Source organism: Mustela lutreola, chromosome 8 (genome assembly GCF_030435805.1).
Source record: "Mustela lutreola isolate mMusLut2 chromosome 8, mMusLut2.pri, whole genome shotgun sequence".
Lineage (NCBI taxonomy): Eukaryota > Metazoa > Chordata > Mammalia > Carnivora > Mustelidae > Mustela > Mustela lutreola.
The window spans coordinates 116,754,062-116,890,923 of NC_081297.1; the positions used below are offsets into that span (position 1 = coordinate 116,754,062).

At 34.0% G+C, this 136,862-nt stretch overlaps 1 long non-coding RNA gene across 1 annotated transcript; it reads left to right on the top strand.

The window, feature by feature from the left end:
- Positions 1-15,732: 15,732 nt before the first annotated feature.
- LOC131839225 (uncharacterized) lies at positions 15,733-100,832 on the top strand. Its single transcript, XR_009356871.1, has 4 exons — positions 15,733-15,846; positions 68,625-68,686; positions 99,869-100,001; positions 100,260-100,832. It is a non-coding gene; the product is annotated as an uncharacterized LOC131839225 (long non-coding RNA).
- Positions 100,833-136,862: the final 36,030 nt, after the last annotated feature.

Sequence of the window (136,862 nt, forward strand, 5' to 3'; positions counted from 1 at the left end):
ACAAAGATTGCAAGTAGTCAGAGAGGCAGGCAGAGAGAGAGAGAGGAGGAAGAAGGCTCCCTGCCAAGGAGAGAGCCTGATGCGGGGCCCTATCCCAGGATCCTGGGACCATGACCTGAGCCGAAGTGGCTTTAACCCACTGAGCCACCCAGGTGACCCTTCTTATACATCTTTTTTTTTTTTTTTAAAGGTTTTATTTATTTATTTGACATAGAGGAATCACAAGTAGATGGAGAGGCAGGTAGAGAGAGAGAGAGGAGGAAGCAAGCTCCCTGCTGAGCAGAGAGCCCGTCACAGGACTCGATTCCAGGACCCTGAGATCATGACCTGAGCCGAAGGCAGCGGCTTAACCCACTGAGCCACCCAGGCGCCCCTTATACATCTTTATATTCAGTTTGCAGAGGTTTTTTTATACATATGTTCATGAGATATTAGACTTGGTTTTTGTTTCTTGTTATTACCTTAATCGTTTTTTTATAAGGGAAATGCTGACCTCATAAAATGGATTAGAAAATGTCCCCTTGTGATTTACACTCTCACCACCTTTATTTGACATAGTAATGGAAGTCCTATCAACAGGAATCAATCAACAAAAAGAAATAAAAGGCAAAATGGTAAGGAAGAGTAAAACTCACTACTTACAGATGACTATATAAAAAACCTGAAAGACTCCACCAAAAAATTGCTAAAACTGATACACAAATTAGTAAAGTCAGAGGATACAAAATCAATGTACAGAAATCTGTTGCATTTCTAGACACCGATAATGAAACAGCAGAAGGGGAAATTAAGGAATCAGTCCCATTTACAGTTGTACCAAAACCAATAACGTGCCTAGGAATAAACTAAATCAAAAAGGTGAAAAACCTATATACACTGAAAACTATAAAACACAGATGAAAGAAATTGAAGGTGACACAAAATGGAAAGACAGTCCATGCTCATGGATTAGAAGAACAAATATTATTAAAATGTCTATATTACCCATTGCAATCCACACATTTGAGGCAATCCCTATTAAAATGCCAACAGCATTTTTTACAGCGCTAAAACAAACAGTCCTAAAATTTGTATGGAGTCACAAGAAACCCCAAATAGCCATGCAACATTGAAAAAGAAAAGCAAAGCTGGAAGCATCACAATTCCAGCATTTAGGTTATATTACAAAGCTGTGCTGATCAAAGGAGTATGGTACTGGCACAAAAATAGACACGTAAATTAATAGAACCGAATAGAATACCCAGAAATGAACCCACAACTATGAATAAACAATCAACAAATGGTGTTGGGAAAACTGGATAGCCACATGCTAAAGGATGAAACTAGACCACTTGATTATACCATACATAAAAAGAAACTCAAAATGAATGAAAGATCTAAATATGAGATCTGAAACCATAAAAATGTCCTAGAGGAGAACACAGACAGTAACTTTGTTGATATCAGCCACAGCAACTTATTTCTAGATATGTCTCCTGAGGCAAGGAAATAAAAGCAACTGTTGAGACTATATCAAAATAAAAAGCTTCTGCACAGTGAAGGAAACAATGAACACAATTAAAAGGCAACCTACAGAGTGGGCGAGGATATTCACAAATGACATATTTGATAAAGGGTTAGTATATAAAATATATAAAGAACTTACAAAACTCAACATTCAAAAGCAAATAATTTAAAATGGGCAGAAGACATGAGTAGACATTTTTCTGAAGAAGACATATAGATGGCCAGGAGACACAGGAAACAGTGCGGAACATAACTGACCACCACGGAAATGCAAATCAAAACCACAGTGAAGTTTCACTTCATGCTTGTCAGAATGGCTAAAACCAACAACACAATAAAGAAATAGGTGTTGGTGAGGATGTGGAGAAAGGGGATGTTAATGTTAGGATGCAAACTGGTACAGCCACTGTGGAAAACATTATGGAGGGTCCTCAAAAGTTAAAAACAGAACTACCCTGCAGTACAAAAATTGTACTACCAGGTATTTACCCAAAGAATATAAAAATACTAATTCAGAGGAATACATGCACCCTCAATGTGTGTAGCAGCATTATCAACAATGGCCAAATTGTGGAAGCAGCCCTAGTATCCACATACTAATGAATGGATAAAGAAGAGGTGATATATATTACACACATACACAATGGAATATCACTCAGCTGTCAAAAAGAAGGAAATCTTGCCATTTGCAGATGTAGATCTAGCTGGAGAACACTATACTAAGCAGAAGAAGTCAGGGAAAGACAAATACCGTATGATTTTACTCATGTGGAATTTAAAAAACAAAACATGAGGAAAGGGAAAAAAAGAGGGAAACCATAAAACAGATTCTTAAATACAGAGAATAAACTAAGGGTTGTTGTAGGGGAGGTGGGCTGGGGAATGGATTAAATGGGTGATGGATATTAAGGAGGTCACTTGTGATGATCACTGCGTATTGTATGTAAGTGATGAATCACAAAATTCTACTGAAACTATGGTTACACTATATGTTAGTTAACTGGAATTTAAATAAAAACTTGAAAAACAAAAAAGAGTTGCCTGGGTGGCTCAGTTGGTTTGGTGTTTGACTCTTGATTTCCGGGTCATGATCTCAGGGTTGTGGGGTTGAGCCTAATGTGGGGCTCATGTACTGGGCATGGAGCCTGCTTGAGTTTGTCTTTCTTCCTCTGCACCTCCCCTCTAAATATAAATAAATAAATAAAGAAAGAAAGAAAGAAAGAAAGAAATTTTTTTTTTAAAAAAAGGGAAAAGAAAAGGAAAATGTAATAGAACTGTAAAAAAAAAGAGAGAGAGAGAGAGAAAGAAAGAAGAGCAAGAGAGAGAGAGCATGATATTGAAAGAGAGAAACTGAGAAACAGACTCTTAACTATAGGAACAAACTGATGGTTACCAAAGGGGAGAGGTAGGGGGAGGATGGGTGAAATAGATGATGCAGATTAAGGAGTTCACATGCTGTGATGAGCACTGCGTGTTGTATGTATGTGCTGAATCACTATGTTGTAAATCTGAAATTAATATTACACTGTATGTTAACTATCTAGAATTTAAATAAAAGCCATTAAAAAAAATTTTCCTTTTTTGTTGTTGTTGGAGGACATTGTAGAATATTGGTATAATTTCTTTCTTAAATTTTTGGTAGAATTGGTCACTGACATCATTGGGACTTTGTACTTTCTTTTTGGAAATTTATTAAATTTCCTAGTTGCTAAAGACTTATACAAATTATCTACTTCTCTTTCTGTTTTCTATAGAGAATATACTTCATCTTACAAAGAATTTATACATTCCCTCTAAGTTGTCAAATTTGTGGACAATGGATGGTTCATAAATTATTCTATTATCTTTCCAATGTCCATGAAATTAGTAGTTTCTCTTTCATTTCTGATATTTGTAATTGCCTCTTTTCCTCATTTTTCTTGGTAAGCTTACCTAGAGATTTATAAATTTATTGTTATTTTTAAATAACTGGCTTTGATTCCATCGATTTTTGTCTATACTTTCTTGTTTTAATTTTATTGATTTTTCCTCTTGTTGCTATTATTTTTTTTTTCTTGCTTGCTTTATGTATTTATTTGAGGGAGAGTAAGAGAGAGAGCATGAGAGGAGAGAAGGTCAAAGGGAGAAGCAGATTCCCCACAGAGCTGGGAGCCTGATGTGGGACTCGATCCCAGGACTCCAGGATCATGACCTGAGCCAAAGGCAGTCACTCAACCAACTGAGCCAGCCAATTTTAGTCTAAAATTGCTCTACTTTTTTTATTTCCTAAAATATCCTAGAATGGAATCTTGGTTTTTGATTTTAGATCTTTCTTTTCTAATATTTTTAATGCTTCAATTTTTATCCTAAGAATTCACTCACTGCATTTAGCACACTACATAAATTTTGAAAAAATTGTTCTATCAAAAAGTTTACTGTGAGTTCAAAATATTTTAAAATTTCTAATGGTATTTTTTTCTTTGACTCGTATTTTGTTAAGAAGTATATTGTTAAAGGGGCACCTGGGTGGCTCAGTGGGTTAAAGCCTCTGCCTTCAGCTCAGGTCATGATCCCAGGGTCCTGGGATTGAGCCCCGCATCCGACTCTCTACTACTCGGGGAGCCTGCTTCCTCCTCTCTCTCTGCCTACTCGTTATCTCTGTCTGTCATATAAATAAATAAAATCTTTAAAAAAAAGAAGTATATTGTTAAAAAAAAAAAAAAGAAGTACGTTGTTTAATCCTCCTAATATTTTGGCATGTTTCAGCTGTCTTTCTGTTACTAATTTCTAGTTTAATTTCATGTGGTCCAAAAACATACTTTATATGGTTTCTATTATTTTGAATATGTTAGGGTGTGATTTATGGCCCAGAGTGTGCCCATTTTCTGAATATGCTATAAAATCTTGAGAACAGTGTATTCTGTTTATTTAATGAAATATTCTATCAATGGCAATTTAATCAATTTGATTGATAGCACTTTTTAGGTCAACTATATCCTTATTCATTTCTTGTCTGCTTGATCTATCAATTACTAAAAGAACATTGAAGTATTCAACTATAATGGTGGGTTTGCCTATTTTTTTCTTACGGTTTTATCAGTTTTGTCTCATGTCTGTTTATTAGGTACACACAGTAAGGATTAATGCTTCTTCCTGGAAAAATTTTCCCTTTATATATAGCAACTACAGATTTCTTTTGACTATTGTTGTCATGGTATATTTTTCATCACTTTAGTTTTTTTGTTTGTTTTCTGGTGTTTTTTTAGTCAACCGAAATGTTTTTATTGGGTCATTTCTCTACTTTTTTTGTGATATAATATGTAACATTTGCTATCTTAACCTTTTGAAGTATACAGTTCAGTGGTATTAAATACATTTACATTGTCATTCAGCCGTCACCACCATCCATCTCCACAATACTTTCCATAAAACTGAAACTCTGTACTCCTTAAAGAGTAACTCTCCATTTTCCCCTCTCCAAAGCCTGTGGCAACCACCATTATACTTTTCATCCTTATGATTTTGACTACTCTTACCACCTCATGTTAAGTGGAATCATGGAGTATTTGTCTTTTTGTGATTGGCTGATTTCACTTAGCATAATGTCCTCAAGCTTCAACCATATTGTTATATATATTGGAATTTATTTCTTTTCAAAACTGATTAATATTCTGTATGCATGTATCATATTTTGTTTATCCATTTAGCTGTGAACAGATATTTGTGTTAGTTTAATATATTAGCTATTTAGTGAATAATGCTGTTATAAACATGGATATACAAATACCCCTTTTCAACTTTGCTTTCATTCTTTTGGGTATATATCCAGAAGCAGAACTGCTGAATTATAAGGTGAATCTATATTTATTTATTTGTTTCATGTTCTTATTTAAATTCTAGTGAGTTAACATATAGTGTAGTATTAGTTTCAGGGGTAGAATATAGTGATTCATCATTTACATATAATAACACCCAGTGTCCATCACAACAAGTGCCATCTTTAATACTTACACATCTCCCATTCAGTAGCCCATCCCCTCATCAGCCTCCTCTCCAACAGCCAACAGTTTATTTTTTATAGTTAAGTCTGTTATGGCTCTACCTCTCTTTCTCTTCTATCCCCCCATCTTTATCTGTTTTATTTCTTCAATTACACATATGAGTAAAATCATATGGTATTTGTCTTTCTCCAACTTCACTTAGCATGATACTATCTAGCTCGATCCATGTCCTTGCAAAATGCAAGATATCACTCTTTTTGATGGTTAAGGAATATTTCATTGCACAAATATACACCACTTTTTTTTTTTTTTTAAGATTTTATTTATTTTTTTGACAGAGAGAGAGACAGCAAGAGAGGGAACACATGCTGGGGAAGTGGGAGAGCAAGAAGCAGGCTTCCTGCTGAGCAAGGACACAGATGCTGGACTCAATCCCAGGACCCTGGGGTTATGACCTGAGCCAAAAGCAGGCAGTTAACAACTGAACCACCCAGGCGCCCCATACACCACAGCTTCTTTATCCATTCATCATTTGATGGACATTTGGACTCTATCCACAATTTGGCTATTGTTGATAATGCTGCTATAAACATTGGGGTACATGTATCCCTTTGAATCAGTATTTTTATATCCTTTGAATAAATATCTAGTAATGCAATGACTGGATGGTAGGGTAGTTCTATTTTTAACTTTTTGAGGAACCATTGTACTATTTCCACAGGCACTATACCATTTGACATTCACACAATACACAAAGTTTCCAGTTTTTCCAATCCTCTCCAATATTTGTTGTTTTCTGTTTTAGGTGTTTGTTTGCTTTTTTGGACAATAGCTATTTTAATTATGTGAGGTGGTGTGTCATTTTACTTTTCACTTGCATTTCCTTATTATGTTGAATAACTTTTTGTGTGCTTATTGGTTATTCATTCATCTTCACAGAACTCTCTATTCAAGTCCTTTGTCCATTTTTGAAATAGGTCATTTTTGTTGTTAAGTTTTTGAGTTTTCTATACATTCTGCATATTAATCCCATATTATATGTTTGATTTGCAAATAATTTTTCTTTACTTTATGGATAATCTCATATGTGTATATATATATTCTTTGTTACTTACGCCTTTGGTGTCATGTCCCAGAAATCATTGCCTAGCCTAACGTCATGTTATTTTTGTCCTATCTTTTCTTCTAAAGGAGGAAAAGGTCTTATATTTTATGTCTTTTAAGTTTTTAGGTTTAGGTCTTATATGCAGGTACTTAATCCATTTTCAGTTAATTGCGTATAATTTTAGATAAAGTCTGACTTCATTTTTTCACATGTGGATATCCAGTTTTCCCAGCTCTATCTCTTGAAAACATTTCCCTTTCTCCATTGAATGGTCTTGGTATCCTTTTCAGAAATCACTTGACCATATATGTGAGGGTATATTTCTGGATTCTTTTTTATTTTATTTTATTGTACTTATTTATCTGACAGAGAGAGACAGTGAGAGAGGGAACACAAACAGGGGGACTAGGAGAGGGAAAGCATGCTTCCTACCAAGCAGGGAGCCCAATGCGGAGCTCAATCCCAGGATGCTGGGATTGACCTGAGCTGAAGGCAGCCCATATTTCTGAATTCTATTCAATTACGTGTTCCACATCTTTTGAAATCCAAGAATTTTTTTTAATGCTTTTCTTTTTGCATTATTCTTGGAAATTTTCCAATGAATTTATTTCCTTTACAGTGTTTTTGATTTTTCTATTTCGAATCTTCATGTTTCTATTCTTCTGTGTATAGTGCCCATCTGTACTTCATGTCATCTACTTTTTCCACTACAGCAATTAAAATATCAATCATAATTTTTTTAAATTGCCTATATGATAATCCCAATATATGTTTCATATCTGAGTCCAGTTCTGACACTTTGTTCAGATTGATTTTGATTCTTTCTTTCGTGTGTGGGGTGTGTGTGGGTGTATACTTTTATATTAATTTGGGTGCAGGTTAGGATCTGTTTAATGGTTTCTGTAGTTGCAAATGCCAGGAGCTTCAAATTCCTCTCATGTCCTTGTTTTTATTTTCCCTGTTGCCTATGGTCATTCCTGTAAATTCTTCCTTAGAATCTGCATCTTTCAGTTCCTTTAGCTATAATCCCTTATATCAGAGCATTGATGATATGGTGATAAGATGTGAGTGATAAGTTTTTTTAAATCCTGTAATTAAATTTTACCTTTTACAGAACCAGTGCCCCTGGGCTAAAACCATCATAGGTGTTTCTCATGTGTTTTGAATTTTATGTATTTTTCTCTTTATCGCCTTGCCACTGCTACTTTAAGTGAAACAAGGTTATGGGGAACTAGAGTCAAGAAATGCTCTATCTCAAAGTATCTAAAACAATAAAATCTTCTCTTCTTGAAAGTAAGCCTCTGTTACTGAGACCGTGCTGAATGTTTTTCACAATGGTTACTCTTTCCCACACAAATGCGAAAGCCAGCATAGGATTTATCTTGTCTCTTCACCATTAGAATCTGCTGTGGTTTGTTTGGGTAAAACCCATCAAAATGTGTGCACCTTCCCAAGACTGCAGCATACAGTAGTAAGAGCTTCTTATTCTCATTTTGTCCAAACTCGGCTTCCAGGGATCTCAAACTTAAAATTTAAGACCTCCTACAATTTCAATGCTCTGCAGACTCAACTGGCTTGCTAGAGTTTGGATGGTAGCTTGCCCTATGACTTCAGTTCTCTGATGAGTCAGTGAAAAGTCATTGGTTTTCTGTTCGTTTAGCTTTTTTGTTGTTGTTTAGTATGAGAGTGACAATTTCCAATCTCTCTACATGTTGGAGCTATAACCAGACATCTACACCTTAGTTTTGTTGATGTTGTTATTTGTTTGTTTGTTTTAGTGAGGCAACACTGATTACTTGCACCTTAACATTTTATGATAAAATTACCCAAACACAAAAAATAAAGCACTTAAGACATAGAGTAAATAATACACAACAAAGCAATAGGTACATAACAAACAAAAAGAAATAGAGAGAACGTTTATTCCTGACTTATGCTTTGTGCCTAGTTTCAGCAACGATCAATATGTTTCCCTATGTGAGCACCCACCTTTAACCCACCACATTATGGATACATACGTCAAAGAAAATCCAGACATTGTGCCATTTTATCCACGAGTAATTAATATTAACCTAAAAAAAGAACATTTTCTCCAAATCTGCAATATTATCATCATGCAATAGTAATTTTCAACATCCTCATATACATTTTTAAAACTTCTTAGGATATCTAAAATTTGCCTTTTTATATTTGGTTTGTTTTATGATCTTAGTGTTAATGCAAGAAACTAACCAGAATCTTAAAAAATTTACCAAAGCTATTCTTTGGATTTAGAAAAACAACATTCAGTAAAATATGGTTGAAGAATGTGTTTAGAGGAATAGACCATTTTATATTTATTCTTATTGAGTTGAATCTTACTAGTAAATCGCTTGAATTATTTTTTCCCAGAGTCAGAGCTAATTATAGTACCATCTATTAACCATATTCTCTTCTTGGGCGCCTGGGTGGCTCAGTGGGTTAAGCCTCTGCCTTCAACTCAGGTCATTATCTCAAGGTCCTAGGATCGAGCCCTGCATCAGGCTCTCTGCTCAGCAGGGAGCCTGCTTCCTCCTCTCTCTCTGCCTGCCTCTCTGCCTACTTGTGATCTTTGTCTGTCGAATAAATAAATAAAATCTTTAAAAAAAAAATTCTCTTCCACACCAATTCAAATATCAGATTTACCATACGGTAAATTTTTGTTAAAATCATCCACTTTGAACTTGTTTTTTTTAATTGATCTTTGTTTCTTTACCCATGGGAACTATATTTCAATTACAGTTTAGTTTAATTTAAAATCCTTCTACTTTTGTATGATGCTCTTGTTAATGTGATTTCTTTTTCTTCATAGGTTTTATAATTTTAAAAAACTCATAGACAATTTATGGAGTTTATAAATTAATTTGTATATGATTAAAATCTGCTGTTAGGAATAGAATGCTACCAGAATTTCTTTCCCTTGAGAAACAAGTTTAAATGTGGATAAGGTATATGAAGCAATTGTTTTCAGGCATTGGACAGTCAACAATAGTCTGTAAGGATTGAGAGAGTGAAAATACATGAGGTCCTATGGTGACCCTAATGTTTAGGCTATAGAGACTTTATAGACCATAGCATAGAGAAGTTGTCAAGCCTCGGCTGGCTGTAGTGTCATCATTGAGCTGATGAGAAAAATAGCAAAGTTCAGAGCTTCTTAAAATCAGAATATTTGGGATGCCTGGGTGGCTCAGTCAGTTAAGCTGCTGCTTTGGCTCGGATCATAAACCCAGGGTCCTGGGATCAAGTCCTGCATCAGGCTCCTTGTCCATCGGGGAGCCTGCTTCTCTCTCTGCCTCTGCCTGCCACTCTGCGTGCTTGTGCTCTCTCTCTGACAAATAAATAGAATCTTAAAAAAAAAATCCTAATATTTGTTGGGCATTTCATCTACAGGGAAGAAGCTGGACAGCTCAGGGGGATATCCTCTCCATGGTTCTGTATGGTAATTTCTCATGTTTCTGATGATGGCTGTGATGAGTATGCTCAAGGCATGCCACGGTGGGCCTGAGAGCCAACCAGAAATACCAGCATTCATGCAGGGGCTGGGATATTTGAGTTCTGGGTCAGTCTGAGTGAAAAGACTTTTTGAGCACCTCCAGGAAGGCTACACTTAGGAGTTAAGACCATGAGTCTAGGATAAAAGAGAAGATAAAAGAGTAGCACACCAGCCTTAACAAACAATAAAAGGAACTCTAACTGGATTAAAAGGCTCCTCCAGTAACTTAACACATAACTTAACATTAAAGAAAACAGCATAGCTCAGGCTCTATAATATACATGCATAATATCCACCCTAAAATAAACAAAGGACTAGCCATGCAAGGGAGTATATATGTATGTGTGACAGTTACCCCCCAAAAAATAAATAAATAAAATAAAATCAGTAGAAACAGACTTGGAGATTACTCAGGTATTGAAGTTAACAGAGAAGGACTTTAAAATTGCTGCAGTATGTTCTGTGTCTAAGGAACAACTATGCATAATGAGACAAAAGATAGAGAATCCAAGTAGGGAAATGGATCCTATATAAAAATAAAACAAGTGAAAACTCAAAAAACTAAAGCACCCAAAGGGAAATTTTAGAATGGAAAAATATAATATATGAAGTAAAAAATTTCCTGGATTTTCCAAATAGCAGGTGGAGCCTTCAAAATAAAAGATCAGTAAAACTAAATACAAACAAATATAAAGCATCCACTTTGAAGAACAGAGAGGGGGAAATGACTGAAAAATAACAAAAAAGTCTGGAACTCAGAGACATGAAAGACAATATCAAATATTTTATGAGTTCTAGAAGGAAGGAAAAGGAAGAATAGGACATAAAAATACGTTTGAATAAATAATGTCTAAAAATTTCTCCACATGACACCAAAACATCCATTCATGCATTGAAGATCAGCAAACTCTATATAGGAAAAATGAAGAAAAACAAACTAGTAGTTTAAGTTTCTATAAACCAAAAATAAAAAGGAGGAAATCACAAAAGCTGCAAGACTAATAGCACAACTTATAAACAAATAAAAAGAAGAGTAATACAGGTGTGATGAATACATGGAGGCCAGAATATTACGGACTTAATAGCTTTTAAAGTGCCAAAACAAAACAGTGGTCAACTTAATATTCTCTATCCAATGAAAACAGTCTTCAAGAAACACACATTTCTTATGAATTAAATATGAGGAAACTCATCAGTAGTAGATCATAGTAGATTTTAAAAATGCTGAAGGGAATGGTACTAGGTGGAACCTCAGATCTACAGAAAAGAATAAAGAGCACCAGATTTCTTAATCTTGTGTGCAATTAAAAAAGTAATCTTTCTTTTTCTCTTATTTTATTAACAAGACAATGTTTAAATACAAAAATTAAAATTTTGTATTGTGAGTTAAATAATGTATGTACGATGTAAAATATTCAACCACAATAGTATCAGCAATGAAATTAAATTCTATTTTGTTATTGAAAATGTCATGTTTTATATGAAGCAATAAAATATTATCTCTATATAGGCTGTTATCAGTTAAGTGTGCATATTCTACCGCAAATTAACCACTGAAATTTAAAAAAGGATAAAGAACCAACTGAAGAATAAAATTGATTATTAAAAGTACTTGATTAATGGGGCGCCTGGGTGGCTCAGTGGGTAAAGCCGCTGCCTTTGGCAGGTCATGATCTCAGGGTCCTGGGATCGAGTCCAGCATCGGGCTCTCTGCTCAGCAGGGAGCCTGCTTCCTCCTCTCTCTCTCTGCCTGCCTCTCTGCCTAATTGTGATCTCTCTCTCTATCAAATAAATAAATAAATAATCTTTAAAAAAAAAAAAAAGTACTTGATTAATGAAAAAGAGGCAAATGCCAAGGAAGGGAAGAAAAATCAGATGGGAGAACCAGAAAACAAAGAGCAAGATAATAGATATAAACTAAAATTATTATTAGTCAGCTTGAGTCAACTTCTACTATTTTTTACTGGCTTTCTCTTTTATCCTCCCTTCTCACATTTTTTTGTTTTGTTTTGTTTTCACTTGGAGTAAACAAGTGTATATCATCATATATATGCTTTAAATAATTAGGACTAAATTTATTTAACAATCACATAAAAGATTTTTTTAATCTTATGAGGTTTTTGTAAAGGACATTAAAATTGAAAAGTGTGGCTTGTTTCTAAGTGTCTTAATATTGTAAACATAGTGGTCATTCCGTAATATGTAACATTATTTTTAACTGAATTTAGAGACATGCAGGACTTTGGTGAATAAAGATGGAAACTGAAGAATCACTAAGACTAATTAAGTGTGATAACTAGTCTCATAGGATAACATCACTTACTAGAATTTCCCTATAAAATGGATATTACAGACAACAAAGGAAGGATTGAGTATATAATGAAGAAATCAGTATATGCCAAAATAGATAGTTTAATGTGGAGGGGAAAAATTGGATAATTAACTCAAACAAAATTAAGTTCCAAATATATTAAAATGTAAAAATAAAATTGTAAGAGAGGTGGAGTGATCTGTATATCTCTCTCAGAGTAAAAGGGAAAGAGAAAACTGATACAAATATCTGCATACATATCTTAATGTAACATTAAGTTAAAACACGATAGATCTTCCATTAAATGCATCTACACTTATGAAAGAGCACACATCCAATAGGAAAAGAAAACAAACTGTTTAGTAAGCTATTAAAAAATAAACTTCAAATTATGTAAACATTGGGCATTTAGTACCTAAAGACATGCAAAAAAAGAAAGAAAGAAAGAAAGAAAGAAACAATCTGAAACATTTTTTTAATTCATTATTAAAAAATTAGAAAGAACTGTGATACCCAAAGGCAGTAGTAAAGAATACTTTTGCCTGTTGCTTGTGAAAATGAGATTCATGTAATTTTTTAAACAAATCCATTTGTAATCCTCTTTTTCAGCAATGTCCTCTGGCTTTCTGTCTGCAGGGAAAATAAAAAGTACCCATGATAAAGGATAAATAGACAATAAGGACTGTAATTATTTGATTGATGGGTCAGTATCATGAAAAGAGCTTGAATGTTTCTCAAGAAGGGTAAGAGGAATACACTTCATTATAACCACACTATATAGAGTACTATGGTGCCATTAGTAGTGATATGTATGTATTGTGGAAGAACACTCATGATGCATTTATAGTATGCCCTTCCAGAAAATAAAATTTGAAAAATTCTACCTGTGCATGTAAGAATATTTTGTGCATATATATGTATATTTTAGAAAAAATGCTGGGAAAGATGAAGGCATCAAGGCACCAAGATGTTCATTTGGTTACGTTTGTTAGGGTATTTGGAAAAGGAAGGGATAGGGAGGTACATGAAGAGAAATAAAACTATAGGCAAATGGGAAAGTACCTCATTTTATATTAAATATAAATGTAGAGCATCAAATTTTGTACTTTGACAGATATATATTAAATAAGCAAATGAATAAGAACTAGACTTAAATGTAAAAATAAATACACTGATTTTTATAAGTGACAAAAGTATGAGTAATTTCCTTTTTATATTACTGTTATTATTACACTATTATTTTCTCAGTAAAGCTTTGTTTTTAATTTTTCCCCCACCAAAGAAAGAAATAACGACTAGTTCCCATGAAAAGCCATGAGAATCGTACTATGGATAATAACATAGCATGCCTCATCTAGACATGTAAAGATAACTATTTTGAATTGATAATCATTGACCATGTGACTCATATAAATAAATATAAACAAGCAATAAATGCATGCATGCTTGTGAATATTGAAAAGGATGCACAGTTAATGAGAGTGCACTTTATTCCTTAATTTGACTTCATCTGCAGTATGCTGTGTGCACTTCTGAAGGAGTGTGCATTTACGTGTATGAAAGAAGAAATTAGAAGATAGAAAAATTGTCATGTTATACTAAGATCATTTTAATATATGCTTCTAACAAAAATTTGCTTTAGAAAAAGTCAAAGCCTTTTTAAACTAATTCCCACACATACAAACATAATATCACTTTGTAAAATGCTAATTTATAGGGAGATTTATTTTAAAAATCTTATGTGGAAATATATATGTCAGAAAAATGCTTTTAAGGAGCATACTTTTTTCTTTTTTTTAAAGATTTTGTTTATTTATTTGATACTCAGAGATCACAAGTAGGAAGAGAGGCAGGCAAAGAGAGAGGAAGAGAAGCAGGCTCCCTGCTGAGCAGAGAGCCGGATGCAGGGCTCAATCCCAGGACCCTAGGATCATGACCTGAGCTGAAGGCAGAGGCTTTAAACCACTGAGCCACCAGGCGCCCCTAGGAAGCATACTTTTTAATGCAAGTATATAAAATTGTGGTCGAAATATACACGCAAAGGACAAGCAAGTACTGTGGAAAAACTTAGCAGATAACTTAATTTCTTGAAAGATATTATTCAAGATGTATATTTGTATTTATCTTCTTTAATTAATTATTTATTAATTTGTTGGGTCCATTGATAAGGATTAGGATAAGATGTTTGCTCTCTCGTACAAAAACCACTTAGTGACTTACAAAATGTAAAGAAGCTTTTCTTTCTTGGTTCTTGGATCACTTGATTTTTGATACATGCCTCTGTTTTGTGAAATAACTTGCATTTATTTCTTAAATTTTTTCTTAGACTCTGAATGAATTTTATGATGTGCCTAAAATAAAACACATTTGTAAATATTTTTAAAAGTTTCATTTTATGGGAAAACTGGAGTGTAAATGTACTTTTCCCTGAATTAAAATATTGTTTTAAATTGTTGACAAAATATACATTCATATTTAGGCTGAATTTTTTTCTTAAACACATAAACAAGTTATCTTTATTTACAGGAGGGTGATGTGATTTATGAATGGTGATTTTAGAAGGCTCCTGAGTTACCTTGGTGTCAAAAAGGCTTTACTAAACAACTTTTTAATTAGACAATTATAAATGAATCTGAAATGTAGATGTATTTAAATTTCTAACAAAATAAACATGAGCCTAAAAATTAATAGGAATTGTATTTAGCTTCACACAATTTTTAGTTTAAATGAACCTAAAGCCTCAGGAATATAAATGAAAACACTGTGTGGTTCCAATTTTGTAGTTACTGAAAAAACTCTACAGTAATTTGCATTTTGTGTTGAAAGCTTTTAAAAGTTATTAGCATTGGTTAGAGTTTATTTATAAGCTTAAAAGTGTATTTTCTTCTCCAGAATTCAAGTCAAACTATAGCAAGCAATTCATTAGTTAACTCTCCTTTAGTTTCATTTGATTACATAATCTGCTATTGTAAAATAATGTTTTCCTTTAAAGCTATGTTCTAATTCTGTATAAATCAATGTGAAGGTCTATACTGAACCAGACTGAGCATATACTGAGTGTACTACAAACTCAGAGGTAGAAAGGTTCTTTTTTCAAAAGACTTTTTTGCATGATTCACGGAGTGGTAAACTCTATTAAAATTCTTTGATCTACTATGTCATGGAATTTTTTTTTTTTTTTTTCAGAGATAGAGAGTCCAAGAGGTGAGGGAGGGGAAAGGACAGAGGGCGAAAAAGAGAGAATCATAGATAGGCTCCTTGCCCAGCACAAAACCTGATACTGGGCCCAGTGTCATGACTCTGAGATCATGACCTGAGCTGAAATCAAGGGTCAGTCACTGACTGAGCCACCCAGGTGCCCCTTAAAGTTATACCATTAACTCCTTTGTTCTCACTATGGGAATAGGAAGAATATGAAAAGGTATCTAATAAGGTAAGAAAACTACAATTATTTTTTAAATGCATTGAGACTGCTTTCATTATATACTTGTGCTTATTTATACTCCACGCAGACGTACAATTCAATTCATTTAAGAATGTTCTTTGTCTCATTAATTTCAATAAATTTTGAAACATTAATAGTGTGACCACATTGAACATGATCATGATCAGTCTTTTGATATCTAACACATTTTGCAGATAAAAAATATACAAGATAGGGGTGCCTGGGCAGCTAAGTGGGTTAAGCCACTGCCTTCAGCTCAGTGGGTTAAGCGTCTGCCTTTGGCTCGGGTCCTGATATTAGGCTCCTGGGATCGAGCCCCGCAATGGGCTCTCTGCTCAGTGGGGAGCCTGCTCCCCCCTCTTCTGCCTTCCATCTCTGCTTATTTGTGATCTCTCTCTGTCAAATAAATCTTAAAAAAAAAAAAATCCAAGGTAATTAAGACTGTATAAACCATGTACCATATACTTTTACCATCTAAAGTATAACAGCCATCGCAGAGTACATCAGGACAAAGGAAAAGTGCTCCTTATTCTTTTTTACCTTAAAATTGTACCTTTAAGATACAAGAAGGAGTAATTCTAACAGAAGGTCATTATTCAATTATCTAGACATTTACCACTTTTTACATTGAGCAGATGATGTGATATACTTAACAGAGTATATAGGAAAGGAAATAGCTCTAAGCCCCAAGCCAAAAATTATTTTAATAAATAAATAGGAATGTAGGATTGTATAAAAATGTTAGTTCTCTGGTAGAAATGAATAAAACTATTCAAAAGGAAAGAAACATATTTAAACAGTATTTCCCCAAATATCCACAAATAAAGTACCAACCATCAAACATAAGATCACAATTTTAAAAATAAGATACACAAGAAGAAAGACAAAAATAACAAGTATAGTATAAAGAAAACAATGGAAAACACAACAGAGCTTAATTTGCTAAGTTAGACTTACAAGGTTACTAAAAAATGACTGGTAAAAGGATGAGTCATTTTCTTCCCCTACATAAAACGAATGTTTTCTTTATTGTTAACAGATTATAAAAGACTGCAATTTGCAGAATTTACTAACTCACTATTTAAAATGGCATCTTCCTATTTCCTGGTTTCCACCTTGGTTTAGAAGTTGCATTTTTTTTCCCCTAGAATGTTATGTAGTATGTAGTACTATCTTGCCCTATTATGTCTTTTAGAAAAGAATGATTTTGTTAGCTCTGCATAAAGAATATGTGAACTATATTAAAGGGAAAAAAAGTCAGTTATTTAAAGATAAATTCATTTCTATTGCCTGCTTATCTTTTTACATAAAGTACAGAACACTTCTATGAATGCCTTGAGCATATAATGCAACGTCTACTATTTCCTAAACATATCAATAATATATACCATGTGCAGTTTTTCTGAGGTATATCATATTGACATGAAACTATGTGAATATAATACGTATGACTGTGAAATATTTCATAAATATTCAGGATTTCATTTGTTTTTTTTTGTTTACTTCCAAGTTTATGCAGAAAAATTTTTAGTTGTTATAGCAAATAAGAATGGCAAAATTTAGGTGAGAGAATAAGAAGAGAAGTTTAGAAAATTGAGAAGTAATAGTGCCGTTTATAATGGACACTAGATATCTGTGTATCTATCTATCTGTATCTATACCTATCATCTATCAACTATATCATCTATTATTTATCTATCATCTATCTATCAACTATGTGTATCTATCTACCATCTATCATCTATCAACTATTACGTATCTGTCATCTATCTATCTATCTATCTAAAACAAATGAGCCACAGATTTGATCATAAGCTGTTTCATGACCAACATCAAAAGGGGTATTTATCTATTAGACATGCATAGCATTAATGGGATGAAATAATGATTCATCAGAGGATTTTCTACAAATATTAGTATTAATAGAAACCTCTAGTATTCTTCACAAAATAATTTATATGTAGTTATATCACTTTATGTTTATAATATATTTTTATAATAATATCTTCTCTGATTTTCATTAAAAACTGAATGCCTCCAATCTTTCTAATATATGTGGTGGGTATAAAGTAAGACAGTAATTTAAACCTCATTGTAGCAATTATCCAACTTGACAGTGCACATAACTTTCATACAAAGACCTTTTGCCAGAGGTTATCCTCTCCCTGAATTTTGTATTTTTTGGTTAAAAGCTGATTTTGGGGGGTACTTGGGTGGCTCATATGGTTAAGCATTTGCTTTCTGCTTAGGTCATAATGTCACAGGTCCTGGTTTCCAGGTCCATATTGGGCTCTCTCTCCCTCTGCCTCTCCCTCTGCTTGTGCTTTCTCTCTTTCTCAAAAAGAATAAATAAAATCTTAAAAAAAATAAAATAATAAAAGCTAATTTTACCATGTGCATTTTTAGACTTGATTTATAGATTATATTTATTTGTGATTTTTGAAAATTTATGGATATTGGTAATCATAATATTACACTTTCTTTTCTGATTTTTTTCCCCTTAATAGTATGATAAGATTCATGTTGATGAATTGGCTAAAGTTAATTCATTGTACTCCATTCTACTTCGTGAATATATCCCAGTGTGTGTATCTATTTTTTCTTTTTGATATTTGCTCTTATTCATTGCTGCTACAGTCTTAACCATAAAAATTCTCATGTATACTCCTGGTACACAAATTTCCAGGTTATATGTCTGAAAAAAAAGTGCCTAAATTAAGGTATTGTCAAATTATTTTCAACTGCCTTTCTCTCTTTCACATGCTTACCAACTATTTATATATTTTAATTTTTTTCTTTTTTAACTTTTACCAGTCGATTATGTTTAAATGGAAAATTATTTCTTTCTACTTCTCATTATAAATTAAACACTTTTGACATAATTTTTGGCTATTTATAGTTCTCCTCAATTACCACTGGGAAAGTTTATATATTTCCCTTTGAGTTGTTTGTCTTTGTTCTAAAAATTGTGGAATATATATTTATCCTTATGAGTGTACAAGACATAGTACACGTATGTCTTATTTCTGCATATGTATAAGTAATATTCTTGATACATATATTTGTTAGATATTTGTGGCAACTATCTTTTCTGAAGTCCCTGGTTTCTCTTTTCATTCTCTTTATGATATCCTTAAGGAATAGATAGATGTTCTTAATTTAAGAAAGTAGAACTTATCTGTGTGATTTCTATTGTTTGTGTCTTCTAATTTAAAATCTAATTTAAAATCAAAAATTTATGTGTATATATATATATATATATATAGTTTATAAGTAGAATACATAGTTTTAAATTTTGTGTAGATTTTCCTTTAACATTTAAGTAATAATTAAGCTATTTGGCATTGGATTTTTTTAGTGTTATTTATTATTTATTGAATAGGACTTTATTTCATTATTGATCTGTGATGTCAAATGTCATTATGTTTTCCAGATAGACAGTAATCTGTTCCTAAGCCCTTATTGTGGTTTATTCCTCTCTTCCTGCCCCAGTTAATTAGTGTATCTTTATTATCTCAGGCTATAAATCTTTGAAAACTTCAAAGATTTTTAACTCCTACTGGAACCCTGAGTTTTCTGTGCTAATATACTTTATTCTTCACATCTCTCTACTTAACTTTATGTTGTATTTTTCTTTGTCCTCTTTATTGACTTTTCATATTTATGTTCCCATTCACTATCCATTCAATTGTGTCTACTCTGATATTGAATGTGTATATATTTCACTTCTAATTTTTTAATCTCTAGGAATTTTATATGATCTTTCTCATAACTGCTTGAATATGTTCATAGTTACCTATCCTTTGCTTTTTACTAAAGCTACTCTTTTATTTTTTTTTCTTTTCTTTTTAAACAGAGTAAATATATTTGCTTAACAATCTCTATTTGATAATTCTAATGTATCTGCAAGTCTTATTTTGCTGTCTGGTATCTCTTGGTTTTAGTAGTGTGGTTCTGTTTATACCTAGTGATTTGCTTTATTTCCTCTGTGTTTTAATTGTGAGAATCTTTGATAACTTCAGAGGTTTGCTTTTGCTTTTCTCAGGCTTATGGGTTACCACAAACCTAAGAACAATGTTAAGTGAAATATTTGCTAGAGATATAATGGTACAACCAGATTTGGTGAAACTGGTTTTTATTGCTAAATGAAGTCTGTACAGTGATTAAAATTCTTTAGGATAGATTTATATTCCCTTTCAAAAAGCCAAAGTGCATTTGAGACTGTTAGAATTCATTGTTTTCTTTACCTATTAATATAATTATTCCTTGGCCTTTGTTATCCTGTTGTTATATTAGGGTGTTCTGTTGGTCATTCAACCCTAGGAAAGCCGTAGCTCTTTTGTTTTACCTTATCTTTTCCCAGCCTCTGTGCCCCACACATATTTCACATCCAAATTTTAAGTGATCAAGGTTTAGCAGAAATCCTCTAAATAGAAAGCCAACTTCTGAACTCTGAATTTGCCCATTCAAAAGATCCCCCTTTTCACTTTAAGGTTTTTTTTTTTTCATTTATTTATTTTCAGCATAACAGTATCATTATTTTTTCACCACACCCAGTGCTCCATGCAATCCATGCCCTCTATAAGTTTTGCTTCATTGTTCTCCTGTATTCTTGATAGCATGGCAATGCATTGAAAATGAAATTTTCACATACAATAATACAACAGAATACAAAATACAAAAATACAACAGAATTTTTAGCTGCTTAATGAGAATATCATCTATGCTATTTACCTAATCTGCCATATTTTACAAACGAGAAATTTATATTCACTTTTATATCCATATTTCTGTCAAATATGATTAGAGTAAGGTTATTAAAAAGCAGGCATTAGAACAAATGTAAAATATGCAAAAATATAACAAAAATTAGAGAAAAACATATAAATGAAATATTGATCATGGTTATTAACTACTGAATATTGTGGAAAAAAGGACTGACATAAAATGATTCTCAACAGAACAAGCTAAAAATAAATTCCATAGAAAATAATTTTTTTTAAAGTTCTGAAAGAGAAATACTTGAATCAATCTTCATCCTTGTAACTGTTGACATTTTCCCCTCTGCATTGTACATCTATGGATTATTTTTTCCAACATCAGGGAAATTGAAAAGACAGTACTTTCAAAGTTTCCTTGTGCTGACCTTTCTTATCTGCTTGACACATCATAGTGTCACATGAATAATTAAATATAAGGAAATTGGGCATATTTACTTTGCTTTTAAAATCTGCCTTCCTTCTTTCCTTCCTCTTTTCCTCCCTTCTTCCCTTCCTCTCTGTCTTCTTTTTTTTCTTTTTTAATCTTTGAATGTACACAAGTAAGGGAGGATAATTTCTTTGGAGATTCCACCACAATATACACAAAAATTGAAACAACAATAAAAAAATACTCCAAGTTCTAAAAATAGATAATTTTATTACAGATGACTCCAAAGATACATATAAAATTTTGGCAATTAATATTCAGACAGGATATGTCCTGTAAGCTAAAGATGACACTGTCTATTCCAGTAAAAGGATATTCCTATTATAGCAAAGCACATCTGCTATTATTCTGTTGTTTTTGGCAACAATGCATGTTAAGAAAGAAGATAGTTCTGCAGTTCTTTGGTAAGTAACATAAACACATGGGAAAATTATTTATCTTTTTCCCTGAGACCATAGGGAATGGTATCATGGCTACCATGATATGATGAATATTTTGTAATGGTTCTGTGTGCTGATTGAGGGTCAGACTGATGTTTTCCTTTAGTTTTTGATTTGAAATATAAATTGATTTGACAGATTCTGTTACTTTGTGTATTTCTTTCCAAGCAATATGCACATGTGGTTATATCTTTTTCCTTTTCTCCTAAGCTTTCCTTTGACCACCACTGAAATAGTATTTATAGAGAGAAAATCCTTCCTTGGTGAATACATTTTCCCCTGTGGTTTTCCAATGTCTTCAGTTTTCATATGTTGAGGAGAGAGAGGGAGAACATGTGAGAATGAATGATACAGAACAAGTTTTGTTCTCCCTGTTTTCCTTTGACTATATCAAGCCAGCACTTAAATAGACACAGTTGCACCATGAGAAATTTTACTGGCTATCATTTTATGGTAGAACGACAATCTTTTAATCAATACAAAGTAGTAATTGTGTCCCCATGGTAACTTAAAAACTGATTGCAGCAGTGAAGCCAAAACCTGAAATAATTCTATAGTAACATGAAGATGTAGACTATCTCACTTTAAATATTAGAATTTCCAGTATCTGGTTTCTTAATTTGCAATTTATATTCTATTTACTCAAAGTAGATATATTTTACAGAGAAAAGTGCATGATATATCAGGGGATAAAAATATATGTTTATAAAAAATATATGTTTATAAAAAATAAAAAATTAAAAAAAAAAAAAAAGTGCATGATATTTTGTGATAACGTAAATATGTCAAAATATACCTGTAGCTATCTAAATGAAAGATTATCATGACAGGGAAGAAATTTTACTGTGGACTAATGATGCCATTATAAGGCAGACAAGGAATTCTTTGCTTCATACAATAGACATGTTTTTGAAAACATTTGCTAAAAATCAGCATCTTAAAAACTGAATCATTCAGTGCCCTAAAGAACTGCATTTTTAGCACAATTTGATATGTCTCTTTTAGAGAAGATGTAGTATAAATCTCATTTAAAGAAAAATAATTGTTGATTTTGTACATTACATTTTTTTAAACATGAATCTTTTTTTACAGAAAAGTTTTAAGATTTAGCAGAAGCAATTAATCTAGTACTTTAACAATTTCTTTTTTTTTTTTAAAGATTTTATTTATTTATTTGACAGACAGGGATCACAAGTAGGCAGAGACACAGGCAGAGAGGAGGAAGCAGGCCCCCTGCCGAGCAGAGAGCCTGACATGGGGCTCGATCCCAGGACCCTGAGATCATGACCTGAGCCGAAGGCAGAGGATTAACCCACTGAGCCACCCAGGCACCCCAGTACTTTAACAATTTCTAAAAATATGTAGGGCTATCATTTTATAGTGTGAGATTTGTCTTATAAAATAAACTGAATTACTGTATTATAATTAATAATTTAGGGGTTTTTTTTATGCTTGCTAGTGAATAACTTGGTCAGTTGTTTATGATGAATACCTATTGAAAGATCTGAAAGAATCTGAGTTTCCTCACTTCTTACCCTTAAGGCGCAAAGCATAGGAATAGTACTTGTCTTTGCCTAAACTTTCCTCAAAGAAAATCTTAAAGAAAATATGATCTCCAAACAAAAGTGCAGGACATGGTCTGTTGAAATGAGAAAGGTTGAAAAACCAACACAGGGGTCTTATATGGATTTGACCAATACTATAATCAACTGGTGTTTTATCTCATGAGAATCTTCTGGGAGGCTTTATGTACTTTATCTCAGAGATGTCCATCTGAGAGACCAAAACGAGAATATATTCATCAATCTGCTCTTCATTCTGCATTGGCCAAGCGTGGCTCCATGCATTTTGATTACTGCTTATTTCTGATTTGAACATAAGTGAATATTGGACAAATTCTCATGTCTGTTCCTGCCACAGTTTTAGGGAAACTCCAGAGCAGGAAGGAGGGTATATAGCTTAATTAGGGTGAGGTAATATCTAATTATGTCGGCATGAAGCTGGTTAAAGTCATTATAAAACTATTGCTGACACAGTGGTTGGGGAATAAGATGGGACCAAGAAAATTTTGAAATAATTATGAGTTATTCTAAAGCACTCTAAGATATATTTTTTTTAGATTTCAGTCTTACTGTGCTGCTCAAAAGACAACAAATACTGGCATAAATATGAATCTTTTCAATTAAACTTGAATGTTCCTAAACTACCTCCCACCATTTTCATAATTTCTTCCAGTGTTGACATTTTATGGCATAATGTAGCTGAATATAGTTGATGTTATTATTGCATATACATCTTTTTATCTTGCAAATGCTTTTTCAATTAGGTCTCTAAAAGAAAATTTCACATAAAAAATAGTGAATATAACATTGCCATTTAGTAGATTTACAAAACACTGGCTGCCTATACAATCATCTTGCTGTAATTTTGAGTATGATGGCTCTAATTCTTTGCTATTGAAGTGCTTTTAAAAATTATATGATGTTTCTTTCATTAATATTGAAATTCTCTGAGTTTTCTTATTAATCTTGGCCTATTACTGAGTCTTAAATTTCTTCTTACATGTTTTGAGCATCATCATGTCAGATATTTTGAAGGGCAGCTGCCTTTCCAAGCATGGAATCAGGAGGTTCAAGATCCAAAATAAGGTTCCTACACCTGTCAGTCATCAAGACTAAAATGGTGATATAGGGATAATTATGAATAGACTTCTACTTAGCTTTTGGAAGCCTTGTATATATTTTTTAAACAGCAGAATTCATTGGCAAGTTGTGAGGTTGGCTCTCTTAAACTCTGTTTGACTGGCTTTGGGACAATTTGTCAAACCACATGGTCTGATCATTCAGAGGTTAGCTCAAATGACTCCTGTCTTTCTAAGTAAATTTTTGGTTTAGAATTCTTAAATTATCTTTCCTTAGTATTATTCAGAGAAGTTTTAAGACCATAATTTAATAAAAAAATAATGTGTTTTAAATCTCATTTACTTTTGTATTATGAAATTATGTATAGCTGAAATGAAAACTGACATCTTTAATGACTTTCTATTTCAATTCTCTAATAAATACTCAAACCACTGTAACAGACTGTGATTTTTCTTTTTCCCATACTTTCCCCAAGCCTATTTATTCCATGTGAAGAATTTACAGTGCTTCAAAAGCATATTCTGAAATCCTAACGCAATAAGTGGTCGTGAGGAGAAACGTGAATCAAATAAGTTTCTAACCAGGAAAATTATGCCTAGGAGTATAAACTTTTCACCTGATGAGTCTAAAGTAAGAGTTAAATGTAGGCACAATAACATCTCACCATCTTCCTTAGCTGTAAATCTCCCACATGATGATGTAATCACAGTTAGTTATGATAATACCCTTTATTTATAATGCTTTATAATTACAAATAGCTTTCACTTCTTAATTGCCTTTAAGAACCACACACAAAAAAATTAAGATTAATGTTATGCACATTTTATAGAAGAAAACTATGTCTTGGGCTATGAGACAGTTACATGGCTAACAAGTTGTATATAGGAACATTCTTTTCTAAATGAAGAAAATGAGTAAATATGAGAACAAAATTCAATAAATAACCATCTTAATGGATTGATTAATAGTAATAATAAGTTATAGAATTACTAGAATGTACTGAGTTTGATTAGTATACAAATTATATGTCTACACTTTCAGTTTTTAAGTATATGTGATTTAATGTCACATACCAAAAAAAAACAAGAAAAAAAAAAGCAAATAAACAGACAAATCAAAATAAATTGTTGATAATATGAAAATACAAGTCAGAGACTGAGAGAAAAAACTTACAAATTGCAAATCACCTATCCTATCTAACATAGGATTTATATCTAGAATATATAATAAACTCTCAAAATTCAACAATAAAATAACAAAATAAAAAAAAGCAAAGGACAAAATATCTAAAGAATATTAACCAAAAAGATATATAGGAACATATCCATGTCCTTGCTAACACTTGCTGTTTCTTTTTAATTTTAAATGAGTATGTGACTTACAAACTAAATTAAGAAAAACCTCAAAGGAGAGATACTATTTTTCATTTGCCTGGATTATTATTTTTTATATTCTTCATTTTTTCTTGTGGGGCTGATTTCCATCTAGTATTATTTTCATAAATCTTGACTAACTTCTTTAAACCTTTTATAGTGCTGGTAGGATGGAGATGAATTCTCCTAGTTAACTTCTATTTGAGAATACCATTATTTTTGTTAGATACAGAATTCTGTAATGTCCGTCTCATTTTTGTCACTTAAAGATACTGCTTCACTCTCTCTAGGCTTCCATCATTGTGATAAAAAGCCAGCCATTGATCAGATCATGGTTATACCGAATATGTCATTATCTATTAGCCGATTTCAAGAATTTCTTTGAGTCTGTGATTTTCAAGTGTTTGACTATAGTTTTGGAAAGTTTTTCTAGCATTTATTTGGCTTATTTGCTGAAAATCATGTATTTGTACATCTTTTTTTCAGACTTATAACAATTTTGGTTATTTCATTCAATTGTTTTTTTCTGTTTGATCTCTCTCAATTTTCCTGGTTTTTCACTTACATATATATATTGGACTATTTCATACTATGTAGCAATTTGATGAGGATCTTTTTTTTCCCCTTCCATTATCTTTTCCCTGTATTACTTACCCAGTTAATTTCTGTTGCTGTTTTTTGTAGTTCACTTAGCTATTACTTTTCATTAGTTGTCAAGCCTATTCAGTGATTATTTTTTTTTCTTCCCAATATTATATTTTACACTTCCATCCAGAATTTTTATATTTTTAATCATTTTTCTTTCTCCGGAGATTTCCCATTTTTCATTCATCTAGTGAACATATTTTGTTTTTACATTATTGAGGATAGGAATAATAGCTTCTTAAAAATATTTGTTATTTTGAGTATATCGTTTATCTCAAGTTCAGACTTTTTTATTTTTTTTTCTCTTGGGGATTTGTTTTATATTGTTGGTTGTTCATAAAAGGTGGTTTGAGATTGTATCTTGGACATTGCAGTTATGATTATTAAGTTTTATAGTTTGGGGGTTATATCGGTGATGATTATTGTGTCCTTTGTAAACCAGGCGGTTTCTTTGCCTGTGCTTTAACTGCAAACTCTTGTTTCACAGATGGCAGCTTCAATGTCAGTTCAGATCTTCTTTAGGTGGGTTACTCTGAGTTGGTTTCATGGCTTTGAGGTCAGTAAGAAATGTCAGTGGATATTTGGGTTATCCCTTCTCTGGTTCTTTTCTTCCTGGGATTCGCCCTCTCATGTTGGTGATAGTCTTCTACCAACAGTTTTCTGGTTCCCTCAACCAGAAACACTGTAGTTTTTCCATCAGTGCTGCTGCTGACACAGAGCTGCTATATGCGATGTAGTTAGTCTCAGGGAAAAAGCCACAGAAATGGGGAACTGACTTCATATTCTTTGTCTTCTGTAAGTGTAGCCTGTTCTCTAGAGTGGATATGCTTCTGTTCATATCTGGTGCCTTCATGTTATTTTCTAATATGCTGAGCTTTTATAGTTGTTTCTGTGGTGAAAGCTCTCCATTTGAGTCTCTGGTTGTAGCAAAATGAGAAGTCAGAAGTTAAGACATGCTTTTTTTTTTTTTTTAAAGATTTTATTTATTTATTTGACAGAGATTACGAGTAAGCAGAGAGAGAGGAGGAAGCAGGCTCCCTGCTGAGCAGAGAGCCCGATGTGGGGCTCGATCCCAGGACGCTGGGATCATGACCTGAGCCGAAGGCAGAGGCTTTAACCCACTGAGCCACCCAGGCGCCCCAAGACATGCTTTTTTAAAAAAAGAAGTCATGGAAAATTTTCATTTATTTAATAAAAATGAATGTGTAATGTAAATTTTTTTCAGTTTTCAAAAATAAAGGAATACTCTTTCAGGTTAGTAAGGTATTATTTAGTATATGATTCATTAAAAAATCGCTGGGATATACTGCTATAGTTAGATATTGAACTATATCCATAGCCCCTAAAGATATACATTAGTTCCTAGAATGATAGAAGTGTTTTATATTATGCTTTAAGCCAAATACAGAGAAAGAAAAACACCAAAGAATGATCACATAGTACTGTCCAAGATCATTAAATACTTATAAAAAACTTTTTAAAGATTTTATTTATTTATTTGAGAACAAGCAAGAATGAGAGATATCACAGAGGGAGAGGGAGAAGCAGATTCGCCACTGAGCAGGAAACCTGGTATGGGGCTTCATCCCAGGACGCTGAGATCATGACCTGAGCGCAAGGCAGACCCTCAACCGACTGAGCCACCCAGGAGACCCAATACTTATACAATTTTTAAGAACCTATCTGTATGGTTCTTGGTTTGTAACTACCATTCAACCTAGAAAAATACCGATCTCATCAAGAGAGAAAATGAATTGTTTAAAACTTGAAATAAGTTGCAACACCCTTTCTACTATCAGGTGTGAACAATTTCCAGAAATGTCTAGCAATTGTTTTTATTACTAAAATAGACAAGTATTCTCTTATGTTCAAAAAGCCATTTTTGCAGACAACATTTTGACCTAAATGATACCAATTTCCTTCTTTGACTGACTTTCCATACATTACTTTCAAAATTATATTGCACTAAATAGGCATTGCATAAATATCTTTGTTTGAAGATATATAAGAGTATGAAAGACATGACATTTTTTAAGCGCTCTATAGCTAAGTTCAGATTCAGTTTAAAAATCAAAGATATAGGTAGTCATAACTTCCAAAGATCCTTTATGCTGTATATAGTACTTCTTGTTATAACATGAATTCTCTGACTAAATTTTTGAGAAAAGAATTTCTATATCATTATGACTAAATTCCTTTCTTCTTCTTCTTCTTCTTCTTCTTCTTCTTCTTCTTCTTCTTCTTCTTCTTCTTCTTCTTCTTCTTCTTCTCCTTCTCCTCCTCCTCCTCCTCCTCCTCCTCCTCCTCTTCCTCCTTCCCTCCTTCTCTTCCTTATTCTCTTCTTCCTCCTCCTCCTCCTTCTTCTTCATAATAGTTAAATGAAAATTTTAAATCACAAAGCTTATTTCTGTGGCAAACCATAAAAGAGGGGAAAAGAAACCTGTCATAAGTTACTTTAAATGTAGAACATTTGTTTAAGAATTTTTAGGATTATTATTTTTAATGGAGGAAAATACATGCATATCCCTAAGAAGTATGGTTATATGTTAAGGTTAAGATTTATTTTGGAAAAAAGAATAAAAAAGGTTGATTTTGGGTGAAAAAATGTTTTTGAAATTGCAATAATTTAGTTAACCAATTGTAATTTTTGTGAGTTTGTCACAAAAGCCTATTTATCTTCCTCAGTGCTGTATTTTCCAAAATAAAAAATTCAAATTCCTCAAATTTACTTGAAAGCGTTAGTTATAGTAGTGTGTTATGTACATAGCACCATGGATTTACTAATAAGACTCCTTATTTACTTATTTATTTTTTAGAGAGAGAGTGCATGCACATATGTGGAGGTGGTGGAGGCAGAAGGAAAAGGAGAGAGAATCTTAAGCACTCTCCATGCCCAGTGTGGAGCACGATGTGGGGCTCGATCTTATGACCCTGAGACCATGACCTGGGCTGAAATCAAGAGTCAAATGCTTAAGTAACTGAACCACCCAGGCACCCCAAGACTCTTAATCTCTCTTATATAGTTTTTGTGTAAATTTGAGCAGTGCTCAATACTATTGAACAAGGCCATTTTGAGAATAAGCTGTGATAAATGTAGGGGAAAACACTTTGAAAATGAAAGCATTAGACAAATTTGGTAATTATAGAATTTTATAATCATCTTTTTTTCCTTAATTAGAACAACCAAACTTTTAATGAAGCAGTCTTCTCAGTGACCTTGAGAAGGTCACAACTGTTTCTCACAACTGTTTCTCAGACTATATTATTCCACTTTTCACTATGTGCAGTACATGTTTTTCTCCCACCAATAATCCACATTCTACCAGTTTTAGGAGTAAAAGCTTGAACTATTATTTCTCAGCAAGTGTTCCAGTCTACTTTTCTATTTTGCTGTCGGTTCTCTTATATAACAGTGTATTCATTTTGACCTTGAGCAAAGACCACAACATAATTTAATCATATCATAGAGCTCCCTTCTGAAGTTACCTTTACCAAGCAAAAGTAATCTTGTGCATATCTGGAGAGTTTGTTACATACTGCAGATTTCTTTTAATTGAAAAACATTTTATAATGGTCAGGCTACTTTTAAATTACATTTAAGCAAACAAAGTACTGTTACAGCTTAAGTGAGGATACACTTTCTTATCAATCAATATAGATTTATTTAAATTACCCAAGAATTCAATTTATATTTTGTTTTGGGGATGTACATATAACGCATAAATAGTATTTTCATGAAAAGGAAGATTTTATTAGTAGTAAATTCCAGTGACAGACATATCTCTTTAACAAACAGGAATAAAATTGTATTTTTAAGAATATTTGAGTTAGCAGTTCTTTTCAAATTAATACAAGTCTAGATTTGAATATATTTTAAATAAGATTGTCTTTTTTGTTTGTTGACTTTCTTTCCTATAACCTATTACTGTTAACATTGGAAAAATCATGCTCTCAAAGCATCTAGAAAAGAAACAAAAGATAAACAAAACCAACCAATCAACCACCCAAAAAAGCTCAGAAGGTTTTGGAAGTACAGTAAAATTTTACAAGTAAACTAAGTTGTCAATCCTTAAAAGTTTAAAAATAATTTTTAAAAAACCATTTAAATTCAGAAGATTTAAATACAGTTATACAAGTGTTTTATTTATTCTGTTTTCATTAGAAAGAATATTTTTACATAATAGAATTATCTAATGAGATGTTTTTCATTTTTGAAACAATGAATTTCACATCCCTGACATTAAAACAGTTACACAATTAAGAAAATATGAATTGATTCTCAATCAGTCATTGTGGAAGGGTTCCTTAGTGCGATATCTATACTCAAGAAAACATATTTCTTTTTTATTCCTGTTTAAAAACATTTTATTATTTTTATTTTTATTGATTTTTACTTATTTTTAGTTTCACATTTTTATTTAAATTCCAGTTAGTTAACAAAGAGTGTAATATTAGTTTCAGGAGTAGAATTTAGTGATTTATCACTTACATAAGACACCTAGTGCTCAGCCCAACAAAGAGCTTCCTTGATACCTATCACCATTTTAACCCACCCCCCCTCCCCTCTAGTAACCTTCAGTTCGTTCTCTATAGTTAAGAGTCTGTTTTGTGGTTTGCCTCTCTCATTTTTGCCTCCCTGTGTTCATATGTTATGTTTCTTGGATTCCACATACAACTGACATCGTATATTTTTTGTTTCTCTGACTTACTTATTTCCCTTAGCATTATACTTTCTAGCTCTATCTGTGTCCTTGCAAATGGCAAGATTTTATTCTTTTTGATGGCTAAGTAATATTCCACTGTGTGTATAGTGTATATATATATATATTACTCATATATATATATTACTCTTTTATCCTATGCAGTACGCACACATAGGATACATATATAGTGTATATATACATATATATGAGTTATATATATATTACTCTTTTTTATATATGTATATATATACTTATATATGTATGTGTATGTATGTATGTGTGTGTATTGCATAGGATAAAAGAGTAATAATAGTGGCGACTAAGGTTAATAACCCATCCAGATGTCCTTGTTTGCAAAAGCTACATAATTTTAAGATCTACATGGTATAGTCAAATGTTGATTTTTGAAGAAATTGAAATCTACAATCTGTCAAGGAGCCAATTACATGTGATTTTGGCACCAAAACACAGAAGATGTTTTCATTTACATTGAAAACTCAAGGGAACCATTTTATGTTTTTGAAGAACAGAGGCAAGATACAACTATGTGTTTTATCAGTAGAGAACCAGACCCTTCACTAGGTCAATTTTTATAGACAAGGACAAGTATTAGCACTTACTTCAGAGTGTTTATAATGTTTTTTCCATAGCTAGTAAAATGTAAACCAACTGTCTCTTACTACTTAAAATCACCATAAACATACTGGATATGAAACTGAGAAATCCCTTGTGCCAAAATCTCAAACACTAAATACATAATAAGCTCCCTAAAGAGAAGCATAAAATAAATAAATACATAAAATATTATGTCACTTAGTAATCTTCCTTTGGCTAATTAGGCACCTTGAAGAGCAGGAAACAGCTGCCATCTGATGAAGGATGATTACAACCAACGTCTTTCTCAAATCAGTAATACTATATTATGAATACACACACAATTTAATCCATAAAGACAATTGAAGATCATATATACAAATATCCTCATTTTGCAAATCAGGAAATGAGGCCCAGAGATTAGATGATACCAAAGCAGAAATAACTACTTAATCGTTGAATATTTGACTCATAATCTATGATTCTTGTCTCCAAGTTCCAGGATTACAATATAGTATTTGCCTGTTTTACATGTTTTTTATATCCATATATCTTAAAGTAGTGTATATATTTTTACAGACATTTGAAGTTTTTCTAAATTAAAATTGCCATTTTGAAATATACAAAGCATTTATTAAAATGTACTGATCTGTGATTTTATAGTTTATACTGATTTCATTAAACTTGTTTTAAAAGTGACTAAAACCAGAAACAACCAATTTAATTAAAACCATTTCCCATTAACTAAAATCTGATGAATACCAGATCATATAGATTAGCAAATCAAACATAATTAGTGATTTATGTTGTGTTTCATGTGATTCATGTTTGTGAAACATGAGTGTCTCCAATTATGCTAAGTGATTTGCCAATAAAGCAAAAATTAATACAAAGTCATTTTAATTCAGTTTAGTTCACTCAGTATTCAATAACGCCTAGAAGATTCATTTATAAGACTATTTCATGGGGTGTCTGGGTGGCTCAGTGGGTTAAGGCTTCTGCCTGCAGCTCAGGTCATGATTCCAGTGTCCTGGGACCGAGTCCCACATTGGGCTCTCTGCTCAGCAGGGAGCCTGGTTCTTCCTCTCTCTCTATCTCTCTGCCTACTTATGGTCTCTCTCTGTCAAGTAGAGAAATAAAATGTTAAAAAAAAAAAAAGGCTATTTCTTAATAGGTCTTTTTTTTAGAGAAGTATTAGATTTACTGAAAAATTGAACATATATTTATAAGGGGTACAGGTACAGTTTATTCTTTATGTTTTACAATTTTAGACAAATACATAATTTCATGTATCCACAATTATAGAATCATACAGCATAATTTCACTGCCCTAAAACTGCCCTGTGCTCTACCTATTTATCCTTTCCTTTTTCCCCTGAAACACTGTCAACCATTGATTGTTTTACTTGGCCTTCTCCAGTATGCCGTATATGAAATCATACAACATGACCCTTTTCAGGTTGACTTCTTTTAATTAGCAAGACCCACTTAAGGATCTTCCTTGTCTTTTGGGGTTTAATAGCTCATTTACATCTTTTATTTTTGAAAGATTTTATTTATTCATTTGACAGAGAGAGAAAGAGAGATCACAAGTAGACAGAGAGGTAGGCAGAGAGAGAGGGAGAAACAGGTCTCCTGCTGAGCAGCGAGCCCAACGCAGTACTCAATCCCAGGACCCTGAGATCATGACCTGAGCTGAAAGCAGAGGATTAACCCATTGAGTCATCCAGATGCCCTGCTCATTTACTTTTTATCACAGAATAATATTCCAGTGTATGAATGTATCAAGATGATGTTGGATGTAGTCAAGAGACAAAGAAAACTCAATAAACCAGGAAAAAAATGCATAAGCAAAACGAAAAGTTCAGTAAACAGAAGTCAATTAAAAAATTTATAAAACATCACCACTTCCTCATGTCAGGGAGATCATATGATAGTTGTCTTTCTCTGCTTGACTTATTTCACTAAGCATGATACGCTCTAGTTCCATTCATGTTGTCGCAAATGGCAAGATGGGATTATGGACATTGGGGAGGGTATGTGCTTTGGTGAGTGCTGTGAAGTGTGTAAATCTGGTGATTCACAGACCTGTACCCCTGGGGATAAAAATATATGTTTATAAAAAATAAAAAAAAAAATTTAAAAAACAAATTCTGAATCTGAGTAATCAAGTAAGTGCATTTAAAAATATAATAGTAAATTTCAATAGCAGGCAAAAGGGGGAGTCTACAAAATTAAAGACAGATCTCTTGATATTAGCCAGTCAAAGGAGAAAAAATGAGAAGGTAAAAGAGTGGGTTTCAGTTCAAGATGGCAACATCAGCACTCCGGAAATCACCTCCTCTAAGGACACCCTGAATCTGGAGCTATATATGGAACGATTACCTCTGAAAGAAATCCAAACTAGCAGAGCTTGTGGTATACATCAGATAAATAAGAAAAACCCACTTTGAAATAGTTAGGAGAGGCTGAGACACATACTCAGGAGGAAATATGAACTGCCAAAGTCTTCTTGAGCAGGGAACGATTTGAATCCCACATCCGGTTCACCACCTTTTAAGACTCCCATTGGAGAGACAAACCTCTCAAAACACCTAGCTCTGAAAGCCAATGTGGATTGTGTCCATAACAATATTATGCTATAGTGAACAAAGGAACACCTTCAAGGGAGATGGTGGAGTAGGAGGAGCCCAAGCTCACCCTGTCCCATGGATCCATCTACACAGCATCCACAACAGAGTTAATAACCCAGAAAATTACCCCAAAACTGGCAGAACAGACTCTCTACAGCGAAATGTCCCAAAGAAGCTATATCAAAAGAGTAGAAAGGTCAGAGATGCCATCAGGATCTAAAGGGACCTGCCCAACTGTGCTTGGAAGGGAGAGATGCCATGGATGAAGACGGTAGAGAAAAACAGACAATCACATGAGGAATTCCAGGCATGGGGAACCCAGACAAGGAAGACAAATCCCCATCACATTTGGCTTTGCAAACCAGAGGGGCCAAATTCTTTGAGTTCTTACACTCTGCAGGGTTTAATACATGGCACTTTAGGAATCAGTAGGCTCAGCTCTGGGAGAGCCAGGAGGATAAGAGGAAACTGAGTCCTGAGTACCTGCCCTTCAAGCGACAATTGAATAAACAGCCAGCCCTCAGGATGAAAGCAGAGAAGCAGTGGTTTGAAAACTGATAGAGTTATACAGGAGGGAGATTTGTGGACTAATCCCAGAGCATATGCTGGAGGGGATTGTTGGGCGACTTCTCCAGGAACAAAGGAGCTGACTAGTGCCAGTTCCCATCCCTGCCCACCAGCTGAGACACCCAGCCTGTGGAAACCAGCTCAGTACTCTTAACCCAGCCGGCGAACTTCTGCTACCTCGCCCCCCTTCAAACCCAGTGTGGGCCGAGGAGGAGTTTTGGGTGGCTGCAGGTTACCTCCCCAAATGGGCCTTGTGGCTACCGCTTATCCTTCACTCGTACTCACCTGCAAATTCATCCTCTCCAGCCCTGCAAAAGCATCTACAGGTCCCCTCCCAAAACAGATCTGCACAATCTTGTTAGCACTAGGAATCCTTGGTTCCTCCTGTGAAACGGCCCCTACCAATACTACTTGGTCAGAGCCCCTCCAAAACAGTGCCTGACAGTGTTCAAGCAACTGTGATAGGGGCCAGTCCAGCACTCTAAAGTGACTCCTGACCTAGGGAAACGAGAAGATAACCACACATATGAAATAACTATTACTGTAGCAGTAGGCTGGAAGCTGGTATCTCGTCTGACAGCAGAACCCTCCCACCAATGAAAGCTTTTCAGGGAACACCACAAGAGAACTGCCCTACAGTGTGGTGCTACTGCATCTTTGGCCAATGCCTGGTATGGCTCACATGGAGCCCAAGGGAGCCCCAGACTGGCCCACTAACAACAGTGGGACTGAACCCTGCCCACAACCAACAGAACCACTGCATGTGAATGAAGGCAAATGCAGCTCAGCCACAACAATATTGCTCTCATAACACAAGTTAGAGACAACCTTGAAGTGACATGAGGATGGCCTTCATGAACAGGGAGCATTACACTGCAGAGCATCACAGGAACTCCTTTCTATAAGGTCAAAACATTCAAGAACAGGAGAGCTAGTTGACTTTTCCAAAGCATGGAAACAGAGTTAGAGAAAATAGAGGAATGTATCCCAAAAGAAAGAACAGGACAACATACCATCAAGAGAGCTAAATCAAGCAGAGATGATAAGCAATATGCCTGATAGAGTAATTAAAGCAATGGTCAAAACTTCACTCTCCTTGAGAAAAGAGTGGAGGACATAAGACCCTCACCCAAGAGGCAGAAAACAAGAACAAAGATGAAGAACTTAATAACTGAAATAAAAAATACATTAGATGGTTAAGTTTCTTACAGCTTTTCTCCTTCTCTAACTACTTCCCATTTCATTTCCCCTCCATGCCCTATGCTTTCTGCCCTGTTTTACATATGAGTGAAACCATATGATACTTGTCTTTCTCTGATTAACTTATCTTAGCAAAATACCCTCTAGTTCCATCCATGTGGATGTAAAAGTTAAATTCTGATGGCTAAGCAGTATTCCAATGCGTGTTTGTGTTTGTGTGTGTGTGTGTGTGTGTGTGAATGTGTACACACCACATCTTCTTTATCTGTATATCCATCAACGAATATCGTGGCTCTTTCCACAGTTTGGCTACTGGAGACATTACGGCTATGAGCCGTGGAGGGCAGGTGTCCCTTTGGATTGCTACATTTGTATCTTTGGGGTAAATACCTAGGGTCATAGGGAAGCTTCCTTTTGCTGCTGGAGAGGCAGTGGGTGGGGGAATGGGTAATTGGATGATAGCCATTAAGGAGGGCATGAGCTCTGGGTATTCTATGCAACTGATCAATTATTGAGCACTACAACTGACAACAGTGACATGCTCTAAGTTGGCTAATTGAATTTAAATTAAGAAACTACATACTTGAGGGAGGTGTTTTTATGTATGACTTGTCAATGTTGGGAAATCAAAACCAAGAAAATACTGCTGTTAATAATTAAAAGTTTTTATTGCTACATTACATATATTTGTAAACTATATTAGAGAATAAATAAAAATAGTTCCCCTATCAAAGACTACCATAAATAGCCTTGGCAATATAAGAACTTGAGAAATATAAGGCATCAGAGTTAAAGATAATTCGCTTCTAAGGAAAGTGTGTCTTTCGGTACTACTGAAAGAAAGTCCACAATTCTGCAAAAACAAAGAAAGTCTCAGAGTGCTGAGTGTGGTTCCAGGACATGCAGTAGTGTTTAGATGTGGGGGAGTCAACCGTGAAGGAGCTGTGTGCTATGTCTAGCAAGTAAAGATGGAAGAACTCAGTCCGGGGAGGACGAACCTTACATCCACTGGCCACCTTGACCCACAGGTAGATGTTGAAGAGGAGGAACAAAGCCTGGCAGGGAGGCCTGAGTGGAGGGAGGCAACAGCACTTCTTTAAGCCCCAGGCCCATTCCCAGGCAAAGATGCAGCAGGGCTTGGCTCTTCGTCTCCAAGCAGGTTCAGAAAAGTTCCTTGTGATTTAGCGAAAGTCATCATGTCTTCTAGGACCTGCAGGTCTTTTAGCATCTCCATCATCTGCTCTTCTTGCTGGAATCTTTTGGCTCTCTCTTCCTCCAGGTCTCGACACAGAGAATGGAGTTCCTTCATCAGCAACATGTTGGTCATCTTCCCCTTTCTGTAAGAGTCTACAAGGCTGGGGATATCGAATGACTCTTTCTCCAGCTTGGCCTTTTCTACAGATGATTCGATTGCTGCATGCTCCTTCTCAGCTACAAAAACCTTGTCAATGAGGTGGCATTTCTCCTTGATCCCTGCAGCCAGTGCTTCTGCCAGCTGCTTCTCACGTTTCTTGTAGGAGTGACTTCTAACAGACTGAACAAGTCGGCATAGAAAAAGGAGGCCCACCAAGAAGCCAATGACAGGCGGACACAGCAGTGTCTCCCACTGGAGGCTGTGGAACATCAGCCGAGGACTCGAGTCACTTGGCAGCAGCTTTGCCATCATCTCATCCAACTTCCCAAGGATCAGTTCAAAGCCATGCTCCAGAGAGCCTGGCAGCTGCTCCATGGTACTGCTCGACCACAGGACAAGTGATGGTCACCGTGGATCCGGTAGTCACAACACACCCTCAACATTCCATCTGGAACCCAGCTAGCAACTGGCATTCCCATGTAGTCAGATATATGGCAGGGTGTGGAAAACGGCATGGGGGGAGGTTTGTCTGCTCTTCTCTATGACGGTCTAATTTTCCTTCTTACCCCTCTTTCTTATTTCTATCAGTGTAAACCTAAAATATAGTGAATGGGCCAAAAACACATTACATGGAACACACAGTAGATGAGAGCAAGCAGAAGGATCAGTGATCTGAAAGACAGAATGATGGAAAACAATCAAGCTGAAGAGTAGTGAGAAAATCTTATGATAAAAATGAAATATAATTTGAGAACTCAGTGACACCATCAAGTATAGTAACATTTGCATTACAGGGATTCCAGGAGGAGAAGAGAGAGGGAAGGAGACAGAAAAGTTATTTGGATAAGTAATAGCTGAAACTTTCCTGAATCTGGGGAAGGAAGCCAAAGATCCAGGAGGCCCAAAGAGCCCCCAACAAAATCTTCCCAAGGTAGTCCACCACGAAATGCCAAGCAATCCAAATGGCAAAAAGGGGGTGCAAAGAAATAATTTCAAAAGCAGCAAGAGAAAAGAAGATAGTTACATACAAGGGTTTTGGTAGATTTTTCAGCAGAAACTTTGCGGTCCAGAATAGAGTGGGATGATATATTCGATGTACAGTAACAAAAGAAATGAAACCAAAACAACAGAAACAAACAAAGTGCAGCCACGAACACTCTATCCATCAAGGTTATCACTCAGAATAAAAGGAGAGATAGCGTTTCCCAAATGAAAGTTAAAGGAATTTAGGATCACTAAACTATCTGTACAATAAGCATTAAGGGAGACCCTTTGAGTGGAAAGGAAAGAGTATAAGTAGGAGGAAGAAAAGGAGGAAGCACAAAAGCTGTAAAATTAAATATATATATAAAAAGTCAAGGGAGGCATATCATAAAAAGATGTAAAGTATGATATCCTATACCTAAAATGTGGATGGGAGAAGTGTAAAGAATCGATTCACACTTAAGCAACCATCAACTCACCATAGATTGCCATATGCATAGGATGCTATCTGTAAACATAATGGTAACTACAAATAAAAAACTGGTAGCAGATATGCAAAAAACAAACAGGAAGGAAGCTCAGTATAGCCTAAAGAAATCAAGCAAACCATGAGAGAAAGAGCAAGAGAAGAAATAAAGAACTGTGCAGACAACCATAAAACAAATAAGAAAGTGGCAATGAATACATATATATATGTGTGTGTGTGTGTTTGGGAGGGGGAGAGAGAGAGAGACCAATTATTTGTTTAAATGTAAATGGACCAAACACTCCAATCAAAAGACATAGGGTGACAGAATAGATAAAAATAAGACCTGTTTATATACCACACACAAGAGACATATTTCATACCTACAGTCAGATGTAAATATAAAGTGAAGGTTTGGGAAAACATTTGTCATATAAACAGAAGTGAAAAGAAAGCCATGGTAAAAATACTTAACAGCAGACACAAAATCGACTTTCAAACAAAGACTGAAACAGGAAACAAAGAAGTACACTACATAATCCTAAAGCAGACAATCAACAAGAACATATAAAAGTTGCCAATATTTCTATACCCAACATGGGAGCCCTCTAATACATAAAGCAGCTATTAAAAACAAGGAACATTTTCAGAGTAATCAATAAGAGCAGGGGACTTTTACACCCCAGTTACATCCATGGATAGGTCATCTAGACAGAAAATCCAGGAGGAAAATGTGCCTATGAATGACATATTGGACGAGATGGCTCTAAGAGATATATTCCAACATTTAGCCTGGAACCGGAACATACACATTCTTTCTAGTACCGATAGAACATTCTCCAAAACAGATCACATTGGAGGCCACAAAGAAGTCTCACTAAATTCAAGGAAACTGAAGTCATATCATGCATTGTTTCTACCAACAACGTTATGAAACTAGCCATCAACCAGAAGTAAAAATATGGAAAGAACACCATTTCATGGAGGTTAAGTTACATAGAATGAATAAATGAATGGGTCAATCAATAACTCAAAGAAGAAATGAAAACATACATGGAGACAAATGAAAAAGTAAAACACAATGCTCCAAAATCCTTGGGATGCACCACAAGTTGCACTAAAAGGAAACGTTAGAGCAACACAGGCCTACTTCAAGAAGTAAGAAAAATCTCAAATGAACAACCAAATCTTCCACTTAAGGCGAGAAGAACAACAAAACCCAAAACCAGTATGAGGAAGGAAATAATAGTCTACAGCAGAAATAAAATATAGACTAAAAGCAAAATAGAACAACAAATCAGTGAAACTAAGAGGGGCTTCCTTGAAAGGAGAAAAACAAATTGGTAAGCCTTTAGCCAGACTTATCTGAAAAAAAAAAAAAAAAAAAAAAAAAGGAAATCAAACTCAGAAATGAAACAGGAGAAACAGTAACTGAGACCACAGAAATAGAAAGTATTATGAAAGAATATTATACAAATTATGAGCTAGAGACTGGACAACCTAGAAGAAGTGGATAAATTTGTAGAAACATGTAACCTCCCAACACTGAATCAGCAAGAAAGATTTTGAGCAAATTACAAGCAACGATATGTAATCAGTAATCAGAACACTCCCAACAATACTCCATAACCAGAGGTCTTCAAAGGTCAATTCTAGGGGCACCTGGGTGGCTCAGTGGGTTAAGCCGCTGCCTTCGGCTGGGGTCGGGATCTCAGGGTCCTGGGATCGAGTCCCGCATCGGGCTCTCTGCTCAGCAGGGAGCCTGCTTCCCTCTCTCTCTCTCTCTCTGCCTGCCTCTCCGTCTACTTGTGATCTCTCTCTGTCAAATAAATAAATAAAATCTTTTAAAAAAAAAAAAAGGTCAATTCTATCAAACATTTAAAGAATTGATATCTATTCTTCTTCAACTATCCCAGAAAATAGAAAAGAATGGAAAAATTTCAAATTCATTCTATAAGATCAGAATTGCTCTGGTACCAAATCTAGATAAACAAGCTGTAAAGATTAAACAACAACAACCACAAATGGAGAACTCCAGGCCAATATCTCTGATAAACATAGAGAGCAAAATATTAGCAAACCAAATCCAACAATACATTAAGAAAAATCGTTCACCTCAAGCAAGTAAGATTTATCCCTATTAGAATACCTTGATGCCCCCAACAATTCAGAAACTTTGGTGGGGAGTGGGTACTTAGGAACCTTGGTTATCTTCTCACACTACTCTGGCAGTTCATGACTTTGTATAGTTGACCTCATACTCCTTTAACTAAGCCTCTCCTTGATGCCATTTTGGATAATGGATTTTCCCATCAGGCTTGTTGCCACTTCTATCACCTGCGGGAAGCCAAGCCCTAGTCTTTTCTCCTCATATCTAGGGGTTTACTTCCCCTTCTCCAGTCTTTGTGCTTCATCCAAAGAAACAGGGGATGGGCACTTCCCAAAGAACCACTGTTTCTAAGGTCTGGTCACATTCCCTTGTGATCTTTCTTCCCATAGGCTAAGCAGTCTAAACCTCAGTTTCCTACTCTAAAATACCAACTTGAGTCTTAAATTCAAAGAGGCTCTGGCTTTTCATATTTGAACTTCTAGCAGTGAAATCAAAATAAATATACTTTTCTGTCTCAAGCATGAGTTTCTTGAGAGTGAAAGTTTATAAGTTTACAGATATTTAGGGTGGGGTGAAGTATTTGACACCTTGTTTTGTTTTTTCTTTTGTTTTCCTCTTACCTTGTCTGTTCTGAGGATACCGTTTGTAGAAACCCTTCTCTGTTGCTTCAGAGGCTGAGTCCCTTCAAAAGGAGTGGAGAAGTTCGGTTCTAAGATCAGAACTTTGCCAGTGCACTTGCCACTGCTAAAGAATTTTAACATAGACAAGAGCGTGGGTCTTGTCTATGCTATGTCTTGTCTTGTCTATGCCCCACTCTCACCTGCTTTTTGCCTCTGTGGCTCTGTCCACATGCTTACCTAGGCAAGCCCTACTCCTTAAGTTGTATTTTAAACTATCAAATCCAAACGATCCTTAGCTCATGCCTCTGCTCTGAAGTGTTTCCAATCAAATATATCCTCTAGTTCACAAGAGAAATTAGTAGGGCATCATATCTGTACCTGTGTTGCCAACTGGAAAAATCCTCCTTTATTGGACTTGTTTTGCGGGGTGGGTTATGGTATATGTCTTCCTCTCTCAGTAATATTGTAAGTTCCTTAAATGTCTTTTTGGGGATAGAGTCTTGTTTCACTAGTAAATAATGTGTCTTACACTAGTAATACTTATAATCATATTTTAAACACATGGACTATATCCATATAGCTGAATGAGATGCTGCATCATCTTACTTCACAAATTGATCAAATATTGAGTTTTTTTTCCAGAGCTCATTAAGTATATAGCCCAGAGCCTATTAAAATATATATCTATATTTCAGTGTTAGAATACAGAATTCTGTATTAGTTTTCTAGGGCTGCTATGCCTAAGTACCACCAACTGGATGGCTCAGAAGAACAGAAGTTTATTCTCTCCCAGTTCTGGAAAGAATGCCAAAGTCAAGGTCAGCTGGGCCATTCTTTCTCTGATATATGGAAGGGAGAACTCCTTCCTCTCCTAGCTTCTGGTGAAGGCCATCTATCCTTAAACTTACTGGGTTGGCAACTCCTTTACTCCAGTCTCTGTGTCTATAGTCACATGGCTTTCTCCTGGTCTTTTTTGTCTTCACTTGGGCCGTTGGCTCCTTTCCGTGTGTGTGTGCATGTCTAAATTCCTCTCTTTCTTTAAGGACAACAGTCATATGGAATCATAACCTACCCTACTGACTTCATCTTAACTTGACCATATCTGCAAATACCCTATTTCCAAGTAAGGCCACATTCTACAGGTAAGATGGGTTTGGACTTCAACTTATATTTTGTGGGTGGGGTGTGTGTGTGGGGCACAGTTCTATTTGCAAGAACAATTAATAATGCTCAGTGTATGGTAACTATTCAAAAGATATTTGAAAAATGGAAAAAAATTGGTCTACATACAAAGTATTTTTGTTATTTAACAGTACCTAGTTATATTTAGAAACTTATCAACAACAGGTACTAGGAAACATGATACTGCCAAACAACACAATAATTTTTCAGTAACTAATCACCAAAAAATGGCAACCTCTTAGTTGCCTGAAAAAGAATTCAAAGTAATTAACAGAATTCATCACACTTTTTTCATTCTTTCCAATTTGGGGCAATTATTAATAAAACTGGCCTAAATAGTCATGTGAAGGTTTTTGGTTTTCATGGTTTTTTTGGACATGAGTTTGTATCTTATTTGGGTAGATAACTATGAGTGTGTTTGTGTAGTAATAATATATTAAGCTTTGTAAGAAACTGCCAAAGTACATTCCAAAAGGCCTGTGCCATTTTGCATTCCTACCAACACTAAACGAAAATTCTTGTTGCAACATTTGGTGTTCTCAGTGTTTTAGATTTTAGTCATTCTATTAGGCATATTGTAGTATCTCATTTTGATTTGCAATTCTCTAATGAAATGATTAATATTTTTTCATATGCTTATTTGACATTTTCATATCCTCTTTAGTGAGGTGTATTTTCAAATGTTTGGCCCATTTTTAATTGCTGTTTTTGTTGTTCTTACATTTGAATTTTTAGTGTTCCTTCTATATTCTATATTACAAGTCCTTGGTGAGATGTGTTTTAGAAATAATTTTTTCCCAGTCTGTGACTTGACTTTTCATTCTCTTAACAAGGTCTTAACAGAGCAGAGATTTCTAATTACAATGAAGTTCAATATATCAATTCTTCTTTTCATGAAGCATGCCTTTGATATTGTATCTGAAAAGTCATTGCCAAAAACAAAGTCATCTAGTTTTTCTCATTATTGTCTAGCAGTTTTTTGTTTTGTTTTGTTTTGTCCATTAAAATCTCATTTGTTGAACTATTTAACTATATATATATTTTTTCCCCTGGTCCTCTGACTGATATAGAGTAGTTCCTAAATGACAGCCATCTTAGCAATTGAAGATTCAAATCCAAAGAATAAAAGTGTGGATAAACAGCTGAATTTGAAATTAATTCTTTGAAGAAGAATTGATATGGAATTAATTTAAGTGAGTGGCTGGGACTTGTCTCTTTGAGAAGGTAAAAATGAGGGGAATCCCCTAAGATTCAAGAATTAGGTGATATTGGTGGCTTTTATATTACAATGCATATATAAAGATCAACAGATTTTAATAAAACTTTGGTTATACACATATCTGAAGACTAAAAATATCTAAAAGGAACACTGAAATAATATAGATGTAGTAACTTCAGTAAGCAACTACCATCTTTAGGAATGGGGAAACAAGGGTGAGAATTTGGATGCCAGAATCATTTGGCAGCTTGGGAACAGGTAGGGCCTTTGTGGTTCTGATATGGAGAACCTGAGGAAGGTGGCTGATGATGGTGGCAGAGAAACTCAGAGGAGAAAGACTGAGACCCTCAGAGACAGCTCTCAGATTTCAGAGGAGAGAGGCTGCCTAGCTGGGCACAAAGAGACTGGAGAAAACTTAGAAGGTAGGTGTTGGCTGTGCCTCTGACATGTGAAGGCATTATTGGATGGAGGAAGGAGTCTTTTGTCCTACATTACAGTCTCCCTCTACTTTCCCACTTAGAAAAAGGAATTGGATGTAAAGGAAAAAATTGTAGTTTACAGAATCCCAGACTCAACTTTTTAGGGCAGCATATAACAACTGGAAAAAAATAATATAAAAACTGGAGCTGAGAAGAACTGTTATAGTTTCCTATTGACTAATCATGTTAAGAAAGAGAGATGTGAGGTCCTCTAGTCTCCTTTAGGTAGTATCAGTATCAAAAGCTTGAGTTTCTATTTCATTTTCAAAGCAAACAATCTATGCTAAATGCTATCTAGCTTAAATCCATTTGAAATAGGTAGGAAGATAAGATTGACTTGTTAAAATTCCCATTACAGTTTTCTTTTCATGTTCACTGAGAGCTGAGTTGGTATTACCTAGTCAGATGCTAAGATACTAACCAGATTCTGTCTACCATCCTATTTTCACTCTTTTAGCATTATGGTTAATTCTATGGTTTAGGTCCTTATCAATTTTCATGTGGATTAATGGGTTGTCTATTAGTTTTCATTAATCATTGTTTTTATATTGCTAATGATCTATTGTGTCATTTCTAAAACTTAATAAATAAGGAGAGATACATGAAAATAAGGCATCAACACCAATAACCCAATTTCTATTCATCCCAGATAAATTACAAATCTGTGACATGAAATTAAAAGCTTTATAAATCCATTTAAGTTTAATCTTTCATTTTTAGCTATACTTCTGTACATACTCATTTCCCTCCTACGGCATATTGTAGGTATGGTAAACTACTGTTCCCAAAACATGTGGCACATTTTTATCTATCCATATCTTAAATTATTCCTTCAATTTCTAGGAGGTCCCTAAGAAGACAATTTTTCATTTATGTATGTATGTATTTATTACACTGTAGAAATACAGAGAAGAATTGAGGCCTACTCTAAGGATCTCAAAATAGTTGTCAGGGTCTAAGAAGACCTATTAGAGGCTTAATCATCAGTATGTTATAATGATGTAAATAACATCAATAATAAAGATATAACAATGTTTTGTTTTTTATTTTGAAAAAAAAATTATTCATTTATTTGAGAGAGTGACTGAGAGAGGTAATTTTTTCAAGATTAATTTCAATTAATGCTTCCCCACCATTAAAAAATCTTGAGGGGCACCTGGGTGGCACAGTTGGTTAAGCATCTGACTATTGATTTCTGCTCAGGTTCTGATTTTGGGTTCCTGAGACTGAGTCCCGCATCCAGCTCTGCACTCAATGTGGAGTCTGCTTCTCCCTCTCCCTTTGCTCCTCCCCCCATTCTCTCTCTGTAGAACAAATAAATAAAATCTTTTTAAATTTTTGAATATGCCAATTACTAATGAGTTTTTATGGTAGTTTCCTTGGGCTTGACTGATTTTGAGACCCTTTGAAATTGTGTAGCAGAATGACATGCTAAGTCATTTCTTAGATATTTTTAGAAATCTAAATATAACCTTAAATGTAGATTTATATTAAATAATACTGTGTAAACTTATGAACTAAATTTAGCACCAATTATAATATAGTAGCTATTGCAGAAAGAAATAAACATATTGTTTTATCCATTAAGAAGGCTATAATCTATGGGAAAGTAGATAAAGAAATAAACAATTACACAATTGGGTAATTTTAAATTTGATTTAGGCTCCATTCAAGTGTTGTGGTTGAATAAGTGTTTTATGAAGTTTCTTCCAATTCTACAGTGACTATTTCTATCTAGAGGCTATTTCCTAAATCACAGGACTTTCTCTTTACCTGGCATCTTCTATCACATATTAGAATTTTTCCATACTACACACTATCTAACTACCTACTTGATAATAGCTGATAACCAACCATAATTTTGAGAAGTTTTGTTCTAATTACTAATTTGAATAGTAAAATTGTCAGGTTGCTAGTATAGACCCAGAGGCAAAATTTCTTCATTTTATAGTGAAGAGTAAAATTTGTTATAAATGATTTGTCATAATACCATTAATACACAGATTTACTCCTATAATGATTTTCTCATCCCTAAACAAAGTGAGATAAATAGGTTATGTCATAGTATCCAAAATGCTAAGAAAATTTATTTCAGTAGAGATATTCCCTGTTATTTGACCAACATTTTTTTGAAAGGGAAGGGCGAGGGTAGAGGGAGAGGGAGAATCTTAAGCAGACTCCACACTCAGCACAGGACCCAAAACAGTGTTCAATCTCATAACCCTGAGATTATGATCTGAGCCTAAATCAAGTCAGATGCTTAACTGACTGAGCCACCCAGACACCCTTGACAAATATTTTAAAAAAGCAACAAACATTAAATGTTACTTGTTCTATTGGAAATATTCCATAGACTTAACTGGTATTATTTTATTTTGTTAGGTAAAGGAAACTGAATGTTTTTAGTAACACAGTGGTTTATGGGGGAATGCAAAAACTATAAACTAAAGTGCTTTTTTATGTCTTATATAAAAAATAAATACCGGAGCACTTAAAGTAATAGTAAATGAGTTTATGGAGAGACACAGTATTTGCAAGGAAATTCTGCTTGAGAAATAGTTGCACTTAAGTTTCATTCATAGATTGTAAAATACAAAAAAATGTTCAGTAAGTAATAAAATGGAGTAGAGAAAACTATTAAAAACAAAAGCATTGTGTTCACCTATATCTTTTGTAGCAGAATCACATACTGCTTCTCTGAGATTTGTGAAAAATTCTTTTATTTCAGATTGGTATACTTAGAATTAATCAAACAACATATTAATCATATCAGAGAATAGATTTTTTAATCAGTAAAAATGGTTCATTGCCATATAATGTTTGGTCGCTATTATCTGGTATATGGTATGTGTTCTGTATAGGATATGACATGTATAATAATATAAAGTAGATACTTGGAGTCCAAGAGTCTCAATTTAGGGACAGAATTGATGGCATTAGTACCTAGTTGTACATTCCACAGATTTCCGTTCTTTCTTCCTGCACAACTTTTCTTCCTTCCTTTTCCTTTTATTCTTTTCTTTCCTTCATTCTTCCTTCCTTTTCTTCATTCCTTCCTTTTCTTCATTCTTTTCTTCCTTTTTCTTGTGTTTTTCCTTCAAAAATATTTATCGAACACCTACTATATTCCTAGTTGATATCATATATGCCTTTTTATGTGTTTGTGAATTGGGAAGAAAGAAAAAACAGCAACATTTAGTTGTTACACAAGAGTTCATAACTAGTCAAAAAGATACTGCTATGTCATTATTAGGACAATCTTGATTTTATAGAAAAAAGAAAAATGTTACCTTCAGTCTCCTTGGCAGTATTCTTATTACCTGAAGCAATTTGGCTCCTAGATTGCTATCTACATTAATTTAATATCAATAAAACATGAAACATATAACCAGAGCTGTTGGACACAGAATTATGCCAAATATAACATCTTAATATTAATATTGCAAAGAAAATAGAAGACCATAAAATAGTCACATTTTCTTATTTGAGTCATATTTTATAATCTATCCATATGGCTTAGGTTATAAATTACAATAAAGGAAGTAAAATTACCTAAAACATATAATTCCTGCCAAGATATTTAAAGGAAGATACACGCAATTTTCTCATATTTAATTATAGGTGTGTTTAGGGGTGCCTGGATGGCTCAGTGGGTTAAGTGTCTGACTCTTGATCTTGGCTCAGGTCATGATCTCAGGGTTGTGGGTTTGAGCCCTATGTTGGGCTCCATGCTGGGTGTAGAGCTGCTTAAGAGTCTCTCTCTCCCTCTCCCCCTCCCCATACTCTCCCATTCCTTCCCTAATAATTAATTAATTAATTAAAATTAAACAAAAAGGTGTGTTTACCTACATGATCCGTAAACATCTAGTAGACATAATAAATCAATATGTATAAAAGATGAATAAATGCTGAGTGTTCCTGCTCAGTGAATTTTCACTGCAATATAAACTGTAATGACTTTCTGATACATATTTTCAAATGTGCTATACAATTTGACTTATAATCATTTTTAATTATTTCATTTCTTTTTATCTATGAAACAAACTAACAAACATAAAAACATAATCAATAATAATTCAATTGTTTAGTGGTCATCTGGATATATCTTGCAATGTCCAGATATAATAATCCTAATTGTTCTGTCTTAGAGGGAATAATGGGAAATAAATGGGGACTTTAATGATTGAGCTCATGCTCTTGTCCTTGTTCTATTCTATAACATTTAGTTCACTCAAAAATATTTATTAAACAAGTACTATATGCCAGGTACTGTTTCAGATATACTAGGTGCAGCTTATAAGTCCCCTTCCACCAGGAAATGTATGTCCTACTTGGTAAGAGGTGAGAACCAGTTCAAGGGAGAAAAAAGACAGAATAAAGCAATAGGGAGTCCTGGGATATGGTTGGGATTTGGTCCAAGTCACTTGTGTTTGTACGCTAGATTCTGAGTGAAGCCAAAATTTAGGGAAAGGTTCTCCGACTAATGCGCTGGGAGAGAAACTTGGAAGGAAGTGTGTATTTAATATCACAACAGAATTTCCTATCCATTACTCCTTTAAGCAAAATATTCATTTCTGTTCTCCTTCTGGAAAGGTACTACTTTATCTATAAATACTTCCACCATGGACAGTTTTCCTATATATGGAATGGAAGAATTTCATCTCTTTGTTCACTCTGATAAAAGTCGGATTGTAGTATAGACCTGTTTCCCTAGATCTGTCTTCATCCATCTAGCTTAAAAGGGACATGTAGCTGAATACACTAATAATAACATTAATACACTGGTTAAAGTTTATCAGACACTTACTATGCCAAGTATATTTCTTTGTGCTATGCATTCATTAGCATATTTAGTCCCTACAAGAATTCTGTGGAGTTGGTAATGTCCTTCTCTTCATTACAAAGATAAAGATTTAAAGTAAGTAACTTGCACAAAATTTATATCCTCCACAGTCTCACTTCAGAGCTTGCATGCATTCAGAAGTTCCCAATTATTTTCTAGATAGTTAAGCAAACAGACCTTCTCCTATTTTTGTTTGTTTACTTCATGAAGTCAAATAATAGCTCTTTTTTAATATTTTTTTTAGTATTTTCATTTTCTTTTTTTAATTTTCATTTTATTTTATTTTATTTTATTTTATTTCTTTTCAGTGTTCCAACATTCATTTATGCACCACACCCAGTGCTCCATGCACTATGTGCCCTCCATAATACCCACCACCAGGCTCACCCAATCCCCCACCTCGCCCTCCTCCAAAACCCTCAGTTTGTTTCTCAGAGTCCATAGTCTCTAAAGTGAAAAACATCTTCTCACTTTTAGACTGTATCAGAGGTCTTTATTATTTATTTCTGTAGCGCTATGGGTTTGTTCCATCACATTTTTATTTTAGTCTCTTAATTGTTTTTGAAACTAGATGTTCAGCATGAATCAGGCCCATTTTCATTTGTATTCTCTCAAGAATATGGAACAGTCTTGGAACATAGTGAATGTTCCCTAAATATTTTTGGAATAAATGAATTTAAAAAACCTAATTGACTGACAGAATAATGTCTAAGAGGGGCAAAGATAGAGGGTAGATGAGTGAGAAGGAGAGGAAATTTGAATTCATAGAAATTTGAGATGGGGGGGCGCCTGAGTAGCTCAGTGAATTAAGCCTCTGCCTTCTGCTCAGGTCATGATCTCAGGGTCCCGTTTGAGACTCTGCCTGCTGCTCTGCCGACTTGTGATGTCTCTCTCTCTCTCTGTGTCAAATGAATAAGATCTTTAAAAAAAATAAAAAATTAAAAAGAAATTTGAGATAGGCCTATTATTTATATCATTTTAAAGCAATTCAATGATAAATATACTAAACCACTTTGTATACCAAACTCCACATTTTTAATAATTTAAGAACTAAGAACCATAATACAATGCTGGAGGAGTCCTTTTAGCTTTAGATCTTTTATCAGAATTGATTTTTGAAAATGTTGAGTATTTGTAATAAATTAAATATTCATGTTGGATCTAATGATGGCTTTTTGACCTCATGTTAGTTTTGTCTACCTGGCATTCTTTTATCAGGAGAACGCTCCAAAGCCCCAGGGGTATACAGTATTATTATAGAGACAACAGAGAAGATTTGAACAGAAAAATTGAGTAAGATAAAGTTTAAAGACTGAAAGAGAAATTTGTGTGTGTGTGTGTGTGTTTGTGTGCGTTGAGACACACCCTGCCATCAGGATGACAGTAGAGTTGAGCATTGGCAATAGCATCAGATTATAGAAAATTGAATCTCAGGAAATTCAGTTTCAGGAATCATTAAAAAATCTCTATTAATTTTTCACTTTATTGGTATTAGTTTATGCCACCAATTGTATCTTTCTTAAGTTTCTTCAAATTTTAACATTCTTAGGGAAACTAAATCTTCTTTTCTACTTTTTATACTATTATTGTCCAATTAATATGCAAGTTCGTGTATCTCAACTTGAAATATGCACTAAGAATATATAGAGTCCCGTAAAATGCATTAAATAAAATTAAAACCAGAATTCAATTCTTTTTCATAATTATAGTTTAAAGTAGTGAGATAATATGCCTTCTTCTGACATATGACCTCAATCACTCTTTCAACTTAAGCATAAATCATTTAATTTGGGATTTTGACAAATATATATGAAATGAGGTTGTTTTTCCTTTATTGCTATTCTATTTGCAAAGGAGTCTTCGATTGATGTTTCCTAACGTGATTAGAATTCTCCAGAAGTGTTCAACACCTTAGTTAGTTTTCATCTCATAGTTTATTTAGTTCAGTCCTGCCAAATCATTCACTTTTATGTGTGCATTTTATCTATGAATGTCACCAAGGATATTTCACAGTGGCCTAGATCTGTTTCATTTCCTTGCTTTATAAATACAGGCACAGACCATACATTTTTACTTTCTGGGTACAGTTAAAAATCATATTTAAGGTATAAAATGTAGAGAATATTTGCCAGATGATTTCTGAGCAGCTTCTGCTCCAGTTTTGCTTTTGGTACCCTGATTTGGAGTAATGAGTTCTCTGCAAGTTTCATGTGCCTTAAGAGGAATGACACCATGCTCCATGGATAAGCTTTGATGATCTGAGCCAATCTAAGTAATCCCATCAATCCTGACACAGGGTTCTGTTCAAGGATGCAATTATAAAAAAGGCTTATCAGTGTTCTGCATTTCTCTGGAGTCAATAAAGGCAAGGTCAATCAGAATTAAACCAAGGGCATTTGTTCCTTGTATAACAAATGTACACTCTTCTTTCTGCTACCCATGAAATAGTATGTAGCCCCTCTCCCTACATTCTACTTTTGACTGCAGACCACTGGGCAGAGGGGCAGTACAAAAGGGATACTTAGAAACATAATGACATTGTTGAATCAATCAATACAGATGTGCCCTTGTCTCTAAACTCTCTGGCTACACAGTGTATTAATATATTTTTATAATCTTGTGAAGCCAGTTTGAATTGTGGTTTGGTGATGGTCTTCATCAGAAGACATCCTGACTTATAGGAGAATTAGTAATTAGAGGGACGCCTGGGTGGCTCAGTCAGTTAAACATCTGCATCCCGCTGAGATCATGATCCCAGGGTCCTCGGATCCATTCCCAAATCCAGATCCTTGCTCAGCAGGGAGTCCGCTTCTTCTTCTGTCTGACACTCCCCTTGCTTGTGCTTGCTCGCTCTTTCTCTCTCTAACAAATAAATACATAAAATCTTTTTTAAAAAGGCATTAGTGGGGCACCGGGGTGACTCAGTGGGTTAAGCCGCTGCCTTTGGCTCAGATCATGGTCTCAGGGTCCTAAGATGGAGCCCGACATCGGGCTCTCTGCTCAGCGGGGAGCCTGCTTCCCTCTCTCTCTCTCTCTCTGCCTGCCTCTCTGCTTAACTGTGATCTTTCTCTGTCAAAAAAAGAAATAAAATCTAAAAAAAAAAAGGGGGCATTAGTAACTAGATATCGGTTACTTAAATGTTCCTCCTTTTTTCTTATAAACATTGGATTTTCTGTTCCTTCTCTTATATGAACTTGTAAATTCCTTTCAGAAATACATACTGCCCATTATTCTTATACTTTGAAGGCTTTCAGTACTCAACGATCCAGAGTCTACCTGAGTGTAACTTCACAATTACTCATGGCTGTTTTGTCCTCTTACTCTTTTTAAGACCCCTGCTTGCCAACCACCTTCAGGTGGAGGCAGAGAAAGTTGAAGAATACACTCATTTTGATATTAACCTTCTTATCCTCCTAGTTAAGTTAAAATAAGTTAAACACCTTTTACTTCTATGATACATACATCTCTGTTTTATTTTATATGAGGATAATAGAGAGTAGACTTATTCATATCGCAGATAATTCTTCCATGCTCTATTTCAATTCCAGCTGTAAAGAGTGGGTGGTTTTGGTTTTTTGGGTTTTTTTGGTTTTTTTCCTCAAGATATAGCTCCAAATGGTAATCAAGTGAATCTATGCTCTTTGAAAGATCTGTGAAGAAAATCAAGGGCAACTTCAGTAACAAATGGTATTAAGTAGCTAGTAAAATATGGTTATATAATTCACTTAAAGCCATTCTCTAAATGCAAGTCTTATTACAAACATTGCTTTAATTAAGATTTTCTTTTTGTTTTGTTTTCTGAAAACATCTTCATACCTCTTCTGATTCACAATTAAAATAAAATGCATACTTCAATGAGTGGATTATTTTATAATCAATTGTTTATATTACCATTTCTTTGGATAGACCACAAACCCTTAAGAACAGGGTGTGCTTTTGATGATCAACATCCTCATACCTTCACAAGATTATAAAAATATATTAATATATTATTAGATTTTAACATGAGGATCATGGGAAGGCTTCCACGATGGGTGTAATAATGAAGCCAAGGATGACTATGTTCTAATCTTCAGAATCAGTGAATATAGTAATTGAGGGGCAAGAAAGGAGTAAGGTAAGTTTGTTAATGGAATTAAGGTTGCTAATCAGCTGATCTTCTGATGGAAAGATTATCATGGATTGTCAGGGTGGGCCCAATGTAATCAGGATTCTTTTTTTTTTTTTTTTTTAAGATTTTATTTATTTGACAGCGATCAGAGAAGCAGGTAGAGAGAGAGAGGAGGAGGAGGAAGGCTCCCCGCTGAGCAGAGAGCCCAATGCGGGGCTTGATCCCAGGACCCTGGGATCATGACCTGAGCCGAAGGCAGAGGCTTTAACCCACTGAGCCAGCCAGGCGCCCCTGTAATCAGGATTCTTAAAAGTATGAAAAGGATAGCCATCGAGACCCAATGGCTATGTGACTCTAACTTATCCATAGCTTCCCCCAGGCTGGATAGGCTGCAGCACTCTGGGTTTTGTCTGGATGCAGAGACTCATTATTAAAACTGTTACCAACCTAGCTAACCTTCTAAATGTAAAACAATGGTGGACATGTTCTGTGTCTCATTGGTATAACCGCCTGGCATCCATCTTTGTTCTCTCTTTGAAGCTGGAAGATATTGTTTGGCACATGGATGCTCTGAATACTGAATTTGTACATGGTCAAAGTCCTAACTGACACTCAAAATAGAATTTCTTTTAAATACTAAAGTAACAGAAAAGCATGAAGCAGTTCTACCTAATTGAATGACGTATTGTTTCAACTGTGATACAAGATGAAACTTGTGCTCCTTAAAAAGAGAATGCTGTGTATACAGTCCAGATTACACAAGATACTAATGGATTTCTAACAGAAACGAATACTCAAATTGGTGCTTTAAATAATCTCTCTTTCCTTTAGTGATTGCTTTAAACTCCTGTACTGGAGGGAAATTATGGTAAACTATTACGGATCTCTTTACTGGACTTCTCATTTTATAGCCATACTAATCTTAATGCATTATCTTTTTTCAGTATCTCTCCTCTTGGTGCCAGGCCTCCATTCCTATAATGACTTTCCAACATCAGATGATCCATTCTACTCAAGGAGGTTCATGTATGTTGACCACAATGGATTCAGCTACCTCCCCTTTTGTAACTCCCCTATATGGTCCCTAACTGACAAATATTGTCCCTATATGTAGGGACATCTCTATGCACCTACTTAGCAGGAAGAAGTTAGAAAAGATGTAACTTTCCACCTTCAAACACCTTAAAGATTAAAGGGTCAAAATTGCTCAAGGGGGAAATGATGAAGGAGCAGAAGGCTAACTGAAGACAAAGCACAAGCTGACACCTAATAATGCTTGACTATCTTCACATATCATAAGCATGTTCTAGTTTTACTTCTCAGGTAACATGGGTTATATGAGTAATTGTGAAAACAGAATGGACTCCAAAAGAGTAATCAAAATTTAAAAAGCAAAGCACACACACATATCCATACATACACAAGAACAGTCTCTGAAATTCATGGAAAGACTCTTTTTTCAGTCATTGAACTAGATAAACTTAATAAAATGACCTGAATGAAGCAGTATTAAAATGAAAAACTTGGGGCACCTGGGTGACTCAGTCATTAAAGGTCTATCTTCAGCTCAGGTCTTGATCCTAGGGTCTTGGGGGTCGAGTCCTGCATCTGGCTCCCTCCTCCGCAGGAGGCCTGCTTCTCCCTCTCCCACCTTCCCTGCATTTTTCTCACTCTGACTGTGTCTTTCTTTGTCAGATAAATACATAAAATCTTTTTTTAAAAAATGAAGAACTTCTTTTTCAATAGGCAAAGAGTACCTTGATGATTTTTTGTAGTGTGTAAACTTGGATTTTATGTACTGAAACATTAACTAGAGGCTAGAAAGGAGGAAATAGGGGGATTTTGGACCTGGAATGAGCAGCCTCCATCCTTTGGAGAAAGGGTAAAAGAGGGTAGGAGAGGAGAGAGCATTCATATTTAGGTAGCATGTGTATAGTATACAGACATGTATAGTATAAAGTATATGTATAGTATACACATACATATATATGTATAGTATAAAGACAATTAGAGGAGACTAATTTTCCCTAATATGGGTAGCCTATTTCTTTGCTTCTTTCTCCTTCAGTATATCTTATTATAATCAAGAATTTAGGTCATTAAGGACCTTAAAGGATCTATATACCATTTCTTCCTTTGCAAATTGTATGCTATCACGTGTATATTTTTAAGACTGTTGTTTCAGAACAAGTCTTTGTAAAACTCAACTATTTTTATTTATATGCTTGGAGAAAAAAAAGAATGTACCATAGATATGTGACATTTCATACTGTTATGTTATCCTGATTGGCTCATATCTTATAAGAATTTGACAAAAATATACTAAAAACCTAGGCATCATTTCACAGTACTGAAAAATTTATTATTTAGGAAGAGAAGCAACTGTCCTACTACTTCTAGAAAATTCTTCCATTTGACCTGAAGAATAAACACACTTGTTCATTATATTTTATAAAGTTTCTTGTATTTATGGAGGTGAGTTAATCTCAAATTTGAGATGCATTTTTGGGGCCTTCATGACTCTTTATGAAATACTAGGTGAAAATAGAATTTATACAAAAGTTTATGTGCCTAGACACACGTTCTCTAGATGTGTGTTGATTTGCACAGAAACAGTTGCAGTAGAATGCTTAGTGAGAAGAAAGCACAGGTGCCTAAGACAGAGCAGAAAAACAGCAACACTCACACCAGCTTTGTGTTCTTTAGGAAACATAAGGGGATAAATTTCATCATCAGTGCAACAATTTTGTAAGTAAACTCATTTTTCTAGGTAATTTTTCAAATCTAAAGTGATTTTAAAATAACTGGAAATCTATAAGGAGAACTGTGAATCTATTAGGGGAAGTAGAAATTCTTTATTTAAACAGTTAAGTAAGCTTGGAGTTTCAATAAATTCCAATTTGAGATTGTGCCTCTTTCATGTTACTTAGATTATGATTATGAAACTACTAGAAATTACTGGATATTCATCAAACACATGAACATAATTATTTATCTTGTTTAGCACCAAAGGACAGATGTCAACACACAATCATGTAGGGAAAGATGGCTTTTACTAGAGAGGAATGAGAAACATAACCAGTGCCAATAGTTCTTTGTTTGTTTGTTTTTTGTTTTCAGAGCAAAGGATACACTCTAACTAAAACAATCTTTTAGAAGAAAGCTGGGAAGGAGAGTATCGTACTAGCAGCCAATATGAAAGGACAGGTGTTGAATGTTTCATAGACTATAATTGTCTTTATATAATTTGAAATAACCTATTATGTAATGGTTTAAAATTGGGAAAACAAATCCATCTACATAGATTTATCTCTGTTTAAGGAAAAAAACATTTTGCAACAGGAGATAGAATTCTGTTTCTTTATATTTGGAGGTCAGTACCTTTTTTCCATGAAGTTTGTCTTTCAGTAATCCATTTAGAAGCAAATCTAATTCAAGAAAAGGGCTGACCCAGGAGGCAAACATTTATCTAACTATCAACAACCCTCTGCATCCCCCTTCTGACTTCCTGCACCCCCTTTGGAATAGGAATGCCAACTCTGGTTGGAAGGCAGATGGTTTCTGAGAGCAATTTTGGGGGGCCAGCAAAACAAACAACAAACAAAACAAAACAAACACTTCAAAAAATATTTATAGAAGTGATATTTTGGCATTATAATTTCAGGTAATGGCATATGTGCCAATTCACAACAATACCAGTTTTTCAAGTCAGAAAACATCCTTCAGAACGCAATTCGATTGCCCCCCTATGTGTGGATTCAGCCAAATCACTTTGCTTTGCAGACACACACCAGGTAAAACGGGGAAAAGGAGTATCATCGCCTGTGACTCCTCAGTCTGTTGGGTATGTGTGCTAGTCCCACATATTGCAAAATTTCTCATGGTGAGCCTTTATTTTGCCCTAAGGCTGTTGACTGTTCTGTAATGTTAAGTGCAGTTTGAGCACAAGATCACGAAGAACCCCCCAAATCTTCTAACACTCCTTCTTTGGACATTCATTTACAAGTTACAAGTTCACATGTGTGGACATGCTTTAGTTTGTTTGGTAATGGAATATCTAAGGAAATTGTAACTCTGTGCTGAACCTTTTGAGACCTGCCAGATTGTGTAAAAGGGGTTATAATATTATTTTATGTTTTACGTTCCTACCAGCAACGCAGAACAATTCTCTCCATCTCCATTTCCATCTCTTCTCCATCTCCACCAACACTCTTCATTTCACATCGTTTTGATTGTAGTCATCCTGATGGATGTGAATGAAGTAACATCTCGTCGTGGTTTCAATTTGTTTTTCCTTGTTGGCTAATGAGGTCTCACTTCTTCATGTGCTTATTGTCCACTTGAATTTTTTTGAGAAATGTCCATCAGGTTCCTTGTCCATTATTTAATTGGGATATTTTTGTTTTTTTATTGCTAACCTGTAAGAGATCAGTTTTTATTTAACTTACAACCACCTATTTCTATTTAAGAGATTCAGTTTCCCAGATGCATTTTTAAAGTGAAATTAATATGGGCAGAAAATACTCCAATAGTAATAAAACAGTTAATATTATTGGTTCTTGATAATTTACTATGTATGAAGTAGGAACTAAGGCTTTTATGTACCCTACCTCATTAAATTATTACCTTTAATTATCAACCCTACTTTAAGATAGGCTTTATAAGTTCCTCTTTGAAGTTGAATAAAATGAAACTTCAAAATCTCAAGTAACCTGACAAAATCAAGTGCTAATGAATGAGAATTTGAATATAAAATCAAACTCATACTATTATGAGTTAGCTTGAACTCTTAAACCTTCCATAATATTTCCTCTAATTTTTAGGATAGGTATATATCTGATATGACTAAAATTGGCATGTAGTGGGAATTTGGCTGGAGAGAGGTATGTAGGAAGGTCAAGTAGTACGAAAATCATGTGAGAAACTGCCTCACTGAGGTGGCACACATTCTAGACCCCAAAATCTTCACTCACAGATCCTTCCTCTGATTATCATTTTCTAATATTTCTTGAAAGCTGCAGGAAATATTTAACAATTAAGCTAAAGTCCCAATAATCCAAGCAATCATATTTATTAAATACTAAGTGCCAGTATAACACAGTTTGCAGCAGTTTGCAAAATAAAGTTCCCCTCTGCCACTTATTTTTTTCTAGGCAAAATCCTATATAAGATTTAAAAATACATGATTAAGAAATAGGTAATGATTTTCAAATGACTTAAAGATTTTGATTATTAAATGCTATATTAGAGATCTTAGACTGTTTTGCAATACAATATTAATTTACCTGAGAAATTATCCCATGAGGAATAGCAACATATGTTTCCAACTAAACTTATTACTTTAAAAGCTTGGCGAATGACAACTATGAAAAAAAAAATCCCCTTAAAAACCATAGAGTAATTGGCTGAATATAACGTCTCTCGGGTCAGAACAGCTGTGCATATACATTAAGGCAAAATATGAGGCAAGAGGAATGGATAACAGCAAATAAGTCTGTCATTTTCTGTTGAATGATAAAAGAACTTTTAAATGATTCCTTTCTCTCCTGCATTTTGTCATTATGTCAATGAGTAATGACTTGCCATTCCAAGGGAAAAAAAAAAAAAAAACCCACAATGTTTTGTTTCCTGTTTCTGTTGCTCGGTGTCATCACGGTTCTTCCCAATGTCTGCTCACATCGTTCGTTGGCTCAGTTCAGACTCACAGGGAGGCAAATCTGGAGAGCGGGTATGATCTTCTTCCCTACCTGGCCCTTGCAGTCTGCAGGACCTTTTTTAGGCTTGTTCTGACTTGGACATCATTTCCACATTTTTTCTGGTACTTATGTTTCAATTGCTTGCTCTCTGTTTTTTACTGCAAGTTCTCAAAGGTGAAGAACACATCTATCTTGCTCCCCATTTCAACTGTAAGTCATAGCACAGACTAAAAAATTGTTAGATGGACATTTCAAATTTACAAATTCTTTACCTACATGTCCCCTGCTTCCTTACCTATGCACATTAAAAATTTAATATGATTGGATTGTCAACATTGAAGTCAAAGTCAGTGGGGGTTTGTAACTTTTCAGAGGGAATAAAATATCAAGCATTTTATGTTAAAATAAATCTCTTCTCCTAATAACTACAAGGGGTATTTTTTCTAACTAAATTTCTGACCTGTGAATGAGAATTAGCCTGTTCAGATGCTATTGTGTTGCCAGGGTTTAAACTATGAGGATGGAAAACTATGTTTACAAAGATGCATGTATGTGTATCACTTTAGCAGACACCGCATTTACTACTTATAGAATGCATGTAGTAAAAAGGAAAGCAATTTATAAAGTTGGTTAAAATCTTATAAAAACTAATATCCTAAAAAAATATGCATATACAACTTGTATTATTTCCTTTCCAGTATAAGTATTTCAAACACTAAGAAACAAAGCTGAGGAATAAAGAAAAAGATTTGGGGTAACCAATGCATATTAAGGGGGAAAACAAAACAAAACAAAACAAAACATCTGCCTCCTAAGTAAATTATAAATTTCTTTTGGCCAGAGTAAATTTCCCTGAAATACCATGCTGCATATTCAGTAACAAAAGCATAGTAAATAAATATCAACTTGGCTAGGAAAACAGTTATAGCACTTAATTCCTGACTATTCTATGGCTTTCTAAGAGGAGTTGAGAATGAATTATGGGTTAATTTGGTCATAAATCATCAATATTTCTTCTGATATCTTATGCTGAGTAGTGAAGAAAAAAGATCACTATTTCTTTCAGAGATGTGTGAATTTAAAACTGGAAATTTACAGAGCCCTTCGACATACTGGTAGGTTTCCCAGTGTTTTTTAAAAAATATAGTTTTCCACATTGAATCGTGTGTGTGTGTGTGTGTGTATTCATATGTGTGCATAGGTATAAAAATTGATGCAATGTGTGAGAAATACATGCATATATAAATATTGGTCTGAAGGAAGAAGAAGCAGAGTTATAAGGAAGTAAGAGTTCATATTAGCTCTATCTTAGATATTAAAGTATTTTTTTTTGCAATTTACTTTCAGAATTTGTGTAAGATACTAAATCTCTCTACATTTCTATCCCAGGGCTATTTTAAGTATTAAATAAAGCAAGGAATGAAAAGTAATTAGTCCAGTACTTGGGTCAATACTTATCCCCATAGTAGTAGTTGTACTGGTAAGCCCATTAAAAAGAATCAAAATTTTACTTTTATTAGGCTTTACCTTTGAACTAAGACACATTTTCTGTTTAAGGATAGCAAATGAAGAAGACTTAGTGTCACAACCTGTATTTTCCAATTAGAGAAAACCTTCATAGATAGTGTTCTGAAAGAACACTCTCTTAGTAACATTTTTATTTTATAATATTTAAAGAAATATTGCCCTAAAAGACTTCAGAGTAGTTTAAAATAGAGTGCACATTTTAAGATGTCTGATCATTTGCTCAATACCTAATTTATTCTAAAGAAGACATTTGGCATATGAAATTACAGATAAATGGAATAGATAGAAAAATCTTGTTGTAAATGGAACCATTAAACAGTGCTTGCTTTGCCACATTTTGCTGTGACTGGTTAGAGATGTGACATCAGGTAATACATTTCAGAATGATGAGATAAGGAAATTAAATATTGAATGCTTTGTAGTTCTCTGAATATATAAAACTTTTAAATCTCATTTAAGAAATGACACATCCTGAAAGTGCAACCAACCAAAGCATCTAAATTCTCAAATTGACAATAACCAGAAAAATTGAATTAATTTTTTAAGAAAAGAAGTATTTTTACACTAGGATCTGAATTATTACAAAAAGCCTTTGTTAGAATTACTGCCAAGCATGACCTATGTATTTATTCAAGATTGCATAATTTGCATTACTGTATTAAAATTTTTAATTAAAATAATTAATTACATGTATGTATTTCTAATAAAGTCTTTCAAGGTTTCTATATCAGACCTAACGAGTTGTTGTGTGTGCGATGTGATACCTTAAATTTTTGGGATAGAAGTATACTTTTACTTCACTCATTTTTACAATTGAATTTTATGGATCCCAAAATAAGCATAATGATACTGTCCTATGGATAACAAATGCTGAATTACTGATGAATCGGTGGTGTTTGGGCAGCTTATATCTCAGTAACATTAATTAATTAATATTCAGAGCTAGTAAAGATAGAAATACTTTCAAAAGAGAGTTATAATTATAACTGAAGTACAGAGAACTTAGGTGGACAAATTCAATCAGCTCTGTTTCCTAAGGAGAACAATTAAAACAGAGAAGCTGGGGCACTTAGGTGGGTCAGTCGGTTAACCATTCTGCTCTTGGTTTCAGCTCAGGTCATGATCTCAGGGTCATAAGATGGAGATCCACACTGGGCTTCATGCTAAGTGTGTATCCTGCTTAAGAATCTCTGTCCCTCTTCCTTGCCCCACCCCTCCAACTCTCTCTCAAAAAAAAAAAAAAAAAAAAAAATTAAATAATTTTAAAAGGGCAGATAAAATTTTAAGTAATTACTCTCTATTTGGCTATTTGAATATATGCTAGATATATAATAGATAGGATTTGAACTAAGCTCACTAGCACATGTATTATTTTAGCAGCGAGAGTTTGTAAATAGTCTGAATTTAGAAAGACATAAAAACCATGGATGACAAAACATATAGGATATGTTCATGAGACATACAAGTTCCATCTATTAAGAGGAGTGAATATGATAGCATGATTTCAGGGAAGAGGACTGAGGATTTACAAGGTACATTTCACCAGAGATGCAAGCATGAGTCTATTAAGGGAATGCCATGTTTGAGCCTCATTCTTTGAGAATTGGAGAGTCAATGTAGATTGTTGACAATGGAAGGACCATGATCAAATGGGCCATATCTGGAAGAATGCAGTCTGGGTAGTGTTCACAGGGAAAAGGCAACCATACTCAGAGCTACTATGTGTTGAGAGGAAGGGTGAATGAAGATATTTCTTCATATTGGAATATTCGTTCACTGTTTTAAAAAAGTATTTAAGGGTGCCTGGGTGGCTCAGTGGGTTAAAGCCTCTGCCTTCGGCTCAGGTCATGATCTCAGGGTCCTGGGATCGAGTCCCGCATCGGGCTCTCTGCTCAGCAGGGAGCCTGCTTCCTCCTCTCTCTCTCTGCCTTCATCTCTGCCTACTGTGATCTCTGTCTGTCAAATAAATAAATAAAATCTTTAAAAAAAAAAGTATTTAATACCAAGTACATGTCATCCACTATCCTAGCACCTGGTAACAGAGAGATTTAAAAAAAAAAAAAAAAGTTTTCCTACTCTTAGGGAGCTTATGTTTTAAATTTGACTGGTCAGGGAAAGGTTCTCTAGGAAGATAACAATGAAGATGGAATGTGATAGTTAATAAGCAGCCAGTTGTGCAACAATAAAAGGAAAGTGCTTTTCAGATAGAAGGTACCATTACTAAAGCCTTATTGAAGTAGAAATGCAGAAGCTTGGTGCTTTCAAAGGACAGAAAGAACCTCTATACACTGCAGCCTAAGTAGCAAGGGGTAGAAAGGTAAAAGGAAGTGAAACAAGGTAGAACAGACGTTTGTAAGCCGCTGTAAAGAATTTTAGTCCATTTTTAATTGGAATTGGTGGACATTAAGTAGGAAAGACATAGATTTTAGTTAGGGTATATAAAATCTCAGTCAAGTCTTATCAGTAATGCACCATAAGACTTGGCATGAATAGGAAATGCTGTCTCTAGTGTTTTGAGGCTGTCTAACCTGGATTGTGATTCCACTAGGAAAAAAGAAAAAGGAAGAAATACTTGGGAATGAAAATTCTGGTTTTTTTTTTGTTTTGTTTTGTTTTTGTTTTGTTTTGTTTTTTATTGTAGGACTGTAAAATTATAACATTATAGATGCCTGGACTGGAAAATGTCACAGAGGACAAGGGCTGTGCTGATAAATACTGTGTAGAAGTCAAGAGCGATAAAGACAGAGAAGATGCAAATTGATTTACCAATTACAAGGTTACTGTAAATCATCCAGATAGCAGCTTGCCAGAGTGAGGAGAAGCCACATTATTAAGGTTGAAATAGGAGGTGAGAGATATAGATATGAAGTGAATTCTATTACTGAAAAAAAAATTAGCTGTGAAATAAAGCAAAACATTCAACAATTTCATTTATTTTACAACACTGAAAAATAATCTTTTCTCTGCTATATGAAGCAAACATCTAAAAGTTGATCTCTGGTTATTTTGATCAACTTTTTGCATTTTCAGTTTTAAAAGTCATATGTCACCTGTTTCACAGTTACACATATTTTTAATTTAGCAACTGGCTGTGCATATTGGTCTGATTTTGTTTGGTTGGTTAATAATGACAAGCAGTGAGAAATACTTAAAATATGGAAAGTAGTTTAATAGATATGAATTTGATTTAGCTGGTTTAATTTTATTTTTTAATATGCAGAGATTCATTTAAGGACACTATTATAATTTAATGGGAAAATGAAGTGATGAAAATAACCCAAACTAAAAGTTTAAATAATGTTTCTAGGGCACCTGGGTGACTCGGTCAGTTAAGCAGCTGCCTTTGGCTCAGGTTGTGATTTCAGGGTCCTGGGATCAAGCCCCACATCAGGCTCCCTGCTCAGTGGGGAGTCTGCTTGTCTCTCTTTCCCTCTGACTCATATGTACCAGCAGGAACAGTACTTAACATATTTTAATTGATGTTACTATTTTATTCACTCTTGTTCTCATAGGTATCTATGTTCTGTGTGTCATTCTTGTTGTTTAAAGTGATTTTATGTAGTTCGGCTATGATTAATTATGGAATGACTTTATAATATTCGCCAAAGACCAACCTCATTTTTTCTTATTTTCAAGTTATTAGAGACCATGTCTGTTTCCACTTAGGAAAATTAAAGTATATTTAAATGTAATATTAGAATTTGTACCATTTCTAAAAGTCCTATACTTTTTTAAGTACATAAAAAATAAGTTATACATAGGGAGAAAAAGAAGACAATACCCACATCCCATGTAGAATCTAATTCCACAGTTATTTAGAAATCATTTATCTATTTTATTAATAAGATTAAAGTATAATTTTATTCTACTACCTTCCCTGATACTTTTTTTTCCTGTATTCGACATCAGTATTAGAATTTTTTAGATAATTTTAAGGTTTTTTTTTTAAAAGATTTTATTTATTTGACACAGAGAGAGAGATCACAAGTAGGCAGAGAGGGAGGGGGAAACAGGGTTCTTGCTGAGCAGAGAGCCTGATGTGGGGCTCCATCCCAGGATTCTGAGATCATGACCTGAGCGGAAGACAGAGGCTTTATCCACTGAGCCACCAGGCACCCCGATGATTTTTAGTTTTAAAGTGAAAAAAATTACTTCCTAGCTGCTTAGGAAAATGATAATGCACCTGCTGTTTAAAATACTCATTGTTGAAGAATTTACCATGTATTGGTAAAACATATCTGTTTTACCAATAAAATGCCTTAAATTTGGATTTATTCAAAACAAAATCATAAATGGAATCACTAAGTTGATTACTATTTAACATTTTGGCATGCTTTCTCAATCTTTCCACACCTCTTATCACAGTGCATAACTTGAACATATGGCTTTGTAGGATTCTCTGAAGACTGTAGAAGGGAGTGATTTTTTTTTTTAAAGACATTGGTTCTAGTGAGCATTGAGCTTGTATGTCTGTGTGTATACATGAGTACAAAAGCATACTGCACAAGATGAGGCTGAGTGTTATTGCCAAAGGAAAGCATGTGGCGATTCATTACAGGGGCAATCATTTGCAGAATGTTCTTTACCCCTTCCCCTTTCCACAATTAAATTGGCAAATGTGGAAAAGTTAACCAAATAGCCTGTTTAACTGTTTAACTGTTTACTTGTACAGTGACTATATGAGTACAACTGTGCAAAGAATATACATACACATGAACATATGAAGAACTTATGCTCTCAAGAAATAGTTTGTATTTAAATGTACATAGTTTTAATTTTAAAGCATAAAAATATATTAGGGTAAATTTCTTTGGAAAAGTAAAATGGAAATTCAAAACCTACAACTATGAGTTCAGCTGGCAATTTGAAATTTCAAATTGTCCAAGAAGTTATTTGCGTGGATATTTAAATGAAGGGTGATGGATGTTAAGTGGTTAGAGTATTTGGCATTCATTGCCTGCATTTAAGACGTGTTGCAACAGTTTAATATGTCAATCTACATAATTCCTTTATAATTATTGGAACCAAATGAACAATTTTATCTTTAAAATATGTGAGCTTATACATTGCTTTTCAAATTCTTTAAGGGAGTTTTGGGTAGGGCATTGGAAGAATACTTTTCAATTATACAAATTGAGAAGGAAGAACATAGGTGATAGCATGACAAGAAAAGAGTGTGTGGAAGCATTTCATATTTGGAGAGAATTCAGTAAAACAGAATGAGTGATTGCCAGAAATAGGTTGACACTGAGCAAAGGGCAAAGGTGTTAAATAGAAAGCTATGCTTAGTCTGAGATTGGAAAATTGGAAATGTTTTGTCATAAGAGTTTTAAACTTTTCCTTGATTTTTATTTTGCATAATCCATCTAAACAGATTTTGGAACATGAATCAGCCAGTCTTCCAAACTAGCCATTCCCCTATAAAGGTTTACTTAAGTACCAAGATAAATCGCTACTTAAATGTAGTTATTGCAATTAGGAAAATAAAACATGGTACTTTGATCAACTAAATGTGTGAATTATCTAAATTTTTAACTCACAAGAGCATACACTATTGGCACCTAACTTAGTGTCATCATTATTCTACCTTTTCTGTTTTATTTTCATTGAAAATTTGGTTAATCATAATAGTTCACCATCATCAATCCTTCCAACCCCTCAGTTTTTAAACAGAAATTTCCCATTTACTGTTGGTTGCTCAGCTAATTATACCTAATACTACACATACAAAAGACACCTCTCAATTCAGCTTCAGCAACTAGATTTATGTGCTTAGCTTTTTCTAAATACTACATTAAGTGCTGAAGAATATACCTATATATAATATATAGAAAGAATATATATTGAATATATATTTTTCTGTATATTGAATAAGTATTATATATATACATATACATGTGTTGTGTGTGTGTATATATATATATATAGATATCTATATCTATATCTATATATATATGACATTATCCTGTCCCCAAGTTGTTCCCAGGTTGGTAGAAAGATAAACCTAGAACATAATTCAATTGTGGGATGATATGAAAAAAAATGATTGACTAAAGTTCAATGTACAGTGACAGAAGGATCCTAGTGTGCAAGAAAGATGTGATGGAAGGCTTTGGGAACACTGTGAAATCAGAGGGAGATTTTGAAGACTGAATAAGAGATTTGCAAAGGAATCCAAAGAAGAAGGAGTACTTTGAGTGGAAGTAATTTCACGAAAGAATATGATATGTTTATGTTACTGCCCAAGATGGAAGAAGTAACTGTGGAAAATAAGATGTTGGTATACATGGATATGGTTGGGAGGAGAGGTAGAGGAAGCAATACAGGATGGTCGTGAGGAATCCTGAAGCTCCAAAAGGATGGACCCATCCGAATATTTTGGCTTAGCCTCAGGGTCCCTGCAGTCTTTCCAGGACCCCTCCTCTATGCAGCCGCAGGCTGTAGATTGGCTAGTGTCTACAATGAAGGGGAATTTAGATGTATGCATCTCTTATTATTTGCCAGCCACATTGATTTATGCAATCCTCCTATAAGCCTCCTGCATTAAGGAAGGAAAGATGAGCAGAAACCAGTAGGTCTTGAAGCAATCTGTACACAACACTAAAAAGTTAAGATTTTGTCCTATTTATAGTAGGGATTCAATATTTGTAATAATAAAACAAAATGTTAGACATGTGTTTTGGAGCCATCACTTAAGTAGCAGTATGGAGAATGCATTGGAGGGAGTATATAATTCAGGTATCCATATTGATAATAGTTTTAATGACCTTAGTTGTTAGCAAATGATAGTTCATTTAATTTCGTCATTATGAATAAAAGCTGGTTACATATTAAAAGAAAATAAATCAATTGCATTTTATTACTACTTCAGGTAAGCCAGATGTTAATGTCACATATATAAGCATGGATTTTATAAACTACAAGAAAGAATTTTTTTTTTTTTTTCCTCAAGGACCAAATCTAATTGAAGAAAGCAGAAGAGTTTGAAATGAAAGATTTTCTGAAAATATTCAAACTCATTGAGGATTCTCCTTTTTTTTCTTTTAAAAGCTATTACTCTACTGTACCCTACATTATGCTCAAGGAAACTTCTAACAAACAGAAATAATAATGGCATAGTAAATTGTCCCTGGTGGATTCTTCCACATTTCAGTAATGGCCTACAGAAAAAGCTCAAACTAGATAGAAAATAATAAAATAGGAAAATATGCTGCACATACTATACCCTTTACTGTCTTGTGTCAAATTATTAAATGTTCATACATTATGGGTGTGATACAAATCTACACAGGACAATGCTATTAAAAAGAAACCCGTAATTATAGCAGGAAGTAAAAGCCTTGAAAGTGGAATCAAAAGGTGAACTTCAAAATATGTGTTCAAAAACAAAAGAACAAGGAAGGAAAATGGAGATCATTTCGGGAATTTTTGAATATTTGTGATTCTATGTCCATGCTCCTAAATTATTATGTCCTACAAAGCTCTGGTATAACTTGGCCACAACTTGGTTTCTTGCACATCTGGATTTAGCTGATGATTTCAGTAACATGGGTTTTTTTCAACAACAGTCTACATTTAATTTCAGGATTTTGTATTAAGAGCATTGGAGAAAATTTGTCAGGCTGGGTAATTATTCCTTTTAATGGAAGTTTGGGCTGGCAAGATAACCATAGATAGCCTTTCATATTTCCACACAGGAAAACTATCAATACATGAATAGTGAGATATTCAGAAAGTCAGGAATATAAAAATCATGATGCTTATTTGACCTGACATCTAACTTTGAAGGAAAGTGTTGTGAAGGATCAACCAAAGGATAGAACTATAATTAGTCCAGATGTGTAGTCAGAGTTTGGAATCAAGTTGGACCTTGTCTTAAAGTTGGAGAGGTGAAGAACAAGTTAATGTGTAAATTGCTGAGAAACATTCCTGTGGCATTCCCAACGGTATATATTGAAAACAAAAGCTATATTGAATGATTGATATAGGCCAATTAGCATTACAATTTGATGTTCTATTTATAGCTTGAAATAGATCCCATACTGTATTATCATTTCTATTTTACAAGGGGGGAGGTTGAAATATGGTGAATATTAATGCTCTTACCAATATGTTCTTTCAATACATTTTGATATTTTAAAATGCATGCTCTTTTTGTCTTCTCTTCTAGAATCTGTTTTCCATGTGGATAGGATTTGTCAAGGAAAAACTGCACTGGATAAAGATATACAGGTAAAAAAAAAAAATATATATATATATATATATATATACAGGTAAGAAAGACTTTATTCAAGACTATTCTGATAGGAGACAGATACCCCAAAATGGTCTGAACTCAACTCCATGGGGAAAAAAAAGAATGCAAGAGTTTTGAGGAAAGGGGATAGATGGTTCTGGGCCATTGGCACTTGCTAATAGAGAAAGGGCTCTGAAATGTGTATAAATTTTGACTTAGTAATTCACCTTCTAAAATTTTACTTCTCAAAAACAATCTAGGGACACCAGGGTGGCTCAGTCGTTAAGTGTCTGCCTGTGGCTCAGGGCATGATCCCAGGGTTCTGGGGTCAAGTCCCTCATCGGGCTCCCTGCTCAGCAGGAAGTCTGCTTCTCCGTGTCCCTCTGCCTCTTCTTCCACCTGTGCTCTCTCGCTTTCTCTCTCTTTCAAATAAATAAAATCTAAAAAAACAAACAAACAGAAAACAATCTAAGAAGCAGAGAAACATATTTTTATTTATCAGTGTATAATGTAGTATTAATTATAATAGTAAACACCTGGAAACAACCCACATGGGTAACACAAGGAAATTATTAAACAAACTGTTCTATCCAAATGAGAGCACACTGTGTAACCATTAGACAATGTTTGAGGTGTATATTTATAAATATAGAATTATATTTATGGTATTAATCAAATGAAGTATACAGATCATATTTATATGGAATATATACCATTTTAAAAATGTATCTTAATATACATACTACTCTATGTAGTAGAAAAATATTGACTAATATGGAGTTAAGATTTAGCAATTTTTATTTATAAATTGTGGGATTAAGGTGATATTATTTTACACTTCTGTATTTTTTAATTTTACCCAGAATTAAAGCATCACTTGTGTAATTAGAGGAATAAGGAAAATGAGAGAAGTTTAAAAAGGGAGAGAGAGAATTAAAAAGGAATTAAAAATAAATGCTTGAAAATTTAGTAAAATGAAGTTGAACTGATTGCCAAATTCATAGAAAATTAGTATCTTAATAGTAATGGATGTATTTCATTAGGGATTTTTTACTTGTGACAAATAGAAAAAGTCAACTCTAGTTTATATAAATCGTAACAATAACAAAATCATAAGATATATATGTATGATATACAATTTTAAACTGTGGATTGAAGTGTAGTATATATGTATGTTAATATTTATTAGATGACAACATGTTTGTGGCTTAGATATGTGGAACGGATACGCAGACATCCGGCTTTAGTCATGACTGAAGTGGGATCATCAGGCCCAGCTTCCCTTCACCACTTCGCTGTTTGTTGTTGTGCTGTCTGTATCTCTAGTACTACATAGGCTTGCTGTACATTAAGTTATATGTTTTTGTATTTGTTAACAAATTAATACCCAATGAGATAGAGATGTGCCCTGCCATGGGGTATATATATACTCAAGGCCAGGAGATAAAATGTTCTGTAATTGGGTTAGTTCAGGTGAGATCTTCAGCACTTCAATTATATGGAGTGAATAGAGAAAAAATGGCTTTCCAGCTGAAAATCCAGGTACTATTATATATGTAAAAGAGTTTTGCATCCAAGAATGATCTGGTGACCACTAAGAGTATGAATTGTAAAAGTTTAAGTTGGGAATTGTAACCAGGATAGCCAGATAGTAAACTACTGTAATGATTGTTCTGTACCAATCAATGAAGAAGTAATACGGATATGAATTAATGCAGAAGCAGTAACAGTATTATATATTACAATGTGAAATAAAACTATACATATTATCATACTGTAAGATAATATACTGTGATATATTATAATAGATATATATCTTATATAATGGACATACATTAATTGAAAGAAATGATAATAGCACAGTAATTCTCAACTTAAAACAAATTAAATGATGTTTTTACATTAATTCATAAGACTTATGTGTAATTTCATGAGCCTTGTGAAAAATTCTTAATTCCTCTAAAATCTAACCTTATCTCTTTGGAAAAGATGGTTCTAGAAAACAATGGACAAGCACAAATGCATAGAACTAAAGGAGAAAATTTTTTAAAGACGTGAAGTATAAGGAAAATTTCTGAGTGGAACCATTTATAAAATACATTTAATTCTTAGCACATCATGTCTTTCAGCACCCTCCTGATATTTTAATAGTAGAAGCAAAGATGCAGGATGTTGTTACTTTTAAGAATCCTAGCTCAGAGTTGGGGCGCCTGGGTGACTCAGTGGGTTAAAGCCTCTGCCTTTGGCTCAGGTCATGATCCCAAGGTCCTGGGATCAAGTCCCACATTGGGCTCTCTGCTCAGCAGGGAGCCTGCTTCCCTTCCTCTCTCTCTGCCTGCCTCTTTGCCTACTTGTGATCTCTCTGTCAAATAAATAAATAAAAACTTAAAAAAAAAAAAAAAAAGAATCCTAGCTCAGAGCAACACTGAATCTCAGAGCAACACTGAATCTCTGTTTTGTCATTTACTATTAGTGTTTTAATTGCTGTGTGCCTCAGTTTCTTCATCTGAAGGTAGGTCTTAATTTGGGATTTCATTCAGGGATCAAATGAATATATATATACACACACACACACAAAACAGTATCTGCCATATAAGAAATATTTCAAAATTAGTACACATTGTTAATATCTAATATGATTGATTTTTATTTGCATTTAGAAGCACAATAAACTATTTTCTAACAAAATGTACTGTTTTTTTATAGAAATATTATATATTGCCACCTACATTCCAACTTTTTTGTTGTTTACATGGAATTTATAATGTGAACATTAAATTGTCTTTATTAGAAAAAACTCCTTCTAAGTAATTCAGAAGACCACTATCATACACCGTAATTGAGCTGCAATCACAACAAAACTCTAACAGTCATTGACCAATTTAAAGTGATTTCCTATCATTACCATTGTTTAGAACAGATAATATCTAGGTCATCTATATTTTACATCCATTTTTTGCTACCTTATAATCTTTAAAAGTTTTCATGTTATGCAGAAATTATATCCTCGTGCCTTGAAAAACCAAGAATTTGCCTTTGAAAGAGAAATGGAACTATTTCAAGCTCTATAAACATGAAAGGAAGACACATACATATAGTCACATCAAGTGTATGCTCAACAAAAATTTTAGGAAACAATGAGAATTAGTGGAGAATTTGATGGGGGAGTGGGAGAGAATGGTATTGTAGATAAAAAAATAAAAAGAAATCTGAAAAACAGCCTAAGATGTGTAATCTGTCAGTTTATCTGTTCAATGATCAGCATCTGATGTTGAACCTACTCTTCCTAGAGTGTCTACTAGAATCTTTTTACTACTTATCATGTAAATGCAAACTGATCACTTAATTTATTGATAAACAATCATATAGTAAAAACGAAATTTTAAAAATGGTGTCAACAGACTTCTGATATCAACAAATTTAGTAGATTCAGATCAAAACAGATGTTTTACAAGAGTTACAATCAGGTTCTGAGCAGTAGGTGATATCACATAACCATATGATAAATTTGGAAGTATTCAAAGTGATTCAATTTTTGTAGGTTTAAGCATGTTGATTGCAGTAATTTGCCTTTTAAAAAGCATTCCTTGGAACAAAGTGTCTCAGAATAAGTAAGAAAAAAATAACAATCAAATATATGATTTATAAACTTGAAACTTATCATCTACTTTCATATTTAAGGATGGCTGCCTATGCTGGAAATGAGTTCTAATTAATCAGTAGGGAGACATAATGAAGTTGGACAACAGAATATCTGTATATTTTATGTCTCACAGTGGTGTGCTGGAGCCAATATATATTTTCCTTTGACAGAGATTTTTGTCCCAACTCTGTGTTCAGTAACAACATATTAGTAACTTAAAATTGTCCATGGTGCAAGTATCAACAAATACTTTAACAGCATTTTATTTATCTATTTTTCCGTCATAGAGTCATACTCCTCATATCTCCTCTAGTTGAAAAACAGCCTCACTTCTTTGAGAAAATTGAAGACACTGAGTCATTTCTCCCAAAAATATGTGTGTTATGAAGTATAGAGAAAATAATCCAACTATTGGAGATGTGATTGATATACCTGTATATGTGGGTGCCATTAATCTCCCCAAAACAAAACAAACTAATAACGAATCAAAAAGACAAAAGCTTTCAGAACTATAGTTCCAGGTTTTTACACTCATAAGGGGGAAAACTAGGTTTTTCCAACCAAATTTAGAGACACTAAGAATACTACTTTTCAGAAAAGAAAACTACTGAACATGAGAACAGTATTGAAATGGTGACTTCAGAAAGAGCAGAGATGATGTCGGACTCTATCTAAGGCCTGTTTAGAAAGTGTAATACTTTGGGGGCACCTCGGTGGTTCAGTGGGTTAAAGCCTCTGCCTTTGGCTCAGGTCATGATCTCAGGGTCCTGGGATTGAGCCCCACATTGGGCTCTCTGTTCAGTGGGAGCCTTCTTCCCTTCCTTTCTCTCTCTGCCTGCCTTTCTGCCTACTTGTGATCTCTGTCAAATAAATAAAATCTTAAATCTTAAAAAAAAAAGTGTAATACTTTGGTATGGGTCTTCATTTTGCCTAAATCTGGCAATAATTCCAAAATGTGATTGTAAATATTTATCATTTCCCTGCACAATAAAATATGGGGACTCTATATTCCAGGTAAAAGCAGTACAGCACACAGAGAAAAGTGAACTGTTAAAGATCGTGTTAGGGTGAGACTTGGCAAGACCGAATGAGGCATCTTTTACTCATGTCATAAATAAAATATCAGAAAGATAAGGAGTTTACTTCTTATGTGAAAAACATGACTTGCAACAGAAAAATTGATGAGTGGCATATCAAGTTCCTTCTGCAGGCCAAACCATTTGGAGTTTGGCATCTGGTATTAACAGTCAATAGGTGACTGACTGCATAAATATACAGAACATGACAGAAGAAAAACACCTGCAATATTTGATCACAAATCTGTTTCTTTTTTTTTTCTTTAGAGATTTTATTTATTTATTTGACGGAGATCACAAGTAGGCAGAGAGGCAGGCAAGCAGGCTCCCTGCTGAGCAGAGAGCCCTATCCAGGGCTTGACCTCAGGACCCTGAGATCATGACCTGAGGTGAAGGCAGAGGCTTAACTAACTGAGCTAACCAAGTGCCCCCACTAATCTATTTCTAATGGGATTGGCTCAACCAGAAAAAACACCAGTAGGGACTTTTTGTTGTGGTTATGATACTGCTGTATAGAGTCCCAAACTCCTGGAGGAAAATAAGCTTGTATTTCTATTCTGCCTCCCCCCACTTCCTTTCCAAAGTAATTCAGTTGTGATTTTTGAAAAGGGAGCAATTATGGGAAGGAAATCTCAACAGCAGGTCAGTACTATAGAGAGGAACAGTACCAAGCCAGGTCCAGCCAGAAGACAATACCACACCAATTATTTTAATAGGGGATATTTACTGTAAAATATTTTGTATTATTACTGAAATAAAACCCAAAATGGAATCACAAAGATAGCCCTGAGAGAGTAACTGAAAAGACCTACTACCACCCTGGGAGAAGGGGCTGGAGTTACTGCATTTTAGAAGCTTAGATGCCAGGCAGTCTTGGAACCCAGTCCTCTGAGATGTATGCACAGTTAACTCGTGCTGAATTTTCTGGTTATCGGAAGAGGCAAGAAGAAGCTGGTTTCACAGGTCGGAGTATGTTGTAGCTGCCCAGGATGGCGTGTTGCAGTGATGACCCTCTCAAGAACTGGAGGCAAGCAGTTGGGGACGGTCTCTTCTTCCTCCAGACTTCCAGAGTGCCTCTAGCATCCGTTGGTCAGAGCCTAACAAAGAGCCAAGGGCCAAGCAAGATGTGGTTCACAGAACCCCAGCCTTCCTATCCCAGAGTAGGGAGAAAAGAATGGATTTGAAGCTGAGGCAAAGCTGGAACTTGGAACTGATCAGCAAAAACAACTACTTTATCTACTTTATTACAGACTATTGAGCTTTATAGTGGTTTGTTATATAGCGATAGATAAAATAGTGCACTACTGTTCTGGTAAAAATGCAATTTTCAAACCTAAAGCACTCAGATTTTTTTGTCCCCCCTCGAGGATAAACTTCATTACGACTGTGTGATAAATGGAGAAGATACAAAAAGTTTTGACTCCATATAAATCAAAATGCTGTAAACTATTGTTACAGAATAGAATGTAAACTTTAAACCATAAAAATGTAGAATAATTATCTCTACCCAAACAGTGGTGGTAGAAGAGGCTATGGTAGATGTCTGTTGAATTTGTGCATATCACATCTGGCAAGACTGTGCTCAGTATTTTGCATGTCACTTCTCCCTCTTTCACATGCCATGGGAGAATTCTGCTCTCAACTTCAAGAGTAACCACTGGTATATTTATAGCCATCAACATATTCTTTTCCCCTCTTTGCAGTTATTGGCTCAGATATAAACACACCATTCATTTTAGCCTAGGGTTTCTCAATATTGACACTATTGACACTCTGAGTCAGGTAATTCTTTGTGGGGCGGGCTGTCCTGCACACTGTAGGATTTTCACCAACATGCCTAACCTCTGTTCATTAAATTCTAGTAGCATCTATCCATTGCATTCCAGTTATAACAAGCAGAAACATGTCTGGATACTGACAGATATTCTCATTGGTGCAAAATTTCTTCCAGTTGAAAACCACTGATTAATACAAAAAGAGATGCCAAGATTCATTTGTTTAATTGTGGGCATATAGAAACTCTTTTAAAAATGAGATTATAGGGGCGCCTGGGTGGCTCAGTGGGTTAAGCCGCTGCCTTCAGCTCAGGTCATGATCTCAGGGTCCTGGGATCGAGTCCCGCATCAGGCTCTCTGCTCATCGGGGAGCCTGCTTCCTCCTCTCTCTCTCTGCTTCTCTGCCTACTTGTGATCTCTCTCTGTCAAATGAATAAAATAAAATCTTAAAAAAAAAATTAAAAAATTAGATTATATGTGGGTTGCAGAGTGGCTACAACCATCTGGAAACCACAAAAAAGTTGGAAGATATGAAAAGGTCAACCTAATTAAAGCCGGAAGAAAAAATTGAGAAAGAAAATCCTAATCACATTGTGATTAATGTGATTAATTATATTAATCACATTACCAATAGTAGCTACACTGCTGAGCTCAATGTATCTTCCCAATACAGCAGTAGTAGCTATACTGCTGAGCTCAATATATCTTCTTTCTGATTCAGATTTTCTGTTTCATGAGACAGAAAAAAGACCCAACATAAAGATCATAGGTAGGAAGTTGTATAATGTGCTGCTTTCTTACATTTCATGATATTTAACATATATACATATGTATATGTGTGTGCTTGTGTATGAGTGTGTATACTTGTGATATAGAAGAAATAAAGTTGTCTCAGGGAAGTGTGTCTCCTTAAGCTCATGGTATTATATTGTTTCTTCATGTTGAAGTATTTAAAAAAATCTTGCATTCATTTGAGCTAGTCTTATTATAGAAGTCACTTATACAGTAGTAAAGTCTAATTAATTATAATGATTAGAATCTCTAATTGTAAACTACCACTAGACTTTAAACAAATAGAACAAGTTATTTACCTTTGAATAGATAAATTTAAGACTAGTAAAAATAAAATAAACAATAGAAAAATGACACTGATGTTCTTAGCAAAATGAAGTCTATCGTATCTGAAAAATCTGTAGGAAGAAATATCATCTTTCTCTTTAAACAGCTTCTGCTTTCTAAGTCAAATTCATATCCAAACTTTTTCTAAACAAAGGGCATTCAAATATAAGGTGCTGAAGAATACAATAGTGGTTTAGAATGTTGCTTTAAACAAAAATCCCATCTAATAAATTTAATATACTTAGGCCACATAATATATTCTTTATTCTTAAATAACTCCCAAAGTATCCACAATGCTAATGCAATTGAGTCTCTTCCAGTAAAGGCAGCTCCTATTAGCATACTAAGTTCATAAAAAATGATGACATTTAGATGAACATTGAAGAGTGAAATGGAAGAGTAGTATCTGTTGGCTTAAAAGAAGTTACTGCTTTGATTTCTACAATAATTCTAAAACATTTTTCTTGGTTCTAAAGGAACACAAATATTGATGTGTTCTATGACCTAGAAAAAAGACTGCAGGGGAATAAATAGAACAAACAAAAAACCCAAGAGTCTATTGTCTGTAATGAAACCGTGGATCTGTTCTAAGCTATTGTTTTGTTACATTGCATTCTTGTTTGTTAATTTGAAGTTTATAGAATGTGAAGAAACTTGTCTGTCTAGTGATTTATCTATACAGTTTTTTACTCTATTTTAAGTAGTTTTGAACCTACAGCTCTCTAGATACCATTCTTAAAGAACGCAAGTAAAGTTATATTTACTTCATATATTTAAAGACAAAGAACTTTAAATCTTCGCTAAAAAATCTGTTTCTGCTCCTTTGCCATCCTTCCTCTTTCAAGACGCTTTTTTTCATCGCCCTTTTGTATATTTATAGCTCTTCTTAATGACACTTCTCAGAAAATAAACATTTGCCTATCATTCTATTAAGTAAAGATTTCAAATGAGTCAGAGAACTTTCTACTAACCATTCTAGAACCCTTCATTTACCACCAATTTTTTTTTTTTTAAGATTTTATTTATTTATTTGACAGAGAGAGAGAGATCACAAGTACACAGTGAGGCAGGCAGAGAGGCAGTCAGAAAGAGAGGGGGGAAGCAGGCTCCCGGCTGAGTAGAGAGCCCTACGCGGGGCTTGATCCAGGACACTGAGATCATGACCTGAGCCGAAGGCAGAGGCTTTAACCCCTACCAACAAAACTCTTAATACTATCATTTAATGCTTATTGTCTCAATTTCTTACTTCTACATGTCTCCTACAATCTAACCCCACCTCTATAATTCTACTCAAATTATTTTTTTCAAAGACAGCCAATAACCAAATTGACCGGACTTCTTGCGTTAGGATATTTGTTAGGGTTTAATAGTCCCTTCTCCAAAAAAAAAAAAAAAAAAAACTATTAAATTTCTTATTACAGTTTCCTTTACTCTGCCTGATTTTATCCTATTGTTTTAAAGATTTTATTGATTTTTTTTGTCATAGAGAGAGGGAGAGAGAGTAAGTAGGGGGAATGGCAGGCTGAGGGAGAAACAGGCTTCCCGCTGAACAAGGAGCCAATGCGGTACAGGATCCCAGGACACTGGGATCATGACCTGAGCAAAAGGCAGACACTTAACCAACTGAGTCATCCAGCCATCCCCACTCTGCCTGATTGTAAATTTAACAGGAGATTGTCCCAACAACTTCTCTTTTCATTCTTTATACTGTCTTTGGGCAGCTCACTCCATTCAGGTGGCTGACATTGAAGCCATATCTTTTTATATGTGTCCTTTAAAAGCCTGAGGAATTTCTCTTCTATTCCAAATTTTATGAAAGTTTTTTTTTAAATATAATATGTTTAATATACATTGTTTTTTAATTTTGACAAATGGATTTTCTGCATCTATTGAAATAATATTTTTTTAATTTTTCCTTTTTAGTTTGCTAATACAGACAATTTTCAAAAGTTTCTACCTTACATACACACCTTACACCTTAGTTTTTCAAAATTTAAGCCCTTTTTCAAACTATGGTAAACCCAACTTAGTCATGATGTATTAGATTAGATTTACTGAAACCATATTCATTATTTGTGTAACTATGTTTATGAGAATATGGTTCTGTAGTTTACTGTTACTTTAATTTCTTTGTTTTAGCATTACTAGGGTAATGCTACCTTCACAGGATTCGTTTTGAAGTAGTCTCTCTTTTTCAATTGCATTTTAACTTGTCTCTCTACCTCTCTTGATCATCTATGGCCTTTTACATGACGGCAGCCAGAGAGAGCCAGTTAAAAATGTAAATAAGGCCATGTCTCATCTTTTCATACTGATGAGTGTTCACTACATTTATATCTAAAAAAGCTCCAGACTGCCATTCCCAAAGACTCATTTTATGTGAGAATGATATACATAACCATTCCTGGCAGCGAACTGGGTAATACTTCGGTTCAGTTGCAGACAAGAGAAACTGCTTTTGTAGGAATGACTATAACCATGTCCTATGAGGCTTACAAATCACCGGGAGACCAAGAGTGGCACGTTCTAGGCCAAGCTTCCTGGTATTGACCAAACTGCTAATGAGACCTCAGGAAGCTGCGACCTCAGAAAGCGTGCTGCAATGTGTATCAATAAATTGATCCTTTATACTATACTTCTCTGCCCTGCTTAATTCAGTTCTGAATTGAAAATCACAGATTTTTAGAATCTCATTTTCTCAGAACAGTTGAGCTGCAAAGGAGTTTAAAAATGTGTAGATTTTTATTTTTCTATTTGTGTGCTTGTTGGTGGATTTTTTTAAAAAGATTTTATTTGTTTGAGAGAGTGAGTGTGTGTGTGTGTGTGTGTGAGAGAGAGAGAGCACTTACGTGGTGATGAGGGACAAAGTGAGAAGCAGAAGCATACTCCCCACCAAGCAGGAAGCCCAACACAAAGGCTCCATCCTAGGACTCCGGGATAATGACCTGAGCCAATGGCAGACGCTTAACTGACTGAGCCCTTCTGTTGGTGGAGTTTTATATTGTTGTTTAGTTGGTTTATTGGTTTTTTATTTGTTTAGTTTATTAGCTCAGAAGTGTTTATAAAGAGATTAGAATGGGAAATGAATAACCAACTTCCAGATGATTACTCCCTCATATGGTAGCCTTGGATTTTTGTGTTGTAAAAACTCTGGTCAGTTAAATAATAATTATTTCTGACTATACCTTCAGATTTGCTCCATACTTAAAAGATACAATATTAAGAATACAGAAAATAATATTCATATTCTCTTTGAACATCATGATATTTCTATGTGATTCAAATATTTTAATTAATCAAATATTTAAATTATTTTATGGTATAGAATATAGGGATGTATTCACAGGATGAAATGCTGGTCTTTTTAAGTGCAACTTCTTCATGTTTAAAACATTGGCCTTAGTTTTTGTACCTTCTTAGCTTCTAAGAATGATATTGATGTTAGGATTAATCACTTATGTTTCAGTATGTAGCATATGCATACACTTACACACTCTGAGCAGTTCATGCAGTATGTATTGCTCTCCCACCCAGTCAGTATCAGAAATGATACAATCAAATTAAGTAATTTTACTATAAGACAAAAATGAACACTGCAAAATTGTTAAGTGATAAACATTACATTACTTACAATAAAGCTTATACAATATGTCTTGGACATCCTGACATTAACTTAGACTCCTCTGGTTTTTTTAAGTGCAAAATATTGTTTTTATTTTTTTTTATTAACATATAATGTATTATTTGCCTGAGGAGTACAGGTCTGTGAATCATCAAGCTTACACACTTCACAGCACTCACAATAGCATATATCTTCCCCAGTGTCCATAACCCCAGGCACCTATCCCTGTCACCCACCCTCAGCAACCTTCAGTTTATGTCCTGAGATTAAGAGTCTTTTATGGTTTGTGTCTCCTCTGATCCCATCTTGTTTCATTCCCCTCCACCCCTTACATCCCTACCCTGCCTCTCAAATTCCACATGTAAAAGGTCATATGATAATTGTCTTTCTCTGAGTGACTTATTTACTTAGCATAATACCTTCTAGTTCCATCCATGTCTTTGCAAATGGCAAGATTTTGTTTCTCTTGATGGCTGCATAGTATTCCATTGTGTGTACATACACCACATATTCTTTATCCATTCATCTGTTGATGGACATCTAGGTTCTCTACATAGTTTGGCTATTGTGGACATTCCTGCTATAAAAATTGAGGTGCATATGCCCCTTCAGGTCACTACATTTGTAAATTTAGGGTAAATATACAATAGTGAGATTGCTGGGTTATAGGATACCTCTATTTTCAACTTTTTGAGGAACTTCCACACTGTTTCCAGAGTGGGTTCACCAGCTTGCCTTTCCCACCAACAGTATTGGTGGAAAATGCAATCCTCTCCAATATCTGTCATTTCCTAACTTGTTAATTTTAGTCATTCTAACTGGTGTGAGGTGGTATCTAACTATGGGTTTGATTTGTATTTCCCTGATGCTGAGTGATGTGGAGCACTTTTTCATGTGTCTGTTGGCCATCTGGATGTCTTCTTATCAGGAATGTCTGTTCATGTCTTCTGTCCATTTCTTGATTGGATTATTTGTTCTTTGGGTGTTGAGTTTGATAAGTTCTTTATAGATTTTGGATACTAGCCTTTTATCTGATATGTCATTTGTGAATATCTTCTCCCATTCTGTCAGTTGTCTTTTGGTTTTGTTGGCTATTTCCTTTGCTGTACAAAAGCTTTTTGATCTTGATGAAGTCCCAATAGTTCATTTTTGCCCTTACTTCCCTGCCTTTGGAGATGTTTCTAGGAAGAGACTATAATTGCAAAATATTTCAGAACAGTGTTCTTTTGGGTTTTGCTCAGTTTTGGTATGTTTACCCACACCCAAACCCATAGGCATACATATATATATATATATATATATATATATATATATATATATATATATACACACACATACATATATATATATATATATATACATATACATATACACACACACTGCCTATCGTGACTCTTTGTGGACTACAGCAAACTAATATATCATAGATCTACTCAGGAAGCAAGATTGAAAAAGATGTCACTATGTGAAAACCTTCATCAGAACTATTCTATATTTAGATTCCAAATCGTGCTCTCATTGTTACATTTATACATGTAGTTTCTTTCAACGGAAGTGTTTTACCTAACTCACTAGACCACAGTATTTAACCTATTATTTTCATTTCTCTCGTTTTAAAAGTTTCTCATTATTTTAAGAGGTACTGCTTGCTACTAATGTGCCTTTTTTTTTTTTCAAAGATTTTATTTATTTATTTGACAAGTAGAGATCACAACTTGGCAGAGAGGCAGGCAGAGAGAGTGAGAGAGGAGGAAGCAGGCTCCCTGCTGAGCAGAGAGCCCAATAAGGAGCTCAATCCCAGGACCCTGGGATCATGACCCGAGCCAAAGGCAAAGGCTTTAACCCACTGAGCCACCCAGGCACCACTACTCATGTGCCTTTATAAATATAACTGCCTTATTTTAACTCCTATGTAACATTTTGGCACCCAGCCATATTTTGTTCATGTTAAATTCAGTAAACAAATCATAAGACACTTGTCTAACAACACTGAGTGTTAAAGCTTATGAGACAAGGTAGTGCCTTTAAAATATTTCCTTTCTTGTCTCAAACTGAGTGTTTCCTAACTTACTTTAAATGTTTCATCAACATTTAAAAACAAAGATAAGCAATTATGAATAGTGTTTATGACCAGTTTTAAAAATTCCAAACATTCAAATAAAAATTCCAGATTTTTGATACTTGGACCCATAGTAGCTCTTGTGGCTTTGTAGGAAGCAATGATTCCTTTAAGATAAAAACATCTATTTAAGAATATTTACTTTACTTTGTGCTTGGATTTGGAAATAACCCCAGGCAGATTTTAACAGCATGTTAAATTATCATTAAATACATGTTAAGAGGTTGCTGAATTGTGTGAACAAAGTCAGATTCAAAAATGTTTTTTAGGCAACATTTTCTGTTAGTTTTTTAAACTGTTCACTTTATTCAACACTCCATCTGTCTGTAGTCTTACTCATCAGGAGGAAAATTCTATTTGTTTTAAAAATGTATATGGGGAGATTGTACCCATAACCTGGTAGAGCTCTTTCCTGTGTAAGCTATGCAGAAAAAAAGTTCTGTCAGTGTGCTTAGAATTCATCAGGAGGTAATGATATTGTTTGGTTACTATAGACAGAATTATTGGATAACAGTAACTTCTTTTCTTCTTGGCTTCAAATAAATGACGAGACCTCTTGGATTTTAAAAAGCAAATTAGTTCAATATTTGTAAATTTATCGATGATGAGGAGTAAATCTTTAAGACTCACTGAACAATTGTTCAGCTCTTCTCAACCCATACACACCTGTTCATCTATCCATCATTCAGCTTAGGGTTTATAACTTCAAGAGTATTTAATAAATATATGCCACAGAACTCAACAGGGGATGTTTATACAAAAGCAGTCAACAAAATCATTTTTGTTTGTGTGTTTACAAAACTGTTGAGAGAAAAAGAGAGAGCATGTGTTGTGTGTGCGTGCGTCTGTAGTCTCCAGTGAAGGTTTCTAAAGATGATAAGGTCCTTCTCTCAAGAGTTGCATTGCTTCCTGGGGAAGTGGAAAATTACAACTCATCAATTCTAAGGTATATACATTTCACATTGTAACAGCTCTAAAATTAGGATGTGTTTTACAATCAATAGCCAATAACAATTTTAGTTTGCCAAGCTGATGTTCCCATATAGTTGTCATTGTTTTCACATATGTGAAACCTTGCTGTATGATGAAGAAAATGCCAACATCAAAAATGACTGAAGTAAGTGACACCTGGCTGGCTCAGTCAGTAGAGCACATGAATTTTGATCTCAGGGTTACGAGTTCAAGCCCCACATTGGTTGTAAAGATGAATTAAAAATAAAATCTTTAAGAAATTTAAAGAAACGTAGGATATGGCTTGGAAGAATATCCGAGAGGCAGCACTAAAGCTTGCTCTTAAAAGTTTTCCAATGTTTTTGATCATAGGGAATGATACTGTATAGTTAAGTATGAACAATCCTGAGTAAAAAAAAACGTCAATTTAGCAGAAGTTGAAGTTGAAATACGCAATACTTTTAGAAATACTTTGCTCTCATTACATCACTTATTTTTTCTTTCTTATGTGTGTCCAAGAGTATCACATGATAAAAAATTTTTAAATAAGTCTAGAATAGCTATGCATATTAGTATAAGATAATTCTAAGTAGAATGAAACATCATATAAATTATATATAAAAACTCAAGAGTAGGTTTTTATTTCTTAAAGGGTTGAATGTCTCAATACATGATCAATACACCCAATGATGGCTTAGATTTGATGAAATACAGCAATGGTGATAGAACATGAAAACTAGTAAAAAAGGGGGAAAAAGAACTATGCAAGATAGAGTGAGAGTAATGAATTAGCATAGTTTGCAGAGTTCAAGGGAGTATTTGAAAGAGACATAACAGTGGAACTCAGTCTGGAAGGATGCACAATGTTTTACTAGCAGGGGAAATATCAAGGTTTTCCATGTAACACATAGAGAGACATGACAACACGTGGTGTTAAAAATAAAAGCCATAAATGCAGTTAAAGCATTTTGCAGAATGTGGTCCTTAAAGTGTTATTCCAGAGAAATGCTCAGCAATGAAAGTTGTCTGTGGCCAAATAAGCTTAAACAAAACTGCTTATTATAGTTTTCTTTTCCTTGGAAATTCTATAAAAATGCATTAATATATTAGGAGTTTGCTTTAATTATTTTGGCCTAAATGGATTTTAATCCAGGACACATGCTTGGTAAATGCCAGTTAAAAAAATGAATTAAAAAGGAAAGAGTACACAGAGATAGGACAGGTTATATAAAATAAGCCTTTTGCTTATTGAGTAAAATTCTTCAAAGGGATTGGGCTTTATTCTTAGAGAAATTAATAACTATTGGGGGATGAGCAGAGAAACCTTGTTGGAAATTCAAAATCATTTTTTTAAACAAGTAAGTTTAAGTAAAAATTTATTTAATAAAGTTAAATGTCAGATTTTTTTTTTTTTAAGATTTTATTTATTTATTTGACAGAGAGAAATCACAAGTAGATGGAGAGGCAGGCAGAGAGAGAGAGAGAGGGAAGCAGGCTCTCTGCTGAGCAGGGAGCCCGATGTGGGACTCGATCCCAGGACTCTGAGATCATGACCTGAGCCGAAGGCAGCGGCCTAGCCCACTGAGCCACCCAGGCGCCCTAAATGTCAGATTTTTAAGAAGAAAGAACAAGTGCTCTTTTTTCCCTATATAATGTTCAATATGAATGGTTATAATAATATAGTCCTGCTAACTATATTTCTAAAATAACTTAAAACAGAAAAAAATGTGTATTGGCATATTTTGTTGATTTTCTATGAAGCACCTTCCTGCAAACAGTTTTTTTTTAAATATTTATAAATTTATTGAAATATAGTTAAAAGAAAAAAAAAGAAATATAGATAAATGTGATAATTCAGGAGAATTTAAATTACTAAGGAATCATTTTATGATAAAAACATTTATTTTAAGGAAAAGTAAAATTAAATTTGTTTACAGTAGGATAAGAATGTTTATAGCATTATGTGTAAATTTCATGTGTATATAAATCTATATTTACACATGAAATTTGAAAATTGATTTAATTTGCAACCTATTTTTACAAAAACAGTATAAATTAACCATCCTTCTTAAAACATACACTAGAAATCACACCTTCTTGGATGTGATTGAGCAAAATAGTATTCTGGAATAAAACTCCAGGCAAAATTTGGTGTCTGTTTAATATTTATAATTGAGAAGCTTATCACCAGTTTTTTTAAGCAGCTCACAATAGGTAGAACACATTCTAACAAACTCTTAGAATAAATTACTTAAGTCACTCATACTGATGAGGATTGAAACTTGAGTGTGTTAACATTATATAGAGCAAGAGGATTTATTGTTTTGATGTGGCCAGATGTATTAGGCATGCCTTTGCATATCATTAAGTATGAAGTTAGATAATGCTGTTAAAGCCACAGGAGAAGAAATGTGACCTCCACAACAATGAACGGGTATCACATACACTAGTCAAATACACTGAACATTAACAAGGGATCAATGTATTGTTTTGAGTTGGAAATGTGATTGGTGAGTCAAGGCACTTCTTAATTCCCATATTTTTCACATCATATATAACTCTTTGGATTTCATTATTCTAATTTTTCTTTTGAAATAAAATGAAAACTGTAATGGATATAGGGGGAATAATATAGCTTCAGGTCCCAGTTACTTCGTTGACACACACTTTTTTTCAGCAAGAGCAAAAGCAGCAGAAGGAACATCTGGATCTTTGGCTGACTGGCGCTACAGAAAGTGACTGGTCACACATTGCTTACTTATATTGGTGTCCATTAACTTGCCTGAAGATCAGTCAGTTGGGGGGCTATCCGGGAGAACCTGCCCAGATGCGTGCCATATTCCTTTGATAGCCCTGTCATTGTCAAGAATTTGTTCAAGTTTACATGTCTAAGAATAAAATCTTGTTCAAGTTTCTGATGATTTCTTCCACATGTTAAGACCCTTTTTATGATGCAGAACAAAGGCCAAAAGAATTCCAGTGAAGACAAAAAGGAGGGTTCAAAAGATCCATTGGTTGACTCACATTTGATGAATTATTAAACTACAGTTTTCACCATGTGATAGAGAATTCATTTTTCAAAGTTCTAGATGAAATACAAATTCTACCAAAATAAAAGAGCCCTTCTGTCATGACAGATTTACAACAAAGCTGAAAAGATTAATGACTACCTTAAAGAAATTTTATTTGCAAGTAATTCAAAGAAAGAAACAAGCTGATTCCATAATTTGACACCAGTGAATGAGCAGAACATTTATACAGTGAGAATATGACTTTCTCTTAGATGTCTGTACCTAATTTGCAGAGGTCAACCACAAATTAAGATTTATAGTATATCAGGTTAGATGAGACCCTAAAAAAATAATAACTTTCCAATCTTTAATTCCTCGGCAAATGTCTGTTTTTGTCAGACTGTGCTGTAAGACCACCAATGATAGAAGTTCACTGCTTGCTCAGGCAGACAATGAGAATATATATCCTTCTTTTACATGGAAATCATTAACCCTTTTACTTAGGGCCAGTCATATCTGTAGTGACCATTGTATCCGGTCCCCCTCCTATTAGTCTGCTTTTTAACTATTTCAAAGCAACCATGGTATCCTACCACTTCTCCCATTTTGAGTTATTTCTTCTTCACATTAGCAAATTCGGCTTTCCAACAGTTGTTTTTCAAATATTTTTCAGAACCATTTATTTTCCTTGTATACCTTTCAATTTTAGTTTACAACTCATACGGTAATCCTCACAACTAAGAATAAATGTAAATAAATCACCATTGTAGAATACAACTCATTGAGTAATAACAAGCTAAAATCCATTAGATAATTCAGATATTGCATATGATAGCTCAAGGAGACAGAAACTTCAAATATTGTACATGGTAGATACAAGAAGACAGAAACTTCACAGGGCATCCCAGAGATATGAAAATTCAGAAGGTCACTATTTGCTCTTCCTGGCATGGCAATGAGAGTGCCTTGCTTCTCTTTACCTTCCTAGACTCAGACTCGTTATTCCCCATGCTGACTAACACAGAAAACTATTTGTACCCATTTTACCCTCACCCTCTGATTGTCTATCATAAATATTATTAAACTTTATAGTCTAATGAGGTAAAATACCAATAATCACATGATAAAAATAAATTGTAGTAGTTACTCCTATTAAAACTGAACATGTTCAGTCTTTTTTGTTAAAGTCATTGTGTGGTCTCCAAGGCCTTCCAGCTCCTTTTGTTCATGATCACTTATGACTTGGATAATTAACCTAAAGAAATCACACCTATTACCTTTAAACTTTCTTTTTGTGGTTGTTCCGTCATTTATTTAACAGATATTATTTTCTCCTTAAGATAATGAAAAGCTCTCTCATTCTGTCTTCATAATGTTCTTTTTCCTGATTGCTTTTTCTTCTTTCAATCCATTTGCATAAGATGAATTTCTATAACTTACCTATCATAACTAAAGTTTAATCTACATAATAAAAATACCTAATTATATGTTTTTTAGGAAATAAAGAAATATTTTCTTTAAAATGAAGTGATAAGAATCAAGGTGACTTTTCTGATAATTTTGAGAGTGCTAAGGAGATCTCTTAAGGAATCCTGAGTCATGTTTTCATTCTATACTCTCATTTTTTGCTGAAAAAATCTGAAACATCCGTGTTTGAGAACAATGTTTCAGAATGTTAATCTAAAACATCAGTGCTCAAGATACTTTTTTGAAAAAAACATTTTATTTATTTATTTTGGAGAGAGAGCAGCATGGAGGGGCAGAGGGAGAGTGAGAGAGAGTCTTAGGCAGACTCCACGCTGAGCAGAGCCCTGTTCAGGTTTGTTTGAAGACCCTGAGATCATGACCTGAGATAACACCTAAGCCGAAACCAAGGGTTGGATGCTTAACCAACAGCACCATCCAGTCACCCATCAAGATAGTTTTAAAAAGTCATAACACTTGGGTGCTCGAGTGACTCAGTTGGTTAAGTGTCAGACTCTTGCTTTCACCTCAGATCATGATCTCAGGGTAGTGAGATCGAGCCCTGTGTTGGCTTGGCATTCAGCAGGGAGTCTTCCTGAGATTTTGCCTCCCACTCACTCTCTCTCTCTGGAATAAATAAAAAGATCTTTAAAAAAATCATAACACTTAAGCCTTTTTCTACTTTTGCTTAATTTTATTGTAAAAGAAATACATTGATGCATAAAGTTTAACTATATCATGTTTAAAAGAAACAGTTTTCTGAACTATCTTATCAATCAAAGATTATGTGCAAATACAAAAATGTCTTCTTGTTTCCAAATAATTAATGTATTAGCATCAGTGAACCCAATATATATTTGTTGAATATATCTTTTGCTGTTTCTTGAGATATGCACACAAATGAACCTTGATTCTTTCTTTTTTTTTTTTTTTTTTTTTTTTTAGATTTTATTTGTTTATTTGTCAGAGAGAAAGAGAAAGTGAGTGCAAAAGCAGGGGGAGCAGCAGGCAGAGGGAGAAGCAGACTTCCCTCTGAGCAAGGAGCCAGATGCAGGCCTAGGTCCCAGGACCCTGGAATCATGACCTGAGCCAAAGGCAGACACTTAACACATTGAGCCACCCAAGCTTCCCCTTCGATTCTTTCTTTTTTTTTTTTTTATAATTTTTTATTTTTTATAAACATATATTTTTATCCCCAGGGGTACAGGTCTGTGAATCACCAGGTTTACACACTTCACAGCACTCACCAAAGCACATAGCCTCCCCAATGATGTGGTATATATACACAATGGAATACTATGCAGCCATCAAAAGAAATGAAACCCCTTTGATTATTTCTTAATGTGATAATCGAGCCCAAGACTTTTTTTTTTTATTTCAGCCATGATAACTTTAGATATTCTTATTTTTTTTTTAATTTTATTTATTTATCAGAGAGAGAGAGGGGGAGAGAGCGAGCACAGGCAGACAGAATGGCAGGCAGAGGGAGAAGCAGGGTCCCCACTGAGCAAGGAGCCCGATGTGGGACTTGATCCCAGAACGCTGGGATCATGACCTGAGCCAAAGGCAGCTGCTTAACCAACTGAGCCACCCAGGCATCCCTAGATATTCTTATATTCAATTTAATTGTCTATCTTATATATTAAGAAACTTTGGCCTGGGAATATGTGTCATGGTAATTATAGCCAGTGAGATTTTTATGTGGGGCATTTTTTCTGCAGTTTAATAATTATTCTCCCTCAAAATAGTTTGCTTGGAGTAGAATTATCAAATAAGAACAATAAAGATAACATGATAATCTTGAAAATATCATTGTTCAGTATTTTACAAGTGCCTTTTCAAAATGTTGGAAAAATGGTCAAAATTTCTTTATAGTAGTAATTCTCAGGTCTTATATAACATATTCAGGTGTATTGTAAATCTGTAAGGGGTGATATGGTAGGCAGCGATTCCAGAAAAAAAAAAAAGTGTGTGTGTGCATGTCTGTGTGTGTATACTTTTTGTGTGTATACACACATGCATATATATATATATGTGTGTGTGTGTGTGTGTGAATTTTATATGTATGTACATATACATTCATACACACACACACACATATATATATAATTATCCATCATCTGCATATATGCACATTTTTTTGAGGACTATTTTATGGGACTGCTGCTCTAAAGAACACACTTTAAGAAATGTTGCTATAGGTAAACTCTAAATCTTGCTCCAATCGAAAAAAACGATAAAGAAATAATCTATTTGGTGCTTTACTCATGTGATTCAAACAAATAGTTAAAGACAAATTTGTTTGAAATGTACCTCTTTATATCTATTTAGTACCCTATTCATTGCCTCATGTTACGAAAAGAGCTATTGAGTTGTGAACTCTTTTTTTTTTCTTTTAGTGGACAAATGGCAATGATATTTTTTTTTTTTTAAGATTTTTATTTATTTGTCAAACAGAGAGAAGGGAGAGAGAGCGAGCACAGGCAGACAGAATGGCAGGCAGAGGCAGAGGGAGAAGCAGGCTCCCTGCTGAGCAAGGAGCCCGATGTGGGACTTGATCCCAGGACGCTGGGATCATGACCTGAGCCGAAGGCAGCCGCTTAACCAACTGAGCCACCCAGGTGTCCCGGCAATGATAATTTAATAGAAAATTAAATTTTCCCAAAATCATTTCCAACAATATCCACTAACTATTCTACTCTTTTTTTTTTTTTTCTTGGTTATTAAGATATTTTTTTAAAACATTTTAACATTTCATTCCTGCTTTTGTTCCTTTCTCTCAAATACATAACTTTTCTGGATGTGCCTCTCCTCATTTACATATTTTATCACTATTCCTGTTCTCTTTTAATCAAATCAATGCAATGTTTTGGGGTTTTCTTTTGTTTTAAGATTTTTTTTTTTCATTTATTTGACAGAGAGAGAGCACACACAAGCAGCAGAGGGAGGCAAAGCAGGCTCCACTGAGCAGGGAGCCCAACGTGGGGCTCCATCCCAGGGTCCAGGACCCTGGGCTCATGACCTGAGACGAAGGCAGACACTTAACCAACTGAAACATGCAGGCCCCCCCATGCAATGTTTGTTATCCAACTTATACCACAATAGGCTAGAAATGGAAGAGATCTTTAGGAATCTAAGGCAATATTTGTTCCTTCAAGCAGTTTATTATTAACTTAAAGAAGAGGCTATGTAAGTTATAAAGTTACATGGTATAATGATTGTAAAGGCAACATCAATTAAGAAAACTTGGCACTGGCATGGATTCTAAGTGTCTGAGAAAAGATTTTGTAATTGAGGTGAAGTGATATAGTCTTTCAAGTTTTTAGAGGAGGAAAAAAATAAATTCTATTCAATGATAGAAACTCAGAAGTATAAATGAGAATGAAGCAGTCAGATTCACACACAAAGAAGGTGTATATATTTTGGGGAACCAGTATCGGGATGAATATTTAACACTAGAATCTTTATTTTGGTAATAAAATATACCTTATTATCAAATTAAAATATACTAACTTGATGGGGCACCTGGGTGGTTCAGTGGGTTAAGCCTCTGCCTTCGGCTCAGGTCATGATCCCAGGGTCCTGGGATCGAGCCCCACATCGGGCTCTCTGCGCTGCGGGGAGCCTGCTTCCTCCTCTCTCTCTGCCTGCCTCTCTGCCTACTTGTGATCTCTGTCAGATAAATAAAGAAAAAAATCTTTAAAAAAAAAAATACTAACTTGATGATTTTTAAACACGTGCAAAAAGTCATTTGATAAATACTGCATACTTATTATTGAATTCATAATTTTTACAAAGAAGGAATAGATGCAAAATCTCCCTAATTAGATTAACAAAAGAAAATCAGAACACATTTTATTTATTTATTTATTTTTAAGTTTGTTTTGTTTTGTTTTGTTTTGTTTTAAATTTTGGGATGCCTGGTGGCTCAATTGGTTAAGCCTCTTCCTACGGCTCAGGTCATGATCCCAGGGTCCTGAGAACTAGTCCTGCATGGGGCTCCTTACTCAGCAGGGAGTCTGCTTCTCCCTCATTCTATTCTGTTCCCATGCTTGTGCTGGCTCTGTCTCTGACAAATAAATAAAGAAAATCTTCAAAAAAAATTTTTTTTATTTTTATTTAAGTAATCTCTACACTAAACATGAGGCTCACACTCAACCCTGAGATCAAGACTCCTATGCTCCACCAACTGAGCAAGCCAGTACCTTACTGCCCAGATTTTAGTAAATGGAGAGTTATAAGAAATATTTCCTTTATTATCAATAAAAATAAAAATATCAATGTTTTTACTTCTTTAGTTATTACATAGGCAGTCCTAGATAAAGTAGTAGTTGTAGTAATAATAATAATAATAATGGTGATACACATATTAGGAATTATTAATTTTCTTCATTTATTGATAATATATTTATTTCTAATAGAAATTCTAAAAAAAATTTTTTGATTACTGAGCCCAGCAAGTTGATGGGTATACACTTGTGTAAAAATGTTTTATATGCTAACAACAACAAATTAGAAAGAATAATTTAAAAATATCTCATTTATCATAGTAATAGCATTTTTCACTGCATAGGAATAAACCAAAAAAGGCAGGATATGTATGGGTATATATAATCTTTTAATGAATACTTTAAAATAAGACAATTACATGGAAAAATATATTCATGAATGGGGATGCTCAATATTTCAAAGATGTCAATTCTCTATAGATTAGCCTATAAACTCAAAACAATGAAATCAATACTCCAAAGTTTTTTTTTTATTATTAAAATTTAAAATCCTTCTTTAAGTACATGTGAAATTTTAAAGGCCATGGATAGCCCAGACACTATAATATAGAGCCTAAGGAGGAAATATATGACCTATAAAGGTCTAAGACACAAATTAAATCTATAAAATTCAAGACTTTTGATGTTGGACCAAGGATAGGCAAATAGATTAATACAATAAAATAGAAAGTACAGAAACAGAGCTTAAACATTTCAGGAAATATGTATATGACACAAGTATCATTATAATCAAATGCAAACAGGAAAGTCACAAAAATGTTTTATTGCTGTTTGTACATGCATGAATATAAGATCTATTTATGTAGATATGTGCATATATGGGCATGTGCATAAGGAATAAATAATAAAAACATATGCAGTAATATTTAACTCTGAAGATGAAAGAAAAACGTGAGACTGATGAGGTATTACAACCATAGCTTCAACTCTATTGATCAAGCATTATTAAAATGTGTTCTTTAACATCTTTTTGGACTGGAAGTTGGTGGAAATAATCCACATATTATGTAATACACTAACAGCTCTTTTGTGAAGAAGATTCACTCTCTAGTTTCATCAATTGCCTCATGAATTTTTGCCTTTCCTGTATTGTCTGGTGGAGGGCGGAAAACTAATGCTAGTGGAACCATTTCATATTGTTTAAGCATATCCTGCATAGATGGTTTGGCAACTTGTTTAGAAAGTATGGGTATTTCGATTTATAGTTTAGTCTTGACCTTTTTTATTCTAAACAATCTCTGAGATAGAAAAAATTATATTTCGATATGTTTCGCTAATGGTTTCTCCCTCTACATACTTCTCCCCTCATATCTGCAGATTCCTCATATAATTATTCCGTGAATGTATAATTCAACCCGTGATCTTACTTTGCTTTAAAAATCATTACTATTTTCCCTTGCTATCTGAATAGGTAGAGAGTCTTCAATCTGTATTCCAAAGCTTGGGTAGCAAACTATATTTCTGACTTTCCTACCATCCATATTTCCATAACAAAGGGGAAGAAATGGATTTCTTTATCCAGTGTTGCTTTTCTTCTGTGGTAAGATGAGGGACTGGTAAGAGGGCACCTTTTTATGAACCTAGAATTTTCTCATTTTCTATATCTAATTATTGAAATTTTAGGATTTTATTCATTTTTTTTTCAGATTTCATATCCTCTTTAAAGACTTGTCTTTCATCTCTAGGGGAAACAATTTATTTAAAAAAAATCAGTGTCCAATATGTGCTAGGTATTCTTCTAACCAGTAAGAGAAAAAAAAAAAGGAATTTTTAAAAAGCATACAAAATGAACAATGAGAAAATGTTTTTAAATCTCATTTCTTTCTGATCTTATATTTTGTAGAATATAATCTTATTTCTGTTTCTCCTACCATCTATCTCCTTTCTAATCTATATCTTAGTTTATCCAAGTTAGTGCTAATTTCCTTAAAATATACATATTCTCTGTATTGTTATGTTAACCTCTCCATAGTCTTAACTCAGTTATCCCTATTTTAGTTGTAACCCACACCACAAGCAGAGCACATTACAGGGGCTCAATGCACTTCTTGATTTGACTTCATTCAATAATACATATTTGGTGTCATACTATATGACAACTGATTCTAGAGTAGAAATTGGATCTGAACAAATGTAAAATGAATGATGACTTGAGAGAAGCAGGTGTTATACATGAATTAAAGATCTTTTGTTGGTGTTTGATATGCAATATTAGTTCCTAATGTGGCAAGAAAGAAGATGTCTGGATAGGCATTAAATGACTTGATGGTCCTAGATTCTGAACAGTTAAAATAATGTGTTGTCAGGTTGCTAACACAATAGCAGGGGATTGACAGGGAGAAAATGTGAAACAGCTGTTGTTATATTCTAGGAAGTCTTAAATAATCCTGAACAGTGACTTTTAAGATTATCCAAAGATTTTGGGAGAGAATCAGGTTTTAATTACAGCAAAGAGTAGAGATAGAAGAAACAAGGAAACCATAACCATAATAAGTTAGTGTAAGGAGGTAGAGAAATGTGAATTAAAATGACATTTATATTTAAAACTATTTATATAGAGTGCAAAATGCTTTTACCTTTTAATATTCTATTTTTATAGCAATGCTTTGAAACAGGAACATGATTAAAGTTTTCATTGGATTCTTTATATCTCCAAACCAGTTCCCATTGCATTACATTAAAACTATTTGTCTGCAGTTTTGATAGAAATTGCTATTGTGACACAAGATATGTTCTAGGATCATATGGGGGAATTTTCTTTCTCTCTGCTTACCTAGTTTTCTTATAATTCTATTAATTTGACACAGTTATTTATTTAACCTGTGGTAATGTGCTCTTCCTAAAATTTTCTAGTTTATTTTGTGTATTATTGATCCTTTCATCAATAAGGAACTATGAAAGGGAGTGATATGATTATATTGGTAGAAAGAACATTGGGACAACAATGTATAGAATGGAGAAGAATGGACAAAAGAAATATATAGGAAAAACAAAGAATAGTTAGAGGCTGTGAAATTAATCTTGTGGGAGGTGACAGTCTTGTAAAATGAGTGTCAAGGGATTCAAGGAAATAGGAGAGGACTTCCATGGATGCATGGATGAAAGGGAGAGTATAATTACAACTGAAATTAGATTTCTGCCTGTAGACACTGGCTAGTACACAATATCTTTTACCATTAACACCAGAAAAGGAAGAGGTTCTGTGGTAAATGAGGCAATAAGTTGGAGAGCCTGGATGGCTCAATCAGTTAAGTGTCTTGACTCCTGATTTTGGCCTATGTCTTGATTTCAGGGTCATGAGATTGAGCTCCACATTGGGATTTGTGCTTAAGAGAGAAGCTGCTGGAGATTCTCTCTCCTTCTACCTCTGCCTCTCCCCCCATTCACTACACTATAATGTAGGTGAAATATGGGAACATGTTATTCCAAATTTCAAGGCAAGAAAGCACATGAAGAAGGAAGGTGGTTGATAGTGTTGAGTCAAAGAGAAACCAAGAAAGATAGCAACTGAAAAGTCAATTTTTCTACAAAGTGATCCTTCACACCTTTAACCAGACTTGTTTCAGTTTAAGACTTGAGTGTGGATACCAGGTTGCAAGAGTTTGAGGAATAAACTGATGAATAGTTGGAAGACTTCATGGGAATGAAAGAGGCAATTGGTCACCTAGGTGTGAATGAACGAAAGAATTAAAGATCTCCCTTGACTTACTCTGGAATTATGTCCTGATAAACCCAACATAAGCTGAAAATGCATTTGAGACACCTAAGCTACCAAACATCATAACTTAGGCTAGGTTGCTTTAAACATGCTCAGAACACTCACATTAACCTACAGTTGGGCAAACTCATCTAACATGAAATCTATAATACAGTGTTGAATGTCATGTAATTATTGAATTGTGTATGGAAAGTGAAAAACAAAATGGCTGTATGGGTACAGAGCAGTTGTATTAGATGTGATTACATGACTGACAGGGAGCCGTGGCTTGCTGCCACCTCTCAACATTGTGAAGGAGTACTTGTACCACTTATCAGTAGCCTGGGAAAAGATCAAAATTCAAAATTTGAAGTATAGTTCTTTCTGAGTAAGTATTGCTTTTGCACCATCATAATGTTAGAAATTATAAGTTGAACCATCATAAATTGAACCAACCATACAGTCAGGGACTGTCTTTATATTCAACAGGCATGTGGATTTAAGGGGGAGGGTTTCTTTTAAAAATTTAGTGTATGATTAAATGATGAGAAATACAGTACAAAGCATAGAGAGAAAGTAATAGGATACAGTGTAGAGATGGTGGGATTACTCTTACTCGACGTGTAGGGGGGAGTAGAATGGATATTTCTACTTCTACTTGAGAAAAAGAAGCAAAGATGTTGAGTCAGTTTAATCTATTTTGCAACACCTTATATAACTAAACAAGAAAATGATATAAGTTTTTGATCATAATAGCCACATTCTGCTCAAAACAGAACCAATATAGATCTTAAGGTTTATCTTTAATGGGAGACAAATAAAAAAAAAAAAAAAGAACAAATTTAAATGTTCAGGTGGTTAAAAAAAATTAGAGCAATAATTTAAAGGAAAATAATGTAGATCGAGAGAGTCTAGTTAACCTTTCATAGAGCATAGGCATTTATGTATTTAATCGTAGATGGTGTGTATGAGTCTGTACCAGAACATGGTTCCTCTAAGTAAAAACACCTCAAATCAATTTCAGTCCTTTTCTTAAGATGCTAAATGTACATTTAACCCAATGTTCCCATTAAAACTATGGGTTTTTAAAGACATTCTTTCAGAAACTCATTTTCATAAGCTATATAAGCATTTAATTGCCTCCTTTACCTGTATCAGTATCCTCAGAATTCAGTCTTTTACATAAAGAAATATAATTAAAACACATCTGATTAAAATACATTTAAAACACATCTGATTTTAACAGATATGAGTGATTAATTGGTCTCCTATGGAAGCTATTTATGATTCCTTCCCATTTCTATATTCTTAAAAATATGCTTGAACAATTGCTCAAACAAAAACCCTTACTTTTCCTAACATATCTATTTTTTCCCCCCATGGATAATATTTTTCTCACACACAAGCAAATAGCTTTGACATCCTTTGTGTTTCCTGATGGCTTTTCTGAGTCAGTTGTTATATTTTGTTAACAGACCTATATGGTTATTGATAGCTAGTTCATTGTTAGTCACATTTTTAATTGTACCCCAAATACTTTAAACTTTCTTTTCTGACATGTCTCCATACCCCTTCAACTTTCCTGTCACTTTGGTTCATTTTAAATTAATAAAATACACTCATGTTTCATATAAATAAATAAATATAGATAGAAAAATACTATCCCATTTGGAATTATAACTGGGGTTATCTAAAAATATTAGCAATCATATTGGTGAATCTATAACTAATGTGGGGTTAGAACAGTTAGGGAACAAAAGAGTAATGGCAGGAGTTGCAGAAGAAAATGCTAATAACATTGAACAATTATGATTAATATTACATTATATTTATCAGGAATATTGTCCTGTTAGTTAATTAATTTTCATAGTCTCATGAAATATATGCAATAATAATGACCATGCCAAAGTAGAGATAGGAACTTGAGGTTTAGAAAGGTTAAATGACTTATCTAAGATCATACAACTTGTAGTAGTAGAGTCAGAATTTGAACTCCAGTTGTCTGAATCTAGGAAGGGATTTTAAGCATTTATCATATTTCTGGTTAGGGCTTGTTCTACAGTTTGAATTTGAGTACAAGTTCTGTTGATTACTAGTGATGGAAACTTGAGAATTAATGTCTCAATTTGGCTACCTCTGCTTTTATATTGGGATAGTATTTGCATGAGGCATTAGAGCATTGTTATTGGTTTTTTTGTTTTTTGGTTTTGGTTTTTTTTTTTTTTTTTTTTTTTTTGTATTAGATAGCTTTAATTGCTATTACGAAGAGACTCCAAGATCTCTGCCCCAGGTAAGATAGAAACTTAACTGTCTCTCAAGTAATGTCTAGAGATGGGCATTTGATTTAGGAATGCGCAGCTAAACTAGCATGGCAATAGCCCACCTGAAGATCTTAAAAAGATCCAGTTTTCTTTTATCTTTTTGATTTATCATCATCTAAGGTCTTACCTTATTTCACATGTTATCATCCAGATTTTAACCTTTGTATTGAGGGAAATGAGGAAACGAGAAGCAAGAAATTGCCTTATAAAATGCTATACTTAAGTTGCATAAATCACTTCTTTTATTCCATTGACCAAATCAGTCATGGCCCAGCCAAGCTTCAAGAGAAGCTGTTAATGACAGTTTGTAATTAAGTAATGTGTCAGTTATGGAAAAACATGACTCAGATCTCCCTTTAATAGACAATGCTATGAGGAATATAATTAGTTCACAACACCTAAGTTGATGTACTTGGATTCACTATAGCAATCTAGTCAGGGTCATGCTTTCCTTGGCCCATACCAAGCCAGTGATTATACTTGTTGGGCTACTGTGGCTAGTCCTTTCTGCTTAATTTGGAACTTCTCTAATGGGTGATCACTTGGGGAGTCGGGGTGCTTCTTATTGGCTTGGCATAGACTTTCTCAATGGTGCACTCAGCTCTGACTCTTATTACCCAAGTCATTTTACCTTCCATTCTTCCTTTCACAAATGGCACACTATATTATACTCTAAAGGTGCTCCTTGCCAGATTTTAAACCATTTCCAATTATATGGGGGTCATATCTGCTTCACCTCTATTCTGCCCCATCTTATGCATCTCAGAGGACCTGTAATAGCATAGGTGGTCATGTACTTAGCTAAAATCTTAGAGATTCGGGCCCATAAGAAGAAGGTTGCATTTAGCTTTTTCTGTAAATGTCTTCAAGTTTGTTCCACTAAATATTTATTCATATAATTTTCCCTGTTACAGAGGTACATTTATTCCTTCTCTAATGAAGAAAATATAAAAGCCTACATAGTTGCTTCATCCATTTCAAAACCCAGGATCTCTGAACAATGTGATATCTCTTCCATCACTTTGCATATAATTCTGAAACTGACCTAGGAAAAATGGAAACACATTCAATTAGCAATTTCTTTTAGGGAAGAATCAAGGAGAATCCTGTTTATCCATAGAACAAATTCTGCTGTTAGCCCATCTGGCTGTACAGGATTCTTAGCTCTGGAAATCTTTGTACCTTTTTCTCTGTCTCTTGGTTTTGCTCTTGGAGAGATACTTTCTTATTTATTTAGGGTAGATATTATCAATATGCAGTATTAGTGAGCATACTTCTGTTTATAGGCAGAAGGAAAATTGTTTGTCCATGACTTTTTGAGGTGGACACATAACTTTCTTGGGCCAGTGAAATATGTGGAAGCATCTTTATGATGGTGGAAACATCTGTTGACATGGAGGCCATTTGCCCTGGAGATAACCTAATTTCACATCAGACATTTTAGGTCCAAGAAATAAAACTTTTTGTTGGTAGTGATGGTAGTGGTGGTGTTGTATGCTATAGAGATTTTGATTTTGCAACAAAACTCAATCTGCACTGACCGATGCATCATTTTCTGTGTAGCCAAATTAAAGTTAGTATTGGAATGTGTGTCTTTTCCAGGAGATGGTGAGCTTTTGGAGTTTACTTCCTGCTAGGGCTGGTTTGGGAGTCTGGGGGCCTTTATAGGAGAGAAGCACAGACAGTTTTGTAATCCAGTCTTGTTTCTTTGGCAGTAAAATTATGTAGCAGGTTTCAAATGTGATTATTTAGAAAAACTTCCACTGATGAGTAATCAAACCCAAAGTTTATTCTCCACATCGTACTGAAGCCTACTAGTTCTCTTCTTTTGTTTACTGAATTCAGTGCTTAGATCATCTATCTATCATGGATTTAATGATGACATGTGAAGCAATAAGCCATCTGAAACACCTCCCTTAGACTAATCTTTGCTATGGGTCTGACTCACAAAATCTGGCTGAAATTCTTAATAAGAGGTCTCAGAGAAAATATCTGAACAAGAATAATATCTCCTGCTAATTACATTTGAATAGCTCTTCCCAACCTATGAAAGACTTCAAGTTATTGAATATTCATTCATTTCTTTTATAGCTATCGTCTCAATGGGCATGTGGTCTGCCTTCAAGATTAATGAACAACAGCAGTTTAACCAGATGTTTACCATAATATAATGAGACTCACCAGCTCCTCGGTCTGCAATACCTCCTGTCCTCCCAAGTTCTAAGTCAGTACTATGTATTTTAGATATTTTTAAAAAATGGCAAGAGAATAGTTTTTAGAATAATTAGTAATATTAAACCATACTATTAAGAAAAAAATTCCAAAATAAGGTATTTTAAACCAGGTTAGTTTTTTTTGTTTGTTTGTTTTCTCATAGTAAGTATTCATAGATGGGCAAGTGGTTGACAGTGGGTCTCTACTTTGTTCTACAGGTATTCAAGATTCAACTATTTAACTTCCTTCTCTTCTTTTTCTTTGATAGACTCTATTGTCACCTACATGGTTATTGTTGCTCACAACACCATGACTTCATTTCACCACATGGGAAGAATGAAAGAGGTGTAAGGCATGTGATTTTTTGATACAAAAACATGATATGGAAATTGTGGACATTGCATAAACTCAGATGCTAATGACTAAATGGTCACATCTAGCTGTAAGAAATGTTATTAGTAGAGTGATGCATTTTAATCTCTCTTATACAGGGAAGGAGAATCTTTAGAGGGAGAGAACAAGAGCTATGTCAATATTTGTAAAACACGTGGCATAGCAGCTGACAAATAATGTTTACTTAATCAATGTCTTTTTTGTTGTTTACCATGCTGTGCCTGAATCATTTGGATTGAAACCGAGAATAAGACCACTTACCCCTGGTTTAGCAGCTGTGTTATGGTTCTGTGGCTGCACAATTTCTTACTGTATTTACACTGTACATGGTACTTAAGGTATATCAAACAGAGAATGGCCTAACTTTGAAACTGGCACAAGTGAAGAATTAATGACATTTACTAGTGGCATAACACTCCCAATGCTCTTAGTTAACCCTTTAATGGTGTTCTTGATGTACAAAGTGTTCAATTACATGCCTTCATGCTAAGAATACGAGTCATGTTTCAGTTACTTCATGCAAGGATAAGAAAGTCATTTTCATATTTCCTAAAGTTTTTGGGTCCTTCAAACTGGGAATGAATCAGCAATGGGACAATAAAATCTAACCATCTGTGTCAAATAAAATCTTTTCCCAAGGAATATTCTGAAACATAAGTGCTTAATTAAGGAAAAAATGAAAATTGTAAAATATTGCAGGTGCATACTTTAATTTTTGTAAAGATGCCATCATCAGTAAATAGATCGTGTTATATGCACTTATTTTAATACCCCTTTCCCCTTTTTGAGATGCAGCAGAATGAATATTCTCAAACATTTTGATGAAGTAGGATAATTAATGTATATCTGAATATATTTTAGCAAGTCAAATTAAAGACCTTAAAAATATAAGTGTCTTTTAAAGCTTCAGTTTAGATTATTGGAATGTAAACTTAACAATGAAACAAGAAATGCACAGAAAGGTAAGTCTACAAGAGTGTCACTACAACATTTTATATAATAATTTCATTCATCAACTTTTACCTAGTTAAAAAACAAAACAAAACAAAAACCCCTCAAAATCTCATTTGTAAAAACAAGCATTTATATAATGCACATGAGGCTACAGGCCAGCTGTGCTTCTAGGAGCTACTTTTGTATTTGATGTGTCATCTCATCTGATATTAGTCTGACGAAACTCCACTATCAGTGACAGAGAAGTGAGCTTAAAATTAGATACCACTTAAAGTGTTTTCTGGAAACGGAAGCATTATCACACTTTTGCCTATATTCCATTTTTCAAAATAAGTCCCCAAACTATAGTCCAAGTTAATGGAAGGAAGGGGCAAGGTGCTTATATTCAAATTTCTTTACTGAGAGTCAATGCAAAGTCACATGACAATAAATTGTTATCAGTAATCCATATTATAAGATAGCAAGTATTTGAGAAAAATAATCTCATTGACAATTACTCTCAAATAGAAATAAAAGCAAAGATATAAGTTAGATAAGTTATTTTGCAGACATACAATTAAATACTACTAAATCATTAAAAATGGTGTTCTAGAAGAGAATTTAACTAAGATAATGTTCATAATACAGATCTCAAGTGGCAAAAAAAGATTAAAAGCTATCTGTAATAGGGAGAGCGTGGTTGGGTTATGGACTTTGGGGAAGGTATATGCTATGGTGAGTGCTGTGAAGTGTAGGCCTGACAATTCACAGACCTGTACCCCTGGGGCTAATAATAATACATTATATGTTAATAACATTTTTTTTAAAAAGTTATCTGTAATTTTCTCAATTTTATAAAAGAATATATATATTTATAAATAGTTTCAGATGAAGAAATATATATATATAATACACACATATATGTACACACACATATTGAAAACACTGACATTTTCATCTTTTTTAGGAACATGACATTATAGGTGATTTTTGTCTTCTCCTTTGTACTCTTTTTCTCTAATGTTCAAAGGTTTATGATTTTTAAATTTTAAGCAATAAAAATACATAACTTTTTATTCATTGTAGCCAATGTACCACTCTGGTAGGGGATGTTGGTAATGGAGGCTTTGCATGGATTGGGCAGGAGCTATATATGGTAAGTCTTGGTACCTTCTCTCAATTTTTCTGTAAACCTAAAACTGCTCCAAAAATCAAATACATAGCTTTTATAAATAAAAAAAAAACACCATTACATTAAAATTCAGCTTTATTTTCTCACTTTATTTTCCTATTTTCTAGTATCTGTTTGGATTCAATAATAGAATTTTCATCACAATAGTATCTTCATTCTCAATGGGCAAATCTTCCAAAAACATCAAACCTGCTGTTTGTTCTGACACTTTGTGGTTTGCCTGCTCGTATGACTTTATCTGCTTTGATTTTTTTTTATCCTTTATTAGTTATTGAGTGCAACATAATGGTAATGATAGGCATTGACACCTCTCTTCCTCCTTCCCTCTTCCTTTGTAAATGTATATATAAGTGTATGTAGAGAGACTACATACATACTATATATAATATACATATTTGTTTCATAAGTATGTTTAGGCAGATTTATATATATATATGATGAAGTCTTGGGATATAACTGAGGTTCGGTGGGGTGAGGTCTGGAGACGAAGACCAAGAAAGAATTCTTGAGATGTCTTTGGTGCAAAATGGTCATTTATTAAAGCACGGGGACAGGACCCATGGGCCGAAAAAGCTGCTGTCCTGGGGCTGTGAGGAGTGGTCCATTATATGCTTGCAAGATGGAAGAGGTTAGGAATGGCATAAATCTCTAAGGAATTTTGGAAGCAAGGTTTCCAGGTTCTTGAGAGGCTAGCTATTGTTGGGAAAAGGCTATTCATTACTGGTAATAAAAACTTTGTCTGAGACCCTTTAGATCTATATCAGAGGGCCATATGCTTGGGAATGATTATCAACACTATCTTGGAGGGTTTAGAGATAAAGGAAGTTTCCAGAGGAATTGTTAAAGTAGACTTACAGGATCCCTGTTGGGGGTAGGGGTCAGTCAGGCTAGGATTGCCCTGGAGGAATGTCACTCTGCCTTTTTCAAGGGCTTGTCAGTGGGTCAGGAAATTTAATAATTTTTTTCTGCCTCTGTTTCCCACATCAATTATATCCCTTATAGTCACACATTACAAATGTTAAGCAACTTGCTTAGTTTCTCCAATTAGAGAAACCAAAGTCTCTCTACAATGGAGCAAAGTTTCTTTCTCAGATATTCCTGGTTATGTATTTAGTTTAAAGCAAGTACTTTGGAAAGTCTTAACGACTAGCTTTTTCAGGAGCTAACTCCAAAACTAAGACATTTCCTGATTTCCTTGCATTCAAGAATATTTTCTCACAGTTTTAAACTAGTGAGAGCTCAGCCTCGTGTAGAAAGGACTTCATGGAGTTATGGTAAAGGAAGTGAAAGATATATTATGGGTTGGTAAATATATTATGAGTTGTTTGGTTGTTTGCATTACAAAATGTCTCTTTGACAGGAAATGCTTCCCCACCTGAGCAGAGATAATGACTATTCAAACAAGGCTTTTGTTATTGTTAAATGCTGCCTTAGGTATTCTGGAGAGAAATAGCAAGTTTTATGAGCCTATTATGCCAATCATTGTGTTAAATACTCTACTATCATTCAGTCATTATATAAGCCATTCACAAATTGGAAATTGAATATCAAAGGTGTTAAGTAAATTTTCTAGGATAACAGAAATGATGGAGCCAGGGTTGAAATCCAGGACAGTGTGCTTTCATAAACTATGTTCCTTCTGTTATCCAGCAAGATTAAAGTAACTAAATATAATTGAAAGAAAAATAATGGAAAAGTTTATTTTAAAATACTCCTGGATATTCACTGGATGTTCACCATTGAACATCTCATATTAAATGCTATGGCTCAGTTGGCCCACAAACTCCTGATTCTGCTGAAAGGGGCTGAGATAGTTGATCCCTCCCAAGGAACACAGATGAATATAGTCTTGGCTCTCTACCAGAATTGAAGAAGTTTAATAGAGGAAATGTTAATCCTTATAGTAGGAGAGAACAATACAGTATGCAGCAAATTTTAGGAGAAGTATCACCAAATACTAAATAGCTGTAACGAAATAGCCAATACTACTTAAGAATATTATTTCGGGACAAAAGCAAAATAGTCACCTCTGTAGTGTAAAGCTATTGCTATGCTATTGTTCTTAAGACTCCTTTTACTTTGAATTTGCTTATCAGTTTTACTCTTCATAATTTCTAAGGGTAACTCAGGATCTTTTGGAACTGCAACTTTGCAGTTTCAAAGTTCAGCTTAATCTTAGACAAGTTTATGAGTGCTTGTTTCTATGACCATTTTAAATTTTCAAGAATTACCTTTTGTGAATAGCGGAGTCTTGGTTGTCTTTGATATGTCTTTAATTCTTTTTATAATATAAATACAAAATCAAGCGTCCTCCTGAACTATTTTATCACCAGAAATGATAGTCACTATAATTCTGTTTTCAAAAATATGTTTCTCTCTCTCTCTCTCTCTCTCTCTCTATATATATATATATATGTTTGGAGTTTAGGAATTATATATATATATATATATATATATCTCCTATACTCCATATAGATGTATATGCTTTAAAGTTTAGTATAAACTAAGGAAAATACACTAATATATCTTTTAGCCCAAACATTAAGTTGTACTAATGATGATTTTGCCTTAATTTTGCCTTTAATTTTGATCTGTTCATTTTTGCCCACAATACCTGATTCCTTCTCACCCTCTTTCAAGTGGCACCTGGGTTGCTCAGTCAGTTAAGCATCTGCCTTTGGATCAGATCCTGATCCCACTGTCCTGGGATCAAGCTCCTGGGTAGGGCTTCATGCTCAGCAAGGATCCTGCTTCTCCCTCTCCCACTGCCAGTCCCTCTGCTTATGCACATGTGTGCTTGCTCGCTCGCTCTCTCTCTCTGTCAAATAAATAAATAAAATTTTAAAAAAAAGAAAACGCAAAGTCAAATTGTTTGGAATTCTAAATCTATAGATTTCTTGATCACTTACATAATTCATTTAGGAACATTTAATAATTCAGTCACATTAAAAATACTTTCATTTTGGTATTCATAATTTACTCTCCTTCCAAAGTCCATAATGTGAAATGTGTTTTAACAAAATTGGGATTAAATAGAGGAAGTTTGGTGACATTTTCTTGAATGCCCCATTAGGGAATTATAGAAGAACAGGAATTCAAATATACACCTAAGATAGAGACTGTCTTTCTTTCATGGTCTTAAGAACAGTAAGAATGTAAAGGAGCATTTTGCAGTTAAATATTAATTCCTCAAATGAATATCATTTTATGCCAGCTCTGGGCCAAACACTATGCCAAGTAGTGAGAAAAGATAAGTAGGATCCTCTTGCCAAGGATACAGACAAATGAAAATAACAAGCATTAAATTGGTAATTAGGGATTCTGGTTCAAGATTACAAACTCAGTTTATCTACTTGCCCTTCTGGAACCTCATTAAAATTCTTTTAAGGGTCATATCCACATCAACAAAAAGAACATCATGGGGGGGGCATTGCTAGGAAAATGGTTGTAACAAATACCTACAAGAACAGAAGTATGTTGACTTATAAAGCAGGGCAATGGAAGCCATGGTGAATGGCATGCTTAGTTAAGGCTGAGGAAGAAGAGAGAGTTGATTTGCCTGTTTTAAACCCCAGGGGATCTCTGGATTGATATGGAGGGTGCACTGATATATACAGTAAAATACTTGCCTTCCTCATTTCTGAACACAAGATAATTAGAAGGCAAGCATCTACCTCCTAGTTTGTTACATATCAACAAATATAATTATGTGACTGGGAAGGACAAGAATAGCTGGAATGGTAACCCAGAATAAATCATTTGCACTTTGGCATTTGGGAATGCTCAGTAAAATAGAAGACTGTTCACTACCTCATCCTAGAATGAAGAGTATCATTTACCAAGTGTTACTTATGAATAAAGAATGTATAGTAGTTATTCTCTTTTGCTTGATTATTAATATAATTGCTTGAATATTAACATAATCTTTTTTCTTGATTATAAATATATGATATAATTAATATAATATTGATATAATAATATAATTAATACAATATTTTATTTATGTTTTAAAAAGATTTTTTTTATTTATTTATTGATTTGTGAGACAGAGTGCATGCAAGTATGAGTAGGGGAGGGGCAGAGAGAAAGGGAGAGAGAGAATCCCAAGCAGACTCTGTGTGGAGCACAGAGCCCAACAAGAGGCTCCATCTCTAGACCCTGAGATCATGACCTGAGATGCAATCAATAGTTGGTCACTTAACCAGCTGAACTACCCAGGTGCCCCATAATTAAATAATTTCTAAATAAAGCAAAAACTGGCCTTTGAGGAAAAAGATAATATTCAGGAGATTGAAGAAAATACAAATTAAATAGGAAAAACAAAGATCACAACCCATTCATCCACTGTCCCCAAAATTAGAGAAGTTAGTTTAGCAGATATTTAAGTAATCCATGACAACCAAATTCCAAATAAGAGGATGTGTAGGAAAAGACTAAAAGAAATTGAATAGAAGATAGTGTCAAAAACAATTTAAGAAGTTATTTTAAAACCCAAGATCTTAAATAAAAACAACATATATACATATATAATGAATAAAAATAATTTGAGCTTAAAAACATTAAGTTTTAAGAACATCAAGTATTAATAGATTCTAAAAGCCTTTTGATATTTCATCAGTTTGACTTTTATTCATTTTAAATAAAAAAGTATTTCTTCTTTTCATTTGAAATAATGACTTGAGAGGTTAAAGAAATTAGGTCAATTATGACAAGAAAGGTAACATTTTATTTTAAATTTTGTTGAACTATTTCAGTTTCCATTTACTGTTTATGTATCACCAAATTAATAACAGATTACATAAAACAAGAGAGTCTGTTAATTTCAAGGAGTCACTGATTAGTTAGGTAAATTAGTGATTTAATAAAGTCAACTTCTGATTAGGCTGGACAGCCAATGAATACATTGATGCGATAGATAAAGAAGAAGTCTGTTTAATCTGAGAAGAAGTTGAAAAAAAAAGTTTGAACAAATTATGTAGTACTCCTGAAGATTGTGTACCTGAGCCTTGCTGTGGGTTTGTCTTTATAAAATTCAAATGAGAAATGCTGTTTCTTATCCATTTTCAATTTAAAATTATGTGCATGAATATAAACCTCTAGCTTAACATTTTTCAATGTAAATTGTGAATTTCTTGAAATGCTCAATTTCTCATTTTTCACAAACTATAAAAGCTTAAATAACCATATATCTAATGCTTGATTTTGGCTAGATACTGAATTAGATCTGAATGGATACAAATATGAGTAAGCCATTATATAAAAGACCATAGAAAACATGTCATTTTAAACTTGGTTTTGGATCTGTTGAAATTAAATTAAAAACAATTAAAGTGCAATTTTATTTGGACTCATCATATTACAATTTAATAAAATTATAAAAGCCTCCGGACTGAAAATTACAGCTATCTCAAAATGAAATGAGTTGTTTTGAGAGACATTAGTCTGTACAAAAAAGTAAGATAATGAATTCTATACTCATATTATGGGCTTCTGATATAATAGCCCCACCTACAAACAAGAAAAAGTCTCTTGTATTGATGTATTTTTCATGAATTTGACATAAAAATGATTGAAAACACCAGCTTTTTCATTTAAATAGTGATTTTTATTTGTTTCCTGAACACCAACACAAAGCAATGATACTTTACCTATCCAAGATTGTATAATTTTAGTTGAACAGTCTACTTAATATCAGAGTTGTTGTTAAACCAAAAAAGTAAGATTGTAGTTTGTTAGGCTTTTAGGGTGGTTGCAAATTTTTCTGGAAAAGCAAGATTGTTTTTTTCTGTACTTGCAGAGTCTTTCCTTTCCCACACAGCTAAAATTAAATACATTCTTTTATTGTGCTCACAGAATATTTTATGCATATAGATGTTCTGTATATGCATTGTGTTGTAGTTGTTGCTTTTGGTGTTTCCCACAAGAGTATATAATCTTTCTAAGTGCAGACATGTTGTACTGTTTGTCTCTTCATCTTCTGTTCATATGACATCCCCAGGCAATTTTGTGGATGCTCAATAAATAGTTATTTGATCTCTTGATTAAGGCAATGTAGGATGATATGTAGATTATCACTGTGTGTTTGTTATAGCAATGAGTATTTGTTTTTTCATAGACCACTCACAGATTAGATATGAATTTAAAAATAACTTAAAAGGAGCATGTTATTTTTTTCAAGATTAAAAAATCTTAAGCAAACTATATTAAAGTTTATCAATGTATATTATGATGTTTTGAGATATGTGTAGAGCATATACTATTATCAGTAGAAGAAAATATATGATCAGTGATCAAATAACACCACTGTGGTTGTTAGCACAATAGAATAAATGTTTTTGAAAAACGAGTAAGATGTATTTTGAAAAATGTGTAGAAATAGAGATTAAAAAAAAAAGCAAAGATTAAATTTAATTTTTTTGTGACCAGAGATTTTTTTTCCCTGAGGGAGATAATGAAAAGAGAGTTGGGAAAATGACCTGTTGTTAGATGTTGAATTATATTGCCAAATAATACTTGCCTTTGGATATTGTCTTCTAGCATTAGTACAAAGGCACCATTCATAATGCTGACAGAAGGGCATTCAGTTTTCCGGATCACAACAGCCTGAAGGGACAAGTTTGAGTAGAGCAAATTCAAGAGCTGTGACTCTGAACCTAAACCCTCTTCTGGAAAACTACTATTACTTCCTGCTTCAGGGTAGCTACCTTTCTTATGGTGAGCTCCTTATATTTTCCTCAAAGCACATTACACTTCTTGTATTTGCTGCCAAATAGCCTCCACCTCAGCCGCTTCTTATTCTCACTTTTGTTGCCAGCATTTAAAAAAAAAAAATTATTCTTCCTGGACATGACTGTGGCTGAGCTGAATCAGGGAGAAGGTTTTAGAAGGCAGGTGGGAGTAAGAGTGAGGGGAACACAGACTACTGGAAATACCTGAAGAGTTACACTGATCTTCAAAAAAAAAAATTTTTATCAAGCAAAAGAGATATTTTAATAGAAATTTCAGACTGTATTTTTTAAAAATATAGAAATATTTTAATACAACTTTCAGTCTCCATGAACAAAGTGTTAAATACTGAAGAGTAAGAAATATATTTACAATAATTTTAAAACTTTGGCATGTATGTGTATGCAAACAGAACGCAAACCTGGTGGAGAAGTTATGATTAAAGAGTCACTATGAGTTGACTCTACCAAAATTCTCATGAATTGTTTTCTATTAATAAAAAATATATTTTTTACATTACACTGCAAACCAAAACAGACTGGTAGCTTATGTTTGACAATTTACATTTCTGATTTTGAGTTTCTCTCATAGCTTTTTCCTACAGAAATTTTCATACCCCCTAGAAACTGAAGTTGACGCAAGTCCCACATTTGTCTCTAATGCTTCTTTACTATCACAGATTATGTCAGTGATATTTAACTATGCTTAGCTATTCTGCTCTGTTACTTTGCTGAGTTATTAAAAAAAGAAAAAAGATTCTTTACTTACTAAGTTAAAGAAAAGTTAACAGTTGTGAGTATAAATTCACTATAGGCCTGTAGAATTATGTCTTATTCTCGTGCAAATTTATAACAAGCGATCTATTAAATACCTATATAAGGGAATGGTGCATTAATACTTAAAACAAGGAATGAACCTTTGCTAGACACAGACTTAAGTAAACTACAGTAGACTCATAGTTTTCACTTCTCATTCCCTCCTCCCATCTAAAAGAGAATGAAGATAAGAAGTCATTGACAGACATTCTATAAAGTAGAAAAGCAAGAAAATATTGAATTATTTTTAGCAATAATTATTATAAGTAGAGCATTTATAGCTATATATATTCTATAGCTAGAGAGGTAAAAATATGGTGAAGGGCTTTCCAAAATTCTTCTCATTCTGGTTGACTGTCTTGGAACCAATTAGCAACAAGAAGAGTCAAGATTGAGTTCTGAATTCTTGATGGCTTTGGCATAGACGCAAGCATGGTCTTACATATTAATGAATAAAGCAGGTAAAGCACTGGCTATGAATCCAGTGAAATCTGGGTTCAACTAGGGAATATTTTCTAGCTCTGACACTCCTCAAGTCATTTTCCTGTTTCTTAATACACTCTCATAAATAAAGATAATATTTAAAGGTATATATGTTATATAATATCTATTTAAAGGTATATATGTTAAAATAATTAGATTAATTCTGTGTTGCCTTTGATCACTGTTTCTCAGCCTTGGAACAATTGATAATTTGAGTCAGGAAATTATTTTTTATGGGGTCATGCTGTTTATTGTAAGATGTTCATCAGCATCACCAGGCCCTACACACTACATACCAGTAGCACTCATTATCCTCAGTTATGTCGACCAAAAATATCTCCAGACATTGCCAAAGGCCCCTGAGCAGCAAAATTGCACCCCCCGCCCCCAACGTGAGAGTCATTGGTTTAGAGTAAAGATCTGAGTTCAATGCCTGGGAAGCACAAGAGACAGATATCACATAAAAAGATTGGAAATGTTATTTTTCAGAAACATGCAGTGTTATAGAATGATAAGATCACAGCTGAAAGCTGTTTTAAGTGTATTCCATAAAATTTCTAATTTGATTAAAAAAAAATTGACCTGTATCTAGAACCCATGGATGTTATTTATCTAATTCCTCTTTCTACCCTTGGCAGATAGGCTAGTTTTTTCCTACTTTTTTTTTTTTTTTAATCTAGAATTAAAAATTTAAGAAAGAACCAACAATTTGAACAGCTAAGCAATGGAAGTGTTTGACTAATGTAGACTTGGATAGGAAACATTCAGAGTCTGAATGGACACCTCAGTGGAAGGTTAGATGGAAAGCATTCCCATCTTAAATAAAATGACCAACAATCCCTAACAACTAAAATTTTGTACATCTAATAAAAGTGATTTTATTGCTTACATATGCAATTGTGAAATTGCAAAGCTGTTGCCCACCAGCCACTTAGTACAAAGATATTGAGTCCCTTTGCTGACTTCAGCCAGGCTGGATGGCACCTTTCACTTGACGGGCAGTTTGCCACGACTCACTCAGCACTTCTATAAGTTCAATAAATAGAACCAAGTGAAAATTGGTAAGAAAGAAAGTGTGCGTATGGTCTCCAGATGCAATTTTGCTACTATAGAACCACTAACATAGTCCAGGCTCAGCCAATTTAACCTGGAAGACACCCAGACAATATGGAAACGTAGACTCTGTTAACAGGTAGAATCAGCCCAGAGTCTCTGAGTCCATACCACACACAGAACATTTCTATTCAACAGAAATCATTGATTTTACTATTATGTTCTTAGATATTTTAAGATCACATGAGTACTAGTTTTCTTACCAATATTATTTTCAGCAAGTTCTATGATCCAGAGTTAAACAATGGTAAATTTAGCAAGTAGCTGCCATAAAGCCTGTCAAAATCTAATTCATCAGCTATCTCATGTGTCACTCATCCAGTCAAATGTTCACTTATTGGACTTCAGATTTTGCCTTCCTCTTTGGTGTATAAATTTTCTTGTAAGTAATCTGACAGCCTCACAATTATATTATATGAAGATATAGATACAAACATATAAATAGAGCTACATAAGCACAGATTTAAGTATCTATATATACTTATAGATAGATGATAGATAATAGATTGATTTAGAAAAAATGATAAGGAAGTATGTTTTGGAAAATTTTTAAAAAATTGATGGTTTTGTTTTATTCTGTTTTAAATGAGAGCTATTCAGCAATAAAAGATGTCATGAAAATTAATGAACTATCCACTAAGAAATACTCAAACAGGATGAATTGCTCCAAGATGTGATAAAAGGAACGGTTTAGAAAAAATGGACTCTGAAGTTTCCCTCAATGGAAACCAACTAATGAAAAACAACCAAATAGCTAGGGTTGCTTTGGCAAATACACACAAACTATTGGTGCTTATTATCTTTGGCCCAGGTGATTAAGATAGGAGTTTTTCTAAATATATGACTATATGGCAGCAAAAAAATGTAACTTTTTATTTTTTGAATTCTCCTGTAATGTAAATAAATAGGATAGCCTACAAACCACAGGCATTGTCATATCTGATTTTGCAATGCCAGAATATATTAATTATTCCTTTGGTTAACCTTTAGAAATTTATTTATGTTTTTTTTTTTTTTTTCCATCAAACTACCTTCTAAACAGCCTCATGTCTTCTAATTACAGGGGACTTTACATAAAGTCCTTCTGTAAAGAATTCTTCTTTTCCTTCAGTTTTCCACAGACCAAAAACAAAAAAGAATTTGTTTGTCTAATAGACATTTTCATGAGTAGTGCACTCTGTTTCAATAAAACCATGTGCACACACTATAAACTGGATTAATGAAAGGAAACCCCTTTTTAAAATAAGAACAAGGGAAGCTTTCAAACAGCTTGACTCATAGGAAAAACTGAAAGCCCTTTTCTCTGTTTTATGTACTGTGGTCACTTGCTGAAAATTTATTCCCAGATATGAAAGTTACTGGGTACAAGAGGCATCAGGTGCATGCATGGTGCTAAATAAATAAATTATCTTTATAGGTAGGCAGTTCAAAATGCCTGTGGTGACTGTGGATGTTGCATCTTCTTAAATGAGCATCACATCATTTTCTTAGTAAGATAGGGGACTCACCACCTGAGTATACTTAATAGAGTAACATAAAGCCGCCTACTACTAGTTAATCCACATGAAAACTCTGTGGGATGGTTAAATATTTCCGGAGTTGTCATGGAGAAGCTGAGAAGCAGACAGAAAATCAATGCCAGAGTAAAAATTGCACCTTTTAATGTTTTGCATTTCTGAATTTGTTCAGAACACTCCTCTGATTTTTCTAACACAATTATTTGTATTAACAAAGGTTTTGTTTAACTGTGGATCATAGAACTTGCTGAAAATTATATTGGCAAGAAAACTAGTACTCATGGGATCGTAATTAATTAATATGCATCAGTCATATTGCATGCATATCTCATGTATTTTTCCTAAGAATATTGAACAATAAGGCTTATTATCCATATTTTAAATAAGACAAGTTATCAGTTATCACAAGCTAGTGCAGAGCTGGATTCCAAATTCAGCTTCCTTAAACTACAAATTTCATGTTCTTTTCAAAATACTAGATATATTTCATTGTGTATTAGAAACATATAATTTTGTTTCTGCAGATTACATAAAATATATCAATAGGATTAAAGTTTGATAATTTTTAAAACCACAGTACCTTGTGCATATTGGAATATATAGTTTATCTATCCCTCTGTGTATAGAATTATGTCATTTTTTTAATCCTAGAAATAGGGATTGGAAATATGAGGACTGAAGACTTTGTCATTAGTGCTATTTCTGTCCTTAACTAAAGATACACATGTATACATACATAAAATCTTTATATAATTATAATCATACAATTTTAACAGCTTTGCAGCTCATAAAGTTCTTCAAAATGTATTTTGGTAAATAGCAACAATAAGAAAATATGTAAAATGACTTTGAAAAATATAAAACAATAATTGATAAAGTCAATAAGAATAAAATCAACCAAGGGGTCTGGCATAATTATTAGTTTTACAAATAACTTTTCTCTTTACACAGAATTGTAGTGTTCATAAATCTTTAAAGTTTATGATTTTATGTGTGAAACTAAACGTTGTTCAAGGGTAAAAAAAACAAAACGAAACAAAACAAGCTTACTGGCCGAAAGAAAGTACCATGACTGAACTGGATTTCAGATAAAAAATAATTTGCTAGTTCTTAGAAGAGAAGAAATCAAGGACAAAAAAAAAAAAAAAGTGGCAAAGATTTTTCCCTTATCAGTGAAAAGATGATTTATTGTTTTCTAGGAGAATGTAAAAAGTTACTGCCCCTTTTAAAAACCAAGAACATTTGGGAAAACACAGTTTCACTCTATAACATTTTGTTATATTAGAGGGCTTTCTATAACTCATCCTCATCTAACCCTGTAATTTCAGTTGCAAAGTACCACTTTACCCTGGTAACTGCTATTCAAAAATGAATTTTACATAGAGATGTTGTTACCGTTAAGGATAACTTTAATTTTTAAAAATTGTTTTAGGACTTTTCACCAGCCAAATCTTGCAGTACCTCAGTCTTTTCCATTTTTCCACTTTTTTGTTTGTTTGTTTGTTCAGGGAAGTTGAGACTGCAAGTCAGAAAGGTTAGCTTAGTATTTGTGTATTGCAACATTCTCTGAAACTAGAGGCCATTCCTAATGAATTTGCAGGCACATCCTGGCCCTACCCCTGGACTCAACATTGATGTGATCAAATACACTGGTGCTGGCAGCTGTGGCAACATCATAGCAGGTGTGCTCAATTATTAAAACCTATGGCCCACTTCCAGATCAACCTGCACTTGGTAAAGTGTGAATGATCATCTCCCAAGTTCAGTCAGTAGACATAAGAAGGAACAGACTTTTCAAGCATGAGCAAAGTAGTGAAGAAAGTAAAATAATCATATGTATCAGTTCCTACTGTTAATCTATTCCTAACTTATGGTAAGCATTTCATACTTAAACAAATGAAAATCAAGCAAATGGAACTCATAAACACATGAATGCAGAACCACTTTATGACCTAGATATTGGAATTAGCCGATTATGACCTGGAAGAAAAGATGGAAACAATGAATGAGCAGAAGGAGAGTATCTTCAAAGAAATGAAGACTATAAAAAATAATTATATTAGAGCAGTGAAACTACTTTGCATGACATAATGATGGATGTACAGCATGCATTTGTCCAAACTTATAAAATGTATAGCACCAGCAGTGAGCCCTAAGATTGGGTTATTTTTTGAAATCTATTTTGTCAATCTCTCTTTTTTGAGTGATATTTACGTCAAATGTCAGATTTTAAGGTTAAGACATAATGTTATTTTTCTAATTTGGCAGATAAAAATTTATATTCAAAGAAATTCATTAACTTGCCCAAAATGATTCAGACAAAAATCAAAATTAGAATATAATCAATAATTTTTGACTTTACTCCAAGTAAAATAACTTCTAGTTTCTTCTTCAGAGCTTGCATATTATGTTTAACACTAATATGAATAACATTAATATAAAGTTAATTAATCCTAAGGATTTTACAAAAATATGCAGTTATACAACTTACACACTATTGTATAAGTACAGTTGTTCAAAAGATGAGAAAAACTTTTGAGTCATTGTCAATAGATAAAAATTAATGCTTTTGTGTAATTCTAGGCATTACTTCTGTATCTGTCTTACAGAGGTTGACATATTGAGTCCCAATGCTTTCTAAGAGTCATTTAACTTAGTATTTTTGAAAACTTCTATTTGTAGGACATAGGTTATTCTTATACATCTTCGAGAAGTATATCATTGCAATTTTAATACCCTTTTTAAGAATATACTTTTATCATTATTTTAATTGACTTTTTAATTCTATGGAAATTGTAATAAGACTTTGAAAACTAACTATATTTTAACTTGAGCATTCAGAGTTTACTACCACAAGGTGACAGGAGGTATCAGATACATAATAGCAGTAACTCTAGTCACACAACCATAAGAAAGCATAGCTCAGACAAAAAAAAACATGAATTAAATTTTGTGCAGTAAACATAAAACAAAGTATATAAAATAATCCTACCAGAAATGTACATATAATAACAGATGATAAACCACAATGTGTTTATGTTAGAGATAAAACATTTTGAAATGGGCCTACATTAATTCCCCTATTAATTTTCTGAGTTAAAACCAGCTTAATAAAATTAATATAAGATGTATAGAACTTCTGAGTTAAATGTGGTCTTTATTGGAAAAAAAAAAAACTTCCCTTTATCCTTGAATATAGCACAATTTAGAAAATGAATCATAACATTAAATTTTGAAAGATAAGCCTTATGAAGTTTATTTAACTACATAAACTCACTTGATACAAACATTTTAACTGGTTTGAACATTTAAATAAAAAAAAAACTTACTTACTTTTTTTTAAATTAAAAAAATATATATATACTTACTGAGCCTGGGTGGCTCAGTGGGTTAAACCTCTGCCTTTGGCTCAGGTCATGATCTCAGGGTCCTGGGATCAAGCCCTGCATTGGGCTCTCTGCTCAGCAGGGAGCCTGCTTTCTCCTCTCTATCTCTGCCTGCCTCTGCCTACTTATGATCTCTTTCTCTCTGTCAAATAAATAAATAAAATCTTCAAAAAACATACTTCTGTAAAAAATAAACAATTTTCCTTAGAATGCATAAGAAGAATGAATAATTATACATATGTAGCTAGGCCATACATCTCCTGTTTAGAAAGGATATACAGTATTTTTAAAAGTAAATAGAATAAGCATCTGTGAGTTACCATACTTTGATATTAGAATCATTAACATTTGGGAACTTTTTTCTTAAAATACATGAAATATTTTGTTAACAAATGGCCTCATGGATTAAAGAAGGGAAACTGAATAATATAGTTGTTAAAAAAGTACAGTTTCTGAAATCAGACTACCCAAGTTAATATAACCACTCTTCTATGTCTTTGACTTTGGGTTACTTAAATTTTTCTCTTTATTTATCTATGATATCTATTTAAATGATATAATAATTTCTATATTTTATTAATTATACTTCTATATTCTAAAATTACAGTCCAATAATTTCTAAAATACCTCACAAGTCTATGGGAGTATTTCATGAAAGAATACACATATTTACGTAGCATGCTCCGCACAGATTGTAAACTATATAGTTAGCTGCTCAGCTGCTCTGGCCATTGTTAATGCAATTTCAAATGTCTGTCCCTGCATATTACCAAAATACTGCCTAGGTTATTGCTTTCCATGTTGATGATTCAGAAATTCACATTATGTTACATTGGGTGTGTGTGTATATGTATGTGCACACTCTTTAAAATAAGACTTCAAAGGTTTGGAAAATCTTTGAGATCTTATTGAAACCAGAGCATATGAAACATTGAGGGGGCCTGATGACCCAAAATACCATTTTTTTTTTCACATATCAACCCACCCTTTGGTGAATTTTAAAGGTTTGAGCGCAGCCAGGCAGTTCTAAATGCACCAAGAGTTTGTCAGTATTCTTGCTTTTAGGTTTCTGGATTATGGCCAAGCTATAAAAATAGTTTAGTCATGAGTGAAGTGATGGAGTCACTCATGGGAAATAGCCCTGTTATCCTCCTTTCTTAAAATAAGAGGTTGCAAAATCAGTCAAATAATTCAGAGGGGAAAATCTTGGCTCCCTCTTCATTAAAAGAAAAAAAAAAAAATCAGTAGAAAGGTAGTCTGACTTCAGGGATGTTAGCCATTTGTATTTGCAGTTAGATATAAATTGTGGAACTTCTGATATCCTAGTACTTGGGTATTTTAAGGTGAGTCAAGAACCATTAAAAACATCAGAGCATAAAAATTAACAAAAGTAAATCTTTGTTAAATTCTGCTTTCGGAATCTTGTCGATGAATACACTATTGTATTCACTGTGTTTCTCTTTAAGTTTGATCCATTCATTAAGAAAATAATCATTTTTAGCAAACCAAAAAAATATACTCTGAGTTATAAAGAACAAAATAGTGGTTACCAGAGGGGTAGTAGGTGGGGGAGGTGGATGAAATAGATGAAGGGGATTAAGACTACACTTAAATCATGATGAGCACTGAGTAACATATAGAGCTGTTGAATCACTATTATTGTACTCCTGAAACTAATTTAACACTTTATGTTAACTATACTGGATTTAAAATTAAGTAAATGAATAAATAAAAACAAGCAGCCCCTAAAACACACACACACACACACACACCACACACCACACACACACACACACACACACTTATCTTTTTTGTATCTCTGTGTGATTTTTCCATCTGATAAGGAATGTTTTTCAAGTAGAATATTTTAATATGATTTAAAATATTTGTTAACATAGCTGCTTTTACAACTATGGTTAAGTACACTGAAGTATATTTATATGGGAATTATTTTATTTTAAGTAGGTGACTGCAGTCCCCTTTTTCTAAAAACCAACAGAATCTGAAGCTATATTTTTTTTTTTTTTTTAAGATTTTATTTATTTATTTGACAGAGAGAAATTACAAGTACACTGAGAGGCAGGCAGAGAGAGAGAGAAGGAAGCAGGCTCCCTGCTGAGCAGAGAGCCCGATGCGGGACTCGATCCCAGGACCCTGAGATCATGACCTGAGCCGAAGGCAGCGGCTTTACCCACTGAGCCACCCAGGCGCCCCTGAAGCTATATTTTTAAACGCACAGTTAAAAGCATCATTGAAAGTGGTCTACAACAATTCTCATGTCAAGATCACCATAGAATAGATTTAATTATGTATTGTGAGTCAGTGTCACTTTAACCTAGATAGGGATATCACAGCCTTTAATTAAGTTGGCCCTTATACTTCTGTGTCATAATATCTTTGGAGTAAGAAATTACTGATGCACTATGCTTGTCTATACCAATTGATAAGATAATCTGTTATTCTAATAATTAGGCATATGCATATTTTTACATAAATCATATGGTAATAAAAAGACAAAGCATATATTTGTTCCCCCCAAAAAAGATAAAACATATAGATACATGCAGGAAAAATTCCCTAAAAGTCAGTTAAAAATGGCATTCATAGGTTAAAGTTATTATATATCAATTTTCTTCATTGTGCTTAACAAAAAGTATTATAAATATTTTATTTAAATAGATTTAAGCATGTGTTTTCCAAATAAAGTTACCATTTTCTTATTATTCAGTAGTCAGCAAATGCTATTACATCTTGTATTGTAAGATTATAATAATAATTATATAATAAGATTGTGTTCTTACCTCTTGAATGGCTAATCTCCAAGAAACTACTGACAACTCCCATAGGTGTATTTTGATGCCCTGATTTTTTTTTCCCCTGCCTTAAATTTCAAGAGGGTGTTATGGATGTTTGCTTTATAACACCTGAGGGAGTTCTTCACAGCTCTGTTTTCCTGCCTTCCATTAAAATGTTTAAAGAATTTTGTTCTGTAAAAGTATTCTCTTTTATCAGGACCTAAGTAGCTTTCTCTTTACACTAACTGTAGTTGCTCAAAAAAGCTGATGGAATTGAAATGAAAAAGCTTATCAAAATGCATTCTGGAAGTCTGGAAAACAATTAGCAAAACAAGATAATTATCAAATTTAATTTCATCCCTTTGTATGAGTTAACTAATTGAGTGTTTGTGAATAATCCCCATAGAATATTGACGGTAAACCACACTATTAATTGTACAGTGCCTATCAAGAAAGAATAAAAGCCAATGAGTCTCCAAAGAATCACACGATTAAACTGATAGCTGTCATATAATTATGGATTATAACAACAACAATTTTGAAAGAATTTGTTTAAATATCTTTTGTCACATTGGACTGAAAATAATATTTTAATAAAACCTAAGAAATAAATTACATTGTATCAAAATAGGGCTAATAAATATTTTAGGTCTATATATTATATTATTTTAGAGCTTGAGAGTGGTCTCAAGTTATATGCCAAAGGACAGACAGGTCAAAGGTGTTAAGGTAATTGTAACAACAATGACAACAATAAGAGGGACTAATATTTTATCAAAGGACTATGATAAAATATAGACATGGCTTTTTTCTTAATTAAGTTTTTAGACAAAGATTAAGTCACTAAAAAAAAGAATTACTCATCCATTTCTTTTCTCTTCCCCTCTCTTCTTCTTTGCTTACTATCTCTGTCTTATTCTGTAATTGTGCATGTGCTTATATAAAGTTTAGGTCTTAAACTACAATGTGTCCTGGGTTGATACACCATTATCTGTTAGGTTTTCTACAAAGTGCTGGATGAACAATTTACTCTTCAATTGATTATGTTGACATTTTATTCATTTGCCAAACATAAATCCTATATATGAATATAAGGATTAAAGAAATAAATTAATATTTAACAATAAAATAGTGTTTCAGTTTATTTCTCACCTAGTATGAAGATAATAAGTTTATATATATTTCAATTATTTCAAACCCATATTTTTTTCAACCTGTTTCTTTTTTTCATGATTTTATTTATTTATTTGAGAGAGAGAGAGAGAATGCAAGCAGATGGAAGGGGAGGGAGAAAGAATCTCAAGCAGACTCCACACTGAGAACAGACGCTAGTGCGAGGCTCTCTCATGACCCTGAGATCATGACCTGAGTCAAAATCACAAGTTGGATGCTTAACCCACTGAGCCACCAGGTGTCCCTCAACCTGTTTCAAACTGTTCTCCAAAGTGGTTTTTTATTTTAAAGTTTTTTTTCCTTCTTTTTGTTTCAAGTAGGATGTATTGCCAAGCAAAATCCCAATGATCACTAAGATTCTATCTAGTAAAAATAATCATATTTCTACCTGATATCTTGATTTTACCATTTTTTGCATTAAGGACCACAACACAAAGACAAAATGAAAAAAAAGAAATATGTTTGATTCAGTAATATAAATATGTCCTATTTTCCAATAATTATAATTCCCTCTGTAGTCTGTCTTTAAATATATATATGTATTTTGTATTATGTATTTATATATATTTATATTTTATATATATAAAATTATATATATATATATATGTGTGTGTGTGTGTGTGTGTGTGTGTCATTTTCTCCTTAAAAAGTAGGATATGGAAAGGCAGGAGAGGTAGGAGTGACAGCTAAGATTGGGAATTACCTTATTTCAAGAGAATGTTCATTAAAGAGAACCTAGTGAGTAGTGAGTATTATATCTTCCTACATACTATTAGTTATCTAATGTTTTAGAACCAATACCAACATTATAGTCTTCTTTTCTGGTTATTTTTCAAATAAATTTGTACTAAACATGATATTATTTTGCATACTTTATTGTGCATTGGTGCATTTTTATGCTAAATAACATATATTAAAATTCTTTGTCACATTTGCCTTAGAAGTAAATTCAGTGAATGTAGAACTTTTGAAAAGCTTGATTGAAACTTTTAATGAAATTCTCTGGTTTTGGCATTGTCAAAAGTAACATATGGGTAAACCCTTTAGGCTATATCTAATGAAGTTCCTGAGAAACAACATTTTGGATAGAAGTAGTTTTAGAATATGTTAAAAAAAAACTATTATTTCTTATGAATAAGATATTTGAATTCTCTTTCTGAGATCACTGTGCTGTGGAGTCCTAGAAAAAGCTAAAAAGTGAAAGCAGAATTTTCAGAAAGATCCTTATAGACGAAATTTGGTAGTAACAGAGAGATGACTAAGTGGGTAACTAGGATGACTCCAGTGAAATTACTTGTCAGTGAGATTATACCAGAACAATTACTATAGTTACACTTTTGTGTTTCTTTTTCAATAACCCCACCAATCCTTTTCTGAAGTATAGTGGCAGTTAAATTTTATAGCAGTTTATCATAGTATCTCCTAAACCACATCCTGAGGACATTTATTGCAATTGACATTCAAACAGTCCAACAGAGAAGTTCCAAGGGACCCTTCTGTAGCCAAAACCATCTCACTGTCCCCAAGTACTAGGGGTTTGTTTTAAATGCCAACAAAATTGTCAAGTCTAATGCAACACAGTAACTAGTCAAATATATTCAGGAACTTTGCCAATAGACTCAAACCTGCAGCAAATAAATCAAGTGAATTTTCATGTAAGATAACAATAAAAAATTAGCATTAGATATATAAAGTCAGAATTTTATAGTCTGTAAACATTTGTCAGAATCAAAATTTATATTTCTACCTTATACATCAAAGTTATATCATTTAACTGTAGTTATTTATCTTTACATACAATAACACTTCTTTTTTATTATTATTATGTTATGTGACTAACATACATCATTAGTTTTTGATGCAGTGTTGCAAGATTCATTCTGTGTAACACCCAGTGCTCCATGCATTACTTGTCCTCCTTAATACCCATCACCAGGGTCATCCATCCCCCATTCCCCTCCCCTCTAAAACCCTCGGTTTGTTTCTCAGAGTCCACAGTGGCTCATGGTTTGTATCCTCCGCTTCCTATTCCCCCCCTTCACTTTTCCCTTCCTTCTCCTAATGTCAATTCCTATCTCAGTGCTTAAACTGGAAATTCTTATCTTGCCTATTAAAATTCCTTCAAATGCTCTACTACAATATAACTGTCTTTCTTCTCACTGAATTTTAGTTTTAATCAAACTGAACAAAATCCCCCACATGTCTTTCATAATCCTTATTTAATGTTTTGGGTTTATATAATCCCTTTCCCCCAGAATATTAATCCTCCTTAAATCCATCTTTTCCAGGATGGAAATCTCAACTCAAATTTCTCTGCTGTCATGAAAATTTTCCTTTAGCCAGAATTAATCTGGTCTTCTCAATTCCCATACTACTTTTTTTTTTTTTTTTTTTTTTTTAATATTACTCTGTTCGACCTTGATACATAAATACCCACCCCCATCTCTGCCCTGGAGCATGCCAGGCGCAAGGTGCTTAGAAAACAGAGACCTATATAGATTTAAAACAGCTCTGCCTCACCTGTCCCGCCACCCACCTGGGGTCCCTGGCACCCAAAGCTAGCCCCTGCTCCCAGTGAGCCTTTGCCCAGCTTCCCGGGGCGGGGAGGGCACCAGCCCCCTCTGGAAGACGGGGCCCTGGTGCTACATTGGCCAGAAGAGTTACGTGAACCAGAGGCCACTGGCGGCCCCCTTCGCCCGCCCTTCAGGTCCTTCGGAAGAGATTGCTCAGGAAGCCGCCGGCAGACCCAGGGCCCAGGCGCAGCGAGAAGCGCGGTGCAGCGCGATGCGGGGCTGATCCGGCCGTACTCAGCTTTGGAGCACTGTCTGTATCCTGCCATACATTATTATGTATCCTTTCTTACTGTACTGGATGTGTCTGCTCTTATTTTCAGTTTGTATATTCTCTAAGAACAGAGAAAATGTGTTTTGTGTATATATTTACATGTCCTTCACCTAGCATAGTCTTTCAACATATTATATATGTGCTGCCTAAGGATTTGGTATTTGGGTCACTGTCAAAATGAGGTATCTATAAAAACAGAGCTTAAATTAGAAAGCCCCAGTAAGATTTGCATTATCCAAAGAGATGACACTGACTTTTAGTGAAGAGATGTGTTTAAGTTTTCACAAAATGTCATTGATAATTCTTAAATACCAATGTATGAATGTATGAGACAACTTCCTGTTTAAAAAATACTTAACACCAAAAAAAAAAAATCCAAATAATTTAATTTTAAATTGTCAGAATGGATAGAAAAAAAAAAAAAACACAAGAAATAAGTGTTTGCAAGGATGAGGAGAAAAAAGAACCCTTTTGGGTTCTACACTGTCAGTAGAAATGTAAATTGATGCAGTCACTGTGGAAAACAGTATGGAAGTTCCTCAAAAACTTAAAAATAGAAATACCACATGCTCCAGTAATTCCATTACTAGTCATTTACCCAAAGAAAATGAAAAAACTAATTCAAACAGGTATTTGCACCCCTATTTATAGCAGCATTATTTATAATAGGTTAGATAATGAAAGCAACCCGAGTGTCTATCAACAGATCAATGGATAAAGAACAGGTGTATGTGTATAATATAGACACACACATACAATGGACATAATAATATTATCCATAAAAAAGAATGAGATCTGCCACTTGCAACAACATGGGTGGACCTAGAGGGTCTGATGTTAAGTGAAATAAGTCTTCCAGAAAGACAAATACTAAATGATTTCACCTATATTTAGAATCAAAAAACAAAGCAAACAAACAAGCAAAAAATCAGGACTTTTAAATACAGAGAACAACTGGTTGTTTCCAGAGAAGAGGTGGTAGAGGGTATTGTTGGGTGAAGTAGATTAAAGGGGAGTAAGAGGTATAAACTTCCATTTATAAAATAAATAAGTCAAGATGAAGAGTATAGCATAAGTGAATATAGTCAATAATATTGTAATAACGTTTGCTTGAAAAAATACCTGAGTGTGGTTTAGATAACTGTTCTTAGTATGTTTTGTTTTTTGTTGTTGTTGTTGTTTTTAAGATTTTATTTATTTATCTCACAGACAGAGATTACAAGTAAGCAGAGAAGCAGGCAGAGAGAGAGGGGGAAGCAGGCTCCCTGCCGAGCAGAGAGCCCAATACGGAGCTTGATCCTAAGACCCTGGGATCAGGACCTGAGCCGAAGGCAGAGGTTTTAACCCATTGAGCCACCCAGGCATCCCATGTTTTTGGTGTGTTTTATGTAAAACTATTCAAATCTTAAACAATCAACCCTATACTTCCACTCATTATAACGTCACTTTCCTCTCTAGATATCATGATGTTTGGAAGGTCTTTTAGAGTAGAAAACTTATATACATTTGAATTGTCATGAGTCAAATCTCTAATAGGCTGTGTTTTCTTAACCACCTGACAAGATACATATGAGAAATTAATATAATTGTTTCTCTGATTTATATGCATTTGCTGTATAATGAGGTTTAAAAAAAACACATGGTATTTCTTTCATGAATACTACAGTGTAATGAACATTCGAGGAGAAAGCTTAGATAGATGATAGATAGATGATAGATAGGTAGATAGATATAGATAGATAGATAGATAGATAGGCAGGTATAGGAGAAAAGGAGCCTGTCAGGATGAGTGCTAGATGTGTTGTCAATGATAAACTTTCACAGCTTTTTACACAGTCTCCTGCCCTAATTATATTCACTATCTCAGTTATCTTAATGTTTTCTCATGAAGGGTGAGAGAACAACACAAACATCTTTCTGACCATCTGCTTTATAATTATGTGTTATGGACTCAATGTTTATGCTCCCCCCATTCTTATGCTGAAATCCTAACCCCTAAGGTGATGGTGTAGGTGGGACCTTTAGTAACTGATGAGGTCATGAGGTAGAGTTCTCATGAATGGGAGTAGTGCTCTTATAGAAGGAACCCCTGAGTTCTCTTGTTCTTCTAACATGTGAGGACACAGCAAGAAGATAGCTATGAGCCAGGAAGCAGCCTCTCACCAGACAATGAATCTCTGTCACACTGATCTTAGACTTTCCAGCCTTCAGAACCATAAGAAATATACTTCTGTTGTTTATAAGCCACCCAACTTATGGTATTCCAGCAGCCCAGAGAGCCTAAAACAATTCAGTGTATGTAAGAAGCATAAATGTGACACCATGCTGTTCATTTATTTCTATTACCCTTATCAAGGTTTTATTTATTTATTTATTTATTTGTCAGAGAGAGAGAGAGAGCACAAGCAGGCATAGTGAGCAGAGAAAGAAACAGGCTCCCCAGTGAACAAGAAGCTGGATGGAGGACCAGATCCCAGGACTCTGAGTTGAAGGCAGTGGCTTAACCAACTGAGCCACCCAGGCCTCCTGACACTTATTGTTCTAGTAGCCGTTGCTTCCCTGCATAACAGAGTCAAATAGTAATTTATCACTAAAGTGAAAATGTATTATTTTTTAATGTTCTTATTGAACTCTACAACAGTCTACACATTATCTTGATAAATTAATCAAGAGCTTCGAAAAGCCACTGGGAAAACTAGAAAGTGTATTCACACATATGAGCAGGAGATCATCAATTTTACTTAATATGTTAGATAAAATTTATATAAAATGATACCCATTGAAGATAAGTTTATTTTTATGTCACACTTCACTAGCTTGTTTTCCATATTAAAAGGTGTTATTCTTTTCTTTTATTAGTAATCATTAAGCTTCCTAGTCTCCAGGCGATGAGATTTTTCTCTGTTATGTATTGAACCTTGCTGTCAAGTAATGATAAAAGACCACCTTGAAAAAGAAAAAGAAATACCAAATGCAGATCAAAAGTGAGGATGAGCACAGGAGAAAGATAGTGCTTTAAGGACATCATAATTTACTAATTTAGACCTAGAAGTCAATAAAAGCTTAATGTCCTGGAAAAAGTATTCAAACCTGTGTTTTATAGAGCCATGGTATGCTATTTTTCAGAAGTGACAAAATAGCACAACACTAGTTCTTTTGTAAGAAAAAATAAGTGATCAGAGGGAAAGGTAGGAGAAGAAAAAAAAAAAAAAAGAGAGAGAAATAAAATAGAGTTAAACTTACTTTTAATAGGAATTTATTATAGGGGTCCTAGCATGGCCCTGTCAGTTAAGCACCTGCCTTTGGTTCAGGTCATGAGCCCAGGGTCCTGGGATCAAGCCCCATTCTTCTCCTTCTCCCTCTGTCTGCTGCTCCCTGTACCTGTGCTCTCTCTCTGTCAAATAAATAAAATCTTAAAAAAATAAAAAGAATTTATTGTAATTGTTCTATGCCAAATGCTGTGCTGATTGCTTTAAAATAATTAAATTAAAAAGATATGTTAAAATCTGAATTCTTAAGAAATTCAAAGAGGAAATTGATAGTAAGAATTTTTGTATTAATAATGAAGATAAGGCATTTTATGCAGTAGGTACTAGAGCCAAAGATTATAGAAATGCTTTCCAAAAGAGTACCAAAATGAACATGTGATTTATTATTTCCATTTACACTTAAATATAGCACCACATTTACAAGGACAATGCTTGGGTTTAAGGTAATTATAAATAACTGGAATAAACATAGAAATCAATATAAGTTTAATGGCCTTGAGAGAGTCTTCTCACTTGTGAGTATAAAGCCATAGTTCTGTTTTTGAAAAGGTGAGAAAGTGAGACAGTATTACTTTTCAATAATTAAAAAAAATCTAGATTTTTGTAATTAGGAAAACTTGAAATTCTTGGGATGTTCATATTGTACTTTTGGGCTGTGTCTGTATGTATTGTACATACTCATATGACAGAAAATATGGATTAGAAAGTAGACTGAGAAATGATCTCTTATCTTTTGGTTTTATAGTATTTTTTTACTGTATTTTTATTTAAAAAAATGTAGGAAATAAACTTTTAGAATCACATCATTTTCATGTATATTTTACTCAAGCATGTTTTGACCATGAACAAGATACAAGGCTTTTAACAGTAAAGTACCATGAATCAATCATCTCCCTTTTATATACCTAATCACTTTTTTACCCCAAATATTATATTAACAAGAGTCATATTATTTCATTTCATCTGTGATTGTTTAGAACATTTTAGCTTCCATAAAATCATTATTTACATCCCTTAATTTTACAGATGACAAAATTCAACCCAAGCAACATAAAGTAATTTTATCGGTATGTAATGGTAGAGTTAGAATTAGTATCTGACACCAGTGTCTCCTCTTGTCATTGTACAGCTGGATTTTAGGAAGTTATAAAAAGAATGGAAATTTCTCAGTAGGGGATGGCAGAGGAAAAGATGACATATGAATGAAAACATGAAGGTCTCACTATTTTCTGCCATCAGCTCTGAAGACCCTGTGCAGCTACAAAAAGGCAAACGTCTCAGAGTTATAGTTTTTAGAATATTCCCTAGTAAATTTATGCATGCAAATCTCAGTCTTAGAGTCTGCTTTCTGGAGAAATCGACCTGTGACCCAGCTGAACATTAGAAGTATTTCTTGTTATCATTATGAGCCTGTATTATGTCAAAGGCTATGAATTTGTCCTAAAAACAATTTGCATGGTACTATGACTTTTCCCCATCAATGGCCAGCAGCACAAATATAAGATAAGAAAGAAAAAATACTGAGTTAAGCCAAAAATGTGCTATAAACTTGATTACAGAATATTAAGTAAGCAGCACAAATGTTTTACAGATTTAATAGGAAATATGTGTCTTTTGCAAATATCTTTATTCTTGTCATAACAAGGACTTTATCATTATAACATTGGCTCAGCAAAATCCATTCGTAGGTTAGTAAGCTACCATCTCTGATGAGTTCTTGAAAGTGGTGATACTTGCCAGGATATTACACAAACACTGACAAAAGGAAGACATGAAAATAAAATTTTAAAAAACCTAAACCTTTAAAAAAAAAAATACAGTGGGGACAAAAGTCAGAAGGCAGTAGTCTGTAATTATCTATAATTGCACTCATGAAACAGCTGTAAACACTTAGCCATTTCCTACTTTGTTGAATTATCAACCATTGTTAGAACTGGATAATAAATTTCAGTTAGGAGGTCTGTTCATGCTTTACAGGGCCATCCTGTTTCTCTCACTAATCCAGAGATTGCATAATTCAAGATACCATGAAGTAGCTAGAAGAGATACAATATTTAAAGAGAACTCTTGGGAGCCAGGGAATAGTACATAAAACATTTTGTTGGTTATTAGAATAGGTACTACTATATGCAGTCCTTCTACCCTTGGTTGTTTGTATTTATTTGCCTGCACATGAGGTGTTTCTTGTTTCAGTGTCTTTAAACTTTATTCTGAAATATAAAAATAAATCACCTAATCACCTGTAACTCATAAGAAATTGTAGCAAAGTTGGAAAATACAAGATTAATATATAAAAGTCAACCAGTTTCCTATATTACCAGTAATGGTCAATTGGAATTTGAAATTCAAAGCATAGTATTTTACATTAGTACACACAATGTCAAATACTTAGGTATAAATCTAACAAAATGTATATAAGATCTATGTGAGGAAAATGATAAAATCCTGAAGGAAAAAAACACAAGGAAACAAAGAAATGAAAAACTCCATGTTCATGGTTAAGATTCAGCATTGTCAAGATGTCAGTTATTTGCAAATTGATCTATATAGACTTAATGCATTTCAAATAAAAATTCTGGCAAGTAATCTGAATATTAAAAAATTTATTCTAAATCTTATATCTTGCGTTCAAAGATGTAGAATAGCCAATACAATATTGAAGGAGAACCAAGTTAAAAGATTGACATTACTTGACTTTAAGGCTTGCTATAAAGATATAGGAATCAAAGCAGTGTGGTATTGATGAAAGAATAGACAAATAGACCAATCGAACAGAAATAGAGCCCTGAAGCAGTCAACCAATCTTTGACAAAGGATCAAAGAAAATCTTTCCAACAAATGATGCTGGAACAACTTGACATCCAAACGTAAAAGAATAAAAAATAATCTAGACATAGACTTTACACCCTTCACAAACATTGTTAGAATGTTTCATAAATCTAAATGTAAAATGCAAGACTATAAAACTTCCAGAAAATAGGAAAAATCTAGATGGTCTTAGGTTTGAAATTGACTATTCAGATACAACACTGAAGGCGTGATCCATAAAAGAAAGAATTGAAAGATTGGACTTCATCAAAATTAGAAAACTCTGCTCTGTGAAAGATACTGTTAAGAGAATGAGAAGACTAGCCACAGATTAAAGGAAATTATTTACAAAAACATATTTGATAAAGTACTGTATTCCAAAATATACAAAGAACACTTAAAACTCAACAGTAATAAAACAATTTGATTTAAAAATAAAGAAATTATGCTAATGAAAAATAATCAGATGAAAAGATGTTACACATAATATGTCATTAGGGAATTACAAAATAAAATGATGAGATACCATACACCTATTAAAATAGCGGATTTTTTTTTTTTTTGGATTTTATTTATTCACTTGAGAGAGAGTGAGAGAGTACAGAGGAAGAAAGAGAAGCAGACTCCCTCCTGAGCAGGAAGCCTGATATGGGGCTGGATCCCAGGACCCCAAGATCATGACCTGAGATGAAGACAATGGCTTAACCAAATGAGCCACCAGATGCCCCTTGAATAACTGAAATCTTAAATATTAATATCAAATATTGGTGAGGATGTACAACAGTAGGAACTCTCATTCATTCTTAAGTGGTGTACCACTTTGGAAAACATGTGCCAGATTCCTTAATTTTTTCTTTTAAAAGAGAGAGAGAAAGAGTTGGGGGGAGGGGCAAAGGAAGAGGGAGAGAAGAGAATCTTAAGCAGATTCCATTTCCATGGCAGAACCTGACCTGAGCTCAATCTCTTGACCTCAGATCATGACCTGAGCTGAAATCAAGAGTCAAATGCTTAACCAACTGAGACACCAAGGCAATCTGCAATGTTGTGGTTTCCCAAGCTAAACATACTCTTATGACATGATCCAACAGTTGTGCTTCCAAGTGATTAGAAAACTAATATCCACATAAAAGTCTGCACATGAACATTCATTGCAGCTTGATTTATAATTACAAAAATTTGGAAGCAACCATGATGTCCTTCAGTAGGTGAATATCTGGATAAACTGTGTCATATCCAGACAGTGGAATATTATTAAATGCTAAAAAGAAATGAGTTATGAAGTCATAAAAAAAATTAGGGAGGAATCTTAAATTCATGCTAAGTGAAAGAAACTAGTAAAAAGTGTCCATGCTGTGTAATTTCAACTATATGACATTTTGGAAAAGGCAAAATAATGGAAAGAACTTAAAAATCAGTGGATTCCAGGGGGGCAGGAGGAAAGGAAGATGAAACAACAGAACACAGAGGATTTTTAGGGCAATGAGATTTTCTTTATGGCACTATACTGGTGGATACATGCCATGATACATTTGTCAAAAACCATTGAATATACACCAAGAGAAAACCCTGTATAAACTATGGACTTTGAGTAATAATGATGTGTCACTGTAGGTTTACTGATTTTAATAAAGGTATCTCTCTGTGACAGGAGGTTGACAGTGGGGAGGATATGTATATGTGGGGCAGATGGCCTATGGGAACTCTCTGCCTGCACAATTTTGCTGTGTACTTGAAACTGCTCAAATATTAAATTCTATTAAAAACATAAAAATTGGGAATTAAAATTAATTACTTAAATATCATTTATTCTTGCATAGTTCCTTCTCTATGCTCAGAACTAAATACCAACAATATAATGGACAACAATTTAAGAAGTCAAAACACCAATTAACCTTCAACTGCAAACATCTGAATCATACTCAACACTATTAAGCAAAAAATGTCAGTGGGTTAAAATCATTTAAGAACAAAGTGGTAGACAGGTTACAAGTTAACAGAAATATCTAGTTCTACAAATGGTGGGAGTCAGTCTACTTTGTGACTGGCACATTTGTGAAGAGGCAACATGGTGTGACGGATTAGCAGGTATGGTGTACGGTTTCAAATAGTGTTTGATTACCTGATTTGCTGCTGCTTGCCTAAGGGACAGTTTACTTCCCTGTACAGTGAAGACAAATTTTTTTAAATTAATATGCATTGTAAAATGTTTTGAATTTGCCTTGAACATAGATGATACAGAATGAATATAAGTAATTTTTACTAGGATTATGGAAATGGTGGTGGAAGTGCAGGCAGACTATGAAAAATAAGGTACAGAATGGAATGCGTTTCCTAAACCCCAACTTGAAAACTAGCAACTCACAGGTTCCATGCTATTTGACTTCTCACAGGTAGTGTTGATTTAGCTTGAAAAACTGGGAGATTTGGCAACACTAGCTGTGAAGTCTCTCACAGTCACAATTAACCAGAACCTGGTGGCAACTATTCCCTTTAAATAAGCTGTGACTTTCCTGTCTACTTCAGTATTTATGCAGTCTTTTTCACTCTTGTATATCACCTGCTTAGTCTTTGCAGCATTTCTTTTTGAAACCCCAATCTAGAACAAACTAAACTGAATAGAATTAATCTACTTTTAAGTAACAAACTGTATTTTTGTAATATTATTTAATGATAGTCTATTTAACATCTTTATTTACAATATAGTAAACTTATAATTCAACATGAAGTATGTCACTAAAACTTGGTATCAATTAAATATGAAATTAAATTTTAGTTTGGAGGGTTTGTCTCATCCTTTGAGATTAAAGTAAATAACATGGATAGCCCTTTTGGAAAATTTCTTGCTTGTCTCACCAGCTAATAAAATGCACATGAACAAAGAGGAAGCAAATTGAATGGTTTCCGGTTAAAGTCTTGAGTATTATTGCAGACACTTATAGTATTAGTATATTCAGTTATACCCTGGATCCTTTCCTACCATGTTTTTTGCTGAACCTTGTCCTGGAGATCAACAGTAGCAGTTTATGTAAACCTAACACCATACCACAACTGTATGAATCCATATGAGAATATCAGGCTAATTTTCTCTTAAAGAAATTTTGTAGTCAATGAAATTGATAAGCTTACCCTCTAGGATTTATGTATTGAACTTAACTGAAATTGAATTGAAACCAGAAAAATTACATTTTTGATAAGTATATTTGTGATAATTTAGCTTTTCTAACCCCAATCCCCCAAAGAAAACTTGTTTCATCGGTGTGTGTGTGTGTCTCTGTGTGTCTGTATTTATATCTATATCTATATCATCTATCCATAGAGATATATATATCCTTTCCCAAGAGAAACACTACTTATATAGAATGGTAAAGTATGACCTATATAAAGTTTCAAACAAATGCAAATTTCTTATAAAACCCCAAAAATCTACATGGATCAGAAAGACAAAAAATCCTATTTGTATTGAGGTCCAAGGAAACTGCTAATTTGGAGACTAATTTTGCAAAACGGCTTTCTGGATATGAATGTGAATCACATGTACAATAATCTCTTTATTTTGTCCAGAAATATATTGAACACATTCTTTTTTGCATTTTATTACCAAGTCTATTGCTTCTGCATTTTATTCAATGAGAAAAAAATACTGAGACATTGTTCAAGAATAAATTCTATTACAATTTCAATAACTTCAGCATGCCTCTAACACACTTTTATTTGAATAATATTAATTCTGTAGAATAATATTAATTCTGTAGTATAAAGGGGAAAAAAGGACAAAAAATTGATATTAATTCCAAAATAAAAAGGGTTGGATGAAATGGATAAATGTATCTCACTTAGGGATAAATAATCTCAGAGGAAAGTGACCAAAGTTAATCTTACTAAGGGAGAAAAAAAACCTCAATTCAAGTTCAATGTAATGCAACACTTTGACATAATGTACTAAAATTTTGTGACACAATCAATTTCATAAATACAGTTTAAGAGTCGAAATATCAAAGAGGCTAGACTTAGCCTATCCTGCCTTGGGTATCATTTATGATTTGTTTAGCTGCCACATTTTAATAAAAATTTGGTATGTAATTGTAGTTAAGAGCCTGACCTTTCACCAGAAAAACTCCCAAACTTCCCTTCCCCCAGTTTCCTCATTTATATGGGGACTTCAAAAGAACATAACATACTGGGATATTGAGATAATTAAATAATGCAGTAAAATTAAAGTGCTTAGAACTGTATGTGTACATATGAGTTAGTTAAAAAAAAAACACATATATAATATACCAAGTATCTATAAACATTGGAGACTGACCAGATAGCTGACATGTTAAGACAACTATCTTTCAGTGGAACACACATATACACCCCTCATTCTTAGAATGGTAGATTATGTCCAAAAAATGTCCTTTTATTCAGCTGAGTGACTAGATGAGTGTTTACTATGCCATATGGTTCAAGATCTGGCCCCAGAAGTGGGAACTAGAGCAATGCATGAAAAAAAGAGAAGTACAATGGAGGAAAAGAAAATAGACAGAAGTGATAAGAATGAGAAACAATGAAATGGCCAAGGCTCAAGGCTCACAGTTAATACGTTGAGTGTTACTAACAGTGAGACATCCCTTCTGGGGCTGAGAACAAAGACACTTCCTACACAGTGTCTCTTCAGCAGTAGGACTCTTATTAGAAGCTCAAAAATCTTCAGACATATTTCATATGCAGATACCATAAATTTATGTTTGAAGTTGAAAAATTTTTGAGAGTCTCTGTCATAAGTTTGAATGGATGCAAGGTCAGTGTTAAAGAAAGTACTGTAAGGCAGAGCATAAAGATTAAAATTGTATCTGAGACGGTGCCTGGGAAATCAAGGAAATCTGCAGCTTTATGACATGTGCTTTCCTCAGCCAGTAGCTTGAATTGGTCTTAGGAAAGAATGAGAGGATGTTTAACTTACAGAAAGGACAATTTAGAAAAGACAAGAGAGGATGTGTCTTCAGTGTTTGAAAGCATGCTCTGGGATAGAGAGATTTGATTTATGTAGCTGGACAGTACAGAACCCAGACAATTTTGGAAAAAGTTTGTGATGCATGTTTTTAGTCAGTGAGGTAGAATTTTATAAATACAATATATCTACCTCTAATTATGCTCCCTGCTTCATGAAGTAGTGCATCCCTTATCCTACACATGCCTGAAAGAAGAATAAACTGACAACGTCTCATAGTTACCAGGAAAAAATGATGCTAGAGTTGGTAGAAATTTAGGCTTACAAGGTCTCCAAGGACCATCCTTTCAACACTGATAAAATTGTGACAGGTTAAATATTTTAATTATATTTTTGGTACACACACACACATTATATAATGACATTCAAATTTTGACTTTCTTATTTTGTTCTTTTTCTCTGGAGACATAATTCTATGGATAAAACAATAATCCAATAGTTTAGAAACATAATACAGTAAGAAACAGATGGCTTGAATGTATTATGTAGTTCAGGAGATGTAGTTCAGGAGATGTTTAACTTTAGTTTTTTGGCACATATAAAGTCATACTAGTTCCACCTAGCTAAAGCAGATCATTAGTTAGAAAACAAACCTCTAAAAGAGGCTGAGGAGGGTTCTATTTTAACACCAGCACAAGCAGATGAATTTATGACTAATTGTATCACAAATACCAAGGGAAGGAAAAACTTTAAGACTCTGAAACTCCAAAAATATTTTCAGATTCTACCTGTAGTTTTACAATGATTGTAGTGGTCATTTTGCTTGATAACATAGAGTGTGATATGTCAGAATTGTCAGGAAATTTTAATGCAAGAGAAGGGTACTTTTTTCATGCATAAGATATGGTGAAGTGACAAAAAAAGATATGGTGAAGTGATGATTTAATTATACACAAGGCAAATAAAAACAAAGCAAATAATACCAGTTTGTAAGTGAATGTTTCTATTAGATGGGAACTATAATCATAACCAAGATAATTATTATTAATACTAGTGTAATGAAGTCTAGTCTGGAACATTTTAGACAGTGCTATGAAATATTTTTATTTTGTACTTGGTAGAAAACTGAACTGAAATTCAACATAAAAATAAATATGGAGTGGCGCCTGGGTGGGTCCGTGGGTTGAGCCTCTGCGGCTCCAGCTGTGATCTCAGGGTCCTGGGATCCAGCCCCGCATAGGGCTCTCTGCTCAGCAGGGAGCCTGCTCCCCCGCCCTCTCTGTCTTCCTCTCTGCCTACTTGTGATCTCTCTGTCAAATAAATAAATAAAATCTTTAAAAATTATTGGAAATACACCCTGTATTATTTCTTCCATTGTCCTTGATTTCACTGGGAAATAATCCTCCTCCCAAGGAAAACGTTGACAATGTATTTGTAGTTAGGAGATAGGAAAATAACACCAAAAAAGTAACTGATGTAAATAGTGAGAAAAACAATCTGAAATCTCGCAAATGTTGGCAGAGATTCCTACAAGCACAAGCATGCACATGTATGCTAACACACATATGTGCACACCCACAAGCACACACACACTCAGATACACACACGCAGTCTTACTCCCCTTAAGAAATAGCTTCCCTTCTCTTACTGATCCCTCACTCAGTTTTAGAAAGACACTCTTGTCACCTAGTTGTTCCTTTACCACCTAGGCACTTAACCAGCCCTTACTGCCTTTATCTGGCATAATTCTATTCATTCCCTCAGCTTTAATGTTCCCAAGGGTCACTATCTTACTTCAGTCAAATATTTCCTCAAATCTCACCTTTATTTAAAAACTTACATTTTACGGGAAACCTGGGTGGCTCAGTTGGTTAAGGTCTGCCTTCAACTCAGGTCATGATCTCAGGGTGTGGGATTGAGCCCCAGGGCAGACTCCCTGCTCAGTGGGCAGTCTGCTTCTCCCACTCTCTGTGTCCCTCGCCCCACTTGCATGCAGGCACACACATGCCCTCTCTCTCTCAAATAAATAAATAAAATCTTTTTAAAAAATTGAAATTAAAATTAACATTTTAGGGGCACCTGGATGGCTCAGTGGGTTAAGCCTCAACCTTCGGCTTAGATCATGGCCTCAGGATCCTGGGATGGAACCCCGCATCGGGCTCTCTGCTCAGCGGGAAGCCTGCCTGCCTCTCTGCCTACTTGTGATTTCTCTCTCTCTGTGTCAAATAAATAAATAAAATCTGTAAAAAAGATTTACATTCTATTTTGGGATAATTTTAGTTTTACAGAAAACTTCCAAAGATAATACATAGGGTTCCTGTGTATCCCTCCATTAATTTCAGTTTTCCCTGATATTATCATTTTATAGTACCCTGTAGTATATTTGTCAAAACTGAAAACCCATATTGATACATTATCAACTAAACGCCACACGTTTTGGATTTCCACTAAAGTCTTTCATGTTTTTTTCATTTGGAAGATCCTATTCATT